This window comes from Eucalyptus grandis, chromosome 11, assembly GCF_016545825.1.
Source record: "Eucalyptus grandis isolate ANBG69807.140 chromosome 11, ASM1654582v1, whole genome shotgun sequence".
Taxonomy (NCBI): domain Eukaryota; kingdom Viridiplantae; phylum Streptophyta; class Magnoliopsida; order Myrtales; family Myrtaceae; genus Eucalyptus; species Eucalyptus grandis.
This window is the reverse complement of record NC_052622.1, coordinates 18,363,271-18,481,642: the sequence shown is the minus strand read 5'-3', so window position 1 is coordinate 18,481,642 and position 118,372 is coordinate 18,363,271. Positions and strand designations below refer to the sequence as shown.

Here is a 118,372-nt window from a genome sequence, read left to right as displayed (position 1 = left end):
CCATAGGTTTAGATCCATGCACATACAAACCATGAAAATCTTGTCAAATTCGGTGTTTCAAATTCTTTTTCTTATGGTTTCCCTCACGGTACAAGCATCAGGAGCCGCACCGCGACTTGCAAAGCCTTCCTGCGCTGAAACATGCGGGAACGTCACCATTCCCTTCCCCTTCGGAATAGGACCAAGGTGTTTTGAGAATGACTGGTACGAGATTGTCTGCCACCAAAACAACACGCCCATACTAAATAAGTTTGGATGGACAGTTCTCAATATTTCACTCCCCACTTTTCGTGCAGACGGGGATGGCATGATAAAGGTCAGTCTTCCAGTAGACTACTTAAATGCAAGCTGCCAGGGCATTAAGCCGGTGAGCTTAGAAGGAAGTAAATTTTCTTCTCCCAGAGATGGAATATCTTTAAATTGGTCGGTTGTCACACCGAGGCAGCAGTGACTAGTACAAAATCAGATGGTATAGTCTTTACATCGACCAAGACTGGTTGCGAGTCAAATGTGCTGGAACCAACACCAGCATTGGGCTGTATAGTGCTTGCTCTGGGACAAACGGATGCTGCCAGACTACGCTTCCCTTAAATCTCCAGAACTTTACGGTGGATATCAAAGAAAAAGGTGGACAACAGGGGTGCAAGTACGCTTTGCTGGCTGAGAAATCATGGTTTTGAGGTCGGGCGTTATGGGTTTATATGATTTGAGAGTGAATGATACGGTCCCAGTAGTGTTACAATGGGGGATCCAAAACGATACCGACTATTCACTTGCGCTTCAAAATCAATCGATGAGTTCTGATGTTGTCTCGTGTTACCCGAGTAGCTCGCCATATGTGGAGTGCTGGTGCCGAAGTGGGTATCGTGGTAACCCTTATTTTATCGAAGGATGCCAAGGTAACATACTTACGCTATCACATTCCCTTTTTAAGGGCACCATACAGCGAAGTGGTTTGTCATTCCCAGATATTTTGCATTCTTACAGTTTAATGATCCCACACATGCTTTTCTGCCTTATTTTTTTGTTTTTCTGCCCAAGGTTATACAAAGCGAATGCACTTTCAAACAATTACAAGCATAATATTACACTCAAGGAGATGGTAATTCGCTGATAATATAATTTTGACTTTTGTCATCAGATATTGACGAATGTGAAGATTCAAATATATGCCCCGGGATAGGCTCCACTTGTGTAAACAAACAGGGCTGGCATGATTGTGTTGATGGTAGAAAGAAAGCCAAATTCATTCTTATTGGTAAGTTTGTCTTTTTAACCTAGAACTTTAGACCGCTTCATGCTCTTAGCATTGTTAGAAAAAGCACAGCATGTGCTTGGTGAATGATACAGATAAGTTTCAATCAATGGTATCTATCAAAATAACCTCAAAAGTTTCTTTGCGCGCTAATACTTATATCTGATAAATAAGAAAACACTTCAACTTTTCAAGTTTCCCACTAATTCTTGTTGTATTTGAATTTGGATTATTACAATCATAATCAAGATGAATGCTGGTAGGAACTTTTTCACTTTCATCTATGGTCTGCTAAATTCCTTGAAATATGATCATTGTACAGTGCAAATGCATGTACAGAAATTTCATCAGACGGAACTTGAAATGGAGACAAGTAAAGTTTTCTAGTTTGTTAAGATAAATCCACAGGAAAGTAGACTCAGGTTCATCACTCTTACATGTATCCCTCTGAATCAGATTCTCTGAAATTCTTGACGATAAGTGCCGTTATAGATTCTTGACAATCAGGGTACATTTTTCTCAATTTTGCCCCATAAACTTTTGCAATGCAGGGGTTGGGGCAGGCGTTGGGGCACTACTTTTGGGTCTTTTCTTATGGAGGTTGTACATATACATGAAGAAGAGAAAGGAAATCAAGCTCAAAGAGAAGTGCTTCAAACGCAATGGAGGTCTTTTGTTGGAAAGTGAGCTATCTTCACCACAAGGCAATGTTGAGAAAAGCAAATTGTTCAACTCCAAGGATTTAGAGAAGGCCACTGACAATTTCAATGAGGATAGGATCCTCGGGCAAGGTGGACAGGGTACCGTTTACAAGGGAATGTTAACGGATGGAAAAATAGTGGCGATTAAGAAATCAAAAGTGATAGATGAGGGAAAAGTCGAGCACTTCATAAATGAAATCCTCATTCTCTCACAAATCAACCATAGGAACGTGGTTAAGTTATTGGGGTGTTGCTTGGAGACGGAAGTCCCGCTTTTAGTATATGAATTCATACCAAATGGGACTCTATACCAATACCTTCATGACCCAAACGAAAAGTTTCATGTATCATGGGACACACGTTTACGAATTGCAACTGAAATCTCAGGAGCCTTGTTTTACTTGCATTCAGCAGCCTCCATTCCCATTTATCATCGAGACATCAAGTCCACCAATATCCTTTTGGATGAGAAATATCGAGCAAAAGTGGCAGATTTCGGTACTTCCAAGACTGTTTCCCTCGATCAAACTCATGTAACCACATTGGTGCAGGGGACTTTCGGCTACCTAGATCCTGAGTATTTCCAATCAAGTCAATTCACAGACAAAAGTGATGTGTACAGCTTTGGAGTTGTCCTTGTTGAACTCTTAACAGGCCAAAAGCCAATATCCTCACTAAGGGAACAGGAAGGAAGAAGCCTCGCAACCTATTTCATAATTTCGATGGAGCAAAATCACTTGTTCGACATTGTGGATTCTCAAGTTTTGAAAGAAGGTAAAAAGGAAGATATTGCAGTAGTTGCAAACCTTGCGAGAAGGTGCTTACACTTGAATGGGAGGAACCGACCTACAATGAAAGAATTGGCAATAGAGTTGGAGGGGATAAGGAAGCTCCAAAATCCTTCGGGCATTCAACAAAATCAAGAGGACCGTGAGGCAGCTGAATCTTATGCTGCTGCTTTTCCATCTAGCAAGTCAAACATTGATATGGATGTCATTACACTTTCGGATGTGCAGCCACTCTTGCCTAGTGAGACGTGGTGAAGATCTGTTTTGCCTCTCTCACACTTTATGAGTCATATTGCTGTGTTTTTCATGGAAATCGGTGTTAGGAGCAAAACAAAGAAGGAAGGAAAATTTGTTCGTTTACTAATAGCAGGACTTTGTTAGTTATTTATTGTTTATGAATCAATAAACTGTTATGTCATACCTATGCCAAATTTATTTAAGTCCTGGAATTAGCTAGGCATGATTGTACTGTGAATGTGCCAATTGGGAAATACTTTCCAAATTGCAATCATCTAACTCGAGCATGATGCAGCCATTTGACTTCATTTTGAGATCCATATATACTTGTTGTAAATTTAATCATTGTAGAAATTACATCAGTCACACGAGTACTCATGCGAACAAGCATGTTTGTTGCATCAGCCTTCACCATTGAGTCAGCTAGTTACACGCAGATGCTCAAAAGATGTATCACGGGTTCAAGTCAGCTGGCCAAGTCCTAAATGTGCAATTCGTGTGGATGAAGAATAACTTTTTCTAGCCACATTTTTACCAAAATGATTCAATTGAAAGTTATTAAATATATTAAAAGATATGACCTCCGTATCGAACTCTTTTTTCTTTTTGACTTTCTACAAACTCTAAAAAAACACATTCAAAAAATCTTTCGAAGAAGAATGACATTAGAAAGCTTCACCATTGCTATTCTTAAGTTGGACAAAAGATTAAATAATTGAACTTTCTAGGCTTCTAGCCACATTTTCACCTAAAAATTCAATTGAATGTAGTTACATATACTAAGGCAACAGGACATTGCACAAATTTCACACAAAACATTAGAATTACGGCTAAACTAAAACATTATAATTTTAAAAAATCGTATTAATGTTAAATCTGAAATTACAAGTGGCCGAGCTAATCAATACGAGAGAAAAAAAAAAAAAAAGGATTGGCATGTGGTGTTTGCACCACCAAATCACAAAAGCTGGACATGCACGGATATTTTCCTATGGATCGCGGGATCGGTGCGCAGATATGTGCTGCTCTGAGGTTTGAACCGGCAAATTCCATCTTTTTTTGTTGATTTGATTTCAATCATAAAATAAAACTTGACGATGGTTTTTGAACTCAAAAGAACTTAAGAAACCAAACTCACCAACTGAAACACCGAATTCTTACAAATCTTCCAAAACCCATTAAACATGTACCCTTCATATTATAAATGACCAAAAAGATGAGAAAACGTTTAGGCCCTATTTGATAACTATCCAAACAGAGCCAAATTCTAATTTTTTTGTTCCCAGGATCAGTTTGGGAATAGAATCGCATTTGGTAAAATTTTTATTCATGGGAATAGATTGGGAGTAGAATCAAGAATTTAAAAAAAAAAAATGTGATTCTTGTTCCAAAATCAGAAAAAAAAAGAAGAATCAAAACCAACTATTTTTCTTCTCTTTTCTTCTTCTTCAATCATGTGGTTGATGTCTGCCACCATCCGCCATCGTCCACCGCCGGTCGCTAGCAACCGATCTGGTGAGCTCGCGGGAGGCTCGCCAGGCCAGAGCGAGGTCCGATGAGCTCGCTAGAGGCAAGCCCAGCCACTAGCAAGGCTCGGCCTTGCCGGATCTAGCAAGGCCGAGCCTCGCCGGGGCTAGGCAAGCCTCGCGACACCCAACCCCACCAATGGCCAGGCGGGCCTCGCCCAGCCCTGCCGATGGTTAGGCAGGCCTCGCCTAGCTACCAGCGAGGCTCGGCCGACGAGGGCCGGCCTTGCCGAAGGCCAACGACGAAGAATAGGAGAAAAAGAAAAAAAATGAAAAAAAAAAAAAAAGGAAACAAAGAAAAGAAAAAAAGTATAAAAATTATTTAAAAATTAAAATAAATTAATTTGGAACGGAATCATTTAGCACGGTCCCAAATACAATTTTATTCCAGAATCAGAAATTTTGGACAGTTATCAAACGGCTTAAAATGCTTAGAATTTGTTCCCGAAAATAGAATTAAAAAAAATCATTTATGATCAGAATCTAATCTCAGGAATATAATCGTTACAAAAAATGCCCTTAGTCTCCAGTTGATTGAACTTGGTTCGCAAAAAGCTGGAACTAAGTTATATGAAAGCGGGTACAACTGCATATCGAATGTAATTACAGCTAGCTCGATGCCGAAATCTGCACGGAACCAAGTAAAGACAAGTCTTCTTCTGCTTCTCTCAGTCAAAGACTTTGGCTCCGAAAAGCAATTTACTTTGGACTTTCCGCTAATGCCACAACTGGAATGGCCTCGATGCCTCAAGTGCGGGTCAGAGATCACCTGTGCGGTTCAGTTGTCTTGAACTTTCCAACTTCCAACTCAGAATGCTGTGTTCCCATTTCTCAGTACCTTTCAAGCGCTGTCCTAATGTGGTTCCGCAACCAAAAAGGAGTCTTCAAAGTCCTCCTATGTGAAAATGACTTGAGAGCCTTTCTGAAAGGAGAAACTTCAATGGTGAACAAAAGAAAATATCTTCGATTTTCATCATGTTAATATCTTGTGTTTTCTTTTCCAATAAATTTCCTTCCCCAACATTCCGATCCCCCCTGGAGACACCGATATGTGCAACAATGCCCAGCCATTGTCAAGGCTGATAAAAAATGTCTACCTTACAAAAATTAAAAACTGTTAATGAACTATATGTAGTAAAAAAAGCTGATGAGAATAAATAAATTTGTCTGAGGCATGCAAGTATAAACACTGTCCTTAAGGATAATTCTGCCTCTTTGCGAAACTCGGAAAGATAGGCTTCTAACGGTTATCCTCCCAAGATACAACAGACATTCTTCTATATTCCGCACTAAATATTAGAAGAAACAGATACAACGTTGTGTATAACCTAGCAAGGAAAAGGAAATGAAAGATTTTTTAAAGAAAGAATATTCTCTATTTCATTTAGTGTATATATTTTTAAGATTGTCTTATGAGATTTTATATTCAGACAAAATAGAGCCGTTAAAAGAGCCGTTGTAAAATAATGAATGATTTATTTGAGAAATAAATTAAACGTTACAAAACGATTGAAAAGCCGTTATATGACCGTTAAGAAACTGTTATGTGACTGTAAAATAATGATGATCTTCAATGCAGTTATAACTTTTATCGAAGCTATTATTGTAAATATTTCAAAATATTATTTAAATATCCAACAATTCCCCCATATATTTCAAAAGATTTTGAAAAGAAAAAATGAATATGATGCTGGGTTATTGGAGTGTAATGCATCAGAATTGGTGCTTGTTAGGCTATGAACTAGCCATAAAAAAAATGAAATATAATTCACGAAATTATTGGTGAAGTTTGAAACTTCTATGAACCAAAAATTTCTTTTGTGAATTATAATTTTCATCAATCACATTGCACTCCCACAAACTTTGTTGTTCAACACGGTTTTGCGCTAATAGGCCTAGGAGCGGCCCCACTCCACACTTATATAGGTGATTCCATCAAGTGTATTTTGCAGCTTAATACACCACCAATAATTGCTATGGAATTTCATTAAGAGTTTAGCTCAACCTCTTTTTTCCTTATAGTTTTGTATCATTCTCATCTTAGGATGGACAATAACTTTTAATAGTGCATCACTAGAACAACAAGTGACTCGTTATTGTCCATATGAACATAATTCATGGGATTGCCAATCACATAGGTTGGGTTACCATCACTGTTACTTTTCCTCAATTGGTTTAAATCTCATTTCCCTCGATGTGTCATAATTCCATCTTTAAGCAGCTGCTTTACCATATCATGTCACAATCGGATGTGTCTATTTTTACCATTGAAAGTTCTATTCTTTGCAATGGCTATTGCCGCTTGGCAATCACAATGCATAGATACAGAATGTGTCGGTTTCATTCCCAAAGAAATATCCGCTAAGAGGTTCCTTAACCACTCAGCCTCATTGCCAACCAATTCTAGAGCCACAAACTCTGACTCTATGGTGGATTTAGCAATTATTGTTTGTTTGGTTGACTTCCAAGTTACAGCACCTCCACCAAGAGTGAACACATATCCACTAGTGTCGTGACCCGATCTCGCCGCCTCGAAATGTCCAAGGAGGGGAAATGTCGGATTTAGGGATACTTTGATCACCAGAGTTTCCTCACGAGATCACGAGCTCTCCCAAGCTCGTACCCCGCACGACAGCGGATTTATTTATACAATCTAAATATTTAACAACATAAAATATATACAGGAGTCGCCACTAACCTCATCTTAGGGGTCGGCTAGAAACTCAATCGAGGGTCAGGAGTGTTCCCTCGATTCCTACGTAACCATATATCTAGGTTCGGGGGCTTGGGTTACGTTAATATTGCTATTAGCGCCATTTTGGTACCTAAACAGTATGTTGTGTTTTTTCCTAACATGTCAATGCATTTCTTTTTTATATTTTCAGGATCGTCAATTCTATATTAAATAATCATGCGTGGTGGATTACCTTCATTCTATTTTATTTCTCAATAAAGAAATGAAAACAATCAATAAAATTGAAAGTGCAAGACATTATGTAAACAATCAAGAAAAGCAGTAAATCTATCATGCAAACCTAAAAGAAAGTATAAAAGAGAAATATATGGGAAAAAGAGAGAAAAACCCGCAACTCGTCGGGTTTTATACAACAAATGGAGCCCAAGACATATGTCGGGAAAATGGGTATTACATGAAAATGGTCGGAATGGACATCGACCTCCACCATCTTCACGCCTTCTCCATCTTCAAAGTCCTAATCTAAACCTAATCTAAGAAATTTATGACTAGGTGCATACAAGTGAGAAACAATCATCACAACTAAGATCAAAGCAATTGGGGTAGAACCCATGTATGATTGGCTCTAAGAAAAAAGCACAAAAATCAAGCAACTTTCATGAATGGAATTTCCTGAGGCGTATCAAGTTCAAGTAAAGTCAAATTCATGGCCAAAAAGCAACAATCGCTAAAGCATGCAAATCAATCATAAGCAAATTAGAGAATGATGCATGATAACTGATTTGTTAAGCCACATGCATGAAAATCATGAAATTTGAACATGACGTAGGGTTAAATGTGAAGAAAAAGTTTGATTTAAACATTAAACCCTAAATCCATGTGCAAAAGGCCACACAAATCCATTAACAATGATATGTGATTTGTCATTAGGAGCAAAATGCATAACAATTTAAATTGCTACATGTCAACTTGAATTCTAAGGTTATTTGACCTTAAAATTCTCAAATTTTAGCATGGGATGGATATGGATATTATGGACAGCTTTCATTGAGAATTTATCCTCAAGATAATTATGTATAAGATCACACAAAATTGGTAGACAGTCAGATTCATAGAGATAAGACAGTACTGCAGGTCAAGACAAATTCAGACTTCAAAACTTGATCTAAAAAAAAAAAAAAGGGCAAATGATGGGCAAATTGGACAAACTAGGCATTGTTAGAAAGGTGTCCTTTACGAATTCCTATTAGGTGACAATTGCAATTTAGGTCTTTTTTCTAGCTCAAGCAAAGCCATTTGTATAAGTGGTCAGATCAGATCATAACAAGCAGAATACATCAGCAGATTAATGCTCTTTGCAAGAAGCATCAAGCAGGACAAATGATAGCCAAATTGCACATATAATATATCTATGGAAAGCTTGAGAAGTCTATTAAAAATCTCTAGAAGACATTAAGTCCTAATAACATCATCTACCAGCTCAGTCCAGTGAAAACAGAAAATCGCAGAACAGCAAATCAACCTAAAAACTACTGCAGAATTGACTGACTTTGTAGGTGTTTTTAAGTGACCAAATGACGTCCTCTCGGGACATGTGAACTATCAAATCGAAGCTTGAGAAGTCTATTTTCTATGTCTAAAAGGGCTCAAGACCAGAAAGCCTCATCTATCACTTCATTTAAGCCAAAACAGAAAGTCTATCACAAACACACGAAATTGCAGATTAATAGAAATCAAACTCAATCAACCTCAAGTTGGTCATCAATAATCATCAACTCATTGCAAATCATTTGGCTCAGAGGGAAGGTAAGATACAGCATCCTAATGTGTCGCCCACAATCATTTTGAAGTAGAACTTCAATTAGTGAACTCATCATCAAATAAATTCGGTGTTTCACCCTCTCTGTGGGATAGAAATCCAAACAGCTAAATGAGGAGATGAACCAAGAACTACAGATCAGGTTCTTTGCGAATTCACTAGTTTGATTATCATGGTTGTGAACAAGTATTGCGTGAAAAATATCAAGAACGCATAGAACAGTCTCCTCCTCTTCCTTGGCAGACTCAACATCTCAAAGTAACATGTAGGAGAACCATTTGATATACAAAATCACACATGAACAGAATTTGATCCACGCAAACAATCATGAACAGCATTCGACATACATCACTTATACATCTAAGTAGTTCACATTTCAATCAACTATATGCAGGAAATCCAGCAAAGACACAACCAACGCAATTTCAATTGAATATCAAGACGTTGGTAAACAGAATGCAATAAGAACTATCGGCAATGGAGTCAGGCTTTCTATCAAAGAGGTTGTAAGCATGTAGTGTGAAGTACTATTAACATCAGAATGGCACAGAGCAATACAGAACAGAGACATCAGAATAGAAAATCTATGCGTACAAGCAATTCTTACCACTTAACTGAAAAGAAACAACCTGGCGGTGATGAGGTGATGATGATTGATAGATCAATCAACCAGGGGATCGAGGAGGATCGTGTAAAACTCCAAGATCATTCGGCCATTTTGCAGAGAGAGCGAGAACTTCCAATCGAGCGCCTCTCTCGGTTGCTGTGGGAGAATCGGCGAGGGAGAGAGATTTCCTCCCACACAAGCTAAAGTTCATGAGCCTCACCGGCGCCGCCGCTGGCGCTGAAGCTGTTCTTCTCGAGCGCCATGTCAGAGCGCGGGGCTAGATCGGGGCGGCTACCGTGCGCGGTGGCTGAATCAAGGAGCGGCCGGCGCCATTGCTGAAGGGCCCTAACCGCCAATTCAGAGGAAGAGATCGTTGGTTTTGGAGACGGCCAAAGGAGAGAGAATCCCCCAGAGAACGCTTCAGCCCGCCAAAACTGATCGATCCCCCAGAGAGAGAAGTCGTTTTAGAGAGAGAGAGCGTGCCAGAGAGAGTCCGTGAGAGAGCCAGAGAAAAAAAGAGAGAGCGAGAGAAAAAGAGCCCTCGTGTGAGAACCCCGATCCCTTTTCTATTATTTTTTTCTTTCTTTTATTTTTTCTTTTTCTCTCCTTTTTCTTCTTCATTTTCCTTATTTCTTATTTTTTTTCTTTTCATTTCATTTCATTTTTTTCTTTTTGTTTTCTTTTGTTTTCTTTTTTTTTCTTTTTTTGTTTTCTTTTGTTTTCTTTTTTTCTCTTTTTTTTTGTTTTCTTTTTATTTATTTATTTTTGGCTCTTTATTTTTCTATATTTTTGCAAAATGGATGATTAAAATGTCGACGAAAATTTCGGGTGTCAACAACTAGTAGATTTTGTTTCATCTGAATCCGAAATCCAATTAGCATCACTGTATCCTTCTAATACAGTGGGAAATCCACTATATAAAATACCATAATTAATAATTCCTCTCAAATATTTCATTAATCTGCTCAAAACAATCCAATGATCATTATTGGGATTTTGTGTATATCTGCTCAGTCTACATACAACATAAGTTATATCAGGTCGAGTATAATTCATCAAATGCATCAAACTCCCAATAATTTGAGCATAATTAGACTGAACATATCATCTCCTTTATTTTTCACTATTGGATATTAGAATCATAAAGAGTATTCATAAGTTTGACATTAAAGTGATCATATTTTAAATAGCCTCTCCACATAATGTGCTTGAATAAGCATTATGCCACTAGCACTTTTTATGATTCTAACACCCTAAATAATATTAGCTTCCCTCATGTCCTTCATATTGAATTTAGAAGTCAAAAAACAATTGTTTCATTCACTACATCAATACATGTACAAAAAATAAGCTAATAATTATAGATTCACCATCAACAGTTTTTGTGTATACACATTTATTTACTCCAATAGAGAAAAATCCATTATTAACTAGAATATCATCAAATTTCTCATACCATTGCTTTGGCGCTTGCTTTAAGCCGTATAAAAATTTAACAAGTTTACAAACTCTGTTTTATTAGCTAGGAAAAATACAGCCCTTAGGTTGCACCATGTAAATTTCCTCTTCCAAATCACCATTTAAAAAAGCTATTTTAACATCCACTTGGTGAATAATAAGTTTGTAAATAAAAGCCAAAGCAATTAAAACACGAATTGATGAAATTCTTGTAACTAGAGCAAAAGTGTCAAAATAATCAACATTTTGTTTTTGAGTAAAACATTTTGCAACTAATCTTACTTTATATTTATTAACAGAACCATCAAGATTATATTTTCTTTTAAAAATCCATTTACAACCGATCGATTTTGCACCGGGTGGTAAATCAACTAATTTTCAAGTTTGATTTTGTAAAATAGAATCGATGTCGATTTTTATAGCTTCTTTCCAAAAATTACTTTCTGAGGAAGATATTGTTTCAGAATAAGTTAAAGGATCATTATCAATAAGATAAATATAAAAATCATTGCCAAAAGAAGTTTATTTCCTTATTCTTTTGTTCTTTCTCAATTTATCATTTGAATTTTCAAAAACGTTTTTAGGAAGAGGTGCAGGAGAAGTACCAATACTTAATGGAAAAATATGCTCAAAAAATTATGCATTTTTTGTCTCAACTATAGTATTATTATCAAACACGTTACTTTTTAATACAAGAAATCTATATGCAGCACTCTATTAAGCATAACCAATAAACATGCAATCAGATGATTTAGAGCCTATTTTCATTTTCTTAGAATTAGGAAGCATAACCTTAGCAAGACACCCCCACACTTTCAAATATTCTAGATTAGGACGATAACCTTTCCAAAATTCATAGGGTGTTTTACCTATTTTCTTATGAGATATTCTATTTTGGATGTGACATGTAGATAAAATAGCTTCACCCCATAAATTATTTGGAGCATTAGAACTAACAAGCATAGAATTCATCATCTCTTTCAAAGTCCTATTTTTCCTTTCAGCTATGCCATTAGATTCAGGGGAATAAGGAGGCATATTTTCATGAATTATTCCTTTCTTTTCACAAAATTCGTTAAGCAATACATATTCTCTACTTCTATCCGATCCAATTCTTTTTATCATTTTATTTAATTCGTTTTCTACCTCAGCTTTATACAAAAGGAACATATCAAAAACTTCATCTTTATGCCTAAGCAAATAAAATTTAGTAAATCTAAAATAATCATCAATGAAGGTTACGTAATTTTTTTAACCTCCTCTAGTCATAGTTTGTTTTAAATCTTTTAGATCAGTATGAATTAAACTCAAGAAATCAAATTCTCTATTTATAGAAATACAAGGCTTTTTTTGTTAATTTTGTTTCGGCACATATTATACATTTATTAAACATGGGTTTTTAATTTCGGAAATTAAACCTTGTTTTTGCATTTTCTTAATATAAGAAATATTAACATGACCTAATCTACCATGCCATAAATCAACAGATTTAGCCAAGTAAGCAAAAGTAGTAGCATTTTCATTGATAACATTGGAAATGTTAAGAGCAAAAAGTCTTTGATTGCACTAACCATTTCCCACAAATACGTTATTTTTTGTCATTACAATCTTATCAAATTCGAATGACACCTTCACCCTAACCTTTCCTAAAAGCGTTGCTGAGACCAGGTTTGCCCTTATATTAGGGACATGTAATACATCATTCAGGGCCAAAGTCTTGCCAGATGTGAGCTTGAGAAGAACATTTCATTTCCCAAGAACTTGAGTTGTTCTTAAATCACCAAGATAAATAATTTCTTCTCCTTCCCCTACTAGCGTGTAGGAGGAAAATACATTTTTGTTTGCACAAATATGCCTAGTAGAACCTGAGTCTACCACCCACTCTTTCACATTGGCCACAATGTTGGCCTGGGAAATAACCACAACAATTATATCATTATAGTCATCTGCTTTAACCAAATTGACTTTTGGTTTAACTGGATTGTCATTTCGCATTATTCTTTTTCTGCGGTTTGCTACATGATGACTTAGTTTTCCACAAACAAAGCAAGAGCCTTTCTTTTTTAAGGTGGGGTGAGCAACCTTGGGTTTGTAATCAGGTTTTTTGTTATAATATTTGTTTTGGCGATGTTGAAATTTATCTTGCACCAAATTTTCCCTGGTAGCAATTTCCTTAGCTTTGGTAGCTTTGATCTCCTTGCGAGTTATATCCTCAATGATAATATGCACGATCAAATCGGCTAGTGACAATTGCTTGTCCTTGTGCTTGAGTTGTTGCTTGTAGTTATTCCAAGACTCAAGCAATTTTTCAATCAGCAGGCCCACAATAAATTCTTCTCGTAAATTGATGTTTTCTACCTTCAAGTCCTCCACTAGCTTGTGATATTCATTGATTTGTGTCTTGATCTCCTTATCATCGGACATTTCCCATCGATAATAATTTCTAATTACAAATTTTTGTTTGCCCACATCTTCGGCAATGTACTTTGCAGTCATGGAGTCCTATATTTGTTTTGCTTCCTTGTATGGACAGTAGACATCAAACAATTCATTAGAAAGAGTACTAATAATTGTGTGCCTACATACCTTATTAGTTATCAGTTGGTTCGGCTTTCGTAAGTGCGAAAATCACGCCGTGCACATCTAGGATAAAGAAAACCCTTTCTTGCCACCTTCTGAAATTGTTGCCATTAAAAACTTCGATCTTCGATATGTTGGGGAATGATTTGACATAGGACATATGTGGTAGTGGTGGTAGTGCAACTGGACTAGTGGAGATTGAGGCATTAGCAGTAGTATCAACTTGATGCTCCATGGGATTTATCCTTAAGATTGTAGGAAAAAAGCTGATGAGAATAAATAAATTTGTCTAAGGCGTGCAAGCGTAAGCACTATCCTTAAGGATAATTCCGCCCCTCAGAGTGCAAACTCGGTGTGATAGGCTTCTGACAACTATCCTCCCAAGATACAACAGACCTTCTTCTATATTCCGCACTGAATATTAGAAGGAACAGAAACAACGTTGTGTATAACCCAGCAAGGAAAATGAAAGGAAAGATTCTTTAATGAAAGAATATTCTCTGTTTCATTCAGTGTATATATTTTTAAGATTGTCTTATGAGATTTTATATTTAGACAAAATAGAACCGTTAAAAGAGCCGTTGTAAAATAATGAATGATTTATTTTAGAAAAAAATTAAACATTACAAAACGATTGAAAAACAATTAATTGCACATCATCAATCAAGTCAACTTTTATTTTCGTTTTTTTTTTTTTTTGGTAAAGCAACTTTTATTTTCGTTATTTAGCCAAGGAAACCAAAATCCATTTTCAAATAATAAACTTTGCAACTCTCTCTTTTTTTTGTTAAAAACTTTCCGAAATAAATTCATACGGGGTTATGTATTTGAAATCAACCCATCAAACTTTGCACACATCTAATGAATTGAGTTTTTATGTACCGTGATTTTCTCTATTTGCCTCACTATACTATTATGTTGATTAGCTATGTCATATGATAATTGTATGTCCATTCAAAGATAATCATATATATTTAACTTGGCGTACCCTACTAGCTACTGAGCACATATGGTTCTTAAAGTTTTAATTTGTATTCTAGGCATTATGATACAGTTACCTGAAACTTACGAAAGGAATAGATCTTTGGACGGTTACCATTCCAATGGATAAACAGTATAGGAACAGTTTGATCCTACCAATTCGATTTCTATAATTTCTACTTCACACATGAATTTCCTTTTTAGATATCATATTTGAAACTTTCAATGATTTTATCATCTTATTATCCTCGATCTGCCCTTAAGATCAGAGTCTTCAAACGCCCCTATCAGATCAAATTAGGCAAACATCAATGATTTTGGTAAATAGACACCCTGGACGTGGTGTCCTTGTTCGGGGAACTGATCTTAGGATTGTCGATGACATTCCCGAGTGCTCTGTTCTTCTCTCCCTGACTCTAGCATCAGAAGCTGGAGACAAATGCCCAACATCTCTTCAGCTGGTCGGACCTTGACATGAGGTTGCATGCCCCTGATGAATGTGAGCCCACTTCATTTGAACCATTAAATCATGCGAGATTCATACGGAACTCACCAATCTATGATTAAGATGAAGTGAGCTCGTTTGCTTCGGATTCAAAGGGGAATTTTTTGTCTTCGTGCCTAACTTTTGTAGAATTCCTTTTGCACTTTGCTAATATAGTGGCTTGTCTCGTTTACAAGTCAAATTCTAATTTTTCTATAATATGGATGCATTTGATTGCAACAATGTGACAAATCTTAGAACTAAATAACATTATTTGAAAATTTTAGGACTCAATTGCATTTTCTTAACAAATCTAACTACTTCTGGTGTACTTATGGCTAGGGGTGAGCGGTTCCGGTTCCTTATAGGTTCCAAGCGGAACCTGAACCTACCTAGTACAAAGTTCCTCATTTTTGGAACCTGAACCTACCCGTTAGAACAAGAACCCTGAACCTACCATGTCACAGGTTCCGGGGTCGGTTCCAGGTTCCAACAGGTTCTTTTTTTTTTTTTTCATTTTTAGTTTAAAAAAAATGGAAATGAATGCAGCAATAATAAACAAACTTGTCATTCATCAAAGATAGGACAGTAAAAGGAGGAAAATAACAGATGATGAAAGTGCTTTGATGGAAGCAAGTTCATCAGATTTGATTGAACAACGCATAAACAAATTTCATGAATTTAGATGTCCATAACCTCAAAGCTATAGACTAACTGACCAAGCAACGGAAGCAGTATTAGTAGAATGAACAAGAGAGCTTCAACAACCTGATTTCTATTCAATGAAAAAATGTTACTATCCAACAAAGTACATACAGATGCGCCTCTTGCTGAGAATCATCAGTTCCCCATATCTATTCCACAAACTGACTTCCCTACTTTTCAAAAAGGAAGAACAAAGCAACAATCATTCAGGAAGCCGATTGGGCGTATGAACCCTCATCAAGCACCCTTTACGTTGATATTACAGTGGAGATTGGGTAAACTTGAATGTTAGCTCTACAATTGGAAGAAACGGTGTACAGCGGAATGAATTCAAAATAAAAAAGTTAATTACCTCTGGCATATCATTAGGACAACCAAACTTATGACATCCGTCCACATACCCTGCAAAGAGGCTGGTATCATTCGTCTCTCAGCTTTGAAGTCAGAAACTGGATATTCAAGAAACTATCAACGCTCTTTTCCTGGATTTGATGAACCGGCATGTATGGATATGCCCTCTCCCGGCTTTAGCTCTACTTGACATATAGCACACATGAACAGCCTAAACATGTTGCATAGGGGGTATTTTGTATCTAGCCTGCATTTTACAAGCATTTCTCAATCAAAGAAACATTGATACGTCATGCAATCACAGTTAGGCATACAAGAGTGGTCCACCAAATTACTGTAAAAAAAGATCCATTGTTGTGACTGAAAGTGGAGGTTAAGATGTAGACCTTTCTGAGAGCATTGCGGATCCGTCCTCATATAACTCCTCCACTACATCTGGCTCAATATATTCTTGATCAATCTGAGAAGATGATTCGGATGACTTTTTACGAAACATTGACTTGAATACTCCTTTTCCTGGCTTCTTCGGTGGTGGCAAAGAAGCCATTGGTTTATCTTGCGGTAATATATAAATAACAATGCATGTTGTATCATCTCGAAGTCCTTTTTCATGTAAAGCTTCCTGTAATAAAAGAGGCTGTGAGTTTACATCTAATATAAAGTACATCAAGCTACGTCATGTACCAGATACAATTTCACCACACAATATTTACCACAAACAAATTAAATGTTATCCTATTAAGTAGGGTTAGCCATATGAATTCTTCCAATGCCATTGCACTTTGTGTCAAGACTTCCATAAGATCTAAGTGGTCCACATCTTTTCTTATAATCTCCTTCCTACGTCTTCCCTCTTCCCATTTAACTGGAGTCTTCATCTCATACCCACATCTCCTCACTGGAGCATCTGAAGGCTTCCCGTTTCAAACATATAAGCCTTGTCTAGGTTGTCTCTTCCTCTCCTCCTGAGCATGAACAAGAGAATGCAAACTACTCTTGTAGCAGGCGTGCCACATATTCCATGTCTTTCAGTGAACATCTCTTTCCACCAATGTTGGTAGGTACTTAAGGTTAAAGCTGCATTCACGAGGGAAGAAATATTCAAGAATGTTTTGCTCTCCTTTAAACAGCTTATGAGAAATGAACCTATTAGGGATAGAACATTGCATCAAGGGGACTATATCAACCAAAATCAAACATTTAAAGCACAATTCATTACAGCAAATAAGTAATCATCACTCCCAAACCAGGGTCCATAAACCCCGATGGAATTACTCCTGTATTGAGCTTACTAAAAGAGCACACCTCAACGGCATAAGGACTAAAGACTTTCAGAATTATAAGAAAACATCATATATTGGCCATCAGGTTAAAGAAACAAAAGAGACAGCAAAATGGGGGCTTCTTCTCTGCACTTATCCAGTAAAGTGCAACCAAGTAAGCACGTCACTGAAAGACATTTTGTTTTCACATGTTCTACTCAGATTTCCAAAACATCAAGCCCAACTAACTACAAAACAACAACGAGTGTCAGACAAACACCACGAAAAACATAAGACTCTAAGCAATGTTTCTATTTCGAAGATTAAAAGAAAAGACAAGGCAGAGCTGCGGCATCGCAGGCTTTGGGGCACGGCTTCGGGCGCCACTTCAAGTCACGGCGAAGGCAGAGCAGCGGCGTCGCAGGCTGAGGCGAGGTGCAGCGAAGGCAGCAACAAGCCAAGCAGGAGCGACGTCGGGGCACGGCGAAGGCACGGCAGAGCAGCGGCGTCGCGGGCTGCAGGCGAGGCGCGACGGGGATGCTATTTGGTGGCGTCGAGCAGAGGGCGAAGAGAGAACATACTCGTGGGTGAAGCAGCAGCCAGCAAGAGGAAGGAAGAAGAAGAAGAAGAATGGGGGTTTCGCCGAGAGAGGAGGAAAGAGGAGAGAGAGAAGAAAAGAAAAAAGTAGGGGTAGGGGGCAGGAAGTGACGTGTGAGAAGGAAAAAGAAGAGAAAAGAAAGGGGAAGGAGGGAAAATCGAGGGGGAAATCACGTGGGGAAGGGGAGAAGGGGAGGTTTTGGGTTTTTTTTTTTGAATTTGACTGGTTCCGGTTCCGGTTCTTGTTCTAGAACCGGAACCGGAACCGAACCGAGAACCGCCGGTTCCCAGAAAAAAAGGAACTGGGAACCGAACCGGCCACTTTAGAACCGGGAACCGGAGGACCCTCCTCCGGTTGGGTTCCAGCCCCCGGTTCTACCCGGAACCACGCTCACCCCTACTTATGGCTTTTTCAAATTGGGGCAAGAAAACTAACCAGACAAGACTATTTTTTTTATAATGTTTCTCTGGTGAGCCACTTCGAAATTTATGCAACCTAGGACTTTGAGGGGAAAAAAAAATCGCCAATGTAACTGATTACATCCTTTTTTATTGTATTAATCAATCTCAGAAGCCCATGAGGCTCTCCAGGATTTCATCATCTGAGAAGTCGACCACTTCTACTCCAAAAAAGGAAGTGAGCTAGAAATCTCTTGTTAATCAGTTCAAATCAGACGGCTTGCGATAGTTTGAGTAACTACCGGCAGTACTTGGCCAAACGCACCAGATTATAGAAGCATCTTTACAGAAGTGAAAATCCTGAGATTGGATATATCAAAGAGGTCCATGCACTTCAGAAAGGTATTGTCAGCTTCGCTCATCCACATCGCTTTCAATCTATCGTAATTACCAGGGAAATTCCACGAACGGTACGAAGTTCGAGCCATAAAGAATTTTGACCCCAACTCCATTGGAATCAGGAATATAGACGTAATCAGGCATGGATTGGGAGTTGAACCAGTTAGTGAAGATACTGAGTGAAAAGGGTTTCTTCCGGGGAAGCAGGAGGAGTTAAACCCGGAAGGACACTCCAAAAGATGGGTAGGCAAAAGATGGTAGTGATCTAGAACTTCAATGGGAGCTTTACAGGGGGGCAAAAGTAGCATGCCGGCTCCCAGACATGCGAGGTAAATACAGCAGCTATTCTCAGAAATCTCGGCATCAGTCATGGAACTCGAAATATTGATAGAGGAGACTTTGTTTAGGATCACAAGGACTTGGGTTGGGCTTTACTCCTGGGATTGGGATGAGCTCTTTGTTTGATCTAGAAGCTTCGTCTAGGGAAATCGCCCTAACCTCACCATGAGCGAATAGTAAGGATAAGGTTTAAATTAAGACAAGTGAGAGAGAGATATGGGAAAGGACAGGGGATAAGTGAGGCAAAAAAAGAAGATGACGGAAATGTAAGGCCTGTATGGTAATATTTTTGTTCTTTGATTTGTTTGTTCTTTTGTTCCCCAAAATAAATAAAAAATAATAGAAATCCATTTGGTAACGTCGGTTAATTTGTTTATTCTCCGAAATAGAAAAGTGTCCAGTGAATAAATTTGAAATAGAAACAAAAAGTTAAAAAAAAAAAAAAAAAGTAACTTCTTATTCCCGGAAATAATTTCTAGTGTAAGTAATTTTCTTTTTCTTTTTTTTTTCTTTTTTTCTTCTTCCTCTTCTAATGGAGACTCACCATCCGCCACCGCCACCGCCAGTTGACGGTCTCTGGTCGTCACTAGCGGTTGCTAATTGTCGGCTAGAGGAGGAGAAAGAAAACAGGAAAAAAGGAACCAAAAAGAAAAAAAGAAAAATATATATATTAAAATATTAAAAGAATTTTATGGCACAAAAATTTGCGATTTATACAAACGCATTCCTGTTCTTTTTTTTATTCTAGGAATATAAATTTCATATAGTTACCAAACGCGTTGTTTTACTCAAAATTATCATTGAGAATAGAAATAGAAAAATTATTTTTGAAAAAAAAAAATTGTTTTCCGAAATAGAAATGTCATCAAATACACCCATAGTAAGTACTCTCATCCTTTGCTGAGAAAAATGACTTTATTAAGAAAGGCTCTCGACACTTATGAGTTGTCTTGATATCCGCAATTGGCACTTTAGAAATCGAATGTCTTCTCAAGTCTCAAGGGAATATTCCTTGATGAGATCCAGAAAAATGTCGATGAAAAACAAATCGGTATGATCGTTTATCTATAGCTCATTTGGACATTCTACATTAGTTCAATCGAATAACACGCACCTAATACTTGGAATTAATTATCCCCAAAACGTATGAATTACACCAAATCTTAGAAAAAGCATGAAAAGGTCTGGCTTTAAGACTCCTTATTATTCGACTAAAAAAAGAGACTCCTTAGTAAACATCATTTATATAGGATTTTAACCATCATTTATATGGATTGGTGATGAGTGCTGCAAAATCACTTTGCGCATTTATACATTTTTCATGAATGATACAACTTAAAATGACTTCCATCCCATCTTCTAACATCAACTCTCTAGGACTGGGAACAATGTGAAATCAAAGTTAGCAACTTGTTTCTACAAAGATAAATAGAACAACCTATTTACAAAATCAAATGGATAGTTGCAATATAGGAAACGATCATTTCATAGATCCTCACTGAAACTGTCGACTCTTCAAGAAGGAAGTAAAAGTATTCAACGGTGAGTAGGAAAGGATAACAGGAGGGAAGGACCTTTCCTTACGAGAGTAGGAAAATCATGATCGGGATAGCGGACCCAAGGCTATGGAACTTGGGTGTGGGTCTTTTGTCGAAATTAAATGGCCTTCCTTTTTTTCTTTTTATTTATCAACCTATGAAGCGCTCTTGCTATGGAAGCTAGAGTTTTCGCCACAACAGGAGAAAAAAGGCTTGCTAAAAATTGCTATAAGCAATAGTACTACCCTATGCATAAACAGAACTATGCATAGCACAGAAAGCTCAAACATCTGAATTCCTTTATTTTGGAGCTATCTTGAATAATGTAAACTCCAGTTGAAGGACTGATCAGCTTTTATACCAATGAGATTGATCGCCTTGAAATTGGTGGGAAAAGGTGTACACAACCACGCTTCTTTTGCGAAAGCTGCTGCAAGAATTTCAAGTTAGAAGACCCCTAAAAAGCCCAACATCATGTCCCAAATAAAAGACACGGATGATGATCGCTTTATTTAGGCAAGACGATGTACTGATGAGCAATCGGCACGGCACATATCCGCAGGCCTTGACTTACAAAGGAGCACCGTAGTCTACAAAATGAAAATGCTGTCGAAGACCTCGGCCATAGTGGTCTCTCTCCTATCTATATCTGCAGGATTTTCTAACGAAGTTTAATAGTTTCACTTGGTGTATCACAACGGTTTCGGATTTAATTTAGAAACACCTACTCTCACAGGTTGATACAGCAGCATCTAATAGAAGGCCAAATATCTGTGTCAACAAGCATCCTTGTTGATGTTGCCAAACACTACTAATTCTACACAAGATTCCTCTACGGATGTCCTTCGTAATTCTTGATTAGCAAGTTCACCCACTCAAAATCATCCTACGATTACTCATGTGGGTGCTAGCATTGTGTAGCCTAATCCAATATCTGCTAATCTACATACAGTGGATTCTATACCCAAGGAATTGAGCAATGCACGTTGTGATTTAAACATATCTGGTGGTTAGTGGCAATGAAAGAGGAACTCGAGGCACTACATTATGATAAAACTTGGACTCTCGTCCTCCAAATACTATATTTTGTACATCTTTAAGTCCAATCGAAGGCTCATGGTACGTTAGAAAGATTAAAAACAAGATCGGTAGCCAAGGGATATGCTCTAATAGCAGTAGACTTATTTTAGACTTTCTTGTCAGTCGTTTCAGCAGGAAGCATAAGGACAGTCCTCACCATTGCTAGTTAGAGGCTGGCCCATAAAAGAATTAGATGATAAAAATGTCTTTTTACTTGACTTTTTGTTGCAACCTATTTATACGGAGGAACCACCCAGTTTTGAGGACGAAAAACACTCGTCTTATGTTTGCAAACTAGAGAGAGTTTTGCATGGCCTCAAGCGAGCACCAAGAGCATGGTTTGACCATTTTAACTCATTCCTTTTGTATTCAGTTTCATTTATAGTATTGCGGATTCTTCCTTGTTCATTCAAACATCAGATTATGGCATTCTAGCTCTGCTTTTTTAATGTGAATGACGTGATTGTCACCGATGACGACCCAAACTTGCTTGAAGGAATCATTTGTACATTGACCAGTGAGATTGCACCGAAAGATATGGGGCGATTGAGCTATTCTCAAGGTGCGGAGGTTAGGATATTTTCTTGTGGTCTTTATTTAAACCAATAATATGTTTTGCCAATTCTTAATCGTGCACAACCACAAGCTAATTTCCGCATTTATAGTCATTAGCTGTCATTCTAGTACAAATGCAAAACTATTTTTAGATCCTACACTACATCGAAGTACAGTCAAAGCTCTTTGATATCTCACAATCACATGGCTAAATATTTTATGTGCAGTCCCTTTTACCTGTCAATTAATGCATCAACCTATTGTAAACCACATTCAAATTATGAAGTGTATCCTACATTACGGCAGCGACACAATAAATCAAGGAATGTAAATCCTGTCCAAGTCAATTTTGAACTTGTATATCTTCTGTGATGCAGATTTGGTAGGTCGCCTCTTGACTTGACGATCACTGTGGGATTTTGTACCTTCTTAGGTAGTAATCGTCTATCATGGAGTGTTAAGAAGCAACTAACAGGTACTTGATCTAGTGTAGAGGAAAAAGTATCATGCAATGGCGTCAATAATTGTAGAGATTATTTAGATATCATATTCGTCTCTCAAGTCCACTAATATTATTATGTGGTAATATTAGTGTCCTTTATATGTCAATTAGTCATGTATTTCATGCAAGAACCAAACATATGAAAAATTATTAGCGAGAAAAAGTGGCTTTAGTGGCACTAGTGACTATATGTTCTGTATGTGCATCAAATTACAAATCTCTTCATGTTGTCTGAAAATGCATTTCGGAACTCATGTTGCAATTTGGAAATTAGACTGGGAATTTCGGATTCTCCAATTTCCAATTTCCAATTTGAGGAGAAGAATTATCAGTCAAGGGAGAAGAATCTAGAGATGTCAATCAAATCACAAGCAGATTCTTGAAGATACTGAAAGCAAGGGATTGACCACTTGTATAATGTGAGGATCGTTTCAACACTTTGCAATATTTTTATCTATATAGTGGAGATCATCTCTACAATCAGACACCGTTGCTCTTTTAGGTGTCGCTCCGTCGAAAGAACAATTTATAATGCCTAGGGAAGATTGGTTCCCCTAGGTTCCCTCCAAAACTTTGAACGAGATGTTTAGAGAACTATGTGCCATTCGTTGTCCATTTCAAGTTGTTAATTCCAACGGATGATGGAGCTTGGACAAACCAATGTTAGTGTCTTCCAGGCGTTCTTGTTTCGAGTTAATTATGGTCCTCGATGTCGCATTCGCCTTCAAGGTGGCATGGAATTAGGTTTTTGGAATGTTACTGATTACGGATGCGTTCGGCATTCGAGTCTGAAAGCATACTATTAAGACAATAAGTCTTCTTGGACTTCCCAATGGTGCGAACAATGACGGCCATATCAACCTTTTACTTGGAATTCAGCTTCTTGTTTCCGTCTTCTGCTCTGCACATTCCTCTCCTGCTTCTTGCTTTCGGTAATATCACACTATGTTCACACCCTTCGGCTTCTTTGTCCTTACATACTTTATGGGTTTGATCGGCACCTGGGCCGACGTCTCTTCAACCGCCGGCCTCAACACCACATGGATTGCCACAGCATCTGTTGTGAATTATGTCCAGTTCTCTTCGCCTGGCACTAGCATAATCCCGGTTCTTCAGAGCCATAATGGCTCAACATTCACCTGTGGCTTCTATAGCCAAGCCAGTCTGTATTCGGAATTATACTATTTTGCAATTTTGGTTGTTCCAACCGACCTGCGCTCTAATAACATCAACAGCGACAATGTGGCTCCAGTGGTTGTGTGGTCTGCTAACTGGACCCATCCTGTTGGAAACCAAGCCACCCTGGAGCTCACAGTAGAAGGAGATTTGATATTGAAAGATGCCGACGGCTCGGTTGCATGGTCAACCCAAACTTGTGGTGAGTCTGTTGTTGGCATGAAATTAACTGACACCGGAAACCTTGTGTTGTTTGATAAGAACAATGCTGTAGCGTGGCAGTCCTTCGATCATCCCACGGACACCCTACTCCTGGGGCAGAAATTAAGGGTGGGGCAGAAATTGACCCCTAGTAATATTGCGACGAACATGAATGAACAAGGTTTATATTCGCTTTCTCTGACTACTGAAGGTTTATTTGCTCAGGTAGAGACTGACCCTCCGCAGGTTTATTACGCTTCGCACATAAATTTTCCGGACACAAGCAGCAGCTCTAATTACGTTGAATTCACCCAAGGACATCTTGAATTGTTTCTGAATTACACAAGAAACGGTTCTTTGTTTTCTGGTTATGTTTCGACTGCAGCTGTGCAGTTCTTGAAGTTCGAATCCGATGGACATCTAAGGGTGTATCAGCAGTTTGGAAATGAGTTCTTCATGGCACATGATATTCTAACAGAGTACATTGGGTATTGCGGTTATCCAATGGTTTGTGGGAGATATGGAATTTGCGAAGGACATGGGATCTGCAACTGTCCAGACCGCTACTTCAGGCCAATAGATTGTGCAAATCCTTCACTTGGGTGCACCGGAAGCATTCCTTCGTCTTGTGAAGCTCCGCAATTGGAAAGCCTTTTGGATGTTCGTGGGGTTAGTTACTTCGCTGTCAAGACAGATCCCCAAGGAGTTGCAGGTCTTGGAAATTTAAATGAGGAGAGTTGCAAAAAGACTTGTGCGAATAACTGTTCTTGCCGAGCGGCTCTTTTTCAAGACGTAAGAGATGGCTCTAAGCATTCACGTTCATGCTACTTACTATCTCAGGTATTTTCCATTAAAAATGAGTCCGATTTGATGCACTCCACAGCACTTTTTCTTAAAGTGCATAAAATTACAATCGAAGTTGCTCATTCTTCCAAAACTATTCTGATAAAAACCATTACTTCCAGCCTCGGATCACTCTTAGCCGTTGTTTTTCTTGTTGCCGTCATAAAAGGCCTATATAGAAGAAAAGGCTTTGAAGATGTCAAAGAGGAAAAAGGTGTGGACGAAGTCGAAGAGGTCGAAGAGGACTATCTTGATCAAGTATCGGGAGCACTTATGAGATTCACCTATGACGATTTAAAAATCATTACCGAGGATTTCGATAACAGGATCGGTGAGGGTGGATTTAGCTCTGTTTATCAAGGCACTCTACCTGACGGCAAAAAGTAGCTGTGAAGCAGCTCAATGGTTCTAAGAAATCTTTTCTTGCTGAGGTTGAGAGCATTGGCAATATCCATCATGTGAATTTGGTACGACTCATTGGATTTTGTGCAGAGAAATTTCACAGGCTACTTGTCTACGAATACATAGCCAAAGGGTCCCTAAATAAATGGATCTTTCATAAATTAGATGAGTCATCCTTGCTTGATTGGCAACAAAGAATGAAGATCATTTTTGACATAGCAAAGGGCCTATGTTATCTTCATGAAGAATGTGGATGGAAGATAGTTCACATGGATATTAAGCCCCAAAACATACTCTTGGACGAAAACTTTAATGCCAAGATTGCGGATTTTGGCTTGTCTAAGATAATTGATAGGGACCAAAGCCAAATTGTGACCACGATGAGGGGAACTCCAGGTTATATGGCCCCAGAATGGCTACATGCAACAATTACTGAGAAAGTGGACGTCTATAGCTTTGGTGTGGTAATTCTCGAGATAGTTTGTGGAAGGAAAGTTTTTGACAGATCTCAGAATCAAGAAGACATGTACTTGTTAGGAGTTTTTAAAAGAAAGTGGGAAGAAGGACGGCTTTTGGATATGATTGACAAGAGAAGTGAGGATATGCAATTGAACAGACCTCATGTGATGAAAATGATGAGGCTTGCTGCGTGGTGCTTGCAAGTTGATTTCACAAAGAGGCCTTCATTGTCGATGGCCATCAAAGTCCTGGAAGGAGTGATGGAAGTCCCAGGTGACCTAGATTATAACTTCTCATATCTCACCTTGACAAATGTAAGTCTAAGAAGTGGAAAAAAGGCTGTTGAATTCGGCATTACCATTTCTGTTGTGCCCTCTGTTCTATCTGGTCCACGATGATTCATCCCGACTATGTCACATACTTTTTCTCTGCTGTAAAACTGGTGCACAGGGAATTTCATTTTTACATAACATGATTTTGCTCGTTTGCCTAACTACACTATGATGTGGACAATCAAATGCATTTATCTTGACATTCACTACGGGCCACTGAGCAAACATGGTTCCTAAAGTTTTGATCTGTATTCTAGGCATTACGATACCGTTACCTGAAACTAGCAAAAGGAATAGATCTTATGGAGAATTACCATTCCAATGAATAATTAGTATAGGAACGGTTTAATCCTACCAATTCGATTGCTGGATCTACTTCACAGATGTATTTACTTTTGAGATATCATATTTGAAAACTTTTTATGATCTTATCATCTCATGATCCTAGATCAGCTCTTAGGATCAGAGTCTTGAAACGCCCCTGTCAAATCAAAGTGGGCAAACATCAATGAGTTTTGGAAATAGAACACCCGGGACCTGGTGTCCCTGCTCGTGGAATTGATTTTGGGAGCTTGTGTCATCACATTCCCAAGTGCTCTGTTCTTTTCTCCACGGCTTTAGTGTCAGAAGCTGGAGGCAAATACCCAACATCTCTTTAGCTGGACTCGGTGTTCACTATTAGCGAATCGTGAGAATAAGGTTAAAATTAAGACGAGAGAGAGAGAGAGAGAGAGAGAGATGGGAAAGGACGGGGGATAAGCGAGACAGAAAAAGAAGCAGCAGACGGAAATGCAGCAAGTACTCTCGTCCTTCGTTAAGAAAGATGACTTTGTTAAGAAAGGCTATCGACACTCATAATTCATCCTGATATTCCCAGTTGGCACTTTGGAATTTGAATTATCTCCTCATGTCTCGAGGGCATTCCTGCTTAATGGGATCCAGAAAAATGTCGATGAAAAACAAATCCATCCATGGCTCGTTTGGACATTCTACATCAGTTCAATCGAATACACACCCCTAATACGTCGAATTAATTATCCCCAAAGCTTCAATGAAGTCAATGAGAACCGTCTGGACCAGACCCAACCTTAGAAAAAACATGAAAAAGTCCCGCTTTAAAGACTCCTTAGTAAACATCATTTACATATGATTTTAAGCATCATCAATATGGATTGGTGATGAGTGCTGCAAAACCATTCTTCGTGCATTCATACACTTTTCATGTTCTTCATCAATAATATGACTTACGATGACTTCTATACCATCTTCTAACATTAACTGTCTAGTAGGGCTGGGCGGTTCCAGGACCACTTCTAGGACTAGGAACAATGTGAAATCAAAGTTAGCAATCTGTTTCCAGAACAGCCTATTCACAGCATCAAATGGATGAAAGATCACCTATAATTTTTTATGCATATTATATAGTTTATAGAGGGGAAACACGGGCTCGCCAAACAACCAACCACCCCCCCCCAACCCAAAAAAAAAGGAAAAACTATGGCAATATAGGAAACAATCATTTCATAGATCCTCACCGAAACTGTTAACTCTTCAAGAAGGAAGTAAAAGGATTCAATACTAAGTAGAATAGGATAACAGGAGAAAAAAGGCCTGTTGAAAATTGCTATTAGCAATAGCACTACACTATGTATAAACAGAACTATGGATAGCACAGAAAATTTGAACATCTGAGTTCCTTTATTTTGGAGCTATTTTGAGTAATGTAAAGTCCAGTTGAAGGACTTATCAGCTCTTGCACTAATGAGACTGATTGCCTTGAAGGTTTACATAACCATGCTTCTTCCACAAAAGTGGCTACAAGCATTTCAAGTTAGAAGACGCCCAAAAAGCCGAACATCATATCCCAAATAAAAGACAGGAATGATGATTGCTTGATTTTGGCAAGACAATTTACTAATGAGAAATTGGCACTGCACATATCTGCAGGCCCCTGACGTACAAAGGATCATGGTAGTCTACAAATTAAAATTTTGTTAAAGCCTTCGGCTATAGTAGTCTTTCTCCCATCTATATCTGCAGGATTCTCTAACGAACCTTGAAAGTTGCACTTGATGCATCATAATGGCGTCAAGATTTAAGTTAGAAACGCCTACTCTCACAGGTTGATATAGCAGCATCTGATAGAACGCTAAACATCTGTGTGTCAACAAACATCTGTATAGACCAAGAGAAAGAGAATCATGAGCAAAAAGTATTCTACCATAAACCTCATTTAAAATCATGAAGGAATCCAGATGCCCTGACATAACTCCATGGAATCAAATTGTGCCTAGATAAATAGTGTGTCACAGGTAGTTAGATGAGATGTATATATACTGACAATCCGATGACATCCCTCTTGACTTTTCACGAAGGTTATCTACAGTCATTCAACGCCCACAATAAATTCTTGGAGGACTGAAGATCACCTCGCCCCTCCACTCATGACTTGAATCCTTGGTACTCATCAATTAGAATGAGCAAAGGCTTAAACTGTTGAATAATGGCAGGAATTATATTTTATATCTTACAAATACTCAAAAGTTTGAGACAAGGCTGGTAGGATGATGGAAACCGTGACATCAATTTAAGTATATGAACCCAATGCATTAACCAAAATGTTAAAATCGACTAAGAATGAAAGAAGGAAATGTGTAAAACGGGGAGTATGACAATCCAATCACTCCAATACCATGTTCGTTGCACTCCCGTTTATTCTAAAGACTCAAGTTGCTCAAAAGTGCAGGAGGTTACATTTTAGATATCAATACCCATACATCCACAAATGCTAGAGCTTCAGTTAATTTAAGATACAAGCAATTAAGTCAAAGTAATGCACCAGCAAAAATCATGTAGTCTTATATTAATACTCAAGAATGCCCTGGTAGATGCTTCATTGGTTAAAATTTCTAATCACTTGATGAACTCCTGGATAATAATCTAATGCATAGAAGATGAGATGCTGTAGCTAGAGTATATAATGCAACAAATATGTATGGCATCATGCATAGTTCAAGGAAAGTAGATCTTACCTTAATAAATGGTCGGTCTCTACTAGGAAAGGAATCGACAAAACTATCTTTAAGCAGTAAAGAAACCTGAAAAGGTACAAAACAATCACATCTCAATGAGAATATAGGTTCTATAAACCATAGTAATTACTTATCATTTAAGCAGCAAGGAAAAGAATATTATAAAGTCAGTCTAACCCTGTCATTATTTGACTGTACACTAGTAATTGTGTAAGACTTCAAATCTGAGCACAGTGAATCAAGGTAGTTCCTCATTACAGTCAAGAACCTGCCAGCAGCTTCTGCCTGCACACCATCACCAGATTAGTGACTATCAAAAGTAAAAAGAATCAGAGGCATATGATGCAAAAATAACAGCATATCTATTCATGTAGGAAAAACACACTAAAATACTGATTAGAAACTCCATGATGATCATGTGTACCTGCACTTCACTGCACTTATATACAGGATGCCTTTTAGCAATTGAGCTTTCAAGAGATAGTCTAGCATAAATTGGCTTTAGTTCAGAAACAAGCTCTTTGTACCTAGGTAGTGCTGGCAAATGACGCATTTTCACCTACAAAAGTGAGTTCAATTTGTCAAAGATTGTTCCATTCCAGCCAGCCATTAACCCAGCTTTTTGTCTAAAACATTCTTGTACACGAGCTTAAACATAGAAGCCATTTCCTTCTACAGGACCATTAGAATCATCTCCAAGTATTAATCTGATCAAACAGAGGAGAAAATTGAGAGAACATCACTGAAAGGATTTTCCTATTCACCCATCTGAATCTACCTTGCTGGTCCATATACACTACAGTTCTTTTGTAGTTCTGTTAGTCCGAGTTTACATTCTTCTAGGTAAACCAGTGTAAATCACCAAAAGAGAAAGTAATGTATGTCTTTTCTAATCAACCACAAAACTCTTGTATTACCCAGACCCTCCATCCTCTGATACTTCATCTGTTCCACAAATAATATTAGTACATAGAAGGGAAGATCAGCGGCAGGTCAGTGAGGAACTTTAACATGGAGCCTAAAATGCTAGTTCACATAAGATAATGCTCAAGTCTAATAGTCTGTTATCTTCTAGTGAACATTCTTGTTGTGGCATATGAAATACCACAAGTCATAAGTATGAAAAGTTGAAATTTTGTACTTCTGCTTCATCAGCCACAAACTAAGCTAATCTCTTTAAAACATCCTCCATTGCACCAAATGAAAAGAATTGGCAGCAAAAAACTATTATTTAACTTCTATGACAACAACAAATTTGAGAACAATAAATCAAGCCTTTATTGCCATGTGCTGTTTCTTCTTTGATATTCAGGGGCTACATGGATTTTATCAGAACATTGTTCCATGAGGAAAAACATTTGTATGCTTGTCTTGATAAAGGAGGGAAAAGATGACAAACCTGGTCTTTAAGCACATTAACCTGAATAAGATTAGATGTTTTCATCTTCAAATCAGCAAATTTGTGCTGTATGCCCACCTGCAAAGCCGTCGGATCATAACAATATTAATCCCACGATGCTTCCAAATTACAAGTCTGACTTAAAATAGGATGAGTTGGAAACAATGAAAACTTACTATAAAGGGAACTGGAGCATCAAGAAAATCAAACATTCTCTCAGGCAGAACCTGAAAGCAAACAATAGATATTCACAATAAAAACTACCACCAACAAAAAATTGACAGGTAATGCAAGTAAATTATGGAAAAGGTTTTCCGCATAGAAACAAGTATATATATAAAAAATGGTAAAAACTGAAGAACCAAAGACTTTGTCAAATTGATGCAAGCATGTTATGCATTGATGTAACATGTCACAAGTCATAAATAGAATCAATCTCAGATAAATCCCAAGAAGAGGGAACTCCAGTTTAGTCTTAACATCCTGGTTAAAGGATCTCTTATTCAAAAGCTTAAGCAATTAGGAGGCAAAAGTACTTGTGAATTAGGCTAGTCTTAACACCGCCCAGAGTAATTTTGGACTTTAACAACCCCTCTCATGGCACACCACCAAAAAAATAGCCATACAGTAATGCCTTGCATTTGTTGGAGACGGATATTCTAGGGTTGAAAATCCATGAGAATTTAGGCAATTAAACAGGTTGCTCAATGGGCATTTCCATAACATGTCAGAGGATTTCCAACCCAAACACTTAAGCAGTTAGTTGAGAAGAGCACATATGTATATGAGATCCATATTTACTCCATGCCTAATCTGAGACTCCAGCAGACAAAACTGGAACATGCCACACTCATAAGTCAATAAACTCTCCAAAAATGCAAGGTTATATACCTAACTGGGTGACCCATTTGTCTTGACAAACCTATGCTTGTTAATTTTATGGAACTTAGGTGCCTGTCTAGCATTGCAGTGTTCCAGGAGAGGTACCCCTCAATCTCTTTCAGGTGCATTTTGTGGTCTAGATAGGAGGCCAGAAATAATAATAGTAACTGCATCCAGTATTTAAAGATGTTACATCCAACAAAGTCTAAGCAGATGGACCCGAATGAAGCATTGGATTTGCCCGCATGGGGGAGTATTAGAACAAATACATATAGAGTAACACGAGTCCTAGAAAGAAAATATAAGAATCCTCTATTTACATCTGCTGAGAGAGAGAGAGAGAGAGAGAGAGAGATCTAAATCCACTATCAACCTCATTGCCAATGTCTATCCACAGCTATTTGTTAGCGTAATTAAACATCAAACCTCGTTTTCATCTAACAGCTTAAGCTCTTAGAATAGTTGACAATGATCCCACAAAATCTCATATGGTATCAAAACTGGAGGTCCTGAGTTCAAATCCTTCCAGGCCTTATTTGCCTCTCCAATTAAATACGTCCACCCTTAGTACTAGGCAAAAGACCAAACCAAGCGTGAGGGGGAGTGTTCACGTAATTAAACATTAAACCCTGCCTTCATCTAACAGCTTAAGATTTTAAAACAGTTGGCAGTGATCCCATAAAATCTCACACTATTATCTATCAATAATTCGAATATGTTGTTATCCTATCCACTAACCACTCACTCCATTTTCTGCTGTCACGATAGGGGAATAGAGGATAAGAAAGGAAAAATGCACTCTACCTATTGAGCACAAAATGAGGAAAATAATACCAATAACATTTTCATTTATATGTGATATGGGAGAAAAAGAAAGAACATTCTGATGCCTTCTATGGAACAAAGTTCACATTTGTGATCTCTATCAATTTCCCTTTGCTTTTTTTCCCACTTTTTCCTTCCCCTTACTTTTTTTTTTTTTTTCTTCTTTCAGCAAATGGGGTGTGGTGTGGTGTATCAATGACGTGAATCCATGAACTTCTAGTCACAAGTGGGTAACTTACTGATATGCCAAGACTCTCCATTTACAAAGCTTAAAGTGACAGGGAATAAATTTAAGGCAATAAACTGAAAGCAGAACTCTCAATGAGTTGATGTCAAGGAAAAAACCAGACAACCGAGAGTAAATCTTAAAAATCCAATTCACCACAACGTATCAACAACAACATTTAGATGCCAAAATCTAGGTGTACAGCATGCAACTCATCATTGGAGAGCTTCAAGATATAAGACAAGCTGGAGTTCAAACTTACAGGTAGCAATAAACTCTGCCACTCAAATGGTCGAATCATGGGAATAAGAGACAACACAGAAGCTGATAGAATACCCTGCATCAATTGGAGTTCTTGTCACAATCCATCATAGCCAATAGAAGCATATAAGTATAAAAGCGAAGTTCAGTTTATCTAGGTCCAGCAACATCATTGGACTTACCAGATTGGGGCACACTAGTACTATCTGTTTCTCTAATAAAACACCAGCAACCAACCATAAAACCTGTTAAGAAAAGTGGGAACATATCAAATTCAAACTCACTTCCAAGATCAGTATTTGTAAGCTTGACAATAACAAAAAGTTAAGAAGCAGAGGCAATGCCAAAGTGAAAGGAATCTAAATCGCAAGCATAAATTGTTCATAAACTGTGTGGAAAACTTTACAGTCTAAAAAATTCTTGGAAACTACTGAAAAACCAGTTTAAAGTCACCTTAAGATAACTACTTTCCAGTGACTATCGTCAGTTCTCTCCTAAATAATCAAAAGCATTTTTGAGCCCAACAAAGGAAGGTTTCCTCGAGTAAAAGATTAAATTCTTATTTATAGGATTAGATGGACTGCTCTGAAGCATGCAATGAAATGCCAAACCACATTTACCTAAGACTGGGAAATAAAGATTGTTTGAGTAGAGGATAATAGGTGGAGTTATACCTCTCTACCAAGCAAGAGAATACATGATTTGAATTGAATCTTAATGCAAAATACTGAAAAGTCTTAGCAAATCTCGAATGAAAGAGAAATAATGACTTCTAATCTTGGATTCTCATGCAATAAGTGTAAGAGTGGCTTCTTCTCTCACTATAGGTTTTGCTGCTAATTAGCAAGCTTAACTTGCATTCAGGGCCGGAAGCCAAAAAGATGACAGAACTCTTTTTCTGGAGATAATATTTACTGTCTTGTGGAACAATCATAAGCATCTAGTAAAAGGTCTAACATCTGATGAACATAACTCAAGAATTTGTAAATTGAGGGCTTTACACTTTCAAGTGAGAGAACTCGACAAATAGTTGCAGTTGTCCATATAGAGAGCGCAAGAGCTGTCTCTGCAAAACCTATCTTTGCATGAACCTTTCATCAAGTTAAACTATGTTAGTTGGACTAATCAGGACCATAAATGGTAAGTCATCAAGCATAAAAGTGCAAAAATCAGTAAGCAAAGAAGTTACCTCAGCATTTTCCAATAAATCTAACAACTGTTTACTTAGCCCAAGAGCAGATATGGGAGGTCGCCTGTATGAGATAGCCTGAAGATGTTCAAGAGGCTGAAAAACCATTTCACCTCCCCTTGGTGGAAGAGGTAAGGCATGATAACTGCAGACTATCTGGAGCAAATCATTCTTAGTTTCCTATACCAAAGACCGTAGAGCAGAGAGATGAGCAGACCAATAACAATACATTAATAAATCCCAATTATCTAAACATATGGGAGAATAGCAAACTCACTCTCGCCCACTCCAGCATTACGTCATCATTTAGATCCTTTCGTGAATTTGGAAAAAGATCATCATCCTCATCCTCTGATCCCACACTTCTCACTGGACTGCCAAAGAACAACAGGCATTACTGTCATTGCACTGGAGCAGTACAAGCACAAGTAAATGCAGAAGATGTCCCAAAATTTGGAGATGCAAAGAGTTATCTGCTAGTTAGTATAGAGAAATCAAGATGGATCCATCAGAATTAGGAGTTAGGATGCAGCTAGTGTTACATGATAACTACCTGTAAAGGGAATCAGAACTCCCCAGTCGCTCCATTATAGGGTTCCTATGGCATAAGAATGCCCCAACTTCTGGAGAGTGAAGTCCATTTTCATAGCATTCGGACATCCGTTCCAGACTCTCAGAACAAGTTTCTGAGATCTCAGAAGTATTGTCATCGGAATGTGGCATAGGCCTCCCAACATCATTATCTGTTTGCCTCGTGTGACTCAACTCAGAAACATCACTTGCAGTAGCACCTTCAAGCGACTGCGTTTCCTGGATCTTAATTGAAGAAGATAAGACACCGCTATCTCGTGCCAGACCAGCGGCAGCAGCAGCAAGGGCAAAAGCACTGTGAAGAGGTATTGCAGATGCCATCCAATCTGTACGAGAGTCATTGTCATGATCCTCATCATTCTTACTCACTATATCGTGTGCATTGGTTTCTGAAGGAATGTAACTGGTGAGAGTCATTTCATTAACAAATCGAGTGATCCGGTCAAGACGCTCCTGTGCAATGATACTGCATTGAATTGTCGTAACACAAGCTAAATGTTAACCATTATTCCTTGTTCCTTCAATCAGTGCGGAAGTTAAGGCAACCATAGCAACACAAACCTGTTCAACATCTCGTAGTGTAACTCAAAGAAAGGTACTCTAGTTAACAAACAGTAACAACGAGGAGCAGAGACAAGAAAGCGACATCCTCCAGATGACTGACGAAGAGGTGACAAATTTCCAACAATGCCAGGTGGTCTCTGAACAATTTCTGGTACATGCAAACAAACTCCATAAAGAGTTGCATTGTCTGCCATCTGCTTAAGTACGAGACATTCTGTTAAAAGGATGGAGCAATCCTGTGAAACAAATGAAATCCCAGAAACAAAAGAAAGGAGAGAAATAAAAGTTTACACATCCAAGGAAGTCATATTATGTTGCAACCATACTTAGCCCTTTCTCCAAGGAAGTCACATCACCTTTTTTTTTCTTTTGCAACTAGAATGTATGTACCCAGGTGACCGAGAGCATAAAAAATATTTCCTCTCTTCTCTCCACAATATCTAGAAACAGAAATGGTAAAATGATTCATCCAATCACCTGAGGTGATTGATATCTACATTTTTTATGACTTCTCTTCCTTTCTTTTCCTTATCAAAGTAACTTTGCCACTTGGCTATGGCCACCCCAATAACAAATAAAAGATAAACTTCCTGCGAGTTCAGACTAACCATGCACTTCCGATAGATTCATCAGCAAAACCAATTAATTGTACAAATATTTTATTATTGACAACAAGAACATAGAATATGGGAGAACAGAAGTAATAAAGAGAAAATAACTTCCTGCAAGTGAATAACGTTGCACTTCCACCAGATTAGTCATCAAAACTAATTAATTGTATGAATACATTACCATTGACAAGAGAACATAGAGCATGGCAGAAGACTCTTTGTTTCAAGAATATGATAGAACACAAGTGCATCTCATGTTAGATGAAACATGACCACGTGTCTCTCCACCATGAGATCTCACTTTCTTAACATGATGTTCAGTAACACAAGACAACAGCCAGTAGCTGTGTGATGCGATCTTCTCAGTGGAATGCATTCCCAAAAAAAGTAGGAACTGGTCACAACTTTGCCTAAGCTAATCTCATGTGCCAACAAAGGAAGAGAGGATGCAGCAAGTACTCGACAGCTAGTGGTTCTGCTCAGATGTTTCTAACAAGGGATCTAAGGAAGTTAAGAACATAGATTATATAGGAGAGGTTTTTGATTTGGCTACATTGGCATATAAAAAATGAATTTACTCCAATTTCCAATAAAATTCTTTGCTAAATATCACCATTGTAATTTACATCTAGATCTGAGCACATGTATAGTTCAAGGAATTCAGATAACACAACACAGGTAAATAAAGAAAAAACCAGCCATAGCAAAGATGGACCGACCCCATATACTGGGATACAAAAATCCAGTAGGATCTCTTCCCATATGATGACAATGAAATGACCAAACACACAATCAACATGACACGAACAGACCACTGTAATAAATGTCACTAACATCAAGAGATCGTTAATCCCCTGCACTTCATACAAAGTCTAGTCAAAGTTTCAAGCAAATTGAGCATCCCAATCAGTATACAGGGTAAAGAAAACAGCAAGAGACTCACCTTAAATGAGAAAAGAAATGATAAGTCATCCCGGCCCAAATGCTCCTGTTAGTTCAAGAAATTATAAAATATCACATTATACACAGGAATGAACTTTGGAAATCAAATTCACTTAGTAATGATGAAACAAAAGGAGACTTTACCATCCCATAAATGAAATATAAATATAAAAAAGCTCTTAGGAAAAAAATTATACCGATTGTGCAAATGCAAATTATGAGAAGAAAATAATGTTGTAATATTTAAAAAAAAAAAAAATCACGCCTTTAAAACAGTTTAAGCATTTAGAACAGTTAGCAGTGGTCCCACAAAATCTTAAGTGGTATCAGAACTGGAGGTCCTAAGTTCAAATCTTCCTAGGCCATTTGTCTTCCCAATTAAATATTTCCACACGTAGTACTAGGCAAAAAGACCAGACTAAACATGAGGGAGAGTGTTACAATATTTAAATAATAAAACCACACCTCCATCTAATAGTTTAGGTTTTTAGAACAGTCAGTGGTGGTCTTACAAAATCTCACAAATAGAAAATGAAAGTATATAGGAGAGAGGGCCCAGAAGGAGAATTAATGTCATTAAGCATGTATAAACCGATACTAGAAGACAACAAGCTTTCCTAATAGGAACCTCAAGAAGACACTTACTTAATTTTGCGCGACAAATCTCAAGGTGTCAATTTGTCTACAACGTAAGTATCCATATCTAGTTAGTTGCATGTACCAATATAAGTTGTATAGCACATATACATCCACCATAACCTACCTTTCATGGAAAGGATAAGTAAGCCTTAGGCTGATGAAAATGGCTCCCTTTATCAGCCAAATGAGACTGACCAATTTTCTAATAATAGAACTCTTTTTTTCAAGTGGCTTGGGCAAACTCTTAGGCCCAATTCCAAGTTTGACGGTTAGCCCTATATTTTGGGTTAGACCCAATTAAGGCCATCATTCCTCAGATCTAGCCTTAACATTAATCCATATTTATTGAAATATTGTCCCACATCGCTTGACAACAGATCCCGAATGCTCTTTATATTCATGCGGTATCCCTCCACCTAGAAGCTTAAGCCTTTGGCTTGGCAGTTATCCCTTATGCAAAGGTGCGTGGTAAAAAAAATTCTATATAAATGTGCATAATAAAAATTCCACATGTAGCTCGTAATCCGACTTGCACGTGAGAGTGAGCGTTGAAATATTGTCCCACATCACTTGACAACGGATCATGAATGTTCTTTATATTCATGTGGTATCCCTCCACCTAGAAGCTTAAGCTTTTGGGTTAGATTTTCCAATAATATCGCCACCTTTTTAGTCATGATCGTATCATTTACCACCTCAACCTTAAAAAAATTTCACATAAGCATCTACAGAGGCTACAATAAACCGAGCTCCTTGTACCCCATTTATAAAATTAATATGATGGAGAGATTTTAGGACAACTACTTCTTTAGTGGGTTTGCATATTAAGTTGATGTTGTTTCCACCAACTTCATCCCCGCCTAACACCATTCTAACTTTTTTTTTTTTTTTTTTTTTATTTGAAAGAGTCGCTGAAAAAAAGCTGCAGCCAACTTTACTTTGTAAAAGGATAAATGAATGAATGCAAGAAGAATAAAGCAAACGGGAAGAAACATCGATTATGAACAGATATAGGACAACTTTTGAGCAGGTTTTTCATTTCAAATTCCTAATAATACATTTTTCAACCATAATTTACATTCAATGGTCTTAGAGAGCATCAATGAGAATATTCAATACACAACTAAGAAGAAAAGTACTTTATGGACCAAAAAAATCATTCGATGAGGCTAGGGCTCACAAGAAGGGCGTACTTATGTTTCTCTGCTAATAGGATATACAACAATCTTACATACCTGTCCATAAACAAGTTCATTCAGGTCACCTAGAGAAGGAGTTCTCTCCAGCATTTGAGCCTGCACCCATTATGTAAAGCAAAGATTAGATACATCAAAGTTGATTCACAAATGCAAGTTCAATATCAACCGGCTCCAAAACACGCAAGGGACATCTGAAGTTACGCAGGCTAACCGTTTCTTCTAAGAGATATTAAGTATTTCGTAATTATCTAAATGATGAGTGGAGCATTCACTGTCGGTAGCCATGAAGGGTTCACCAACCAGCTAAACATTTCTCACTCCTATATAACACATAATGTAGTGTGAGTTTTGCCTCTGTATGGTTAAAAGATCTGTGATCAAAGGAACTTACGATCTTCTCTTTTCAGGACCAATTTGGCAACAACTCTGCTCCCATAAGAAATTTTTTCCTTTAGCTAATTCTTTTGATCAAATACTTACTCCGTGTCATTCAAACACTTAATATTGATGGTAGAATGATATTAATATTCATCAATACTAACATGTCAATGATGTTTACCTTGGCACTTTCCAAGTTCTAGTCACTTCAGCTTATTATTAGCCTCTCTTGCTATCGTGAACCAACTGATTTAATGACATAAGTATCACATCCATATAGTTAGTGAACCATTCAACCCAAAATCTTAATCTGAAGATAAACCCCTACTATATGTTTAAATATACATGGAACTTATTTTCGCATGTAAGCATGACTTTTATGTGCACATAGAACGTGGATAAGGGCAGATAAGGAGCAGAATAATAGCAGTGAAAATCAGAAACACTAGATGAGTTAGCGCTAGGATTGGAACCCTTGACTGAGTTTTGATACCATGTTGTGCACCCATTTCACAAAAAGCTTATATTGTCATAAAACGACCTAATTCTGTAGGTCAAACACATTGGTTGACACATATCAAGAGGAGCAATCTCGGGATACCTGGTAAAATTGAAGCAACAAAACTGTTTGTAGTAAAGTTGCAACTGCCAAAAGAGAAGATAACCCCACAAAAGATGGAAAAAGATGCAAAGGGAGTTTCCTTATGTAACATACAATATCAAAGAACTCCAATACGTACGAATCTAGCAATGACTAACAGAGTAGCTTCAAATTTATTCAGGTATTAAAGGCCCTCAAATGTTTAGTCTCGCACCTTAACACCTCCAGGAAAGCAAAATGCTGCTAAATCCCTCTGTCGCATTGGTAACCTCTTGCCAGGAGGATATTTAAAAAGTATCTGTGTTTATAAAAAGGAAAAAAAAAACAAGAGGCTACCATTAAGTTGCCATCAAAGGAAATGACTCCTGAAAAAGAAAATGCTCACATAACTTGCAAAAGTAAGTAAACACAACATAGGCAAACTGATCTATTAGTGCCATATTTGTGAAATTGAGGCCAACTAAAACACATATGCCCTGCAAGCTTCAAAGAAGAGCCACATATCCAAACCCACAATGGCAAACTAAAAACCTTATCATCAGCCATATAGCAAATTAAATGGTCAGAGCATTCACAATGACAAATTTAAGGGATATCTGCCACGACCACCAAATTCTTTTTGGGGGAGGGAGAGAGAGATCAGTGATTTTGCTATTAAGCCTTACACTTCACCTGAGGCTCCAATGTTGGGAAAGAAGGCCCTCGATTCTGCAACAATTTGGAGTCTATAAAGTCAGATTTTGCCATCTCTGACTCCCATTTTTTCCTCCTAATAAATGCATCCTCCACAACTTCCAAGTTAGCATCTGAATGAAGACCAGCAATGATGAAATGTTCAAAGAGGGAGGTTGGCGGCACATAAGTATCATTGTCCTACAAGAACAACTTTGAATTACTGAAATGAGCAGATAAAGTTTAGACAGTGCATAGCCATTCGCCTTCATGATTTCTGGAGTACTGATGGAAGAGAGCCCACTCAAATGAGGGGGGAAAGCACAATCTGTGAAATAAATATGGAACAGAGCCAGCTAAACACTAATAAAATGATGTAGATGATGAGAGAGACACTACACGGTGATATTGTCTAAAATCACAAGAGGTAAGAAACTTCATTCGTCTTAAAAATGTATAAATATTACCTCTAATTACAAACAAAGATTTTTTCTCTTCACAAAGAGACTTTCAGAGACCACAGGAAAAAAGGCAAGCTTCAAGCAGACATGACTCATGTAATGCAAAGGAATGATGGATTCCTAGTAATGCCGTAAAAAAGAGATTTATCACCAATTTAAAATTGTGTTTTTTCTCTATGAACAGTAATGTTTCATGACCGTACTTGATCTCACTCAATTTCTCATCATAGAAGGGATTACTGCAGAACTCTTGACAATGTGATCCCTTAAAAGTCAAGACAAGATTGTTAATATTTATAGACAAAGAAGTCTTTTTAGAAGTATGAAGTGAATTTATGTCATTCCAGAATGAGAAATGCTGAATGTATTAAAAACTGCCCCATACAATCTTCTCCCAATGCATAAATTCTAATGAAGGGGAAAAAGAATCAAAACCAACACTTTTGAATTTCCTTTTGTTTTGATCTGCTTATTTAGCAATACAAAGGTAAGATATGACCATAAGTCATCAATAGTCAATTAATTAGCTAACTTTATGTCTGGGAGCATCAAGGGGATGGAATTTGGAGAGAAAGCATCAAAAAATTTAAATTTTCCCTCCACAAGTCTCTCACAAGAGAGTTCTTCCCATTTTGCACCCAAATTTTCATCACCTCACTTTTCTTTCTTTTCCCAAATATAGCATAGCCTAAAAGTACAGCCTTCATGAACAGCAAACTGGTGAAGACGCTAACTATTGTATAACATCAACAATAAACTATCCAGATAGATTTCTGTTTAAATGAGGAAAATTGCTTGTGTACCATTTCAGCAAGCAGGTCAATAAATTAGCAAGGACATCTCATTGGTTGCCAACAAAGTGAATTATGCAGCATCATCCAACTGATGAGAAAACAAGAACTGCCCCATGTGAATCTGTTTCCTTCACATTTATAACTCACAGAAGTCTGAGCAAGGCAGTGAAATCAAACAGGTTCATAAGGAAGGAAGGAAAAAGGCAGAAAGAAAAGATAAGGTACCAAAGGCCTCGCGTGGAGCTGGTACCACTGCCGCTTCTGGTTCGCCAACACCTCGGGGTTAAAGCTGGCCCGTCGGCGTTGCTCGTCCAAACTACCGCCCCACCGCCACGCCTTCTGCATCTGAGCCTTCCATTTCTGAAGATTATTGCTCCTCCTGTGCATCACATCGCTCTGGCTGCGCCGGTGCCCGGGCTGGGCGCCGGAGCCACCAGCGTAAACACTGTGAATCGCCTCATTGGCCACTCGAATCGCCTCCCCGGAGAAATGCTGCAGAACGTAATAGGGGGACGACGGCCGCTCCTCTTGCACTTCCCCATCTTCCTTCGGTTGCATTTTCAAATTCATAAGAGCAACGAAATCACCTCCCGGAAATGATCATCTCGCCGACCAATCCCCCCGCTAGCATTCCACAACAACCGGCGAACGGACCGCTCTCGGTCGGAGCAAACACAGCGCCACTGCTTCAAAAACACCTCTTTCCCTCCCGCACCGCGACCGCGACGCCGGAAACAGCGGAAACTGCGCAGCGAGCGCGAACCACCGATTGCCCGAAACCGGCGATTCCCGTTCAGCCGACGCGGCGCACCCGAATGCGCAACGGCCTGACCACGACCATTTTTCCTCGACCGAGAAAAGCGGAAAAATCAACAACGACGACGACGGCGGCGGCGGCGGGGGGGAAATCAATGCGGGGGAGATCGCGAAAACGGGCCAAAGAATCACGAATTCACTCCTGATAAAAAATCGCACGCCCTACGGAACGGGAAGCATTCGAACGTCAACGGACGAAAACCGACGCGCGGTTCGGCAGATTACCGACGCGCCACGGAGGAAATCAGCGAAGTAAAATGCACGATGAAGTTCGACGCGACGCGACAATGTCTGCGACAGAGCGACAGAACACGATGGAATCGTGCGGGCACGATCGATTCGATACCTGCGAACGGTAACCCCGCTTCAGTAATGTCGAGAGCGAGAGGAGAGGGAGAGGGGAGAGGGAGAGGGGGAGAGAGAGTTTCTTTTCTTGTTCGCTAAAAGTAGAAGGTTGGCTTTTGCAGTTCGCGCACGCATGTCAGAACTACAACGTTATGCGCAGGTTTGGAGTTTGGTAGGTAAAATAGTTCATATTTTCTTTTTTTTAATAATTCTCTCGAATTTAAAATGATATTTCGTTTTGATGAGAAAATAAAATAAGATTAATATAAGGGAAAATGTCAAATTGGTATATACACCTGAAAGAATTACATAATTTTCAAAGGGTGAAGAGTTCGATTCCTTACTTTTTTTTTAGGGATTGGGACTATGAATACTTAATTTCAAGTGAAATTCGATTCTCATACTTTATAAAAAAAAAAAAAAAAAAAAAAAGGATGAAAGTCTAAAAATAAAAATTGGGAATTAAAATAAGATAGACACAAAAAAATTCATAATTTTCCTGATTTGTTGTGTCATTCTTTAGGAAAATGACACCGATATTATCAATTGAAATTAAAATACTAATTTGATTTAAACTCCTCACCCTTATGTTTTTAGTAGCTTTTTTTTTTTTTGGTCCCTTTTTCACTATTTTTTTTTTTTATCTTTTTCGTGAAACTAATTATTTTTTATTATTGAAAAGGGATTAATTATAGTGATCGTTTCCCTTTTCTTTCCTTTTTTTTGGGTGCCTTGAGAAAGTGGGAGTTTGACTTTGAAAACAGGAAGGGCACCGTCGGATCGCGATCGGTGGTCAACATGATCCAATCACTTTTCGGGAAACAGCGCTGGACATGCTGTGGGCTTAACCGCGCGCCACGTGTCGCAGCGGTTCCAGTCATACCTCCCCGCAGGTCCCACCTCGCAGCCTACCAAGGGACGACTCTATGATTTTTATATACAAACCGGACTGGATCGGACCGTCGCATCAAACAAAATTTCAATACAGATTCAGTGCACTTACCATACTCGTACAATAATTTCCCAAATAGAGAATTGCAAGAGAATGTTTCCGATTATGCACACAATACTAGAGGTGGTTCATATTTGAAATAAATCAGATGTGATCATATGATCAGGAAAATGCTGAATTATTTGAAATTTAAAGTAACCAATTAGCATACAAAAGATGATGAAAATAATAAGATTTGTTATTTTCATACACTGTTTACTATATCTCAAATGCATATGATAAATTTTGATAGAATTTTTTTTTCTTAATAATTAGTAAAAATATATATTATAATGTGGAAAAGTGCTTTTTTAAGGTCTTAAAAATTATAACGAAAATATTTTGAAGTCATAAAACTTTCAATTTGTTTAATTAAACTCCAAAACTTTGCTAAAATGTGCAATCAAGTATTTCTATTAGTTCCATCAAATTTGAGCATTAAAACATGTTGATGTGTTTTTCAAATGACTTTTCGGTTATGCGACAATGACGTGGTGCCAAATAGACACTACATAAAAAAACAAAAAAAAAAAACCAATTGAGGGGTAAAAAAACAAAAGCAATGTATTTTTTTCTTTTTACTTTGTTTGGCTTCTTTTTTTCTCATGTTGCATGACCTCAAAAGTCATAATGGCATTTTCCATCATTCAAATTCAACAGAGCAAATAAGTACTTAATTGCACTTTCTAAACAAGTTTTAAGATCTAATTACATAATTTGAAAATTCTACAACTTAGTTGTATTTTCCTTATAGGCTTTACCAATTACTAAACTTAGTCAGAATCAAAATTAAGAACAATCCCAACTTGTTCATCTTACTTTCCCAAATCATTCTTTTCTATCCATTGACAGCTTTCCAACACTATGAAAATAATTCATGAAGTAAAATTATGGATATGCTTGCGCCTCACTTAATTAACAAAAGAGGATCACATGACTTTGGCATATGCTTGATCCACACATATATTATTTGCAAACCAAGGGACCCATTTTGATCCACACATATATTATTTGCAAACCAAGGGACCCATAGATCAAATTTCGTTTTCTCCAAGAAATTAAAATGATTAATTAAGCCGAAATCAGCATAGCTTTCGGCGAATGTTTTGTGGGTCGCACGTGGAGATGGTGTGAAGCGAGGTTCGACCTCATTGGCTTTCATATAAAGATTTCAAGAGTCTCTTTTCAACGCCTGAAAATGCGGCCAAAGGCATCAATTCCCGAGGAAAAAGATATAAAATTTATAGCCATATATTTAGGAAAAATTTGGTGGGGACTAATTTGATTAGATTTATTACGTAGAGATGTACAAATACTACGGTTTCATACTATGTTCTATACGGCTGAAAATGCGGCCAAAGGAATAAATTCCCAAGGAAAAAATATCACTTTTTTTTTGGTATTGAAAAAATATATATCATTTATTACCAAATACTTAGGAAAAATTACATGGGGACTAATTTGATTAGATTTATTATGTAGAGATGTACAAATACTACGGTTTTGTACTATGTTCTCTCGGGACTCTTTATAGAATTGAAATGCATGAGTTATGGAATTGTGGAATTATCTCTAGGGTTTCCTAGCGGATGAGTAATATGGACAATGACGTGGACAAGTTTTCTATCATTCGCTTTCCTAAATGATTCGATCTTGGCTTGAAATTTTTTTATTAGCATTGCATCTTCACATTCTTCTTCAAACTATATAGAAATGAGATAGGATTGTCTTCCATTTTACTTATTCATTTGTTTGGTGATGCGTGAAGTCAGAATAATCTCGACTACGGTTTCACCCTCTTGGAAATGCCGAGAGTAACTTGAAACATATAATTTTCTCCAATTATTAATTTTGGAAGTATTTTGCAATATTTCTTTAGTCTTATTGTCCTTAAGCTAATATCTTGTAAAGTTTCTTATTTTTAATTTCATTTTTGTCAAATTTTGGATTGAATCTTTGAATATATTTTCTGATGAATTATAGTGCTTTTAAAAAAAAAATTGAGAATGCAATTGGGAAGGAAAAAAAATGAAACCCTAACCGACCATAATCGAAAAGACCCGAAATTTTACTTCAGTTCGGTTCGGGTCGGATTCAGTATTTTTGACACCCCGCTTTCAAGTTGGATGGCAAGAGTAACGTTTAAGCTTTTGCATAGGAAGTTCAAAAATTATATTGTTTATCTTCATAAAAGATTCTAGACAGGGTTGGCCTCTTAGGCACTAATCATTGATCGATCATGATTCAATGTGCAAATTCAATGACATCCACAATAGATCAAAATCAATTGTGGTGCTACAAAGATGTAGACATCACTTGAACAACTAGATACCCAAGCTAAAATATAGTAAGGTACAATGAACAGGATTAGAGAGATTTCCCATGATGCTCTTAGATATGTCCCAAAGAGGGAAAGCCAGGGTATTGGTTTGACTTTGTCAATGCTATATCTTAACATATTTTAAGCTTTTATACTGTACACACATGATGTAATAAGTCAATTAAAAGTGAGATACATGTACAAATGTGCAAATAAAAAGCGACGCGTGCTGCAATTGAGCCTTATGGTTGAGAAATGTTGGAAAATAGGATGCAATCCATAGCACACAGGTAATTGTTATCAATTGATTACATTATATCATTGCCATTATGCGATGGGCCTACTTATAAAATACTTTCTTGTATCGAACGAACTTGTTCCAAGGTGAGGAATGTGTTGGCTACGACATCGGCCCATCAGAAGCAATTAATTTGGACCTTAGTACGTCCTTGAATTGCCACGTCTGAACTCTATGAACTCTGAGACGTAAAATTCAGAGGTATTCCCTTAGGGAGGGGAACGAAAAAAAATCTCCCAAATAAGAGTTAAGGTGTGTATGAGTATTGTCACGTCAAAATAAATAACGCAATCCTATTAGCAATGTTACCTGAGAGGCGGGACAACTTCAGTGAAGCTCTCAAGCTCCAATGAAGTGGGTTTAACACAACCATACCTTAAAACTTGGGCCCGTCTTACAAAATCAGGCCGATTTTTTTTTTTTTTTAAGGTATGGCATTCGAGGTTACATTTTGTAAAGTTTTCCCATCCTTTTCCTCTATCCCACTGCATGTTCCTCCACTCCTCCACGCTTGCAAAACCTTAATCTCTCTCTCTCTCTCTCTCTCTCTCTCTCTCTCCCCTCCACGCATGTCCCTTTGCCTCCCCTTCAAAGTTCTCTCATTTTTCGTCTCCTTCGCCTGTGGAAATTTCACCATCGGAGATGACGCGACCGATCCTCTCCCTTTCCTCGTCCCTTCGGAAATCGTGACCCCATCCCCTAGGTCTCCCTCGATGGCCTCCGCCTAACCGCTCCTTGAAACCCCCTCGGTGATCGCCACTGCCACTCACGAGATCCTCCTTGTAAATCCCTCGCGCTTCGTCGCGGCCTGCGATGAGCTCGGAATTCGGATGCCGACCCGTGACGTCGGTTCTAGGTTTCTCATTTGCTCACTTGAATGAAAACTCATGTCGTTAATTTCTCCTAACCCTCGATAGCAGTTTTCGTGTAGCCTTTCTTGTTGGGGGACGAATCAAAGTCCATGTAGGTACACTTCAAAGTGAATATGTCGAGTGTCACACTCCAAAACCTTCACGAATGCTAGATGACACGGCCATCCTTCCACCGAAGGACATTGACTTAAAGCTCCTAAAAACAATTTCCAAAGTCTCCTTGTCAATATCGCTCTCATACTACTCATTGCCAGCCAAGAGTCCTTGTTAATATCGCTCTCATACTACTCATTGCCAGCTAAGAGGTGAGCAATAGCATATCTCTTCTAGGCAGATCCAACACTCAAATATGATATAACCATTTATCAATCTTAAAAAATAGAGTACCATATACACAAAATATCAAAAGTAAATATTAATTTTCCAACAAACCCTTTTTTTGTATAAATCAATAATAATATCAATTCATAATAACAAACCAACTATCAATGGTTTATTCTATTGATTAATCTTATTCAATGGCACACCGATGCCCCATTTCATCAACTAATCTCAAATCATAGGTCCATTGCATTGACCAAACTCAAATCACATGTCAATGTCCACTCCAACGACCAAATTTAGCTCAAATATCTAGTCATGGTCAAGAATAATGCCACGACAAATGATTAAGGTTCCCCTCTTAATTAGGTTTTCACCAATTGTTAGCTGGTGGCTCGACCCATAAGAATATTTTAGATTAGTATGCGCATACCCACAAACCCTTAACTAGCTCACGGAGATATTGAGCATCAATACCAACCCACAATAACATCATTCACAATCCATAAAACCATATCAAAAAATTATTTCATATATCATCAAAAACTTTGGCAACTCAACTCATCCGCTTGAAATACTTTTCATAAAATATTCTCAATTCATTCAAGATCCGTCACAAAAATCAGTTTTAGAAATCGAATCAAATCAAATGCATGTTATAAAGTATTTCACAAATCAATATCTCTATAACATTCCATAAACTATTTCAAAATCAAGAGCTTTTTATTAAAAAAAAGTTTCGTGGACCCATTATATATAATATTTCTCAGCTTCTTTCCTCAAACAACATATATTTTTCTATTAACCAGTTTTTACACTATTCACAAATACCAAAATGTAGCAAATGCTTGATCCAAATTTTATGAAACTAAATGTGTTTATTCATATCCTATAACATATCGAATCTTTATTATTTTGAAGACATGAGTTTACAAATTTTTAAATGAGATAGCACTACTCACCTTAGAATGTTTACAACCAAATAACAAGTGTTGCTCGAATTCCTTAAATTCGCATTCTATCAAATAAGTGAAAAATAATGTTAAAATTGAGTAATGTGCTACCTCAACTATGAAATGGCTATACTATGTTTGTACGCTAACAAAATGACTCCTACATGTTAACGAATCGCATGCTCAAAGCAATTATTTAAGTTGGTAGCAACACAAAGCTTGAGTACAAATTTTTGTCACGCCATAAGTTTTTCTACCGAACTCTGTTTCCGAACATTTTTATAGTCAATAGAAAGCCCTTCAACATACTACAAAATCCTAACTTAGTTGCCCCAAAACCTTGTCAAAAATGGCTGAAATTAAGCCTTAAAGGTTACTGTTCAAAACCTAATAGCATGTGCGACAAATTTCAAAAATTTCATTCCAAACAAACTGTAAGGTCAAATCAAGATCCGTAAAATCTTACTACTTCCCTACACTTTAAACTATCATTTCTATATAAATAGGCACCTCAACGACTCAAAAGTTGGACATCGCTGCACGGATCTCCAATAATTCCGAATTTCAAACCTTAATCGAAAACTACTGCAATTGGATGAATGAGGGGCACGAGCACTTACCGAGCGTTGTGGTATAACGTTGAGTCAACTTGGCGAGTTGTTTGGATCGTGAGAGCGCAAATTTTTCCCTTCATCCCCTTTCTTCTTTCTCATTTTCTTTCTATCCTTTCTTTCTCTCCCTCTCTTCTTTTTCCTCTGCCCGGAAGTGCTTCCTTTTCTTTTTCTCTCCTCCTTCTTCTTTTTCTTTCTTTCTCTTTCTATTTCCTCTCTCCCCAAAAGCTCTCGGTCTCTGTTGAAGCTTCCACTATTTTCCTCTTCTTTTTTTCATTTTCCCTCTTTTTTTGACTTTTCAAACTTATATTTTACATTCTCCCCTATTTAAAAAATTTCATTCTTGAAATTTGAACTTACTTTAACCATCAGACAAATAGGAATGTTTGGGCCTTACCTCATCCTCAAGTTTCTAAGTAGCCTCTCTCCCCATATGATTTTGTCATTACATCTTCACATATGAAATAATTTACCATCGCAACAACTAATATTTCCTATCGATGATGCGAATAGGTTTCTCCTCCTAAGTCAAGTTCTCCCATTAACCCCAACGTGTAAAATCAAGCACATGTTCAAGATTTAGCACATATCGCTGTAATAAGAATACATGGAACACATTATGTACCCTAGATAATGTTGGTGGTCAAGCTAGTTTATAAGCAATTTCGTCAATTTTCTCTAAAATCAAGAATGATTCTATGTATCTTGGATCAATTTCCCGGGTGAGCCAAATCTTATAATGCCCTTCATAGGAGAAACCTTCGGGAATACTTCGCATTAAACTCCACTTTGCGCCTTTTAAGGTATGCATAGCTTTTCTTACAATTTTGAGTTGCTTTGAGACGTTCTTGAATCAACCTGACCTTTTCTTTTGATTGCTGAATGAATTATGGACCAGTTAGTCTATTCTCACCAACATCATCCCAACAAACAAAAGGTGCATTTTCGACCATTTAGAGCTTCAAAAGTGCTGTCTTAATGTTGGAATTATAGTTGTTATTATAATAAAATTCTGTCAAATGTAGATGTTCATCCCAAGAACCACCAAAGTTAATGATGCAGGATTTTGGTGTATTCTCTAGCGTTTGGATCATTCTCTCTGATTGTCCTTCTATCCGTAGGTAAAAAGCTGTATCAAAGTTGAGTTTAGTACCCAACACTTCTCTTAAACTCTTCCAAGCCAAGATGCTCAATATAGATGCCAAGACAAGTTACTCACCATGGAAACTATACACATCAATGGCACTTTCCAATTTCAAATCCACCCTGTTTGTTGTGCCCCAAAGGATATCAAACTTGGAGCTTGTGCTAATAGCAATGCATTTACCCTAGGAGCAAGATGCCACGACACTCGACAAGCATCCACATGACACTTCACTGAAGCTCTCTCAAGCATCTTTTGGGTGTAAATGGTGTTACTTCAATGACTTGGACATTCAATGATCGACGAAAATGCTTTATTCTAGTAGGGTTGATGCCAATTAGACTTTCAGAGCAAGTCAGACTGTATACAAGGTGCATGAAATGCTCCTTTAGAATACCTTTGGCCATCAGTGCAATTGATGTTGATAGATGCTGAACTGCTTGATCAAAAACATATGATATTCCAATTGATTCCTCAACTTGTTCTATCGCATGAGGAATAGAAGGTTCTGTGTCAATTAAATGAAGTATAAGGAGGCATGAGTCAAGAACAATCCTCCATGTATCGCCTATTTGTTTATAATGGCTTTTCAAGAACAATATCTAGGGCGAGAGTTTCTTATCCAAGATTGTGTATTGGGATTAATTCAAACAATGTTTGCAGAGCTAATCGAGGGGTCACCTTTGATAATTGTATTAAGAATAACAGGACATATCTTGTTGGCAAGAACGCGTGTAATTTTTCTCTACTTGAGGATCATTTGCATCCAAACAAGAGAACACCCAGCATGTCATTTGGTCTACACATAATAGCTGGAAAGTGTAGCCATTATGGATAGATAACATTGTGCCCTTAAAAAAGGTTACCAATTTTTTTTCTTCTTGTAAAATGAGTTGATATTCTCTTGGCACTGCTTCAGAACATCAACTATGAGGATGTCCAATTCTTTCAAAAGCACCTCATTGAGATAAATATGACCAACCAATCCAGTATCAACTTCAGAGCTTTCCAATATTGTTCGTTGATCCTTATACTCGATATGAAGCCAATTGTAAGATCTTTGAGTCTCACTTTTCTTCAAATGGCTTTGACTAGACATGAAACATTTTCACTACAATGCTTTCTTCCACAGCCACATTGATTCAAGTACAATATTACACAGCAATCGATTGGTTAATTTCTAAAGTCGACTCAATATTACAGTATCTCCTTCATCAGCTCCTGTGAGGAATTACTATTAGGAGAGGGCACAAAACTGTTTTACCAATAGGATCTCTATGCAAATGCTAAAAGTTTTGCGTTTGTCACTAGAGGATCCCCCGCTTATTAACCACCACTAACACTTAAAAGATTAACATATTAAACTATTGGTGAGGCTCGCCTAGCCACCGAGGCCACCAGCAAGGCTCGACCTTGCCCAAATTTGGCGAGGCCGAGCCTTGCAATGGCCTGGCAAGACTCTGGTGAGCTCGTCGGACCTCACCGTCCGCTACCGTGGGTCGACAATCGGCACAAAGGAGGAAGAAGGAAAAAAAAAAGAAAAGAAAAGGAAAATGTAATAATTTTTTTTTTAATTTAAAAAAAACGATAAAAATTATACAATTTTACCAAACACATTTCTATCTCGAGAATAGAATTTTTTTCAGTTACAAAGTGCATTCTTATACTCAGAAATTGTTTCTGGAATAAAAACAAAAAAAAAAAACTTTCTCATAAAAAATTGTTTCTTGGATATCAGATCGTTATCAAATGCGCCAATAGTAACCAATTCTATTCTTTTGTTCCCGGAAGACAAAATGAACATAAATCCATTTAGTGTTAGCGGAAGTGTTTGCACATTTTAATCACGTGATCTTGTTGGTAGCAACTATGGGTCCGTTTTTGATTTGAGACACTGTCAGGATCGTCGTTGATTTGAGTGAGGAATCTGTTGTTGTGGTCGCTGGTTGCAAGGTGATTGCTTGGTGGAGTTTGACCATTTGTTAGAATGGAGAACCTCCGTATAAAAATTGGGGGTTGCAACGTGATCTCTGGTGGTGTTCTCATGCTTGAAAAATTCTTCGCAAGGAACTAATTTATCATGGAGCTCTCCAAAGGTCAAAGAGGTATGGCGGGTGCAAATAGACACCGACATCTTACGGAACTCAGATCCAAAACCATTGAGGACTTGCAAAGTGACATCCTCAATAGACACTGGGCTGTCAATGGGAATGAGCTCATCAACAATCGATTTGAGGCCGTGAAGAAATTCAGAAGCAGATTCCAAGCCACAGGTAGATACTTACAGTTGTTCCTTGAGAGTCATCCCTCAAGCCCGGGAACAATTGACATACAGATTCTTGAGGATGCACTGGGCTTCCGATGAGGCTGTGGTAACGGAGACAAGCGGGATTATAGTTTCAGAGACTAACGTTAGAATGGTGTGGCGGAAAAGCTGGTCTTGGCAGTTCCAAAGAACATATGGTGGGTCAAGGTCGATAACTTTCTCATCAGTATCGTGCCAATTTTGGTTGGTTGTGGGAGGCAGCCGTCGATGTAATCTAAAACATCATACCTAAGAACAAGGACATGAAGTGGGCACACCGTGAAGTAAAGTTGGATAGGGAGAGCTTGACGAAGAGTTGCATGAATGCATAGATGGCGATTAGGGTCAGGCTTTTGGCATGAGAGGAGGGAGAAGACAAGACAGCAACTTAAATGGTGACTTGAGTATTTTGGAAGCTCTGATACCATATAACGATAATGAGTTGAAGAGTTAAAAGGATGAATTTTATTTTGTTGTAGTACACTATATACAAAAGCACCGCCGTTTCTTTACAGAATCAAAAGCAAGATCAAAGACATTAAAAAATAATCTCACTAAGTATATGCAGTTGAGTTCAGTGGGTTGTTAGCTCAATCTTAGGGTTTACAACTTGTGTTTGGAATTGGGAATTTTATCTCTATATTTGTTGAAGGAGTGCAGTGATTTTAGATATCACACTAGTCGGCAAGTAAAGGTGGTTGGAGGTTCATGGATTTTGTTGGATAAGGGTAACCGATTGAGTGAGGATATTTTGTTTTAAGGAACAAGCATTTGCCATTGACATAATGCCTCGGAGAGTGGTCGTGATGGTGTGGGTTGCAAAGAAGCCATTAAATATCGAGACACAATGAGGACATTATGAAAATTGGAAGCCTGACCCCAGCCACGTGAGGTAAAAAATGGACCTTCTCAAATAGGGGTATCAATAGGTCGAGTTAGGGATTTTGATACCCAACCAAACCTAACCCAAAATGGAAACACAACCGACCTGACCCAATACCTCAACCACATATATCTTTGGTCGTCGAGTCAAGTTGGATTAGGTTGGGTTCAAAAGCTTTTTCTCCTTTGTATATTAATACTTTTTTCCCAAAATTTAGAGAAAAATGATCTTTTAATTTTCCATAGTATTCATCCCACTTCAACAAGGAGGAAAAAGATATTGTGTATTGGCATGAGCAACAATCATAGCAAATATATACAGATTACGGAATCCCTTAGCGAATGGAATCTACAACAAAATTGTAAGGAAATTAAAATATAATGAAAATGAAAGGTGACATAATTTTACAATCTTACAATTATTGAAAAAGAATATTTATGGCAACTAACGTATGTGATATCTCTTCGTGAAATTTAGTAGATCATTCACTCTCCTAAAAGGATCAATCTTGGTACTTATCTGTCCATATGCATAATGACGGCCTATGTAGCACGGATACTCTCCGGAAACCTTCGTGTCGTGTCCGACACTCCGACACGTGTCTAACATGCTCCGACACGTCCCGACACGCTCCGACACGTGGTCAACGAGTGTCGAAAAATCCGACACGTAGTCAACTCTCTCCGACACGCTCCGACACGAGAATCCAGAATTCCGACACGCGATTCTGACACGCACGGGGTCAATTTTAAAAATTTATAATACTTATGGGGTCAAAATATAAATATACACAAAAGAAGTAATAAAACAAGTAATAAAAGAAATAATAAAAATGCTATAAATATACATGCACGGGGTCAATTTTTTTTTTTCAGTTTTGTTTTTTTAGAATTGTTTTAGTTTTTTAAAAAGTCTTTTACTATGAAAGAAGTAATAAAAAATGCTATATATGATAAATAAATAAATTTAAAAATATCATTTCAGCATTTTTCTTTAAACAATGTTTTTCTTCTAAGTTTTATGTATTATTGTAACAAATTAAAATAATGAATGATATTATTTAATATTTTTCGTGTAAATTAATTCTAGGTTATTATTATTATTATTATTATTTTTATTAAATATATAAAAATTATTAAATTATTATTATTATTATTATTATTATTTATTAAATATATAAAAATATTAAATATATATAACGTGTCGAAACGTGTCGAAATTCTCTATTTTTAAGAAATGACGTGTCGGCGTGTCGTGTCGTGTCGTGTCGTGTCACGTGTCGTGTGTCCGTGTCGGTGCTACATAGATGACGGCAGCATCTCCTAAACATGACGTGGACAAGTTTTCTATCATCCATTCTCCTTAAAGGAGGATCAATCTTGACTTGAAATGTTTTTAGAAGTGTTAAATCTTCACACGACTCTTCAAACTATATAAAAACACAAAAAGATTGTCTTCCGTTTTATATATTCATTTATATGGTGATGTATGAAGTCTAAATACTCTTGACTACAGTTTCACTCTCTTGGAAATGCCGACTTGAAACAAAAAAATAATGCATTTTTGATATCTTGCAATCTTTCTTTGTCCTCAAGCTAAGATCGTGTAAAGTTTATTATTTTTAATTTCATTTTTTTCCAATTTTGGATTGAATCTTTAAATATTCTTTTTTAATGACTTATAGTGCTTTTTTTATTTATAATTTTTGGGAATGCAACTGAGAAGGGAAGGAAAAAAAGGAAAAAAAAAAGAGAAACCTTAAACGATTTGAATAAAAAAGAATCGAAATTTTTGGGTTAGTTAGGTTCAGGCCGTGTTAGGTATTTTTGACACCCTCAAATTCAAGTTAGATTGCAGGAGTAACACTTAGGCTTTTGCATTGGAAGTTCAAATATTATATTACTTACCTTCATAGGAGATCCTAAATAGCATTGGCCTCCTAGGTAATGATCATTGATCAACTATGATTTAATGTGCTTTTCTCAATGACATCCACTATAGATCGAAATTAATTGTGGTGTTACAAAAAATGCGTATATCACTTGAATGACCGGATACCCAAGGTAATTCATAGCAAGGTACAATGAACAGAATAGAGCAATTCTCCATGATGCTGCTAGACATGTCTAAAGAGGGAAGGCCCGCGCATCGATTTGACTTTCCCAATGCTGTGCCAAAAGTAATTTTAAGCTCTTGTACTATACACACGTGATGTACTAAGTCAATTAAAATTTGTGCGGATAAAAAGCGACACCGGCTACAATTGAGCCATCAAAATTAAAATGTATTTAGAAATACTTGAAAATAGTACGCAATCTATTGCGCACCGGTAATGATTATTAATTGATTACACCATATCATTGCCCTTATATGATGAGCCTGTCCTATAAGATATTTTCTCATATCAAGGGAACTTGTTCAATGCCAGGAATGTGTTTGTGACACTGGCCCGAGCGAAAGTAATCAATATAGAATTTAGTATGTCTTTAAACTGCCAAGTTTGAACTCTAACACGTAAAATTCAAAGGTATTTCTCTAAGGAGAGGCAATAAAAAATATCTCCTCAATTGGGGGTGCACGCGAATGTCAACACATCAAAATAAAGAACTACTAAAGTTGCTTGACAAGTGGGATAGTTTTCAGTGGAGCTCTCGAGCTCCTTATCAGTGTGTTTAACACAACCATACCATAAAATCAAGCCCTTTTTTTTTTTTTTTTTTTTTTGGGTTAATGCTTTTAAAAACTCAAAACTGGCACATCTATAACAAATTTATCTCAAACTAATTTTTTAAACACCAAAAATCTCAAATTGGTATATTTTTGACAAATTTACCCCAGACTGATATACTTGTGACAAATTTACTCTATGTTAGTTTCTATTAAAATTTACTGTTAAATTATTAAGTTAAATGACACATGACAGTTGACCGGTGTACTAGTTTTGGATTTTACTCTTCATTTGTCATGGTTATATAACTTTTATAATTTTTTGTGATATTAATTTCACAAATGTATTAGTTTATGATTTTTTTGGTAGTCGAATAAATTAGTTTATGGTGAATTTATCATATGTGTACTAATTTGTGATTTTTCATTAATAAAAATTTAATTTGAGTAAATTTATGGCATGTGTATCAAATTGGGGTTTTTCAGATACTATTTTCTTTTTTTTTTTAAGGTATGGGTTCAAGGTTTACATTTCCTAACGTTTTCTCGTCCTTTTCCTCTATCGCTCTGCCCCATACTAGCAAAACCTTAGGGTGTGTTTGGCAAAATGTGTTTCTATTCCCTGAAACACAAATTTTTGTTCTTTTGTTCCGGGAACAAAAAAATAATAAACGCGTTTATTTACACTTTTACTTCCGAGAACAAAAAATCTATTTTTTTCCCGGGAACAGATTTGGAATAAAAACAAGAAATATAAAAAACTTGTTTCTTAGGTAGCGCATGAGAACATTTCTGTTTCTCATGATTTTCGTTCTTTTATTCCTTGGAATAAAAAAAAAAAAAAGAAACATGTTTGATAACACCAAGTTGTTTTTCTATTCTCGAGAATAGAAAGTTAGCCCATGAATAGATTTGGAGTAGAAACGAAAAGCAAAAAAAAAGTTACTTCTTGTTTCCTAGAACAATTTCTACAAATAAGCTAATTTTCTTTTTTATTTTTCTTTTATTTCTCTTTCTTGTCGCAGCCATCATCAATCGCTCGGAGCCATCACCCGCCGCCACCGCTGTCGGTTGCCAACTGCCGCCACCGCCGCTACCGCCGGTCGCCGCTGAGAGTGCTAGTATGAACACCTAGAGGGAGTGAAAATAAATGTTTAAATATATAATAAAATAAACTTCAAACAAAGGAGTTAAGGAAGAGAATAAGAACACATAAATTATAGTAGTTCAGCTTAATCTAAGCCTACGTCTACTCTCCCACGCTAATAGCCTTCTTGGTTGGATTCCACTATGTAATCAACAAGATATTACAACTTTGAGTGCAAATACTTAATAGATCACACTATCTCACTAAGTCACTCTTTTGGTATTTCTCTCACGATCACAAACGTTTAAGCTCTCCAAAGACAAGTGTATGATCGAAGGTCGCTCAGACTTTGGAATTATGAATTTTATGCTCCGTCTCTTACTTGCTCATCGGTCCTTCATCTCTTTAAATACTTCTCCACTTCCAAACTAGCCATTGGACAGCATCCCGGAGAATCGTCTTCCAATATACCCATTGGACAGCTCTGTATCTAGAAGATTTGGTAGACGTTGAGTGACAAAGGTAGAATCCCAAATTGATTCCAATTGCCCATACAAACGGAATCTTGATTTCTATAAGTAAAGCTTCTTCGAATAGAAAGATCTTGTCTTCAAGATCCAATTGTCAATCAAATAGATTGAGCCAATCAAATCAATCTTGATGTGGAATTCAAACCAGATCACTAGCCGTTATATGATTGGGCTTGAGTTATGTTCTGTCGAATCTGGATATAAAGTCTGAGAGCAATAGACTTTACAATCTGAGTCAGACTTTACAATCTGGGTCCGAACATATCCGCTTCGAACAGATTTAGTTTTAAGGTTTGAACACCGTCGAATAAGTTCAGCTCCAACATAGAGTTTGTCTTCTTCTTCAGCTTCGCATAGAGTCTGTCTTCCTTCAGCTTCACGTTCGTCTAGAATTTGTCGAATGATCGGACTTACGATGTAGAACAAATTTTGACACTAAAGTCGCGGTTTTCAGACTTTGAGTCTTGAGTCCTGGTCTTGACTTTGACAATATTATTTACATGTTCTATCATCTGCATGGTCTATTACTCAACCATCAAACATTTTAGTAGCCTTTGATTTATTTTGTCATCTTCAAAATATCATAAGGGATTTCCCTAACAATCTCCCCATTTTTGATGATGACAAAACAATCTCTGAATATGCAGATTTGTAAACATGCTTTTAAAAATATTAATTTAAATCAAAGGATATCATAAGATAGCAAATAAATTGAGCATAACAATATATATAAAAATAATCGCAGCTCAATATTATGACATAGATAATATCAACCAATCAACACATATGCATATTCATATATTCTCCCCCTTTTTGTCATAATCAAAAAGCGATAATAATGGAAAAAGTATCACATAGAGAATGATAACAAATATCTTGCATGAATCACAATTTCCAAAATTCAGCTTTTATTGAATATTTTTTTTATTGAATATTAAAGATATGCAATATAGCTCACTTCAATTATATCAGCAAATATCCAATAAAAATCACGGATGCATCATAACTTGCACGTACCCTTTGTGTCATCATAAAATCAATAAAATATTTGTTAATGACAAAAGGTAATAAAAGATGCACTAATCGGATTTTGTAGAACTTAAATTCTGACACATTTACCTTTCCTTCCATCCATAATAAGATCACAATCAATCAAAAAAGATTTTTCCATAATTGATCAATGCTCCCCCTCAATTTGTTGCCTTTTTTTTTTTTTAGGCGATCACGATTCTTTTCCTCTTCTTTTGGATTTGCTTTCTCCCCCTGTGATCATGACAATATTTGCGAATAGAAACAATTGTTGCTTGTGCACGTTGAACATAATATTTTTCCAGTATTTCCTTTGTAGCAACAACATCTGCAACGATCACTTGCATTTTGAAATTCGAGGCAAAATTTTATTTTCTTCAATCAAGCTCGTCTCGAATTCAATCTGCATCAACTTAGCAAACTTTTTCCAAAAATAATATCCACGTAATATATAATGCCCTTTTCTTCAAATAGATAAATTGAATAGCATATATAAAATTATCAAATATTAAAATTCAGAACTATTCAACCTTTTGTACGATGCATAAGGGATTTCTTCAATAATTTACAAAAATTTTGCATAAGGAATAGAATCTTTGAACCTCCAGAAGATAGTATAGAATCTTCATAAATTTCTGATCAAGTTTTCCAAAATTCATATGGAAGATTCTATTGTCACCTGCAAAATCTTGTATAATAGATAATCATCTTTGCAAAAATGTCACTTGATATCTTCCTTTTATTTGCGGATCAAACTTGCTAGATATAATATATCTTCTAAGAATATAGCAAGAATATCCATAAATATGCAGTAATATCTTTCGAGATCAAAGAGATTTCCTTGAGCATAAATTTTAGATATGCATTTTGCAAAAAGAAAATAAATATTTCTATCACGTGCCACAATTGCAATACCTTATATTTATGACAGAAGATATTCACAATATAATAAACAATCATCCAAAATGCACATAGAAATTTACAAGGTGGGATGAAAAATTATTCTCTTACCCATGGTATATGTTTGCAATATACCATTGATTAAAAAAATCATTACCAATTGTCGCAGGAGATAATTTATGATTGCACCAAAATTTACGTAGATTTGCAATCATTCTTGCTTTATTGAATTTCCTGCAATAAACTCATTTCCTTTTTGGTATCCATCAATTTGGATCCTTCCATGACGTTAGAGCAAAATATAAAATCTCCATAAACAAATATTCTTTCTTAATTCATCATAACAAAGTATTCGAATAAAGAATATTATGCACAATGATATTTTGAAAAATAAATTCTCACTTAGTCATAGTACGATAAAAACATAGAGAAAAAAATCTTTGAATATCTAAGAATATCTTGCATCATCACGTAAAACAGATTTTCACTTTGCAAAATATGATTAAATTTGAGAGTATAAAATTAGACAAAATAATCTGAAATATCTCAAATAATCACACGTACTAAATCAAATCTCAACTCACAAATCACAAAAACAAATCATACGATTCTTTTTTTCAATAAAGCAAAATATAATCATTATAAAATCTCAATACCAAGGATATATTGAATATCAAGTATAATGAGAATTACTGCCCAAATCAAATTGAGAATAAAAAAAAATTCCTTACCAAACTCTCTTTCTTCTCTTCCTTTATTTCCTGCAAAAATAACTCATCTTTTCTTTGGTACCCATTTTTTCTTGGGTCCATGAGAGTTAGTAAAATATGTTGTTTTTATCCAATTTTCTTGATAAGTCTCCAGACTTTAGGACAATCTTTCTCAAAGTGTTTTGAATCTCCATAATTTGAACATTTGAGGGCATTTCGACCAACAGGTTTTACAAACACTTTTTGAAAATGATTTTTGTAAAATGCCTTTAAAGGTCTTTATCTAAGTCTCTCATTGACTTTAGGAAAATCAATTAGAGAATCTCTTTCCTTATTGAAACCAAGTCCCAACTTATTATAGTAAGGAACTTGTATAGAAATGATATGTTCTAATGTTTTTGATCCATTTGAGAATTTTGTCGAAATATTTGAAAATTCTTTCTTCAAAGAATCATTTTATTTGACAAGTAAATCTCGACTTTCTTTTATTTGTAGAAAATCTTTTTGCAAAATTTCAAAATTTTCTTTTTGAGAAAGATCATGTTTCCTAAGATGTGAATTCTCCTTTTTAAGTTCGAAGATTCTTTTTAAGAGAAGATTTGAGATTTGAACAAAGCTCATTTATATATTTTGAAACTTTGAAATGAATTTTTGAATGACTTACCTCGATTTCCTTATCGGATTCTGAGTCTGGTTCTGAATCAGACTTTGATTCTATGTCTGAGTCAGACTCAGATTCTGAATGTGCCGTCAAATATATATTTTCTTGCTCATCATCTTCTTTCATTATTCTTTTCTGTCCATTATGATGGTATTGTCTTCTTCCATTGAATTTGCTTCCTTTTCTACTCGACTTTTTTAATTTCTTGATCATAAAAGCAAGTTTTTCGTCGTCCAAGTCATTTTCTAAGTCTGTTTCATCAAAAACAGCATTAGATATTACAACGATGGACTTCTTACCTTCGGGATCTTCATCGTTGAGTTGTTCCACTTCATAGGATTGAAGAGTGCAAATCAATTCATCAACGGAAAGTGGCATAATCCTCTGAGTCTCCCGGATTGAGATCTTGACATGGTTCCAATCTTTTGAGAGACCTCGCAAGAGTTTGTTGACCTTCATCGGGGTAGAAATTTGCTGACCTTGATATGCTAAACCATTTACAATTTCTGTAAAACGGCTGAACATGTCTCCAATTGACTCTCCTTGCTTCATCTTGAAGGATTCATATTTGCCGAGCATGAAGTTTACTTTTGTCTCTTTTACACGATCGGTCCCTTCATATGTAACATGAAGTTTATCCCAAACTTCTTTTGCTGTTTCACATGAAGAGATTATGTTATATTCAACAGGAGGCAATGTGCAATATAAAGAATAAATAACTTTTGCATCAAGCGCTTCTCTTTTGGACAACTCCGTCCGAGACATAGGAGCGGGGGCTTTGGTTTTTTTGTCTTTGCCATTCTTATTTAATGTAGACGCAGCAATGGGGTTGATTCCTCTTTCCACAACATCCCATTGCAAGGGATCTCTGGATCTTAGGAATGCTTTCATTTTGTTCTTCCACACGTTGTATTCATTTCCATCAAAATATGGTGGCCTTGTGTTGCTTTGCCCTTCCATAAGTCCTAGTGCCAAAATACTAGCCATAAAGAATCTTTAGCTCAAAAGTAAAAACACTTTTATAAACTGAGCACTTGGCTCTGATACCAATTGAGAGTGCTAGTATGAACACCTAGAGGGGGGTGAATATGTGTTTAAAATAAATCTTGGCAAATATATGCGGAATAAAATAAACTTCGAACAAAGGAGTTAATGAAGAGAATAAGAACACAAAAATTATAGTAGTTCGGCTTAATCTAAGCCTACGTCCACTCTCCCACGCTAACAGCCTTCTTGACTGAATTCCACTATGTAATCAACAAGAGATTACAACTTTGAGTGCAAACACTTAGTAGATCACACTATCTCACTAAGTCACTCTTTTGGTATTTCTCTCACGATCACAAACGTTTAAGCTCTCCAAAGACAAGCGTATGATCGAAGGTCGCTCAGACTTTGGAATTATGAATTTCTACGCTCCGTCTCTTACTTGCTCATCGGTCCTTCATCTCCTTAAATACTTCTCCACTTCCAAACTAGCCGTTGGACGACATCCTAGAGAATCGTCTTCCAATATACCCATTGGATAGCTCTGTATCTAGAAGATTTGGTAGCCGTTGAGTGACAAAGGTAGAATCTCAAATTGATTCCAATCGCCCATACAAACGGAATCTTGATTTCCATAAGTAAAGCTTCTTCGAATAGAAAGATCTTGTCTTCAAGATCCAATTGTCAATCAAATAAATTGAGCCAATCAAATCAATCTTGATGTGGAATCCAAACCAAATCACTAGCCGTTATATGATTGGGCTTGAATTACGTTCTGTCGAATCTAAATATAAAATCTGAGAGCAATAGACTTTACAATCTGAGTCTGTAAACTTTACAATCTGGGTCTGAACATATTTTACTTCTGAATAGATTTAGCTTTAAGGTCTGAACACCGTATGAATAAGTTCAGCCCCAACATAGAGTCTGTCTTCCTGTTCAACTTCACGTTCGATCCGGAATTTGTCGAATGATCGGACTTATGATATAGAAACGTAGACTTTGACACTAAAGTCTGCGCTTCGACTTTGAGTCTTGAGTCCGGCGTCTTCGACTTTGACAATATCATTTACATGTTTTATCATCTGCATGGTCTATTACTCAACCATCAAATATGTTAGTAGCCTTTGATTTATTTTGTCATCTTCAAAACATCATAAGAGATTTCCGTAACAGCCGCCACCTCCGCCGCTACTGCCGATCACCGAATGCCAGCGCCACTGGTCACCGGCCACCTCCTCCGCCGGCTGCCACCGCCGCCGCTGGTCACTGCCGCAACCGATGGGCGGCGGCAGCAGTCGGCGATAACGGTTGGCGGCCAGCAGTCGTGCAGTGACGGTGACGATCTGTGTACAAAAATAAAAAATGAGTAAATAAAAAAAATTGTTGCGTTACCAAACGCATTTCTATTCTTTTTCTATTCTAAGAGTAGAAATTTTGTGTAGTTACCAAACAGGTTCTTTTACTTAGAAATTGTTTCGCGGAACGAAATGAAAAGAACTATTTTTGAAAAAAAACTCTTTCAGGAACAAAAGTGTTGTCATGCGCAGCCTTATTCCCGAGACAATTCCAAGAAACACTTCTTCCTTTTTGTCTCATTTTTCTTCTTCTTTTTTTCTTTCCTTCTTCTTTCTTTGGCCGGTCGCCGACCTTGGCCATGGCCAGCGATCTCGTCGGAACGTCGCCGGCCTGCGACAAGGCTAACCTCACATCGCCTGGGCAAGACCAAGCCTCGCCGATGGCCTCAGTGGCTAGGCGAGGTCACTAATGAGGCTCGACCTCCCTAGGCGGCGCGAGGTCGGCCTTGTGCCGCCCAGGGGAGGCTCGACCTCGCCTAGTCACGGCGAGGTCACCATGTCCCACAACCACCAATAAGAAGAAAGAAGAAAAAAAGAAAAAATTATAATAAAATATTGAAAAATTAAAAGAAACAAAAAAATTATATAAATTTACCAAATGCATTTCTAAAGTAAAATTTATTTTTATAGTTATCAAGAGTGTTTTTATAATAAAAATTATTTCCTAAAACAGAAATTTAAAAAAAAATATTTCTATTTAAAAATTATTCCTAAGAACGGAACATTACCAAATGCACACTCTCCTTTTTCGTCTCCTCCGCCCCGCGAAATTCACCGCCGGCGACGACGCGATCGATCCTCCCTTCCCTCGTCCCTTCGGAAATCGCGACCCCATCCCCTCGATCCGCCTCGACGGCCTCCGCTCCGCAATCGCCGCCGCCGCCGCTCCTCGCGAGACCCTCCTTGGAAATCCCCTCGCGCCTCCGTCGCGGCGCGCGATGAGCTCGGAATTCGGACGCCGACCCGCGAAGCCGGTCCTGGGTCTCTCTTCGTTCGCCCGTTCGGATGAAAACCCACGTCGTTAATTTCGCCACACCCTAGGTTTTTCCGGCCCACGGTAGCGGTTTTCTTCGCGTAGCCTTTCCTGTCGTGGGGGGCGAATCGAAATCCATGTAGGTGCGCTTCGGAGTGAATCTGTCGTATAGCTTCCTGATTTGCGTTCGACCCTTGAGGATGGACCCGAGCGGGGGTCATGCGGTGCTCGATATCAGCTCCGACGGCGAAGGGAGAGGCTTCGGTAGTGACGGTGATGAGTGGATTCCCCGGCTCCTTAGAGATGATCCGGACGAAGTGGTTTTGGTGAAGGAGGTCAATGCGAAGTCAAATTCGGACAAATTTTTGGCGGATGATGATGATGATGATTGCGTGGTGTTGGATGGAGATCCTGAGAAGTCGGTCTCCGTTTCCGATGATGCGGGGGACGGAGGTTCGGATGATCTGCTCATTGTTGGAGAGAAGGGTCAGGTATGCAGTCATTTGTTGTTTCCGTTTATTTATACTAATATTTGAAATGATGAATGCGATAATGGTTTATAGCGAAGCAATGGTTAGATGCAAAAATTAGAGTAATATGCCAAGGACATGGCTGGAGAAGTGGCATGATGTGTTTATTTTGCATATGTTTTACGGGACAATGTTTTGCGTGATTAGAATCAGCTTGGCTTGGGAAAACAACCCTCGATGCTACTAAAATATGACTGTGCAAGCTACAACCCAGGTTTCTGGAACCCTTCATCTTGACAGTCGATGTGAAAGACATCAGCTTGGGTACGATAAAGTATAGAAGTGACTTACACTAAAGGAACAAAAAGGAGATGGGGTTTGATTAGTAGGATAGGTGAATCTCAGAACATTTTTGGAGAATTTTTATGACGTAGAAGACCAAAGGACTGCAAAAAATTTAGAATGTTGGCTTTGTTCGAGGTTATAGTATTTTTCAGATGTGGACTAATGACTAACGGAAGACTATAGCATCAAAATACGAATACAAAATGGAGATCAACATTTTTGAAGATTCTCGTGGACCAAACGGACCATTCGTGTCTTGTGTAGCTTTACCATGAGTCATTGGAGTGGACTGGCTTGTTTACCAGGATTGAGGTGCAGAAGTTATCTTTACAGAGATCCTGCTTGTTCTCATGGGTTTCATGCTAACATGCATGAATTAAGTTGGCATGATCAGGGGTCGGCTAGAGAGCGCAATGCTATTTCTGAATTCGGATGATGTGATTGTGTCAAATATGTGGAGATTGAGTTATTGCATGACTGCTATTGAAGGAGGCCTTTAAAGATTCTGCTTCCTACTATTTGAGTGGAGCTACTCAGAGAAGTACTATAGGAGGCTTGGCTGTACACATGCTTTAATATTTTCTTGTGCTGCCTCTATGTATGGCTGCATACCCCTCTTCATTCAGTGCTGCATTATCAAGTGTGGCTATTGGGGACACATAACATTAGTTTGAGAATTACCGTAGCGTTTGTCTGGGTAGATTGGCAAGCATTTAACTGTTCTTCTGCTAGTTGATGTGGATTATGAATCTGAAGTTATTTCTCTGATGCCTGATGGTGGTGGGATGGGGATCACAAGATGCTGAACTTATTACTACAAATATCTATATGATTGTAAAATAGATGAGAGCCAAGCCGTAATAATAATCTTCCCAAATATCAAGTATCTTGAGGGAAGGATGGTTTGCTTAATGCTGAATTAGAGATGGCATTAAGTTTGTGATCCGCCGCATGCTATGCAGTTCAATGTATTGTAGTGCATGTATTTATTCCCTTATGAGGGAGTAGAGACTCTGACTGCTGGCTCAAAAAGGGAAGTAGAATAAGCGCTTTTGATTATTATTGGGCTTTTTATTTATGTTTCTCCTCTTCCACTGATGGGGTGGAGAATCATATCGGAAACAGCTGACAGCAGGTCCGTAGTTGGAGGTCACTCACCAAGTACATGTTCTATGACTGGCCTTTCTTGTGTTGTTGCCGAGCTTCACTGAGCAAGTTATGAAGTGTTTTGCTTGGGGATGGAATGTGACCGGGGAATCAATGGGCTTCTATCATGGCTGATACTTAGGAAAAGCTCTATTGAGTAGGCTGGGGTACCATTTATCGGTTTATGGGTTAGTATTTGAGTTTGACTCAGGTTATAGATTTAATCCTTTAACCTTGTAATAGATGTCGTTCCTTGTAATCGGGCGAATAGGCCAGCTCATACCTCTTCAAGTGGGCAGATTTGCATGCCTTTTCACTGACTTAATACTGTAAATGTATTTTCGTTGCAGGTTGCATGTAGAGACTATCCTCATCCAAGGCATGATTGCGTTATACTTCCTTTCAGCTCAACCTTGCACGAGAAGCACTGTAACTGGGTCAGATGCCATTTTCATAGCCCCTCTTGAGTCATCATATATCATTTGCTAATTCATTTCATTGCTAACTGTATTGCATTGCATAATGCAGTGCCATTGTTATGTATGTGATTCACCTGCACCATGCGCATACTGGGGAAAAGGTTTGACAAATGTTGACCATTGTGATGCCAATGACAAACAGGAGAAATGGAAAGTCTGCAGAAAGTATTTTAAGCAGGGTAGAAATCCTTTTATGCCCATTTCGAGTTCTCTTCCTGATCCTGTCTCTATGGTACTTCCACAACTTACTCAAGCTCTGCCTTCTATAAACACCCCACCGCCAACCAACTCTATACCACAAAATCTTGTGTCAAGGCCAATGATTTTTCAGCCATGTTCTTCCCCAACTGGATCAAGTGTTTCAAGTGATATACAAAACAGCAGGAGGCACCATCCAGGGCATGTCTCAAGAAGCAGATTCCAGCCACGCTCGTCGTCAGAACAGTTGCATCGGGCACATCATGTCATTCAGAAGGATAGAGTTCATAGAGATAGTTACTTGGGGCTTGGGGCCTCATCTTGTTTCACCCATTGTGCCACATAAAAGGACAAGGACCGTTGCTAGTTTTCTGCCAGTAAGCAGAGCTGCATGAGGTCCAAACAACATCAGTTACATGCCTTATTTACCATCTTCGACAAATTCAATAGACAATACCATAGTTAATCAAAATCATATCAGAAGGCAGAATATTCCTTACAGTTTGAATCTAGTATCTTCTACTAATTTGAGCAGCTGTTCGCCCAACTTAATTGGTGTTTCTTCAAGTAGGATGCTTTCTCAAGACAGCAGTGATGGTCTGGGTAGTAATTAATCACTCGGTGGGCAAAACATCCATCAGCGTCACAGCCAACCTAGCACAATACCAAGTGTCTCAGATAGCCTTTACTTGGATTAACGATTCCCTTCAAGCAGATGACAAGCCTCCTGCTCCACCTGCAGCTGAGAGCATTCATATCCCGATTACAGAGCCCACGCGTGAGGCACAGCCTGCAAGAGAGTTTAATACTGCCGTGGCTGGAAGTTTTGACATCGGTGCGGCAGGTGTCGAGGATGTCGACTTTGATCATTGGTGGTTGGAGACCAGATCCCAGAGGATAATTTTGCCCCTGTGCCTGCAGATGTAGATTTGGTATGCTCTTATTTGTCTGAAATCACAAGATGATAAAAACTCCATTCGTCTTGGAAATGTATAAATGTTACCTCTAAATACAAACAAAGGTTTTTTCTCTTCACGAAGACTCTTTCAGATATCACAGGAAAAAAGGCAAGCTGCGAGCAGACATGACTCATATACGGGAATGATAGATTCTTAGTAATAACGGCGTAAAAAAGAGATTTATCACCAATTTAAAATTGTCTTTTTCTCCATGAACGATAAAGTTTCATGACCGTACTCGATCTCAATCAAGTTTCTCGTCATGGAAGGGTTTACTGCAGAACTCTTTACAATGTGATCACTTAAAAGTCGAGACTAGATTGTTAATATCCGTAGACAACGAAGTCTTTTTGGAAGTACAGAGTGAATTTGCATGTCATTCCAGGATGACAAATGCTGAATGTAACAAAAACTGCTTACTTCAATCTTCTCCCAATGCATAAATTTTCGGGAAAATTGGGTATGAAGTGTTTCTCAAATAAGAGTGGTCAAATCTTTGGCCAGTCACTGATGATTCCGGTCATCGAAGAAAGGGTATTTGGTAAAAAAGTTTGTAACTCTTTTTTCTCCCTTTTTCCCTTTCTTTTTTTTCTCTTTCCTCCCTCGAGCGATGGCCAATAGAGATTGTCCACCTCAGACAAGGGCCACTCTCACCAGTGTTGGGCTAGGGACACCTCGCCAGCGTCGGCGAGGGTGGCCCTCGCTTAGCCTAGGCAATGCGACCCTTTCTCAACGCTAGCGAGGGCTGCCCTTGCACAATGTTGGTGGTTGCTACCCTCACTAGCCTAGGCGAGGGCAACCTTTGTTTGATGCGGCAAGAGTCGCCCTCACCTAAGTCCGGCGACCTCTACCATGGTCGACAGAGGGAAGGGAGAAAATAAAAAGAAAAAGGAAAGAAAAAGTAATATGCAAAAAGAAGATGAAAGAATTATACTAAAAGACGAAAATGCTCATCAATCTAAAAGATTAGGTATTTTTTTCAAACTGATATGATCATTTCAAATTCTTATTTGAAATAAATTATACTCCATGTCTTTATTTGAAATTATTTGGCCACTTTAGGTTCTTATTTAAAATAAGATTCATTTCGGATCCTTATTTGAAAAAATGAGAACACTTCCTTATTTGAAATTTTCCCTAAATTTTAATGAAGGGGGAAAAGAATCAAAATCAACACTTTGTGGATTTCCTTTTGTTTTGATCTGCCTTTTCGACGATACTAACTTGCAATATGCAATCATTGTAGTAAAAATTAGTACCAAGGATAGTTTGGAAATCATTAAAATTTTATAGGAATGTTTTCTCAGCAATTTTGGTTGAGTAAACCTGAGATCTACGAGAAAGGAGCTGAGACCATGAATAGACTTCTGCAAGCAACAAACATAATGCGAGAATTCATAATCAACAGAACCGGCGGTTGAGATAGATGAACTTCCTGCTCAGGTGTACCGTGAAGAAAGTCATTATTAACATCTAATTGATGACCTCTTTGTATCTGCGATAGTGAGAATGAGATAAATGATTTACTGGCTTCTTCACAGGGCTAAAGTTGTCCGTGTAATCAATACAGGGGTGATGATGGAACCCTTGGCAACTCATCAAGCTTTGTAAGATCTATGCTTCCATCTGGTTTTCTCTTGTGCCCAACATAAACCCACTTGCAACCTGCTAAATATGGTGTTGAATTCAAATGGAGCAGCCGCCACGTGTTTTGATGGACAAGAGCAGTGAACTTGTCTGACACGGCTTGTCGCCTCTCGGGATGTTTTAAGGCTTGGGTTACGCATGTAAGCGCCAAGGGTGGGGAAATGGCATGTTTGGTAGTGCAATAGATTTGGTTTGATTTGAAGTTGTTGTTAAGGGAATGGGTACGCATGGAGTGAGTGAAAGCGGGTTAGTATGGCGGTGGTGACACGGCTTGAGTTTGGGGAAGGAAGAGTGGGATAGGTTATGAAGCTTTATCGAGGTATGGGAGCTGCCTCTACCCCTTAATTTTTTACGGCCGGGGGGACCCCTGCAAAGGTAGGGGCGGCCCTGCTTGAATCAGCTGAGAAGGGGCTTCGATTCCCTTTTTCCCGTCATTTTCAGTGGAGCAGTTTAAGGACTTGCTGCGGTCCATAGTCAATTTCTATTTACTCTTGGGAAGAAGTGTTAGTTCCATGAGTGGGTGACCATGGGTTAGACATGGTTATTGTAGGAGAAGAAATATCAAGTGGGACCCAATTAGTAATAAGTGATTCGGTGCTACTAGCCAAGGATACGAAGGAGAGGTAAAAGGAAATTGAACTTCATCCAAAACGACATCCTTTGATTTTTTTTTATTTTTTTTTTTAAGTCGGGTCAAAATGCTTTTACGCATTATGTTGAGTTTGAATACCCGAGAAACATAAGACTTTGGGGCTAGCTTATATCAACATAAGGTTTTAACCACGGAAGACATAAAGATCCGAAGACCCTAAGTTTGCATTAATTAGGAGTTCAGCGAAAGAGCACCTCATAAGGAGAACGAAAATTTAAAATTGATCTAGGGAGTCAATTTATTAAATATGACAGTGAGAAAGGCATGATGGAACAGAAACGTGAGAGAGAAGGGTTAGGCTGGTTTCAAAGATGGGTCGATGGTGGCCTTGAGCAAATCCATTATGTTGAAGAGCATAAGGGGGTGTAATGAAGTGGGTAATTTCATGATGGGAAAAAAAGGAGGATCAATTTTGGTGATTTCACCTCTACCATCGGAATATATTGCGATAATTTTTTAACTAAAGAGATTTTCAACAAGCGATTTAAATTTGACAAAGACAGAATAGACATTAGATTTTCATTAAAGTGGATACAATCAAGTATATTTCGTAAAATGATCAATGGAAATAAAATGAAATCGATGCTCATCAAGGTGCATCATGTCTAAGGGTTGACGGCTAACTAGACTTGAAATGTTAAAACGAACACAATGGCTCTTATTACATTGACACGACTTGTATGTATAAAACTTGACTCGATTAAAGAAAGTGATAAAATTCCCTACAAAATATGTTACAAAATTTGATGAGATGAGTGGCAATCGAGAATACCAATTCACCATCGGAGCTCGTTCAACAATAAAGACTGAAGGGGTAGAAGGCGGTTGTTGTTTGGTTGAGGAAAGTTGATAAACATCATTGTGGATTGGCCCTACAATGGAATGGCCCTCGTGCGTCGATACTTGATAACAATGTCAAAAGGATGAAATTCAACTAGCACATTTTTAGACTTACAAAATTTAGAAACAAAGATGAGATTCTCTGTGACAGTCGGAACATAAAAAAAAATTATTGCATAGTGTAAAAAAAGATGAAGGGGTATGGAGGTGTGTGTGCATCCCACTTGTGTGATTCGCAAACCTTTGCCATCACTAATGATGACTTCTTCCAGAACATCGTATGCAAAATGCAACCAGAGGCTGCTTAGATTAGTACTGAATGATGAGAGGCCTTGGAATTTGGGACCAATTCTTGTTGATGGGAGCGATGGAGGTGATATGTGAACTTTGGATCTCCATGGTGCTAGCGGAAGTGTTTGCACATTTTAATCATGTGATCCCGTTGGTGACAGAGTTGATAGACAACAAAAGTATGGGCTAGCGACTGTGGGTGCGTTTTTTATTCGAGCATGATCATCAGTCGGTTGATTCAAATGAGGAATTTGTTGTCATGATCGCTGGTTGCGAGGTGATTGCTTAGTTGGAGTACCACCATTTGTTAGAATGGGAGGACCACAGTGTAAAAATTGGGGGTTGCAATGTAAAGATCTCTGGCGGTGTTGTCACGCTCGAAAAATTCTTCGTAAGCGGCTAATTTATCATGGAGCTGTCTAAAGGTCCAAGAGGTATTGGGGGTGCAAATAGACATTGATATCTTACGGAACTTAGATCCAAAACCATTATGGATTTGCAAAGTGAGATCCTCAATAGACATTGGGCTGTCGCCTGTCAATAAGGGCGAGCTCATCAACAATCAATTTGAGGCCGTCAAGATATTCAGAAGCAGATTTCAAGCCATAAGTAGATAGTTACAGGCGTTCCTTGAGAGTCATCACTTGAGCACAGGAACAATTGACATATATACTATTGAGGATGCGCTGGGCGAGGTTGTAGTAGGGGAGACAAGCAAGATTATAGTTTCAGAGACTAGAGTGAGAATAGCGTGGCGCAAAAGCTAGTCTTGGCAATTCCAAAGAACATACGTTTGGTCGAGGTCAATAACTTTCCCATTAATATCGTGGCAATTTTGGAAGCTCCGATACCATATAAGAGTTGCAGAGTCAAAGGGATTAATTTCATTTTGTCGTTGTTCATTATATACAAAAGCACTGGCGTTTGTTTACAGGACATTAAAAAACAAACTAACTAAATATATGCGGTTGAGTTCAGTGAGTTGTTAGCTCAATCTTAGAGACTACAACTTGAGTTTGGAACGGGGAAATTCTATCTCTATGTTACTCGAGGAAGTGCAGTGATTTTAGATATCTCACTAATTGACAAGTCAAAGGTGGTTGGAGGTTCACGAATTTTGGATAGGGATAATCAATTGAGTGAGGATATTTTGTTTTTTAAGCAAGCATTTGCCATTTACATAATGCCTTGGAGAGTTGTCGTGATGCCATAGGACACACAGATTCAATTGATTGAGACACAATGAGGGCATTATGAATATTGGGTACCTGACCCGAGCCATGTGAGGGAAAGAGTGGACCCTTTCAAATAAAAGGTGTCAATGGACCAAGTCATGAATTTTGATACCCAACTCGACCCGAAATGAAAGCATGACTAAACCCAATATCTGAATCACATATATCTTAGGTTGTCGGGTTGGGCGAACTGGGTCGGGTTTCAAGAATATTTTTTTCCTTCATATTTTAATATTTTTCCCCAAAAATAGAGGAAAATGATCTTTATAATTTCCATACAATTTATCCCACTTTAATAATGAGGAATAAGATATTGTATAATGGGCATGAGCAACAATTGTAGCAAATATATGTACACCACGAAATCCCTTAATAAATAGGATTCTTCAACAAAATTGTAAGGAAATCAAAATATTATGAAAAGAAAAAATTACCTAATTTTACAATCTCACAACTATGGAAGGAGAATATTTATGACAACCCACATCTGATATCTCTTCGTGAATCTTAGTAGATCATTCACTCTCTTAAAAGGATCAATCTTGATACTTCATCTGTCCATATGAATAATGACGGCAACATCAATTCCTAAAGATGACGTGGACAAGTTTTCTATCATCACTCTCCTGGAACTGGAAGGATCAATCTTGACTTCAAAGGTTTTCAAAAGTGTTAAATTTTCACACGATTCTTCAAACAATATAAAAATGCAAAAAAGATTGTCTTCCGTTTTATACATTCATTTACAGGGTGATGTAGGAAGTCCAAATACTCTTGGAAATGCCGAGAGTATCTCGAAACACATAATTTTCTCTAATGATGCATTTTGGAAGTATCTTGCAATCTTTCTCTGTCCTTAAGCTAAGATCGTGTAAAATTTAGGGAAAATTCCAAATAAAGATATGAAGTGTCATCATTTTCTCAAATAAAGACCTAAAGTTGTTATATTAATCTCAAAAAAGGCCTGAAGTAGTTATCATTGTTTCAAATAGGGAAAAAAAAAACCACCAAAAACCCTAAACTGGAAGGACCATATCATTTACTCAAACATTTTGGATGTTGTCGGGCTCCCTATTGTTGTCTCCGCGATACTTTAATGGAAGATCCTGAAGTTTTTTCCTTGCAGAATCCAATGAAAAAACTTAGGAGAGCTGCCTGTGTGACATAGCTCACTAGATGTACGGCTAATAGAATGAGAGAAACTTTGAAAGGGGAAAGCCACCGAATATCAAAGGATGAAGTCTAATATAGCAGGGATATAAGGGTACAGTGACACACTGCCTCAAAAGAGTTTTCTGCTATGTGTTCAGTTCCGGCTATAGCATCAAGTGACACCAGGAGTTCCCCAAACACTTCATTGGGAAGTGCTTTCATAGAAAGTCCCATTGAAGTGTTCGGGAACTCTAGAGACCCCGATTCATATTGTTCCTCTCCTCTTCTAGTGAGTATCTGCCTTGAGTTGATGAGCAAAAGAAACAATACAGTGCTCTATATATAGGAACTGCTCCACTTGAGGAAGGAGCATTGTGTGTCAGGATAAGGCTCTTGCCATGTACCTAGACGTGCCTCTGACCAACATGAAAGTCCCCGGAATGCATCGACATGAATTATTGTGGTATGCGATTCTTTTCCTTTTTACTTCTTTATCAGTTTCAAGTCGCTTTTTCCTCGTCTTCTAACAATCTAGTGATTAATGTGTGGCTCAGCAAGAATTTTGCCTGTTTTTCGGCCTGCTTCATCTGCCACCGAGCATCCACTTTCTTGGCCTTCAGAATCCAGTTTTCATTAGATGATTACAAAAGTGTTTGTGATTGAAGTTCCATTTCACCTAGCACCAAAGAATATGGTTCTGTCAACTGTACATACTACTTAAATGTATAATCTGGATGTTCAGATGTGTATGAGTTGTTTAAGTGAAAACCTCTATTAATTCAAAGTTGGAAATCCTTTAAATTGTTCGAAACATCCTTGACTGATGTAACTAGTATCTATAATTTGTAATTCTACGGTCCTTGAGACATCATTTACGATGAGATGTCACAGAATTTTTATCGATGGATTCATAATTCTACTGGCTTTTGTCCTAGCTCTTTCCGTTTCCTTTTATAGTGGTTATTTTCTGTATTTTCGCGTTAACTTCCCCTTTTAGTTCCAATACCTAATAAAGCATGAAAGAGCCCCTCAAGTGTAAGGGTAAAGAGAAGACTGGAGCGGATGGGGCAAGCAAGACAAGGCTGGCATGGAGAAAAAAAGCTTGTGGCAGCATGCCATCAGATAATATTCTTGCTGCTCATCTGACGCATGAAGACGACCGGATTCATTTCTGTTAATTGCATGGATCTGATCACATCAGATGGTCCAGGTCCCAAAAAGCAAATCATTTCTTGCGTAGAGAGAATCTGCACTTACATTTTTAGGTTCATGAGATTTGCCTTTGCCACACAAAAGTTCAAATGTTATCTCAAAAAGCATGCTATTCCTTGCACCACAGGAATTCTTGGCAGACTCAAATTTCTAAATCAAAACATAACTTGGGTCATAATTGACTTTTAGAGTAATTGGTGTCTCGCCTAAAACATGACATTGCACACGGTTAATGACCATACCATCTGAAACAAGTGAAGTTATCAGATTACTCATAACTCCGGCATTGCTTTTGATGTAAAGCATGCAGTTGCCCTCTCAAACTTGTTTCTGAGGTCACTCATCTAACATGTGGATTCGAGTCACTCATATTTTCCGCCACATTACCGGGGCTAATTATCCTTTATTCAGAAGCACTGAAAGCAATCCTAGCATGTTAAATGCCATAACTCTGAACGCAGAACTTTCACATCCAGAAAAAGTGATAGCAACAAAACTTGTGGACATTCAGCTTGGTATGATTCCTCTCCCCACTTATCGATCTACCCAGCAAATCTGACCAGGTTCATTTCGGCCAACCTAGGATTGATAAATTTCTTCTCTTTTCCAGTTTCCTCCACCAAACCCAGCCTTCTTTTTCTAAGGAATTACCGGTACTAAGTTATCCTTATAAATATCAGTCCTTACTTAGTGCACCCTCAGCATCCAGGCAAAACACAGGGAAGAAGGAAAAGAAGAGCAAAAAAGAGTTAGCTGTTCCCTGGAGTTCCCCTGATCACTTCACTGGGGCGCATGGTCCTTCATGCAGAATAAAGGATTGTCTCAACTACAGCCCTACTGAAGTGTTTGGGGAACTTCGGGGACATCTGACACTGATCACCAGAGGGTTGTCTTTGTATTATGTGCTGTGTTTCGTTTGTTTCAATGGTGCAAGAAATGACTGACCCGAGTTCGGTCTCGAGCTTTCCGAGTGAGGTCTCTAACTCGCGTCATGTCGAGACCTTATCCACTCGAAAGCTCCAAAGTCAACCCTGAAGAAATGAAGTTCGGAGTAGAACTGAATTTGTTCTTTTAGTTTTTGCTCCTGCGGCGAACTGAGGACATTCCCGCCTGTTTTGAGGAAATTTTTGTGTGGTTGCATGCTTTGTGAATTCAATTCTACCATAGCTGTTCAAACTGTATTCATGCATCAAATTTCAATATCTTCTAAATCCCCACTTTTTAGTATTCTTTGCATCGTATGGCACTGCTTTAAATTAGGCACGCTTTGACAAATTCCATCTCTTAGTATGTTTGGTATGGCTCTTGCATGTGACATTGATTCAGCCTCCACATGTCTCGGTTCAACTAATGATGTGAGATGAGCGATCGTTTGGCGATGTTTAGGGTTGGGAGGTATGCTTCTTCTCTATGAAATTACTGCAAATTCCACTACTTAAATGTGGCAGCCTTTTATTTCCTTATGTTTCTTTTATTGCACTCCCGATCTAATTTTAGATCCAGGAGCTTTTCTCTCTCGATTTTAAATTTGGAAGCTTTTCTCTCCTATCTAATTTTAGATTTAAGAGTTTTAATGAATAACTACTCCACCTCCAATTTCAATTATGTTCACAGCAGCTTTAATGTTAAATTTGCAATCGTTCAACGTTTTTGTGTTAAAAGTTTTGGCATTTCATGTCTACTATATATTTATATTATCTTTGAATGGTGATGGTGTTGGCCCTGTTGGGGACACTAAATCTAGATATACACTGCTAGAAGGCAAAATTGTAGTTGCAGATGGAGATCGGGTATAAGCTTATTACTAATGAAGATGTGTGATTCGGTGGTAGTCACATATTTGTTCTTGAAGGAAGAAATTAACTTTTGTCTCATCTCTGCCAGGTTTAAGTTCCAATTCAAATTTTTAGGCGAAACAGATTCCGAATAGTAATTCCACACACAACAAGACGCTGTTTGCACAAAAATCCACAATAGCCATTCCCTAGAACTGCTATTTTAATTGAAAATGAAATATTATTTGATTAAATTCTACATGCTAAGTTCACAAGAAGTTCTTTGCACATAAATCCACACTAGGCATTCCCTAGAACTGCTATTTCAATTAAAACTGATATATTACTCGATTTGATTCCACCTGTCAAGTTCACAACAAGCTCTTTGCACACCCTACCCCAGGGAGGGTCCCTTCATTGCCAAGTCACTAGCTTGTTCCTTGGGTTTTAGGGAGATCCTTAGGATAACTCCATACCCAGTGGTTAACCCCGGATGGGCTTAAGGGAGCCTTTTAAGGACCTGCTCGAGTCCAACATAAATTCACTATAGCCGTTCCCTAAAACTGCTATTTCAATTAAAAATGAAATATAACTTGATTAAATTCTACATCCTAAGTTCACAAGGAGCTCTTTGCACATAGATCCACAATAGCAATTCCCTAGAACTGCTTTTTCAATTAAAAATGAATATTACATGATTAAATTCCGCATGCTAAGTTCCATATCTAGCTTTGCGGACAACAAGTGAACCTACATAATTTCAAAATCCAAGTGAGTTGGAAACGGATTTTAAGCTGAACAGACACATTTATTTTAACCTTTGAGTTTTAAGACCCGTTAAGGGTGTGCTTTTCAATTTTGAAGTGACCCATATGACCCATTTTAAAAATTTTGGGTCATAAATAAGTTTAAGACCCATTGTGACATGTCTACATTACAAATAAGCAGGTAGACCTACATAAATTTCAGAACCTTGGTCCTCCTAATATTACAGCAGCTAACAATGAGCAATTGGTCCAAGAACTGAATATCTCAATCCTTGGACGTTTCAACTTATCGAGCAAACAGTAGTACATCCTAAGCTAGATTGTTTCGATTAACAAATCATCTTAGCTTCTTGTGGGTTATGAAGCATCCCGACCAAAAGCCATGGTCAATTTTGCCCCGGTCCAAGCTACATGCACCCGAAGACACCTTGCTAATCAGCGCAGGGAAAGAGTGTGTAGAGGAGACATTACACCTTCACACCGCTTTCAAGCCAGTCAAATATTCACTTAATAAGAAGCTCACATTGCAATGGTTCTCAAGTTTCTCAATGTAAATTAAACATTTCAAGAGTCGGTTCAGCACGTTCTACACAGAAAGAGTCTCCTCCAACAACTGGAATCCTAAGGAACAAGGAACCATATCATTTACTCAAATATTTTGGATGTTGTCGGGCTCCCTGTTATTTTCTCCGCGATACTTCAATGGAAGATCCTGAAGTTTTTTCCTACGAGAATCCAATGAAAAAAAACTTAGGAGAGCCGCTTGTGTGACATAGCTCACTAACTATACGGCTAATAGAATGAGAGAAACTTTGAAAGGGAAAGCCACCGAATATTAATCTCAAAGAAAGGCTTGAAGTAGTTATCATTATTTCAAATAATGACCTAGTTTCATCGACTTGCCCGTTAGCAAAAAATTTCAACCCATCAAGGGTATTTTTGACCAACACAATTTAATTTTTAATTTAATTATATTAAAACTAAAAAAAAAAAAAAAAAAAAAGAGGAAGGAGAATAACTAACGGGAGGGCTTTTTCACACCTTTGGCCGCACGTCCCCTTGCTAGTGGGGCTGCGGCAACATGCGAAGAAGTTGCTAGTGCTTGAGTAGGGTTGGCGCGACGAGGGCTTGTTAGCCCTCATCGGGGTAGGTAGAGAGTGGCGGCCCTCTCCTAGATTTGGGCGAGGCCCTCGTCCAACGCCTTCAAACCTAAGCGATGGGTTCAAGGGCCCTAAGCGAGGGCCGACGACCCTTGCCTAGATTGATAGAGGGTCGTTGCCCTCTCTTGTCTCCCGACAGGGGCTAGTAGGTCCACGCCTCTAATCGATGGGGGTTATTGGGCCTCGCCCAAGTGCTAGCAACCCCGCTTGCCGTCATCACTACCCCACCGGCGATGGGGTGGTGGCCACAAGCAAGAGGAAGCCTATTTTTTCCCTTTATTTATTTTCTTAAGTTTTAGTTTTATTTAGTTCATTTTTTTTATACAAAAAATAGAAAAAAAAGGAAAAATTTTTAAAAGATGAAATCATCCTTCATAACTTGGTGAGTTCAAGCCCTTATGTGAGATTGATATAGTCACTTCGGACTCTTATTTGAAATAATGTCTACTTCAAGCCCTTATTTGAGAAACTGATGGCACTTTAAATCCTTATTTGAAATAATATTCACTTCAAACCCTCATTTGAGAAAATTAAAGCATTTTGAACCTTTATTTAAAATTTTCCCTAAAGTTTATTATTTTTAATTTCATTTTTTTCAATTTTGGATTGAATCTTTAAATATTCTTTTTTTGATAAATTATAGTGCTTTTTTTAATTTTTGGGAATGCAAATGAGAAGGAAAAAGAAAAATGAAAGCTTAATTGACCTAAACTAAAAGACTCGAAATTTTTGGTTGATTCGGTTCAAGCTAAGTCAGGGCTTTTATACAACAAAATATGCTTATTCATATCTCATAACATATCAAATCTTTATCATTTTAAAGATATGAGTTTACAAATTCTTAGATGAGATGGCATCACTCACCTTAGAATGCCTATGACTAAATAACAAGCGTTATTCAAATTGTCAACCTCACAATCTTATCAAATAAGTGAAAAACAATGTTAAAATTAAGTAACATAATACCTTAATTACGAAATGGTTATACTATGCTTATATGCTAACAAAACAACTCCTATGTGCTAACGAATCACCTATCGAAAGCAATTATTTAAATGCGAAGCTTGAGCATGGAACTTTGTCACGCCATAACTTTCTTTGGCAAACCCTGTTTCAAATGTTTTTACAATCAATAGAAAGTTTTTTTAACATACTACAAGAATCCCAACTTAATTGCCCCAGAACCTTGCCAAAAATGGCTGAAATTCAGCCCCAAATGTTACTTGTTCAAAACTTGATAATACGTGCGACAAACTTCGAAATTTCGTTCTAAGCAAACCGTAAACTCAAAATAAAAATTGGCAAAATCGGATTTTTCAAAATTTGACTCTATAGTTTCATAATAATGTAAACTATCATTTCTATATAAATACATATCTCAATGACTCAAAAATCGGATCTTGTCGATAGACTCCAATAATTTCAAATTTCAAGCCCTAATCTGAAACTACTACAATTTTAGAACGAGAGGCAGAAGCACTTAGAGCATTACTTAGCAAGCCTTCTCCTCCATTCTTCTTTCTCCTTTCCTTTATTTCCTTTTTCTTTCTCTCTCTCTTTCTTCTTTTTCCTCTGCCTATCTTTTTCTTTTATCTCCTCCTCCTCCTTTTCTTTTTCTTTTTCTTTCTTTTCCTTTCTTTCTCCCTCTATTTCCTTTCTCCCCTAAAGCTCTCGGTCTTTGTTGAAGCTGCCACTGTTTTCCTCTTCTTTTTGACCATCAACTCTTCTTCTTCTTCTTCTTCTTGTTTTTTTTTTTATTTTCTTTTTTTCCCTCTTTTATTGGACTTTTCAAACCTATATTTTAGATTGAGAACCTCTCGATTTGTGTTCGACCCTTCGGAATGGACCCGAGTGGGGGTCACGTCATGCTTGATGTCAGCTCCGACAAGGAAGGGTTGGTCTCGAACGTGCCGAAAGGCAGTGATTCGGACGAAGTGGTCTTAGTGAAGGAGGTCAATGCAAAGTCAAAGCGGATCAAATTGGTGATGGATGATGATGATGATTGCGTGGTGTTGGACGGAGATCCTGAGAAGTCGGTCTTTGTTCCCGATGATGCGGCGGACGGAGGTTCGGACGATCTGCTCATTGTTGGAGAGAAGGGGCAGGTATGCAGTCATTTGTTGTTTCCGTTTGTTTGTTCGAATGATTATCAAAATGATGAATGCAATATTGGTTTATGGCGAAGCAATGGTTAGATGCAAAAATTAGAGTAATATGACAAGGACAGGGCTGGAGAAGCGGCATGATGTGTTCATTTTGCATATGTTTTAAAAGACAATGTTTAGCGAGATTAAAATCAGGTCAAATTGAGAAAACAACCCTGCATGCTATTAAAATATGACTGTGCAAGCCACAACACAAATTTCTGGAACCCTTCTTCTTTTGACAGATGATGAAAGACATCAGCTTGGGTACAATTAAGTAGAGAAGTGTCATACACTAAATGAAAAAAAAAAAGGAGATGTGGTTTGATTAGTAGGGTTGGTGAATCTCAGAACACCTTTAGAGAATTTTTATGACGTAGAAGAGCAAAAGAACCGCAGCAAATTTGAATGTTGGCTTTGTTCGAGGTTCAGGCTTTTTCAGTGTTGGACCGGTGACTAATGGAAGACTATAGCGTCAAAATACGAATTAATAATGGAGATCAATATTTCTTAAAGTTCTCACGAACCAAATGGATCCTTCATGTCTTCTTGTGCGGCTTTACCACCAGTCATCGGACTGGCTCATTTACCAGGATTGAGGTTTGGAAGTTCTCTTCGAGATTCTGCTTGACCTCGTGGGTTTCATGCTAACATGCATGAAGGGTTGGCTAGAGAGCGCAATGCTACTTCTAAATTCGGATGATATGATTGTGTCAAAATATGTGGAGATTGAGTTATTGCATGACTATTATTGAAGGAGGCCTTTAAAGATTCTGCTTCCCAGCTTCTCTCCATTTGAGTGGAGCTACTTAGAGAAGTACTATAGGTGGCTTGGCTGTCCACATGCTTTAATATTATTTTGTGCTGCCTCTATATATGGCGGCTGCTTGCCCCTCTTCATTCAGTGCTGCATAATCAAGTATGGTTATCGGGGACACGTAACATTAGGTTGTGAATTACCGTAGCGTTAGTTTGGGTAGATTGGCAAGCATTTAACTGCTCTCGTGCTAGTGGATGTGGATTATGAATCTGCAGTCTTTTCTCTGATGCCTGATGGTTGTGAGATAGGGATCACAAAACGCTGAACTTATTACTACAAATATCTATAGATTGTAATAGTAGATGAGAGCCAAAGCAGCAATGATGATCTTCCTGAAAATCAAGTATCACAAGGGACGGATGGTTTGCTCAATGCCGAACTAGAGATGGCATTGAGTTTGTGATCCGCTGCATGCTGTGCAGTTCAATGTATTGTAGTGCATGTATTTATTCCCTTATGAGGGAATAGAGACCATGACTGCCAGCCCATAAAGGGAAGTAGAATGAGCGCTTTTGATTATTATTTAGCTATTTATTTATGTTTCTCCTCTTCCACTGATGCGGTGGAGAATCATATTAGAAACAGCTGAGAGAGGTCGGCAGTTGGAGTTTCCTCACCTAGTATGTGTTCTGCGACCAGCATTTCTTGTGTTGTTGTCGAGCTTCACTGAGCAAGTTATGCAGCGCTTTGCTTGGGGATGGAATGTGACTGGGGAATCAATGGGCTTCTATCATGGCTGATACTTGGGAAAAGATCTATTGAGTAGTCTGGGGTAGGTTTATGGGTTAGTATTTGAGTTTGACTTACATTATAGATTTAATCCTTTTACCTTGTAATGCATTAGATATCGTTCCTTTTACTCAGGTGAATAGACCAGCTCATACCTCTTTTTTTTGGGTCGGAAGGTCATACCTCTTCAAGTGGGCAGATTTGCATGCCTTTTCACTGACTTAATTGTGTAAATGTATTTTCGTTGCAGGTTGCATGTAGAGACTATCCTCATCCAAGGCATGATTGCGTTATCTTTCCTTTCAGCTCAACCTTGCATGAGAAGCACTGTAACTTGGTCAGACGCCATTTTCATAGCCCCTCGAGTCATCATATATCATTTGCTAATTCACTTCGTTGCGACTAACTGTATTGCATTGCAAAATGCAGTGCCATTGTTATGTATGCGATTCATCTGCACCATGCGCATACTGGGGGAAAGGTTTGCCTAATGTTGACCATTGTCATGCCGATGACAAACAGGAGAAATGGAAAGTCTGTAGAAAGAACTTTATGCAGGGTAAAACTACCCTTATGCCCGTTTCGAGTTTTCTTCCTGACCCTGTCTCTACGGTGCTTCCACAACCTACTCAAGCTCTGCCTCCTATAAACACCCCACCGCCAGCCAACTCTATACCAAAAAATCTTGTGTCAAGGCCAACGATTTTTCAGCCATGTTCTTCCCCAACTAGATCAAGTGTTTCAAGTAATATAAAGGAACCGCAGGAGGCACCATCCAGGCATGTCTCGGGAAGCAGATTCCAGCCACTCTCATCGGCGCGGCAGGTGTCGAGTGTTCCAGTTACAGAGCCCGCACATGAGGCACAGCCTGCAAGAGAGTTTACTACCACGGCGGCTGGAAATTTCGACATCAGCGCAGCAGGTGTCGAATATGTCGACTTTGATCATTGGTGGTTGGAGACCCAGATCCCGGAGGATAATTTTCCCCCTGTACCTGCAGCCGTAGATGGTGTCGAGTATGTCGACTTTGATCATTGGTGGTTGGAGGTCATGATCCCGGAGCCTTTCCCCTGAGCCTGCGGCCGTAGATGGTGTCGAGGATGTCGACTTTGATCATCGGTGGTTGGAGACCATGATCCCGGAGGATAAATTTTCCCCTGTGCTTGCAGACGTAAATGCTGGTGTGCTCTTATTTGTCTAAAATCACAACAGGTAAAAAACTCCATTCATCTTAGAAATGTATAAATATTACCTCTAATTACAAACAAAGTTTTTTCTCTTCACGAAGAGACTCTTTCGGAGACCAGAGGAAAAAAAGGCAAGCTTCGAGCAGACATGACTCATGTAATATACAGGAATGATGGATTCTTAGTAATGGCGTAAAAAAGAGATTTATCACCTATTTAAAATTGACAAAAAATTGCATGATAGTCTTTACTCTACTGTTTAAATAGCAGTTTATTCTAAATTTTAAAATCAAATAACAAATAATTATAAATTATTATAAGATCTATTTCTTCAAGAATTTATGACTCACATTGACCGTTATTCTTGCAGTACCCCAAGAATTGTTATGCTAGCAAAGTCTTAGAAGGGTTCACTAATAATGTGATCCCTTCAAAGTCAAGACTAGATTGTTATTATCCATATACAAAGAAGTCTATTTAGAAGTACGAAGTGAATTTGTATGGTTGGTAGAGGAAGGGGGAAAAGAAAAAGGAAAGATAAAGGAAAAAAAAAATTAAAAGATGAAAATGCTCTTTGTTCTAAAAGGTTAGGTCATATTTTGAAATTGATATGATTATTTCAGGTTATTATTTAAAACAAGTTTCACTTCAAGTTATTTGAAAAGATTTAGCTATTTTATATATTGATATAAAATAATGTCCACTTCAGATTTTTATTTAAAAAATAAATAAATAATGACACTTCAAATCCTTATTTGAGATTTTCTCTAGATTCTGAAGGGAGAAAAAGAATCAAAATCAACACTTTGTGAATCTCCTTTTTTTTGATCTTTTTACTCAGCGACACAAGGGTATGATATGACCATATGTCATCAATGTTCATTGATTAGCTAACTAACTTTATGTTTGGAAGCAAGAGGATGGAATTTGGAGAGAAGGCATCAGAAAAATTAAATTTTCCCTCCACAATTCTCGCACAACAGAGTTCTTCCCATTTTGCACCCAAATTTTCATCACCTTACTTTTCTTTCTTTTCCCAAAGATAGCCTATGAGTACTAGCCAAATAGTAATCAATTATATTATTTTGTTCTCTGGAAATATAAAAAAGAACAGAAATTCGTTTAATGTTAGCAAAGTGCACATTTTAATCATGTGATCTTGTTGGTCATAGAGATGATAGACAGCAAAAGTACGTGGGTAGCGACTCGTTTTTTATTTGAGACACTGTCATGGTCATCGGTCGGCTGATTTGAGTGAGGAATCTGTTGTTGCGGTCGCTGGTTGCGAGGTGATTGCTTGGTGGAGTTTGACCATTTGTTAGAACGGGAGAACCTCCGTATAAAAATTGGGGGTTGCAACGTGATCTCTGGTGGCGTTCTCATGCTTGAAAAATTCTTCGCAAGGAACTAATTTATCATGGAGCTCTCCAAAGGTCAAAGAGGTATGGCGGGTGCAAATAGACACCGACATCTGACGGAACTCAGATCCAAAACCATAGAGGACTTGCAAAGTGACGTCCTCAATAGACACTGGTGAGCTCATCAACAATCGATTTAGGCCGTGAAGAAATTCAGAAGCAGATTTCAAGCCACAGGCAGATTACAGTTGTTCCTTGAGAGTCATCCCTCGAGCCCGGGAACAATTGACATACAGATTCTTGAGGATGCACTGGGCTTCCGATGAGGCTGTGGTAACGGAGACAAGCGGGATTATAGTTTCAGAGACTAACGTGAGAATGGTGTGGCGGAAAAGCTAGTCTTGGCAGTTCCAAAGAAGATATGGTGGGTCAAGGTCGATGACTTTCTCATCAGTATCGTGGCAATTTTGGTTGGTTGTGGGAGGCAGCCGTCGATGTAATCTAAGCCGTCGATGTAATCTAAAACATCATACCAAAGAACAAGGACATGAAGGGGCACACCATGAAGTAGAGATGGATAGCGAGAGCTTGACGGGGAGTTGCATGAATGCATAGATGGCGATTAGGGTCAGGCTTTTGGCATGAGAGGAGGGGGAAGACAAGACAGTAACTTAAATGGTGACTTGAGTATTTGGGAAGCTCTGATACCATATGACGATAATTATTTTAGGGTTTACAGAATCAAAAGCAAGACCAAAGACATTAAAAAACAATCTAACTAATTATAAAACAATATAACTAATTATATGTGGTTGAGTTCAGTGGGTTGTTAGCTCAATCTTAGGGATTACAACTTGTGTTTGGAATTGGGAATTTTATCTCTATATTTGTTGAAGGAGTGCAGTGATTTTAGATATCACACTAGTTGACAAGTAAAGGTGGTTGGAGGTTCACGGATTTTGTTAGATAAGGGTAACCAATTGAGTGAGGATATTTTGTTTTGTCGAGCAAGCATTTGCCATTGACATATGCCTTGGAGAGTGGTCGTGAATCGTGATTGTGTGGGTTGCAAAGAAGCGATTGAATATCAAGACACAATGAGGGCATTATGAAAATTGGGAGCCCGACCTGAGCCATGTGAGGTTAAAAGTGGAACTTTTCAAATTGGGGTGTCAATGGGTCGAGTTAGGGATTCTAATACCCAACCAGACCCCACCCAAATTGAAAGCACGACCTACCTGACTCGATACCTGAACCACGTATATCTTTGGTTGTCGGGTCAAGTTAGACTAGGTCAAGTTTAAAAGTTTTTTCTTCTTCGTATATTAATACTTTTTTCCCAAAAAATTAGAGAAAAGTGATCTTTTAATTTTTCATATGATTTATCCCGCTTCAACGACGAGGAAAAAGATATTGTGTATTGGCATGATTAACAATCGTAGCAAATATATACGCACTATGAAATCCCTTAATGAATGGGATTCTACAACAAAATTGTCAGGAAATTAAAATATAATGAAAATGAAAGGTTACATAATTTTACAATCTTACAATTATGGAAAGAGAATATTTATGACAACTAACATATCTGATATCTCTTCGTGAATTTTAGTAGATCATTCACTCTCCTAAAATGATCAATCTTGGTACTTCATCTGTCCATATGGATAATGACGACAGCATCAACTCCTAAACATGACGTGGACAAGTTTTCTATCACCCATCTTCCTAAAAGGAGGATCAATCTTTTTTCGTATTTTTATATAGTTTGAAGAATCGTGTGAAGATTTAACACTTCTAAAAACATATAGTTTGAAGAATCGTGTGAGGATTTATCTAAAAACATTTCAAGTCAAGATTGTCTTCCATTTTATATATTCATTTATATGGTGTTGTATGAAGTCTAAATACTCTTTTGACTATGGTTTCACTCTCTGGAAAATGCCGAGAGTAACTTGAAACAAATAATTTTCTCTAATGATGCATTTTGGAAATATCTTACATTCTTTCTTTGTCCTTAAGCTAAGATCGTGTAAAGGTTATTATTTTTAATTTCATTTTTTTCAATTTTGTATTGAATCTTTAAATATTCATTTTTAATGAATTATAGTGCTTTTTTTATATATAATTTTTGGGAATGCAACTAAGAAGGATAAAAAAAAAAGAAACCTTAATCAATCTGAACCAAAAATACTCAAAATATTTGTGCTAGTTAGGTTCTAGCCGTGTTAGGTATTTTTTACACCCTCAAATTCAAGTTAGATTGCGGGAGTAACGTTCAGGCTTTTGCATTAGAAGTTCAAAAACTATATCACTTACCTTCATAGGAGATCCTAAACAGGATTAGCCTCCTAGGCAATGATTGTTGATCAATTATGATTTAATGTGCTTTTCCCAACGACATCCACAATAGATCGAAATTAATTGTGGTGTTACAAAAGATGCATATATCACTTGAATGACTCGATGCCCAAGCTAATTCATAGCAAGGTACAACGAACAAGAATAGAGCAGTTCTCCAAGATGCTATTAGATATGTCCAAAGAGAAAAGGCCGGCACGTCGGTTTGACTTTCCAAATGCTATACGAAAAATTATTTTAAGCTCTTATACTATTCACACGCAATGTACTAGGTCAATACATGTACAATTGTGCCGATAAAAAGTGACACCTGCTGCAATCGAGCCATCAAAAGTCAGAGGTATTTAGAAATGCTTGAAAATAGCATGCAATCCATTGCACATGGATAATAATTGTGAATTGATTACGCCGTATCATTGCCCTTATGTGATGAGCCCGTCTTATAATATATTTTCTCATATATGAGGAACTTGCTCAAGGCCAAGAATGTGTCGGCTGCGACATCGGCCCGATCGAAAGTAATCAATATAAAACTTAGTATGCCTTTAAATTGCCACGTCTGAACTCTAAGACGTGAAGTCCGGAAGCATTCCACTAAGGACGCTAGGCAATAAAAAATATCTCCTCAATTGGGGCGAATGCGAATGCCGACACATCAAAATAAAGAACCGCTAGAGTTGCCTGACTGGTGGGGCAGTCTTCAGTGGAGCTCTCGGCCTCGTTCCTTACCAGGGGTCTAACACAACCATACCATAAAAACGGGCCCCTCTTTTTTTTTTTTTTTTTTTTTAAGGTATGGATTTTTTTTTTTTTTTTTTTTTAAGGTATGGATTCGAGGTTTACAATTCCTAACGTTTTGTCGTCCTTTTCCTCTGCCGCTCCGCCCCGTACACTAGCAAAAACCTTAGTCTCTTTCTCTCTCTATCCCTCTCCGCATGTCCCTCGGCCTCCCCTTCTTCAAAGGTCTCTCCTTTTTCGTATCCTCCGCCCCCGCGAAATTCGCCGCCGGCGACGACGCGACCGATCCTCCCTTCCCTCGTCCCTCCGGAAATCGCGACCCCATCCCCTCGATCCCCCTCGACGGCCTCCGCTCCGCAATCGCCGCCGCCGCCGCCTCCGCCGCCGCCGCCGCCGCTCCTCGCGAGACTCTCCTTGGAAACCCCCTCGCGCTCCGTCGCGGCGCGCGATGAACTCGGAATTCGGACGCAGACCCGCGATGCCGGTTCTCGGTCTCTCTTCGTTCGCTCGTTCGGATGAAAACCCACGTTGTTAATTTCGCCAAACCCTAGGTTTTCCCGGCCCTCCGTAGCGGGTTTCTTTGCGTAGCCTTTCCTGTCGTGGGGGGCCGAATCGAAACCCATGTAGGTGCGCTTCGGAGTGAATCTGTCGTAGAGCTTCCTGATTTTGCGTTCGACCCTTGAGGATGGACCCGAGTGGTGGGGGTCATGTGGTGCTCGATATCAGCTCCGACGAGGAAGGGTTGGTCCCAGACGTGCCGAGAGGCTTCGGTGGTGACGATGAGTGGATTTCCCGGCTCCTTAGAGATGATCCGGACGAAGTGGTCTTGGTGAAGGAGGTCAATGCGAAGTCAAAGTCGGACAAATTTCTGGAGGATGATGATGATGATGATTGCGTGGTGTTGGATGGAGATCCTGAGAAGTCGGTCTCTGTTTCCGATGATGCGGCAGACGGAGGTTCGGATGATCTGCTCATTGTTGGAGAGAAGGGTCAGGTATGCAGTCATTTGTTGTTTCCGTTTATTTATCTTAATATATGAAATGATGAATGCGATAATGGTTTATGGCGAAGCAATGGTTAGATGCAAGAATTAGAGTAATATGCCAAGGAAATGGCTGGAGAAGTGGCATGATGTGTTTATTTTGCATATGTTTTAGGGGACAATGTTTTGTGCGATTAGGATCAGCTCGGATTGGGAAAACAACCCTCGATGCTACTAAAATATGACTGTGCAAGCTACAACCCAGGTTTCTGGAACCCTTCTTCTTGACAGTTGATGCGAAAGACATCAGCTTGGGTATGATTAAGTATAGAAGTGACTTACACTAAAGGAACAAAAAGGAGATGGGGTTTGATTAGTAGGATAGGTGAATCTCAGGACATTTTTGGAGAATTTTTATGACGTAGAAGACCAAAGGACTGCAAAAAATTTAGAATGTCGGCTTTGTTTGAAGTTATAGTATTTTTCAGATGTGGATTAATGACTAACGGAAGACTATAGCATCAAAATACGAATAAAAAATGGAGATCAACATTTTTGAAGATACGAATGGTCCGTCTCGTGGACCAAACGGACCATTCGTATCTTGTGTAGCTTTTCTATGAGTCATTGGAGTGGACTGGCTTGTTTACCAGGATTGAGGTGCAGAAGTTATCTTTACAGAGATCCTGCTTGTTCTCATGGGTTTCATGCTAACATGCATGAATTAAGTTGGCATGATCAGGGGGGTCGGCTAGAGGGCGCAATGCTATTTCTGAATTCGGATGATGTGATTGTGTCAAATATGTGGAGATTGAGTTATTGCATGACTGCTATTGAAGGAGGCCTTTAAAGATTCTGCTTCCTACTATTTGAGTGGAGCTACTTAGAGAAGTACTATAGGTGGCTTGGCTGTGCACATGCTTTAATATTTTCTTGCGCTGCCTCTATGTATGGCTGCATACCCCTCTTTATTCAGTGCTGCATTATCAAGTGTGGCTATTGGGGACACATAACATTAGTTTGAGAATTACTGTAGCGTTTATCTGGGTAGATTGGCAAGCATTTAACTGTTCTTCTGCTAGTGGATGTGGATTATGAAGCTGAAGTTTTTTCTCTGATGCCTGATGGTGGTGGGATGGGGATCGCAAGATGCCAAACTTATTACTACAAATATCTATATGATTGTAAAATAGATGAGAGCCAAGCCGTAATAATAATCTTCCCAAAAATCAAGTATCTTGAGGGAAGGACGGTTTGCTTAATGCTGAATTAGAGATGGCATTAAGTTTGTGATCCGCCGCATGCTATGCAGTTCAATGTATTGTAGCGCATGTGTTTACTCCCTTACGAGGGAGAAGAGACCATGACTGCCAGCTCATAAAGGGAAGCAGAATAAGCGCTTTTGATTATTATTTGGCTATTTATTTATGTTTCTCCTCTTCCACTGTTGGAGTGGAGAATCATATCAGAAACAGCTGAGAGACGGTCAGTTGTTGGAGTTTCCCACCAAGTATGTGTTCTGTGACTGGCCTTTCTTGTGTTGGTGTCGAGCTTCACTGAGCAAGTTATGAAGCTTTGCTTGGGGATGGAATGTGATTGGGAAATCGATGGGCTTCTATCATGGCTGATTCTTAGGAAAAGCTCTATTGAGTAGTCTGGGGTATCATTTATAGGTTTATGGGTTAGTATATGAGTTTCATTCACGTATATATTTAAACCTTTAACCTTTTAATGTATTAGATATCGTTCCTTTTACTCTAGTGAGTAGGGCAGCTCATACCGCTTCAAGTGGGCAGATTTGCATGCCTTTTCACTGACTTAACACTGTAAATGTATTTTCGTTGCAGGTTGCATGTAGAGACTATCCTCATCCAAGGCATGATTGTGTTAAATTTCCTTTCAGCTCAACTTTGCATGAGAAGTACTGTAACTTGGTCAGAATCCATTTTCATAGCCCCTCTTGAGTCATCATATATCTTTTGCTAATTCATTTCATTGTGACTAACAGTATTGCATTGCTCAATGCAGTGCCATTGTTATGTATGCGATTCACCTGCACCATGCGCATACTGGGGAGAAGGTTTGACAGATGTTGACCATTGCCATGCCAATGACAAACAGGAGAAATGGAAAGTCTGTAGAAAGAACTTTATGCAGGGTAAAACTACTATGCCTGTTCCGAGTTTTTTTCACGACCCTTTCTCTGCAGTGCTTCCACAAACTACTCAAGCTCTGCCTCCTATAAACACCCCACTGCCAACCAACTCTATACCACAAAATCTTGTGCCAAGGCCGCCAATGATTTTTCAGCCATGTTCTTCCCCAAATAGGTCAAGTTTTTCAAGTAATATACACAATAGCAGGAAGCACCATCCGGGGCATGTCTCGAGAAGTAGACTCCAGCCACGCTCGTCGTCAGAACAGTTGCATCAGGCACATCATGTCATTCAGAAGGATAGAGTTCATAGAGATAGTCACTTGGGGCCTCATCTTGTTTCACCCATTATGCCACATAAAAGGACGGGGACTGTTGGTAGTTCTCTGGCAGTAAGCAGAGCTGCATGTGGTCCAAACAACATCAATTGCCCATCTTATTTACCTCCCCCAACAAATTCAATCCACAATACCATAGTTAATCGAAATCATATCAGAAGGCAGAATGTCCCTTCCAGTTTGAATCAAGTATCTTCTACTAATTTGAGCAGCTGTTCGCCCAACTTAACTGGTGTTCCTTCAATTATGACGCCTTCTCAAGCCAGCAGTGATGGTCAGGGTAGTAATCAATCACTCAGTGAGCAAAACATCCATCAGCATCACAGCGAACCTAGCGCATTTTTAAGTTTCTCAGATAGCCTCGATTGGATTGAAAGGGTACTTCAAGATGACATTCCTCCTGCTCCACCTGCTGTTGAGAGCATTCATGTTCCGAGTACAGAGCCCGCAAATGAGGCACAGCCTGCAAGAGAGTTTGATACCGCGGTCGCTGGAAGTTTCGACATTGGCACAGCAGGTGTCGACTTGGGGAACTGGTGGTCGGAGAACCCGCCCCCGGAGAATAATCTTTACCCTGCGGGCATAGATTCTGGTATGCTCTATTTTGATTTTGAGACCTCCTGGAATAGTGTCACACAATCATAACTGGTCACACCCTCAATTTTTTGGGAAGGGAAGCAAAGCCTGCTACATTAGTTGCTATTTATAGTAGGTACATCAGCTCTGTTTTTTTCTTCCTTCCCTCTTCCGGTTGACATGCCCTTCTAGTGATTTTAGGAAGGTTGGTTTTTTAGTAGTTGAAATTGTATAGAATGCTCTGAGTTTCTGTACGTATCTTGTAAATAAGCCTGCAGTTCTCCCCTGTACATAGGGGTTCCTGGTAACGAAATTCACGGAGGATTGTCTGCTGCTTGCTGCTTTCGCACGCAAGTTGTGCAATTGAGTTCTGCTTTTAGTGCTTGAATGTTGTGCCAGCCCGTGTTTGCCGTTATCAGTCTCTTTCTGAAGATGAAAGTGCAGATGCGCTCGAAGGCGTTAGACCTGGTGGCCTCGCCTTTTGGACTGGAATCATGAGAGCTCAGTGCTTTCTGTGGGGGCCTTAAGCTTAAGCGATGGGATCGACCATGTCCATCGTCTTCGCAAATGGGTTAGTATGAGGCAATGGCATGGCTGCATTTCAACACATTTCAGGTCAGACCATGCGCGTCGTCGTAGCAGATGGGTCAGATTGACGCGATGGCATGGATGCATTTCGACAACATTTCGGGTCGGAATGTGACATTTTCATCAGACCCTGCATCCTCTGTTAGGACGGCGACCGTAATTCTTACTGTCGGCGGCCACTCAAGGTTATGATCCGAGGGCATTCATTAGAAATACACGGTGGGAACAGCCACGGCGTCGAGAGGCTCTGTTTACAAATGGTTAAACTCGGTGCACACATCAAGTTATCCCTCTGCTTTGTGCAATTGCACGTTTCCATTTCCACAAAGTCGAACTAATAACCGTTTGTCGCATCATTGAAGCAAATTTTGTGTCCCTCAGTTCTGGACCCAACCAAGCTGAGCTGGTCCGGCGAAGATGAGATGCTATCAATCCAATTCAATGTAGGAGCAAAGCCTGATTAAAGGCTGACTTACATAGGTCCGGGCCGAAGCGTACCTACGATTGCCGTATATGTCCGAGATCAAGTGTAAATACCCTATATTGCGTGTCAAGTTGTGTGGAAGGTATGGCTCTAACCGATATCAAATTTATTGCATTTCTAAATTTATTAATAATTTATGCTCAAATCGATCACATGGATCTACCGGATGCAAATCAAATCACGACATTGATTTGAATCACATCGCTGGAAACTCGTCTTTATGAAATAGAAACCAAAACAATTATAAAATAAATAGATTGGCCATATATGTTTTTATCAGTCATTTCTATATAAAATCGTATAAGTTTGTCTGTTGGACATATGTAGTTAACAAATATATCATCTCCAGTTTTACATATTTAACTCGAATTTAATAGGCGTAAGCTTCCGATTGAATAGAATGATCTTTTCAATCAATCGATGATTGCCATCGCTTCCTTAAGCCTTTTTTTTTTTTTTTTTTTTTATAAATTTCATATTCACCAAATCTCATGCCATCTAAATTACATAAAAATTGAATAAATTTTTATTATTTCCAAAAGAACCCCCACAAAATAATGAGAAAAAAGAATTAACGATAATTCACACTTTTGTGCTCTATCTCGAAGAACAAATTACTCTCACTAATTTTCTCCACTAAAGGAAAAAAAAAAAAACTACCAATTTTCTTTTTTCTTATTTATTTATCTTATTAAAGACTTTATTTGGAAGAGAGAGAGAGAGAGAGAGAGAGGAACTACTCGTTATTAACATCTGCGCAGATTTCCTCGCGACTTCGCGAATCCACCGTCGATCCTGGAGGCGATGAAGCAATTCAAGGACCCGTTCGAAGCTGCCTTCGAGGAGCAGGAGGAGTCGCCGCCCGACTCCCCCGCCCCGCCCGACGATCCCGACGCCCCCGGCCGTCGCCTCCGCCCCGGCCTCGGCCTCCGCCCCCGCCCCCACCCCGCCGCCGCCGCCGCCGCCGCCGCCGGCCACGACGACGACGATTACGACGACGACGACGACCTCCTCGACGAGCCCTCCGCGCCCGCGCCCACCCGAGCTCCTCCTCCGCCGCCCCCAACGCCAACGCCACCGCCGCCGCCGCAGCCGCCCCCCGCCGCGGCGAGCGGCGCGCCAGGAACCGGGAGGACGAGGAGGAGGAAGGAGGATGAGAACATGGAGGTCGAGCTCGGGAAGCTCGCTCCCGGCGGCGATCCCGACAAGATGGCCAAGATGCAGTGAGTCTCGCTCCCAAATCCGTTCTCCCTTGTCCCGCTTTTGGGTTTCCCTCTCGCCTGCCTTTGCTAGAATTTTCTCGTCAGGGGAAGGAAATGTGAGCCTGGTTTTAGGTTGCAGAGTAGTTCTCTGCGTGCTTGAATGGGAAAAGGTGCTAACTTTCCTGAGTTCATCTCTGACCTTGATCTTCGAGGTGAGGTATTGAGGTTGAAGGACATTTGAATCTTGTCAAACGAGTTTCTAGCTTGCGAATGTTTTTACATCGGGTGCAAACTGGTTGAGCAGATCAGGAACAGTGTGATTTGTAATTTACATCTCGACATGCTTGAATAATCGTGCGTATGTTGTGGATCAATTGGTGTATCAGCTTCTGGAAATGTGGGCACTATTGCAGGAGGATGAGTTTCTTTCGTCCTGCCATGAACGCACTTGTTGCCTCACGCCTCAAGTGGAAGATTTTAGCCTGCAGATTATCCTTCTTCTAAATTTTTCAGCAAGATCATTTTTTCCACAAAGCAAACATGTCTAGGTTTGACAGTTGGGCGGTCTGAACAGAAGCCAATTTATTTGGAGCAGCTACCAAAGCCAGAAGTTTCTGTTTTGGCTGAAGCTGTTTTATGAGGGAGGGAGGGAGGGAGGGAGGGAGGCAATCTTTGTGACAAGCATATTGTTGAACATTTTATTTGACAACAGGCCAAGAGGGCTCGGCTTTCTGGGTTTAGATTATAATTGCTTTGAATAGATAGCAACAAGCCAAAGTAAATATCTGTTGCTTGAGTTACTGATACGATATGCATAACTTAAAATTCCAAGTCATCAGAAGTTGGTCCAACTGATTTGCACTATGATGCTAATATTCATGTAATGGGTGCTGGCTCAAGGATCATCACCAATGATGAGTATGATAATTTTTGTGCATTAACTTTATTTTTGTCCGTTTGAATTGACCATAACTTGAGTGTAACTATGCAATAGAATCCTATGTTAGTGACTCTTCCGTGTAGTGTTTTACCTCACTTTTGATGAATTATATAAACTATATTTTTCTCATACCAATCTCAAACATTAGTGATAACATATTTATTATATTAATCTTAATTTTGTCACTAGACTATTTAAGAAGAAATTTATTTTTCGAGAGCTCCTAAATAGGATTAATAGGACTTATACTCACATGCAGTCTTGTCAGAATGTTACGTGAGTGTTTGTTGTCTCCTGAGTTGATACGCCAGGAGCTCATTAAGTTACTGTTACCTGTGTAGCTAATTGACTATCACTTCCCTCTTTCTCAGGGCTATTTTGTCACGATTCACGGAGGAACAGATGAATAGATATGAGTCTTTTCGGAGATCGGGATTCCAGAAGGCTACAATGAAAAGAGTATAATTTCTAGACATGCTTTATAGTCCTGATTTTTGGCTGTGGTTTTTTCACTTCTTCCTCTTCAACTGTTTATGCAAACAATTTTTTTTCCATCTCTTTATCACTGCACATTGGCTCACTTAGTGTAAAGTTGGATGTTAAATGAAGAGCTTCTACTCTTCAGGACATTTGCCTCATACCATTTTTGATGTCATGATGCTCAAGAGCATAATCATGTCAGAAAAATAAATCCAAATTTGGCAATGCTGTACAACATTTGGTCTCTTGATGCCACTCGGTCTAGGTGAAGGAAGTTTTAATTCAAAAAAAAATTCTTGGGGGGGGAGTGTTGTGGTATTTCATGCACCTTGTTTGATGTGCACTCTTTTGTTTGTAAATTAGAAATAGAGCCAAAGAGGTGATTTATCGGCATTTTGCTCTTTTTTTGGCATGCAGCTGCTGGTCAGCGTTACGGGAAGTCAGAAAGTTACAATGCCTATGACAATTGCAATGTCGGGAATTGCAAAGATGTTTGTTGGAGAAATTGTGGAAACAGGTATTACATTTGTTTGCTTTCTATCATCTCTATCCTTGAAAGCATGTTTTGGTATATACGAATTGCCTTAGCCTCATATCTGTCTTGATTGATATATAATGTGGTAGCAGCCAGGATTGTCATGAGTGAGAGGAAAGAATCTGGCCCAATCAGGCCGTGCCACATCAGAGAAGCATATAGAAGACTGAAGCTTGAAGGCAAAGTGCCCAAGAGAACAGTACCCAGGCTCTTTCGCTAGATTTTCCCCCACACAACTCTGATTTTATAGTTTGTAGGCAAGGTGCTTGTGATTGATTTGTTCTTTTCTCGCATCTCTTTCTGCTCAATTGACACACAAAATCGAGAGTCACCTTATCATTGGTGTTCCTAAACGGAAATCAGCGATTTGTCTAGGCTAGTACCCAGCCAGGACTGGAAGGTCCATGAGCAGTTCAGCTCTTGTGAATCGTAAATATTGACTGGAGTGCAGCCTTTTTGCTTGTAACATTATGTCTCGATCAAAGATCAGAAGGCTGGGGAATTATGTTTACCATGTGAGATGGGTATCAGCTGTGCAAATCAGTCTTATTGCCTTTCCTAATTGCCTAGCTCTTGAGAGCGGTAAACTGTAGAATCATAGATCTATCAACTATGGCTGAATTGGTTGTCTATCAGAGAGTGAGATGATTTGATTTCCAATAGCGACGATCTCTGTTGGAGATTCGGTTTTATGTCTAATGAATGATGACACCTGGAGGTGAATCCAAGTATTGCCAAAACTGTCTCGAATATATATATGCTTCACGGAAATGAATGAGGAACTCATCCGTGGCCGTTCGAAATACTATGAGAGCCAGAGGCAATTGGAGGCATGATCTTGTATGGTCTAATGTTTCGTTAGATATGGACAGTTACATTGCTTATGAGTACAAATTGTTGAATGAATTATATCGCTGAAAATCCACCTTTGTTTGAGTCGATTGGAGAAATAAGAGCATATGATTTAACTTTTCTTGTTGTTACTGGGATTTTTCAATCATCGACTGATGTCCATCGGTCAGGTGTTCATCTGAGGTCCGTGATCATGTTAATGTAAAGACCTATGCTCTTGGGTTGGTGAGGAACTGAGAAAGTATCCATAAGCACGACAGATTTTCCACGAAAACCCAACAAGACATACATACAATGAATCAGCAACGGAACACACCCTAGCCCTATACAGATGAATGTACATCGAAAGTTTTCCACCACTAATATAATGTCCATCAATCACCGGGAGCAACGAAGACGACAAATGGTCTTGGCGTCAATCGCTTCGCTCAGAACGAATCTCCTTCTTCTCCTCGGTCTCGTACTCGTACGCAAGCCCTCCATGGCTGGTGAGGTCCATGCCCGCGGCCTCCTCGTCGTGCGAGATCCTCAGGAGATTCATCTTGTGCAGGATGAAGAAGAGGGTCCCCATCGTCACGCTCGTCCACGCCGCCACCACCAAGATCTGCACCACCTGCGCCGCCAGCAGGCCTCCCCGCCCCCATCAGGAGCCCGTACGGCCTGTCCTCCACCCCCGGGTACACCTCGTTCACGTAGGCCTTCTTCGCGAACAGTCCCGTGAACAGCAGCCCCCACGCCCCGCAGCCGCCGTGGAGCTGCGCTGCCTCCAGCGGGTCGTCGTACTTCAGCTTCTCCGCCAGCTTGTTGAACCCGATGAGGACCCACGCGGCCACGAACCCGCAGATTATGGCGGCCCAGGGGTCCACCACGGAGCAACCCGCGGTGATGGCGGCGAATCCGCCGAGGAGGCCGTTGCACACGTCGGTGACATTCCAGTGGCCGACGAGCAGCCTCTTGCCGAAGAGGGTGGTGAGGGCGGCGGTGCTTCCTGCGAGGGTGGTGGTGACCGCGGTCCTCCCGACGGCGCTCCACTGGCCGTAGTAGGAGCCGCTCTCTCCGTAGGCCTTCAAGATGTTGAGGAAGGAGCCGGGGTTGAATCCGTACCACCCGAACCACAGGAGAAACGTGCCGAGGACCACCAACGTGGCGCTGTGGCCACGGAGGGACGCCGCCTTGCCGGAATGATCGAAGCGGCCGATACGCGGGCCTTCGATGAGGGCTCCCCAAAGGCCGGCGATGCCGCCGACCATGTGGACCACCCCCGAGCCGGCGAAGTCGATGACTCCAGATCCGAACAGCAGATTATCCGCCCGCGCCGGGCTCGCCCAACCGTCGGCGGACCAAAACCAGTGGGAGGCGATGGGATACACCAGCCGGTCAAGAACGAGGAGTAGATCAGGTACGCCCCGAACTGCGTGCGCTCCGCGATGGATCCGCTCGTGATCCCGGCGGCGGCGATGGCGAAGGCCCACTGGAACAGGAAGAAGCCGTAGTCGAAAGACTGGGAAGGGAACTGGGAGAGGCCGAAGAAGTGCTGCCCGATGAAGCCATTCGAGGGGGTCCCGAACGCCAGGGCGAACCCGAAGAGGTAGTAGAAGAAGCCGCCGGTGGCCGCGTCGAGGACGTTGGTGAGCATGATGTTCATGGTGTTCTTGGCGCGCACCGAGCCCGCGCACAGCATGGCGAACCCGATCTGCATGGAGAACACGAGGTAGGTCGAGAAGAGGAGGTAGGTGTTGTCCACGGCGTAGCCCGTGTCCACGAACTTGCTCGAGACCGCGTCGAAGCGCCCGCAGATGTACTCGGCGGCGGCGGAGGTGGCGTTGCCGCCGCCGAGGAGGGGGTGGAGCTCCGCGGGGGAGCAGGCCAGGGCCGCCATCGCCGGGGGTGATGCGGGCGAGGGATCGAGCTGTAGAAATCGAGATGCGATGTCTCGTGGTGCCGAGCTCCGGGGGGGAGGGAATTGCGTATATATAAGGAATCCAGCGAAGAGCAGAATCGCTATAAAAAGGAAAATCGAATGATTCGTGGAGATTCCAGATTGGAATCTTTATTTGAGGAAGCTGTTGCAACAGAAATCATCCTTAAAATAGGGAAACAGAGATTCCAGCTCGTGAGCCGTTTCATCGCCATGCATGGGCCAAGCACACGTGCTTTTCTGCGTTATACTTTGGAAGCCGTCAAAAGGAGAAAGGAAACACAACAGAACACAGCTGTTGTCCTTTCCTATTTTTCTTCTAATTTTATTTGGGAGACCAGGAGAAAAAAAAGAAAGAAAGGAAAGGAAGTAAATTTAAGTTCAAAATTTTGAAGAGCGATGTCCAAACTTAGAATACAAATCTTATTTTGTTCGATTCTTCAAAGAGTTCGAACCCTAACCGACAATGATGAAATCGGATCCCATGATTTTACTTGTTCAATTTTATTTTCAGATAGGCTCAATATAAGTTTGAAATTTCAATATTTTGTGATTTGATTAATTTCACCTGAATATCTGTTTTTTTTTTGTTTTTTTATTTTGAGAGTTTATAGGATCTCAAATGCCCTCAATAAAACCTAATTGAAACAACCGTTATGCTCGGAAATATTCAAATTCAGAAACATAGGATCCGAGTTGTTTTCTCGATTTTGACAGGTTAACTACCATATTTGTTTCTGACAAAAAAAAAATACCATATTTTCCATATTTTCCTTCTCTTGATTGGCCAATTTAACAAAATCTAGGACTTGTCTCTTGATTGCCCAACGTGCCCAATGTGCCACGACACTTAGGCAACGTGACACGTCCGTATGCGAACTTTACACAATGATTTGCTTTTTAATGGTCATTTAGCAAATTTGTGTTGTTATTAGGGGTGTGCAATGGAAACCGCCCGAACTAGGACCGGACCGGCTGGTTTTGGGCGGTTCCCATGGTCGGCGGTCCGGTTCCCGGTTCCAAGGTGGGAACCGACCAACCTGGACCGACAGGACCGACCAATTTTTTTTTTTATATATAATTTATATACATATAATATATTAACACATATAACATATGAATATTATATATGAAATTTGTTATGCAATCGGAATTGTAATTGAGGTAACAACCTCTTACGTGACCAAGAGACTACCAAAACTCTTAGAAAACTTATTTCTTAGTTTTATTTTCTACTCGATGTGGGATAAGGCTCTAGGAGTTCCTCATGCTCACTCTCTCTCTTGCTCCCCTCACTTACAAACGACAAGGCACTTCAAGCCTTAAAGTGTCCGACATCGACTAAACATTTAAAGTATAGAAGAGAGATTGTCTATAAAACCTAAGCCAAGTACAGTTATGCTTAAAATTAATAGTGAAACACTTAAATTATTATTAATATTCATGCAAGTGAAGTTTGAATATTTTGCACGTGAAAACATGTGTGAGTAGTTTTATTAGATCGCCCGGGAACCGAATGGATTGATCGGTCCGGAGCATGATCTTTTTCTTTTTTTTTAATAAATGGTTGTTATTTAGTAAAAAAAGAAAGTGCCGATCCTATTGGACCAAACCAGACTGGACAGGAACCGATGGTCCGGTCAACGGTTCCCAAAATTGGGAACCGGTTTTCCCGGTCCGGTTCCCGGTTCCACCTTGGAACCGGACCGAACCAAGAACCGATCACCCCTAATTGTTATATGTACCGAAAATATATGGAAAATTATAAGGGAGCGGCTGCGTCGGCCTCAGGAATGCGACGGAGCACTCTCTGATTTCGCAGGTGAAACACTTCTTAAAAACTGGACGGGGCTTTTAAAGTGGCGAAGTCTAATTTATTTTTTTTTTAAAAGAAAGTGGCCGAAAATAAATGGGAAAGTACAGAATATCAAGACCAAAAATAGTACACAACAACAAGACGGGGAAAAAGGACAATGTAAGTAATCAATCGTGTATGCATTCTTTGGGATTTTAAAAATATCTCGATTTTCGACGGGTCTTAAAAAAATGCATGAAGAATTTACTCGAGAGGCAGAAAAATTCACCATTAAGCTTTTCATTCGTGCAAGCTTATACCAAAACGTGACTAACGTGAAATTGATCTTTTTCATTTTATTTTTTTTCATTTTTATTGGTTATATATATTCAATTGAGAACTTATTTGTTTCAATGAGATTAAGTAAAAATAGAGATATTACAAAAAGAGTTACAAATTTTATTATATGAATACGAATACAGCCTTAAACTTTTTGACTTAATCAATTTAGTTATAAATCTTTTGATAATTTGTCAATATAGTCTTTCCAATCATTTTTAATTGAAAATCGCTGACATTGACACTAAAAGTGCGTTTGTTTGCGTTTCGTTTAAAAATTGTTTCGGGAACGTAAATAAAAAGTGTTTGTTCACTGGGAACAATTTCTGAACAAAAACGTGTTTGGTAAACTTGTTCAGGGAACAAAAAATAAATAGAACACGTTTGGTAAATTTGTATAATTTTTTTTATTTCTTTTATTTTTTCTATTTTTTCTTTTTTTCCTTTTTTTCTTTTTTCTTTTTCCTTTTTCTTTTTTTTCTTTTGGCCGGTCGCCGCCTCGGCCATGGCCGGCGACGGCCGACGAGGGCGGCGGCCTCGCCCGTGCACGGCGAGGCTCATCGGCCCCGCGAGGCCGAGCCTCGCCGTAGCCGGGCGGGGTCGGCCCGCCTTGGGCGGGCGAGCTCGGCCTCGCCGGATCTAGGCGAGATCGAGCTCGCCCGGCCCGACGCGCGACATCTCGCCGGCCGGGCAAGCTCGATCTCGCCCGGATCCGTGAGGCCGAGCCGCCCCGACCGGGCGATGGCTCGGCGAGGCCGACCCTCGCCCGGCTACGCGAGGCTCGGCCTCGCCGGGGCCGCGAGCCTCGCCGTGCTCGGGCGAGGCCGCCGGCCCTCGTCGGCGGTCACGCCCATACCGAGGCCGGCGACCGGCGAAAGAAAAAAGAAAGAAAATAAGAAGAAAAATAAAAAGTGTTTCTAAGTTTTGTTTCGCTTTTTTTGTTCACTGGAATAAAAGAACAAAAAGGAACAAACGCACCCAAACGCGTTTCTGTTCCTTTTTGTTCCCGAACAAAAAACAAATTTCTCGTTCTGAGGAGAAATAGGGTGCAGCCAAACGCACCCTAAGAGTCTATTTGTTAAAATGTGTTTCGTTCCTAGGAACACAAATTTTTTTTTTGTTCTTGGGAACAAAAAATGAACATAAATGCGTTTGTTTGCGTTTTTATTCCAAAATTATTTTTGTTTTCGAAACACATCAACAAGAAACAAAAAATTTTGTTTCTTGTTTCTAGAACAAAATTTAGGAACACTTTTCTCTCTCTTCCATTTTCTTCTCTCTTTTTTCTTCTTCTTTTTTCTTTCTTTTTTCTTTGGCTGGAGTGTCACCGGCCCCGGCGAGGTCGAGCGTCGCCGACCCCGGCGAGGCGAGGCCGAGCTCGCCCAGCTTGGCGAGCCTCGCCGTGGGCGGGCGAGGCCGCCACCCCTCGTCAGCCGGGTCGCATGGCCGAGGCCGACCAAAAGAAGAAAAAAAAAATAAAAAGGAAAAATAAAAAAAGGAAAATAAATAAGAAAAATAAGAAAGAAAATAGAAAAAAATAAATAAAAATATTAAAAAATTAAAAGAAATAAAAAAAATTATACAAATTTACCAAACGTTTTTCTATTTATTTTTTATATTTCGAACAAATTTACCAAACACGTTTTTGTTCAAAATTATTTCCGAAAGCGTAAATATTTTTTCTATTTACGTTCCTAAAACAATTTTTAAACAAAAATGTTATCAAACGCACCTTAACTATTCTAGGTGACAAGATAGGCACTTAGGTGAATAATTTTTATAATTTTTTATGATTATTTATTTCATTTTCTTTCTTTCTTTTTTTCACTATGGCCTACCGAGGGTGTTGAGGCCCTTGCCGGACCTCGATGGGGGCCCCGTGCGAAGTCCAGCCCTGCCTCTTGAGTGCACACACGACGCCCATCGCAGTTACCATCTTCCTTCGGGCGAGCTCGGTGTACGTCATGGCGTCACGGATCGCATTCTCCAAAAAGATCTCGAGGACTCCATGGGTCTCCTCGCAGATCAAACCGCTCATGCACTTGACGCCTCCCTTGCGAGCGAGCCCCGCGACGGCAATCTTGCCGATTCAGGTGTACTTGATGGCGGCCATGACAACTCTGTTCATGAAGTATCAAAAGGAGAGAGTGAGCATTTGGCCTCAATCTTCCGATGAATGACGACGGCGGCGGCGGTGGCAATGGTGCTAGGTAGTTGTGTGTCATTTTCTTTGCTTTTACATTACGGCCTTACGACAAAAAGAGAAAGAGCAAGGCCTTACACTTGGGTCCAACTTTAGTCGAGTATAAACCCACTTAAAACCCATTTAGGTGGGCTTTGTCTTTCAACAAACGCATATCAATCCATTTTCCAAATTTTACCGACTTAGAGAGCCAAAGCCATGCAAAAAGGAAAAGTGCTAAAAAGGTCATAAACCTTTCGTATTTGTGTTAATTAAGTCCTAAACATTTTTACTTAATACCGATTCAGTCATTTCCGGCTAATTTTGGCCGGATTTTACTGACGACACTGGCCGACCGATGTGATTGATCGGTCTTGATGTAGATAACTTTTAATAATATTTTAATATTTTTGAATTTTTTGAATTTTCTTTTATTTTTCTTTTTTCTTTTTTCCCTTTCCTCCTCCAGCCGGTCGCCGGACCTCGGCCAGGCTTCGTCTCCGTTACGATCTTTGAGGTCCCCCTTCGCCTCCTCAATCTAGACCACTTCGATCCCACCCTTCGGACGTTGAGCGCAACCCTTCTCGCACGTGCTCGGCTCGGGACCTTCCCGAAAGTCCTCTCGATGTATCTCGAGGGGTTCGCTCGTGGCGACCGGGCGGCGTAAGCAGAAAGGCACTGGGTTTCCCCCTCCGGTGATCCTAAGAAGGAAAAGTCGTCCTCGACGTTCTCTCGTCACTTCAAAGTCGAGAAGGTTGGTGGGATCTGCATACGTATCTCAGTGCATGTTTAACAACTCTTTCCGTACCAGAAAGGAGACCGAGTCGAGGTCAATTTTTCTAGATATTCAAAGCTGGCGTGCTCTCTGGAAGCTCGGTACCCGTTGCGCAAGCTGAGGATCGATCGAAAATGCCAGGCGCTGACTTGGAAAAAGCCAGAAAGATTAGGCTTCATCATGTGCAAGAAAACTGGCATATTCACACCCTCCGCCGTCAGAGATCTCCTTATAAATTTCTCCCACCCCGCCGATCTTGAAAATGAGCCATCGCTGAACCGAAGGTGAACGCAGCACAGCCGCCGCAGAGAGAGAGAGAGAGAGAGAGAGCTGAGGGGACGACCTGAGAAACACGTAGAGAGAGTTTGTACGTGATAATGGCGAGCCGAGTTGTGGGTTTGCTCGGGTTTGTGATGATCGTCGCGGCGGTGGGTGCGAATGCCGCCACGTACAACGTTTTAGATCAGCTGGGGTGGTCGATCCCTCCGCTCGGCAACATCGCCTACAGGACCTGGGCCGCTGGAAAGAGCTTCGATGTCAACGACACCGTCGGTGAGCTCGAAAAACATGATGTTCCTACGTAAAATCATGCATCGCTAGTTAAAGAAGTTACGGTCGGATCCGATAGGAGAATCTGACATTAGCACGTTTCCAATAAGCATTCGATTCAATACCGTCGCCTTGACATGATCGTGAAAAGGGTTTCGCGGGATCATTTTTTTAGGCTTTGTATGCAGACATTGCAAAGAATACTCAACGAATGTGCTAATCGCTGCGTTAGATTCTTTGTTCATTACTCTCCTTCATTGTCCATGGAGATCTCCTTGCTGCACGACCTTGGATAATTCAGGCTTCTGCGTGCCTCCGTTCATTCTTTTGTTTCTTTCCCGTTTTCCTGTTGCAGTGTTCAACTGGACGGGGACTCATGACGTCGCCGAAGTGTCGAAGACGGACTACGACAACTGCACGAGCACGAACGCCATCGGGACGATCCAGACGGTGAGCCCGTACAGCGTCGTGCTGAACGGGACCAGCTCTCGCTACTTCATCTGCACCGTCAGCAACCACTGCGGCCTCGGCCAGAAGGTCACCCTCAGCATCGGGTCCGCCTCATCGCTCGCCGCCCGGGTGCTGTCCTCCTTCGCCCTCTCCGCCTTGGCTTTCGCATTCTTGAATCACTCTTAGAGAGACGGAGAGAGGGAGAGAGACTTTGGTCTTTAGGTTTTGTGGGCGATGTTGCTTTTTTTATGATATGTTTGTGGCCGTTCTTGAGGCGAACTGATCAAATAATACCGACCTGCCTTGCAAGTCTTCATCGATTTTTCATTAATCTGATGATTGCCTACGTCGCTGTGAAGCGACGATCACAATCAAATCCATCATGATTTTCAGATGATCAAAAGAGCATCTTGATCTAATTACGGCACGAGCCGATGATATCGGAAACTGACTGTATATCATGACATCAACATTTGTTAAACACGAGAAAAGTTTAAATGTCTAGAAAATCGATTTCGGTCCGACTAGTTCTTGGCTCGCGCCATCAGTATAATTTGTTTAGCATCCTATAAAGAAAAAAAAAGGTTAAAGAATAGATTGTTATATGAAAATTTTCATTGTTCAAAGAAAAAAAGAACTTTTTCAATAAGCACGTTAGGATTGATTTACAGATAATATAATTATAAAAAAAAAAAAGGTTATCTCCGCTTCTATTATAGTAGAAAACGGCATGCCATAGGTTGGAATTTTCACATTAACTAACGCGACCAATTATATGTTTGGGTCATCTGAGGGTTTTCTAAGCGACGTCTTATCTTATCAATCAGGTTGGTAAGGTGCTTTATAACGAATGCAGAGTAAATCCATAAGCTAGAAAGGTTAATAAGTAATCTTCGAAAAGATTATTATAATCATTTGAACTCTACTTTCAGCCAATAAAGATCAAGAAAGATCTGAACCTAGTTCATACATGAATAGTAGCCAAAGCAAAAGAGTAACTTAAATGTTCAATAAGAAAATATATGAAGATGATGATAAGTCAAATTCAACAAAAAAGGAAAAAAGAAAGGAAAAAAAACAAAAAAGTCAAGGTCTACTCTGATTTAAGTTGTCCAAGTCAAAACACGCTTCAGTTAGTGCAATTTTCTTCTTCCATAACGAAAATGCAATCTTATGCATCTCTAATTATTTTTTTTCCAGTTATTGAAGAGAATTTTACGCTAAACAAAATTTTCATTCTTAATTAATACTTACATTTGTTCAATGATAATGTCGCGATGTTATCTAATTAAAATGTTGTTCCTATTCAATATAAAGTGTAACCATCTTTAAATATGGACAAGTTCCTAGTTGTATTTCGCGCGTATTTTTTTTATATATTACTATAAATCTGACACACCAAAGTATTTACAATATATTTTTATATTTCACTTTATTATTTCTAGCAATAAAAACGTAGTTGGGATAACATAGATCCAATGTTATATAATATAAATAATTTACCTTAGTAAATTTTGCATAGTTATTTATTATTTATATGCTAGTAAAATACTACTTGATTTTAAAAAAAAAAAAATAAATACACATATATCTATAAATAATATATGCAAAAGAATTATAGAATTGCCAAGAGACCATTAAAAACAATTCTTGTATTACTTATGTAAATACAGAATTCTCTTTCGCTTTGCAATATCTATATATAATTGGATGAGAACAGTTAATACGTCATGATCAGACATCTATTGGGAATAAGTGTTTAAATTTTTTTATGTGTATATTTAAATTTTATTTTGAAATATGCTGAATTTTTCACACAAAACAAAAGGCTTTCCTACATCTAAACTACAAAAAGAAAAGAAAAAAATTAAATGGAAATAATAATACTCTAAAGGCACTAGCCGACCACAAATTCCGTAGCATAATAGACCGTGTTTGGAATAATAGTACTCTCGAAACACTAGCTAAAGCAAGTGTTTTATTCACGTTAAACTTTCTATTGATGAGCATGTGGTTTCTATAATATTAAAACATTCTCGTAACAAGATCTCACCCAGTTATTATCCGACACGTCTTCTCGTCAAGCGAAGCATACGACCCCATCGATGCCCCGCACCAAGAATTTCTTCCCCTGGTAAGGCTCCAAGATGCTTTCTGGAGCTTTCACTTCGTGTGGGTCTCAATCATTTCGACTTCGCATCAGGCAAAAGCACCAGAAGCTCCCAACGCATTCTGTATCTCTCCAATCTCTGACGTGGTGCGTCTATCATCTCGACCCTTCTAAACGCCACTTTCCGAACAGGTTAAGCCAGGTGCAAAGGCCAGGTGCAAACCTGACCTCTTATCGTCAAAATGTAAGACTTTCATTGGATGGATCTTCAGTCACATCATATTAACATTTGTATAAATGCAGGTCCGGGGGGGTTACCGTGAAGTCCCATGAAGATGATCCACGCGATCAGATCGGTGAGAAGCTGTGTGATTCCACGCTCCTTTCCATCACCACCTATAGCTGCTCCCGTCGTCGGCGAGATAACTTGCAGCCTCAGATTCGAGAAGGGGTTTGCTTCTCTGTCCGGCCAGCAGGAGAGCGCACGCATCATGGACAAGGCCGAGACCCCGGAGACCGGGTAAGTCGCACGAACTTGATTACTGAGTAACGTGACATATCGTTAGAACTTGATTACTGAGTAACGTGCATCGAGTGCCTGGATAGACAAAGATTACTGGGTTCGTGGGGCAAAAATGTATATGTTGTGTTGTGCCGAGCATTTCGACCGTTCTTTTCGTGATTCAGACGGTGGATGTTTCGTGTGATTGAAGGGATGTGTTGTACCACTCGTTTGGACATGAGTACGCGACAAGATGCGAGGATGAAGGATTCGGTGTGATCCATTCGACTAAGCAATCCGAAAAGGACGATACTCCCAGCGGTCAACTCGGTAATTCTCGTATTCGGTTATTACATGACATAACCACAGTCGCACCGACAATCGTTCTTTCCCCCCTCCCCCGTCATCAGAATCTCTCTTACATACCCTTCCTCTCTGTTTCAAACCACGAGGAATCCTGCAACGGTCATGCAAGAGTATTCATTTGGCCCATCCATTGCAGGTTCAAACATGGAGAAAAAGAAGGAAACTCCGGCGGAGGAGGAAAAAGTGCAGCACCGAACGAAGAAACAAGTAGCTGACAAGCCAGAGCATCCTGCTTGATCGAATAGTCGTGTTGCAGCCGATGGATGTACTAATTTTCCTTCTAAAGCTGCAACTACAAAGAGGGTTCTGAAGGGTCTCTGCTGGTCGGGGTTCGTGCAGAGTATTTGTTGATGTTGGATTTGGATACGCATCGTACCATTTGAAACATACTTTGTTTGTGTGTTCCGTGGTCTATGAAGGTTTTCTAACTTTCTACAGTTCATAACCGATATCATCTTTTACGATGTGCACGCGGTGCGTTATTTGCAAGAGTGACTATAGTTTGCAACCAGTTTCTCCTGTGCAAGAAGTTCTCCTTTCGTTTACAAGAGAGGAGAGGTTGCATGATCTTGGCAATATATCTAACGCCGTAGTTGTCGTTCAACTCCAAAAGAAAGGTGCATAATTTCTTTTTAGAAAATATTTTTTTTTTATATTTCAATTTGTGAAATAATTTTTGAGTAAAAGACTTGTTTAGTAAATATATATTTTTTTTTATTTTTGGAAAAAAAATAAGATTATGTTTATACAAATTATAAATTTTTTTGTGCCATAAAAATTTATTAGTTTATTATTTTGCTTTTTTTTCTTCTCTTTCGTCCTTCGGGTGCCGAGTCTACCGATCAATTAGAAGAGGAAGAATGAAAAGTTGCATTTGATAAACGAAATGAATAATTCTTAAATAAACACTTTTAAGGAAAATTATAAAGAAAATTTAAATTTATTATATTGTGTCAATTTAATTTCAAATCGAAAAATTATTTTAAAAAATCTTAAATTTATTACATTTTTTTATTTAATCTTAAGCTTTTTAATTTACTAATTTTCAAGTCTTGCCTATGGTGATGCAGTATAGTTAGTGTCAACCGTTTTTATATAACACTAACACAATCGACGTTCACATGAATAAATTTTAACAATTTTTTGAATTTGTTATTCTCCTTTTTTTCTTTTCTTAGGTGCAATGGGCCGTCGACCACTAGTCGAAGGCCGGTCAATGGCCAGCGATCCATCCCAGTCCCCAGGCAAGGGCCACAAAGCCCTCCAAGTAATAGAATAGAGATATAAAAGAAAAATAAAAAATAATAATAATTCAAAAAAAATAAAAAAGTGCATCTACCACTTGTCGTGCAGAGAAAACAATCATCCGCTAAACCCAGAACTAGCTGGTTCTCCCCGAAATGCATTGAAGGGCAGTAGTTGACTGGACATCCAAGGATAGTTAGGTTTTTCGATCAAAATTAGTCAAAATGATTAAATTAATAAATTATTAAAATATTTAATATAAATTGATAAACCGACAAAATGCTTATATGGCTAAATTAACACAATTCAAAAGGATTATGACTGAATTGATAAATTGTCATAAGGTTTAAAACTAATTAACGTAATTGAAAAGATTTGGCACTGAATTGATATAAGTATAATATGTTTAGAGTTTTTTTTTTTTTAATAATTAATCCGCATTTTTAGCCAAAATGGAACATCCTGAGTGCGAAAAAGCCCCCAAAAAAGCCACAAGAAGTGCCAAAATTAGAGACGAAGCTCTGGCATCTTTAAAGAAAATCTCCACCAACAGCAACAGCAAAGTTACAATACACACTGCTAGGCATCTTATTCGGGTGGCACTCTTAACCGGTGAACATTAAGGACGGGATTCTTACATATGCAGCACACACTTCGGATATTGCACCACAAACTGGCCTGTGAACCAGAGCTTCTTCAATCCATTGAAAGCACACAACGGAGGCAATCACCTCCATGCAGAAGATGGAAAGCCTCGTTGATCTCCCCAAGAGTCAAGTTGTGTGTAATGTACTCATCAACCTTGATTTCCTGTTGGACCAAATAGAAGTCAGGGCATAAAATCATCAGCTCCAACGTAATTCAAATTTCACAGAAGCGACAGACGGAGCACCTTTTTCAAATATTTGTCGACCAGCCACGGCACTTGGGAGCGGCTCTTGAAACCACCAAAAGCTGTTCCTTTCCAAACACGACCGGTTACCAATTGGAAAGGACGAGTGAGATCTCCTGCCCTGATGCTGCCACGCCAACTATTACCGACGTCCCCCAGCCCTGGAAGTAATTCAAGCAAATTAGGTGCACATTCCACGTCTCTAATAGAGTGTGCACTGGAAAGCGAAAAAGTCACCTTGTGACAGCATTCCAAAGCAGCCCTCATTACTGAGACATTCCCAATGCATTCGAAACTGTAGTCAACACCACCATCGGTGAGATCAACAAGAACCTGTTGGATTGGCTTGTCATGCTCAGTCGGATTCACAAACTCAGTCACTCCAAAATCCTTTGCTGCAAACCGTTGTCATATACATGTATATCAATTTCCATAAACTGTACTAAACACACTTATTGACCTAGTAAAAGGCCGCAGACATTTTCAAATGTATGAGCATCATGCCTACAGCTTTCTTCGTTGATGAAAGTATTGACTCAGGACTGAATAACCAAAGCACAAAATGAACTATCTCAATTACTGTATGTCAGTCCGAATAGTTCTAATTGACTTTCGGCCAACTCAGTGAGGTTCATCTTGGGAAGTATTAGCTTCCTATGGTATGTGTCACCATTTCAATAATTTGGAAAATTTACTTTTCCGGCTGTTCCTATTTCTTGCAACGACTATGTTCAGATTATTCCTAACTTCTACGTTTGTCAACGTGAATAAAAACCATGAGCCTTTTGACAAACTGGCCAATCAATTTTATGGAATGAGATTACAGTGAAATAGAAGAAGGATGCTTTGTAATCCACAATTGCAGAACTTCCTCGAGCAATACTGTAGGCTCATATCAACTTGCCTTCAAGCTGAATAGCCAGGCGATGATCAAGACATGAAAAAAAAGTCTTACTTTTGGCCATAATGTAACAGGTTAGGACACTTCCTCATGGGAGGTGGTTGCCCTGGATGGTATGCTTTGACACGGACACTAAAATACAAAATAACTGCCTAAAAGCATACACATACGACAATGAAGGTAAACGATAGAAGAATAAGGCTTACCTCTATCAAACTTTTTGCTGTCAATATCTATACCAATTATACGGGAAGCACCAGCTGCTTTTGCACCCTCAGCGACCTAATATATTATCAGAAGTATTCACCGATAAAGTACTATGTTGTCATCTGGCTAGCAAAAAGGAAATAAAGAAACCTATGTTCGACTTACAGCAAGGCCAACTGTTCCCAGGCCGAAGACAGCGACAATAGACCCTGATTCTACCTTTGCTGTGTTCCATACTGCTCCGAGTCCTAAATGGCAAGGAAATTTATTGAGAGGTCAATCAAGATATTCTATATTAAGAAATACTCAACCATCATAAACAAATTTGACAAGTCATTCAATTATCATGAGAGAATCTCTTCATGATCACAAAATGATAGAGCTTCTACGATTTTCCAGCATAAGCGCAGGAACTAGGCCAATTTTCATGTCCATGGAAACCACACAGCAGCAAAGTCAAATATCAAAGAGTAGGACCAAAGATCAAATCAAAATTCTGATGACAGACAGTGTGAAATTTAGAGTGCTACTGGAAGATGGAAAAGCAGAGTAAGTAATTGAATTCAAGTATTCAGAGTTTATGAGTGCCTCAAACCTCAAAGATCCTTTGGATCTCAAAGCAACATCCAGATGTGGGTTGATTCTAGCACTACAGTGAAAACATCGACATTATTATGTTCCCTTAACTGTGCATTAATGAACCAGCGACTTAGAGAAAGATTAACATTTTAAATGTTCCAAATCTTGTCTAGGACAATTGTAGTACTTAAGAATTGCAATGCAAGAATGCTTTAAAACTTTCTGCTCTGCTTTTTGTACTTCTTGTAGATGTTGATTTATTATCTTCTACCCACAATTTTTAACTATGCCATATCCCACCCATCAAGGGATGTCAGCTAAAAGAAGCTCCATTACCCATTAAAAAAGGGCAGTTGAGGAAACCAAACAAAATCTAGCAGAAATCCATATTTCACACGTTAGTCAAGGTAGAAGACACTAATGAACGAGTTCCCTTACACAAAATACAATAGTTTCAACTTCCAAGTACTCTTGTCATATGATATTTAGCCAGGTTCCATCCATGCTATATAAACACATGCATGGGTAAGTAGCATACGATAGTTCAAAAAAGAATTAAACAAGGGAGTGCCGCACAATCAAAATTGTCCAGATCAGCCTTCTTTTTTATTTGTTAGCGGAGGATTATCAAATGTTGCAACGCAAGATAGCTGAAGGAACAACATATATAGGTCAATGACTGAAAATTTCTTCAAAACATAAAAAACCTAGAAAATACAGCAGCTTTCATGACACTTGGAGCCTAGCAAGATCTGTTGCAATAGTAGAAACCAGGAGTTGCCACAAGAGTTTGAAAGCATACTCCATCTTCTCCAGGGAAATCAACTACAATCTAGCATGTCCTAATTGAATCAAAATGGCATCATAAAGAGCTCCTTACCTGTGGGAACACCACAGCCAAGAAGGCAAACTTTCTCCAAGGGAGCTTTAGGGTCGATCTTGGCAACACTGACATCATGAACGACCGTGTACTGGCTGAATGTAGACGTTCCCATGAAATGATAGATAGGCTTTCCATTCACAGAGAAACGGCTCTTCCGGTCATTCATCATCACTCCAACACCAGTTGCTCCCGAACTTTGCCACAAGGTTGGTTTTCCCTGACTTGCAGAACTTACATTCTCCACATTCTGCCTGATAGCAGGGGATAACATGATCCCCTGGTTGGACTTCAGTAACACCTTCACCGACACTCTCTACAATCCTTCAGGTAATTTTGGGAAAACACTAATTCAATCCAAGATTTGCAACCCAGAAATAGATAATGAAAAGAAACAGGGGATGTTACATACCCTGCAGCTTCATGGCCAAGAATGCAAGGGAACAGACCCTCTGGATCCTGAAAGTAGAGATTAGGTATCAAGTATCAACAAAATAACAAACAACTTACTAAAAACAGTTAGTGGAGTTGCAAGCTATGCCAAATCATCAAACAACCAAAGCAGTGGAAAGAAGGTCCCAAATAAAAAGCATTTGATTCCTATGTCAGACATTTGAAGTTGCCAACAGTCATTGATAAGCCCCAAGTAGAGTGACAACAAGGCCACTCCCATTGTACTGTATTACTTATCCAAAAAAAGAGTATCACAATGGACCCTCCAAATTTTCTCGTATGCTAACTTTGAAATGGACCCGGCAAACGATGAATATTTATAACTTCTAAGCATTCAAATCGTCATAATTTTTATGACTTATTAGGTTGTGTTTGAAGATGTCTTCGTAGGACATAACTTAAAAAATGAAATTAGCCCTTCACGTATTTAAGTTCGATGTAAACTTTATTACAGCCAAAGATAAGAACAAGTTGAGTCTAGTACCTCAACGTGGGGTTCGACAATAAATCCCACAAAAGTCATCCATTCTAACACCCTCTTCGGCATTCGACAACACCGATCGACAAAAAAAAAAACCGGGACCGCTAGGTAAAAATCATTTTTATTTTTTTTTTTTTGTCTGGAGTTTATACCTTGCCACTCCAAGTGTAGGCATCGGTGTGGCAGAGCGCGGCGAAGAGGATCTTGACCCTGACCTCCCCGGCCTGCGGAGGAGCCACCTGCACGTCTTCGATCACGAGCGGCTTGTTCGCCTCCCACGCCACGGCGGCTGCCGGTCGCCGGCCGGCCAAAAAAGCTCCAACAAGTTAGGGTTCATCCTCACCCCCCAATCATTGCACGCACGCACGCACGCACGCACGCTTAGATCCACACATTAACATATGGCGCCTGCAGATAGAGAGAGAGAGAGAGAGAGAGAGAGAGAGAGAGAGAGAGGGGTGTTACCTTTGCAGGTGATGACCTGGCCCTGGGTAGTAGCCATTGATGAAGAGGGGATGAGAGCTCCGGGAGACCACAGAAAAGACTGACAGAAAAGAGGAAGGGGAGATCAGCGGGGCGGACATATATTGGCCACCGGCCGGACCCCACCGCACTACCAATCCAGCTTGTTCATTTACCCATTTGTTAGGGATACCATGTAAAAAGCCCGAGGAGATGATCAATAGGGAGCCCAAGTATGAATTTGTTACCAACCTTCCAATTAATATCAATTAAGTTTTATGAATCAATTAAGATATATTAATTATTAAAAATTATTCTAGAATGTTGTAAACTTATTGCCTGACCTAACCTTGTTGATTTTGTAAGTTGGGTTGTGAATCTTTTTGTGTTTCACTAATTGAATCTATCTGATCAATTTCGATCATTCTACGTGACGTAATTAGCACTGATGTAGATATTTTTTAATAACATTTGAATATCTTTTTGTATTTTTTTTAATTCTTTTATTTTTCATTTTCTTTCTCTTTCTCTTTGTTTTCCTTTTCTTCTCTTCTTTCTCCTCTAGCCAATTGCTGATGCCCAAACTAGCTAAAGGAGAGGCCTAGCGAGATCACTAGCCTCTGGCAAAGCTCGACATCGCCAGCCATTGGCAAGGGCAACCCTTGCCCAAGGCCAACAAGTTTGACCTCACTGGCTCTCATCTCTAGTTGGTCATTGACTATGACACTACGTTGCCTAACAATTAGCTAAAGGAGGAAGAAAGGAAGAGAACAAAAAAGAAAATTTAATTAATTACTTAACTAAAATATTATTAATCACATTAGTGATTCACAATCAAAATTAACTAGATAAACTCAATTAGCAAAATATAAAAATATGAAAGGATTCAATTGACAAAATTAAAAGATTTATAACTGAATTGAATATATTTAAAGCTTGTAAGATAATATTCTTTATGAACTTATTCATACCGCATGAACTTTCTAACGTGAGATTTTTTCCGATAGAACTCACATGCACATTCTAATAATTTGAAAAAAATGTTTTTTTTAGAAAATGACTATTGTATCGTGAAGAAAAAAATAGTGAGTGAAATATATTTTTATTTTCGATAATAATTTAAGCTTAATTATTTTTCGTGGCGCCAAAAATATCTCTCATATATTCATTCTTATAAGTGATACAAGCGATTATCTTCCCAAAAGTATTTTCTCAAATCTTGAACTTTCCATAAAACAAACACACCATAATATAATAACAATAAGCAACAAATTTAATTACAGACCGCCTCATTTAGAGCTAAATCACCGCCAAATTTAAGGGGAAGGAAAAAAGCAACAAATATAGTTACAGATAAAGTATCCTATGCGGCGCCCGCCCTGCAAGCGGCGCGTGGCACGAGATATCATCTCGAGCATTCCTCGCTTTCGATCAGACGGCGTCATGCTCTCTCAAAGCACTTAATAAAAGCTGCCGAACCTGTCGACCCTATCGTCGTGGCCTACGACCGGATGGAGAATGCCAACGATCCCCGCCGCTGGATGGATCAGTCGCTTTCGGATCGAAACCGACGGTTCCATCGACATTCTCGACCTCGGATCAAGGGGGATCGAAATTTTTTTCATTTCTTTATTTTTTATATGTTTGCTTCTCAGGTCTCTTCGAATCGGGAGCCGGTTCTCTCCATTTGAATATTCAATTGAAAAAAAAGAAGAACATCCCACGTTGCGTGGGTCGCAATGGATGGACATGACAGCTTCGATGGATCTCTAGAGCTTAGCGGATCAGGTCGGGTCAGGTGTTCTCGATGGGTCAAGGCGGCCCGGCCCGTGGCAACATAAGCAAAACCGACAAAAAGATATAGGATTTATTTAGTAATCATTTTATTCTTGAAAATAATTTTTTATTAGAAATGGTTTTTTTTAGTTTATGTTACTGTTAACGAATTGAGTATTTGAAAATATTGATAATTGTCCAAAATCTCTATTCCTAAAATAAAAATACGTTTGGTAAAATCTTAATTTTGTTTGTGAATTAAAATCTTTTAATTTTTTGATACGTTTATTATATTTTTTTCTTCTTTTTCTCTTTTCTTTTTCCATCCCTCTTCTTCTTCTCTAGCCGCCACGGCTCTAGCCACGCCAACCACGGCAATGGCCGCAGACTTGAGCTAGGCAAGGTCCGACAAGACTCGAGGTGCCTCATCGAGGGTTGGGTGATCTCGTTTGTCCACTAGCAAGGCTCGACCTCACCCAATCGGCACACTAATCTCGCCCTGGCCTAGCGAGGTTCTGACGAGCTCGTTGAACCTCGCCTAGCCGGTCACCAACTATCGCCATAGTTGGTGACATGCAATGAGGAAGAAGAGTAGAGAAAGAAAGAAAAGCAAAAAGAAAATTTTGACTTGATTTCAGAATTTTCTCTTGGAACAAAAATGAATTTTTTTTATTTTTAATTTTGTTCCAAATCTATTTTTAAAAAAAATTGGATTTTTGTTCCTAGAAACTAAAAATTTACAAACGGATTTTTGTTTTTGTTTTTTTTGTTCGGAGAATAAAAAGATAAAATTATGTAATGTTTAAATTGTTACCAAATAGGCTCTTATGAACTGGAATATTCTTAGTTTTCGGACCACTGTTTGGGGAAAACTATGACAAAAGCAAAGCATGCAACGACGTTTTCGTGCGTTCCGCGTAGTTGAAAAAATGGCAAATTTCGGGACCATTAATTTTTAGGGGACTCAGTCATTGTTTTAAACAAAATTGACAAGGAGATAGAAAGATGAATAAAATTTTATCCTCCCATATCCATAAGGACGGGTTTTGTTCCATGTTGTTAAAAACTATTAAAAACGTTCATCACAAGTGCCATATAATATCGGATTTCCGACACTTAAGTAAACGTTGTTAAAAAGTTATGATACTTAAGCGTTCAATTAAAATTTTTAACACTTTAGTGAACATTTTTTTAATAAGTTATGGTATTAAGTGAGCTCCATAAACAAGTTATCTTTCACGGAAAGATTAGTTTGGTGAGTTGAACATGTGACTCAGAATTATACTTGGCCTACCTAATTATTTTTCCGAATTTACATATGATGAAGCATGATACGGGCAAGAGGTTATTGGACCTTCTTGAATTTCACGTTCTTTTATTTTGTTCATGAATTTCACATACGAATGGATAGATATAGAACAAAATAATTGACAAAATCAATAGTTTGACTTTGAGATTTCAAAAAATGGTTAATATCATGAAAAATCCTAAATTGGTGTATATGTGACAAATTTATCTTGAATTAATTTTTTTATTGATAAAAATCTGAAATTAATACATATGTGATAAATTTACTTTACAATAATTTTTATTAAATTTTATCATCAAATTATTGAGTTAGATGACACGTGATAGTTGATCGGGTATAATTTTACCTTTTCGTCACAAATTTATCAATTTGTGGTTTTTCATAATATTAATCAAATTTAACATAAACTAACATATAATAAATTTGTCGCAAATATATTAATTTTAGAGTTTTGATAGTCGCAAAAATTAATCTGGGTAAATTTATTGTGAGTATACTAATTTGAGATTTTTTATGATATTAATCCATAAAAGAAAAGAAAAGAAAAGAATACCCGGCTTTCTTGACTCTTTTAAGGAAAGAAATGCGGGAAGGGACGCTGGCACGTTAACTCCTCCAGAAATTATCAAAGAGAATTCATAATTGCTGAAGTAGCAACGCGGTCCCGATGACAACCTTTGTGATTTACTCGGCCTAAAGAAAGAAATCAGGGATGAAGGCAAGGGTTGGAGATTCAAGCTGACGCAGGAGGATTTCAGAATTAGAAAGAAATAAGGGTTGGTTCTTTTTGCTTTCGCTTTGGCTCTCTGCTTTTTATCCTTGGCGTCATCGGTCAACTTTCTGTCTTTTGAAGTGATGGGACTTTCATTAACTTGCAATTGACTAGGTTAGGTTCTTGTTCCTTCGAAATTTGATATACTTAGCCTCCATTTAATCTGCAAAAAATAATAAAAGAATCTCTCGTATTACTTATAAAATTAAAAAATTAGATAATATTTTTATTGTTCACAAAAATGTTTAGATATAAAATGTTAATATTTTTAATTGATTAGTTATTTTAAGTAATATGAATAATCATTTTTAGAAAAATATTTTCTAAATCCTTC

At 38.9% G+C, this 118,372-nt stretch overlaps 10 protein-coding genes and 1 pseudogene across 14 annotated transcripts; 7 read left to right on the top strand and 4 right to left on the bottom strand.

The window, feature by feature from the left end:
- Positions 1-1,853: 1,853 nt before the first annotated feature.
- On the top strand, positions 1,854-3,128 carry LOC120289320 (wall-associated receptor kinase-like 1). The gene has a single exon (XM_039304059.1). It carries the CDS (start codon positions 1,869-1,871, stop codon positions 2,997-2,999), a length of 1,131 nt encoding a protein of 376 aa, XP_039159993.1. The 5' UTR covers positions 1,854-1,868; the 3' UTR covers positions 3,000-3,128.
- Positions 3,129-15,890: 12,762 nt separating this feature from the next.
- On the bottom strand, positions 15,891-17,869 carry LOC104425215 (probable protein phosphatase 2C 12). The gene is made up of 3 exons (XM_010037838.3): positions 16,901-17,869; positions 16,574-16,809; positions 15,891-16,434 (listed from the first exon to the last, which is right to left on the bottom strand). The coding sequence occupies exons 1-3, from the start codon at positions 17,063-17,065 to the stop codon at positions 16,305-16,307; spliced, it is 531 nt and encodes a 176-aa protein (XP_010036140.2). The 5' UTR covers positions 17,066-17,869; the 3' UTR covers positions 15,891-16,304.
- A 5,934-nt stretch (positions 17,870-23,803) lies between these two features.
- LOC104427356 lies at positions 23,804-26,337 on the top strand (annotated as a pseudogene).
- A 1,601-nt stretch (positions 26,338-27,938) lies between these two features.
- Positions 27,939-42,808, bottom strand: LOC104425214. 2 transcript variants are annotated; one of them, XM_010037836.3, is made up of 18 exons: positions 41,763-42,808; positions 40,283-40,483; positions 39,825-39,908; positions 38,668-38,727; positions 36,795-36,839; positions 35,238-35,434; positions 34,639-35,142; positions 34,363-34,459; positions 34,086-34,265; positions 33,898-33,987; positions 33,079-33,141; positions 32,898-32,972; positions 30,879-30,929; positions 30,703-30,780; positions 29,728-29,862; positions 29,481-29,588; positions 29,304-29,369; positions 27,939-28,446 (listed from the first exon to the last, which is right to left on the bottom strand). In XM_010037836.3, the coding sequence occupies exons 1-18, from the start codon at positions 42,105-42,107 to the stop codon at positions 28,372-28,374; spliced, it is 2,454 nt and encodes an 817-aa protein (XP_010036138.2). In that variant the 5' UTR covers positions 42,108-42,808; the 3' UTR covers positions 27,939-28,371. The 2 variants fall into 2 exon arrangements, with proteins under 2 accessions (XP_010036138.2, XP_018721481.2); XM_018865936.2 differs by having other exon boundaries at positions 40,283-40,416; positions 41,763-41,891.
- Positions 42,809-64,064: 21,256 nt separating this feature from the next.
- On the top strand, positions 64,065-67,969 carry LOC104425213. Its single transcript, XM_010037835.3, has 3 exons — positions 64,065-64,789; positions 66,610-66,696; positions 66,788-67,969. The coding sequence occupies exons 1-3, from the start codon at positions 64,499-64,501 to the stop codon at positions 67,280-67,282; spliced, it is 873 nt and encodes a 290-aa protein (XP_010036137.1). The 5' UTR covers positions 64,065-64,498; the 3' UTR covers positions 67,283-67,969.
- A 12,443-nt stretch (positions 67,970-80,412) lies between these two features.
- Positions 80,413-92,402, top strand: LOC104425211. 3 transcript variants are annotated; one of them, XM_010037834.3, is made up of 3 exons: positions 80,413-80,731; positions 82,570-82,656; positions 82,749-83,691. In XM_010037834.3, the coding sequence occupies exons 1-3, from the start codon at positions 80,468-80,470 to the stop codon at positions 83,391-83,393; spliced, it is 996 nt and encodes a 331-aa protein (XP_010036136.3). In that variant the 5' UTR covers positions 80,413-80,467; the 3' UTR covers positions 83,394-83,691. The 3 variants fall into 3 exon arrangements, with proteins under 3 accessions (XP_010036136.3, XP_010036135.1, XP_010036134.2); XM_010037833.3 differs by lacking the exon at positions 82,749-83,691 and adding an exon at positions 90,974-92,402 and having other exon boundaries at positions 80,453-80,731; XM_010037832.3 differs by lacking the exons at positions 80,413-80,731; positions 82,570-82,656; positions 82,749-83,691 and adding exons at positions 88,098-88,957; positions 90,793-90,879; positions 90,974-92,402.
- A 626-nt stretch (positions 92,403-93,028) lies between these two features.
- Positions 93,029-96,762, top strand: LOC104427355 (transcription initiation factor TFIID subunit 11-like). Of its 2 annotated transcripts, none has more exons than XM_039304427.1 (5): positions 93,029-93,168; positions 93,848-94,309; positions 95,600-95,687; positions 96,126-96,225; positions 96,336-96,762. In XM_039304427.1, the coding sequence occupies exons 1-5, from the start codon at positions 93,116-93,118 to the stop codon at positions 96,461-96,463; spliced, it is 831 nt and encodes a 276-aa protein (XP_039160361.1). In that variant the 5' UTR covers positions 93,029-93,115; the 3' UTR covers positions 96,464-96,762. The 2 variants fall into 2 exon arrangements, with proteins under 2 accessions (XP_039160361.1, XP_039160360.1); XM_039304426.1 differs by having other exon boundaries at positions 96,333-96,762.
- A 748-nt stretch (positions 96,763-97,510) lies between these two features.
- LOC104427354 (ammonium transporter 1 member 4) lies at positions 97,511-98,974 on the bottom strand. Its single transcript, XM_010040458.3, is given in 3 exon segments — positions 97,511-97,730; positions 97,732-98,467; positions 98,470-98,974. Coding segments are annotated over 3 exon segments (1,461 nt in total).
- Positions 98,975-104,381: 5,407 nt separating this feature from the next.
- Positions 104,382-105,453, top strand: LOC120289342 (umecyanin-like). The gene is made up of 2 exons (XM_039304107.1): positions 104,382-104,656; positions 105,009-105,453. The coding sequence occupies exons 1-2, from the start codon at positions 104,482-104,484 to the stop codon at positions 105,287-105,289; spliced, it is 456 nt and encodes a 151-aa protein (XP_039160041.1). The 5' UTR covers positions 104,382-104,481; the 3' UTR covers positions 105,290-105,453.
- Positions 105,454-107,525: 2,072 nt separating this feature from the next.
- Positions 107,526-108,592, top strand: LOC104425210. Its single transcript, XM_010037831.3, has 3 exons — positions 107,526-107,733; positions 107,927-108,045; positions 108,218-108,592. Exons 1-3 carry the CDS (start codon positions 107,543-107,545, stop codon positions 108,316-108,318), a joined length of 411 nt encoding a protein of 136 aa, XP_010036133.2. The 5' UTR covers positions 107,526-107,542; the 3' UTR covers positions 108,319-108,592.
- A 1,233-nt stretch (positions 108,593-109,825) lies between these two features.
- Positions 109,826-114,346, bottom strand: LOC104425209 (alcohol dehydrogenase class-3). The gene is given in 11 exon segments (XM_010037830.3): positions 109,826-110,136; positions 110,219-110,328; positions 110,331-110,379; positions 110,456-110,613; positions 111,326-111,401; positions 111,492-111,574; positions 112,786-112,982; positions 112,984-113,109; positions 113,198-113,244; positions 113,872-114,008; positions 114,185-114,346. Coding segments are annotated over 11 exon segments (1,134 nt in total). The 5' UTR covers positions 114,222-114,346; the 3' UTR covers positions 109,826-110,022.
- Positions 114,347-118,372: the final 4,026 nt, after the last annotated feature.

Bases quoted from the DNA above. Each gene is read 5' to 3' on its own strand.
- LOC104425213 (XM_010037835.3), top strand. From the start codon at position 64,499: ATGGACCCGAGCGGGGGTCATGCGGTGCTCGATATCAGCTCCGACGGC. The intron at 64,790-66,609 runs GTATGCAGTCAT...TTTTCGTTGCAG, and splicing joins TTGTTGGAGAGAAGGGTCAG to GTTGCATGTAGAGACTATCC. The intron at 66,697-66,787 runs GTCAGATGCCAT...TGCATAATGCAG, and splicing joins ACGAGAAGCACTGTAACTGG to TGCCATTGTTATGTATGTGA.
- LOC120289320 (XM_039304059.1), top strand. From the start codon at position 1,869: ATGAAGAAGAGAAAGGAAATCAAGCTCAAAGAGAAGTGCTTCAAACGC.
- LOC104425210 (XM_010037831.3), top strand. From the start codon at position 107,543: ATGAAGATGATCCACGCGATCAGATCGGTGAGAAGCTGTGTGATTCCA. The intron at 107,734-107,926 runs GTAAGTCGCACG...GTGTGATTGAAG, and splicing joins GCCGAGACCCCGGAGACCGG to GGATGTGTTGTACCACTCGT. The intron at 108,046-108,217 runs GTAATTCTCGTA...CATCCATTGCAG, and splicing joins TACTCCCAGCGGTCAACTCG to GTTCAAACATGGAGAAAAAG.
- LOC104425211 (XM_010037832.3), top strand. From the start codon at position 88,649: ATGGACCCGAGTGGTGGGGGTCATGTGGTGCTCGATATCAGCTCCGAC. The intron at 88,958-90,792 runs GTATGCAGTCAT...TTTTCGTTGCAG, and splicing joins TTGTTGGAGAGAAGGGTCAG to GTTGCATGTAGAGACTATCC. The intron at 90,880-90,973 runs GTCAGAATCCAT...TGCTCAATGCAG, and splicing joins ATGAGAAGTACTGTAACTTG to TGCCATTGTTATGTATGCGA.
- LOC104425214 (XM_010037836.3), bottom strand. From the start codon at position 42,107: ATGAATTTGAAAATGCAACCGAAGGAAGATGGGGAAGTGCAAGAGGAG. The intron at 40,484-41,762 runs GTACCTTATCTT...TTGTTCTTGTAG, and splicing joins AGCTCCACGCGAGGCCTTTG to GACAATGATACTTATGTGCC. The intron at 30,930-32,897 runs GTAAGTTTGAAC...GTTTGCTTTCAG, and splicing joins GGCAGAGTTTATTGCTACCT to GTTCTGCCTGAGAGAATGTT.
- LOC104425215 (XM_010037838.3), bottom strand. From the start codon at position 17,065: ATGAAGACTCCAGTTAAATGGGAAGAGGGAAGACGTAGGAAGGAGATT. The intron at 16,810-16,900 runs GTAAATATTGTG...CTTTTATTACAG, and splicing joins TAACATTTAATTTGTTTGTG to GAAGCTTTACATGAAAAAGG. The intron at 16,435-16,573 runs GTCTACATCTTA...TGTAAAATGCAG, and splicing joins TCCGCAATGCTCTCAGAAAG to GCTAGATACAAAATACCCCC.
- LOC120289342 (XM_039304107.1), top strand. From the start codon at position 104,482: ATGGCGAGCCGAGTTGTGGGTTTGCTCGGGTTTGTGATGATCGTCGCG. The intron at 104,657-105,008 runs GTGAGCTCGAAA...TTCCTGTTGCAG, and splicing joins CGATGTCAACGACACCGTCG to TGTTCAACTGGACGGGGACT.
- LOC104427355 (XM_039304426.1), top strand. From the start codon at position 93,116: ATGTCCGAGATCAAGTGTAAATACCCTATATTGCGTGTCAAGTTGTGT. The intron at 93,169-93,847 runs GTATGGCTCTAA...ACATCTGCGCAG, and splicing joins CGTGTCAAGTTGTGTGGAAG to ATTTCCTCGCGACTTCGCGA. The intron at 94,310-95,599 runs GTGAGTCTCGCT...CCTCTTTCTCAG, and splicing joins GACAAGATGGCCAAGATGCA to GGCTATTTTGTCACGATTCA.